At 39.3% G+C, this 144,179-nt stretch overlaps 4 protein-coding genes across 7 annotated transcripts; 3 read left to right on the plus strand and 1 right to left on the minus strand.

Moving 5' to 3' along the window:
- Positions 1 to 5,019: 5,019 nt before the first annotated feature.
- Positions 5,020 to 10,130, plus strand: rtp3b.L (receptor (chemosensory) transporter protein 3 gene B [provisional] L homeolog). Its single transcript, XM_018262451.2, has 2 exons — positions 5,020 to 5,462; positions 9,312 to 10,130. Exons 1-2 carry the CDS (start codon positions 5,284 to 5,286, stop codon positions 9,883 to 9,885), a joined length of 753 nt encoding a protein of 250 aa, XP_018117940.1. The 5' UTR covers positions 5,020 to 5,283; the 3' UTR covers positions 9,886 to 10,130.
- A 4,151-nt stretch (positions 10,131 to 14,281) lies between these two features.
- rtp3.L (receptor transporter protein 3 L homeolog) lies at positions 14,282 to 16,636 on the plus strand. 2 transcript variants are annotated; one of them, XM_041562378.1, is made up of 3 exons: positions 14,282 to 14,416; positions 14,722 to 14,902; positions 15,886 to 16,636. In XM_041562378.1, the coding sequence occupies exons 2-3, from the start codon at positions 14,763 to 14,765 to the stop codon at positions 16,334 to 16,336; spliced, it is 591 nt and encodes a 196-aa protein (XP_041418312.1). In that variant the 5' UTR covers positions 14,282 to 14,416; positions 14,722 to 14,762; the 3' UTR covers positions 16,337 to 16,636. The 2 variants fall into 2 exon arrangements, with proteins under 2 accessions (XP_041418312.1, XP_018117941.1); XM_018262452.2 differs by having other exon boundaries at positions 14,282 to 14,902.
- Positions 16,637 to 33,674: 17,038 nt separating this feature from the next.
- Positions 33,675 to 38,273, plus strand: LOC121393551 (receptor-transporting protein 3-like). The gene is made up of 3 exons (XM_041562379.1): positions 33,675 to 33,786; positions 35,588 to 35,806; positions 37,810 to 38,273. Exons 1-3 carry the CDS (start codon positions 33,743 to 33,745, stop codon positions 38,150 to 38,152), a joined length of 606 nt encoding a protein of 201 aa, XP_041418313.1. The 5' UTR covers positions 33,675 to 33,742; the 3' UTR covers positions 38,153 to 38,273.
- A 2,667-nt stretch (positions 38,274 to 40,940) lies between these two features.
- ovch2l.L (ovochymase 2 like [provisional] L homeolog) lies at positions 40,941 to 107,347 on the minus strand. Of its 3 annotated transcripts, XM_018261735.2 has the most exons (16): positions 107,178 to 107,347; positions 100,086 to 100,311; positions 88,630 to 88,807; positions 87,709 to 87,840; positions 86,214 to 86,410; positions 84,946 to 85,093; positions 83,839 to 83,957; positions 81,569 to 81,647; positions 76,500 to 76,637; positions 74,442 to 74,516; positions 49,814 to 49,954; positions 49,593 to 49,706; positions 49,175 to 49,360; positions 48,213 to 48,280; positions 44,848 to 44,947; positions 40,941 to 42,225 (listed from the first exon to the last, which is right to left on the minus strand). In XM_018261735.2, exons 1-16 carry the CDS (start codon positions 107,180 to 107,182, stop codon positions 42,035 to 42,037), a joined length of 2,097 nt encoding a protein of 698 aa, XP_018117224.1. In that variant the 5' UTR covers positions 107,183 to 107,347; the 3' UTR covers positions 40,941 to 42,034.
- Positions 107,348 to 144,179: the final 36,832 nt, after the last annotated feature.

Genomic DNA, 144,179 nt, shown 5'->3' on the forward strand with positions numbered 1-144,179 from the left:
AAATGTGTACAGTTTTTATAAGAAACTGGATAGTATGAAGTAAATGTCCCCTTCATTTTACTTTCTCTGACTGCTCTGGTCCCCAGCTGCTCTGCAGGGAATGGCAGGGAAGCAACGTGCAGGGTTATTTTATGTTTTGCTTGCTTAACCTGGCTATCTAATCTCTATGTGAATCAACCCATGCACCTTCCTTCCCAGCCTAGCAGAATTTAGATAGCTCTGTTTGTTTCCCCAAAGAGCAGATGGAGACCGGGTAGAAATTCTTATCCACAGCAGTCAGAGCAAGTAAATGAAGGGGGTATTTCACTGCATATAATGAGGTTTTTTTCTAAAAAACAGTGTATTGGGGTATTCGTTTTTTTTTCAGTAACAAAAGTAAAAATAGAAAATTATTTTTTGCCTTTACGTCCCCTTTAACATAGTAGTTTTATCTTGGTTATTAAACAGGAAGATGCAAAAAGGGAGACACTGCACTTTATTATTCACAGTGGTAACTACATGCAGCTGTCTTCTTTACTTCTCTGGATACTCTGTTGTCTTAATTACGGCAATATACCTATTCTACACTATAGAATCTAGAGCGGGGTCCCCCAACCTTTTTACTCGTGAGTCACATGTAAAGAGCCATTTGGTAGCCTCTATGTGACTGCGCTGTTTGACAGTACATCTGGTTTTTATGCAACCAAAACTTTCCTCCAAGCCAGGAATTCTAAAATAAGCTCCTGCTTTGAAGCCACTGGGAACAACATCCAATAGGTTGGTGAGCAACATGATGCTTGTGAGCCATTGGTTGGGGATCACTGATCTTGAGTGTGTCCGGGGGCTAAATGGGATGCCATGTTCTACACAGGGTACATTTGCTAGTATGACAAGTATAATAACACACCTCCCAACTGTCCTACCTTCATCCTATATAATCCTCCTCCTCCTATATAATATAGTTCAAGTGTCTCTGCGTTCAGTCCCTGTGTCCGTGGGATTGCGCTACTGCGCATGTGCCCCACGGACCGTCTATTGCAGGGGTGCCCAGGATGCCTCAATCTCGCGTGATGAGATTTGTGACGTCGGGCTTGGCTGTCAGACTGGAGGCAAGGAGCTGGATAATAACGGCATTGCGGTACATTTAAGTCGCTCACGTTTACCTTCTTGATGCTCTCGGAAGCGATAGTGTTCGGCCAGGGAGGGGGGGTTGTTGTGGTTAGTGGGGAAGGGAGGGGGAGCTATACAGCGCCCATGCTTTCCGCAGTGTAACGCGCTGACACGCCTGCCTTGATTCTCACCGCCTGCTCCCTCCCTTCCTGCTGCTGAGTGGGCGGAGAACATCGCCTTACCTGTTTCTCTGGGAGCTCATTTGGTGAACCAGTCATTTTAGAATACTGAAGGTATGAGCAATGCCAACATACACACGCAGGGGAGATGTACAATTAATGCTTAAGGCAGTGACCAACCAACCCTGTGAGTGAGCCAGATCTTTACTCTTGTGCAAAATTTTCTGCTGTAAATCTGTCATTTCCAGTGTGGATTTTTCCACAATAGAGTTACATTGCACAAGGTCAGAAGATGACAGGCTTGATTGTGGATGATTTAGGAATAAAACAGCAGTAGGTAAATGAAACCATTACATTAAAACATTATTACTATCATAAGGTGTTATTTCTTTCTCTGCTGCCCATCCATAATAATCTGCAAAGGCCCCATATTCCTAGCATAACCGTTATCTTAATATGCCATTAATGGGAATAAATAATTAGCTTTTGTTGTAATTGTTACATATCAATTTAATTTCCAGTAACTTGAAAGCAAGGGCATAATGTGGAACCTACAAAATAATGAATTATGCAGTGGCACATTGTTGAAGTAGTGGAACAGGCTACCTATTCATTAATAAAAACCATCTAAAGCTGGAATAAAAAAAGCTTACTAGCCTAATGACATAATAAGGCAGGGAGGTAACAAAATCTGACCCTGGGAGATGATTCACATGGATGATAGGAACACATAAGAATTGCACTCTTTGAACTATAACAAGTTCAGAGGTGAACTGCAATATTGTAAAAGCTATGGAAGACTAAATGCCAGCATATATGCACATTAAAGAAACCATCATCATTATACCAGTTGTTAATATTAGGAAAACATTATCATGAATGGTAATTATTTAATGGAGCATGTTGTAAAATAATATTTGATAAAGGACCTTTGGATATTATAATTTTAGTAATAACTTTATCCTTTATAATAATATTCAAGTGTCTCTGCGTCCAGTCCCTGTGTCAGTGGAATTGCGCTACTGCGCATGTGCCCCACAGACCGTTAGCTGCTGGAACTGCGCATGTGCCCCACGGACCGTTAGCTGCTGGAATGACCTGTCCGAAGAGAGGATCTGCCGCCTGCCACCTGAAGAGGATCCACCGCTGCCTGAAGAGGATCCACCGCCGCCTGAAGAGAGGATCCACAGCCGGCATCTGAAGAGAGGATCCACCGCCGGCGTCTGAAGAGAGGATCCACCGCCGGCGTCTGAAGAGAGGATCCACCGCCGGCGTCTGAACAGAGGATCCACCGCCGGCGTCTGAACAGAGGATCCACCGCCGGCGTCTGAAGAGAGGATCCACCACCGGCGTCTGAAGAGAGGATCCACCGCCGGCGTCTGAAGAGAGGATCCACCGCAGGCGTCTGAAGAGAGGATACACCGCCGGCGTCTGAAGAGAGGATCCACCGCCGGCGTCTGAAGAGAGGATCCACCGCCGGCGTCTGAAGAGAGGATCCACCGCCGGCGTCTGAAGAGAGGATCCACCGCCGGCGTCTGAAGAGAGGATCCACCGACGCTGTCTAAAGAGAGGATCCACCGCCATCTGAAGAGAGGATCCCCCGCCGCCAAAGGAGAAGAAGAAGCCACCGCCGAGGAAGAAGACGTCACTAAGGAGAAACTGCGTGAAAGGGCCCCGGCGAACTTGACAGGTAAGTCCCACTGGCCACCAATATTAACCCCCTGGCCACCAATGTTAACCCCCCCTGGCCACAAATGTTAACCCCCCCTGGCCACCAATGTTAACAACCCCCTGGCCACCAATGTTAACCCCCCCTGGCCACCAATGCCCCCTGGCCACCAATGTTAACCCCCCCCTGGCCACCAGTGTTAACCCCCCTGGCCACCAATGTTATCAAACCCCCTGGCCACCAATGTTAACCCCCCTGGCCACCAATGTTAACCCCCCCCTGGCCACCAATGTTAACCCCCCCTGGCCACCAATGTTAACACCCCCTGGCCACCAATGTTAACCCCCCTGGCCACCAATGTTAACCCCCCTGGCCACCAATGTTAACCCCCCCTGGCCACCAATGTTAACCCCCCCTGGCCACCAATGTTAACCCCCTGGCCACCAATGTTAACCCCCCCTGGCCACCAATGTTAACCCCCCTGGCCACCAATGTTAACCCCCCCGGCCACCACTGTTAACCCCCCTGGCCACCAATGTTAACCCTCCCTGGCCACCAATGTTAACCCCCCCTGGCCACCAATGTTAACCCCCCTGGCCACCAATGTTAACCCCCCTGGCCACCAATGTTAACCCCCCTAGCCACCAATGTTAACACCCCCCTGGCCACCAATGTTAACACCCCCCTGGCCACCAATGTTAACAACCCCCTGGCCACCAATGTTAACACCCCCTGGGCACCAGCATTAACCCCCTGGCCACCAGTGCTACAAAGGGGGGCCTGCCTACCAATGTTACCCATTCTGAAATGTTGGGAGGTATGTGACGACATATGTTCTAGCGCCCGTTAATTTAACAGGCTTAATGTCTAGTTTAGATATAATTGGAACTAATAAGACATAGTAACATAGTTAAATGGGGTTGAAAAAAGACATCAAGTTCAACCCCTCCAAATGAAAACCCAGCATCCATCCACACACCCCTCCCTACTTTCACATACATTATATATACCCATATCTATACTAACTATAGAGTTTAGTATCACAAGCAAGTCTTTTGAGGTTGAAGGGGAATTTCACCTCTATTAGCAAAACTGTAGTAACACATAAAGCATGGCCCTAAGACCCCCAGAAATGTGTTCAAACTTTCCATAACTTGCCAAATTAAAGAGTGTAAAATGGGAGATGTATTTTGGGGGGTGTGACACATATGGGCGTGGCCCAGTATATTTGAGAGGCTTGTAATAATTGCTTAAATTGATCTCTATACACTACTGTTTTAGTAAGAAAATTGTATTGAGGGGCAGATTTACTACAATCTGAACTGCAAAATACAACAGAGCTTGGTAAAAAACATTGAGCAATATTAAATAGCCTCCTCATTCTCACGATGGATTTTATTTTTTTGAACAACACACAATAATAATAAATAATAATTATTAATAATAGTAATAAAAGGAATTTTTGGAATTAATTTTTCTTTAGGAATAAGAAAATACATAAGGGCTCAGAAAAAATGGGCAAGATGCAAAATAATGCATGACAAAGCACCATTTTTTGCACTTTTCAACCTTGCCCCACAGAAAATTGCTCTTCGTGCCCAAAGGTGCAGCACGTGGACCCAGAGAGGAATGCAAGCCAGGTGTAAGGGAATACTGTAATTACCACCTCCTTAAGGTAGGCTTTAAAGGGGAAGGAAACCTAGTCGGCGCAAACCCCCCACCCCCCTCCCCTGTGTTGTGAACGGCGTTTTGGCGCATGCGCAATAGGATCATTTCGCCGGTACGGATCTACTGCGCATGCGCCAAAAGTCAAGCGCATGCGCAGTAGATCGTACCGGCGAAATGATCCTACTGCGCATGCGCCATTCAAAGCAGGAAGAAGATCGCGTGGAAGAAGACGTCGTCTGTGAACTCCCTGGACTGGACCTGCGCAGAAGGGTAAGTAACAAGTTAGGGGCATTTGCCCAGCGGGACGGGTAGGCCAGGGGGGAGGAGGGAGGGTGGGCAACAAACGGGAGGGGGGTGGGGGGTTTGCGCCGACTAGGTTTCCTTCCCCTTTAAGAAAAGGGATCATTTGAGCCTCTCAGTGTTCCCTGGACCTTGTGTTAGTTGCACAGATGCAGTGCGGGAAGGGAATGATGCACGTAGTTAGTGTAAGAGGCTCTAAGGTCTGCTATTTTGTGGCTTTTAGTTTCTTATTCTTGCTTATAACACTCTGTAAACACACACACACATATATATGTAAACTGTATAAATATCTGTGGAGATATCAACCTTCAGCCTCAGTCACTTTCAGTTTCATTTCTCTGAAATTGCTTGTCTGCAGCATTTCCCTCTTTGAAAACAATGGCCTCTTACAAGAGAAGAACAAGGATTGAAAAGGATATGGCAGTTGAAATTTGGAGAGATGTTTTTCAAGATAGAATAGAAGAGTTATTAGTGCCCCACGTTTGGAATTTAACAGTAGATACCAGTCTCCAGAAACAGCCAGGGTGGCTGCAATACACACAATGCACGTTTGGCAGGTAAAGCTTTGTTCTTCATTAGTTATTCTGCATGCACTGTTTATGATCCTGTTCTACGTGTCTTCAAAAATGATTAAATAAAAACTAAATATTCTATATAAACAGATAGATGTATTTTTAGTGCAAATAAACTAATTAGGCTAAATGTATTGCATGTACACATTTCTATATCTACATCATATCTTTCTATATTACATAAGGGCAGACAGTGGAAAAGGTTATTGTAGTGGGCATGCAGTGAGGTGCAGAGCAATAATGAGGCCTTTATTCAGTGGGTAACTAGATATTACTAGGCCCCACAGCAAATTATTTTTCAGGTCCCCAAAATGTCTAGAGGTTGACGTGTTTTACCAATATTTATTGAAATTGTATATGCAGGAGGGTCTTATATGGCCCCTATACCTCCTGGGCCCCCTGCAGCCGCAGGGTCTGCTTCCTCTGTAGTTATGCCCCTGCCTTTATTGCTAGGTCTTTCCTAACTCTGACCCAGTTAGGTATCCTTGTATGTATAGTGAAATGGTCACACATATTGTCCATATTGTCATTGGATACAAGGTTTCCTGCAATTACCTATACACATGTCATGGGAGTCATTTCTAAGGTTTGAAAATGTTGGTTGTGTCCCGTTGCACGAAAATGACAGGAGGCAATAAGAGGTATCGGGCATTTTGACGCCGTCTGAGAAACTCTAATGAAGAAACATTACAAACATGTGTCATTGGCCTTAAAGGGTCCACCACTCCAAAATAGTTGTTCTTTTTCAGTAATGGAAGAAAATATCATTTTAGCAATGTTTCAATTACACATATTACAAAGTAAGCAGTTTTAAGCGTATTTACATATGTAATGGTTATTTAAAGCAGTATCACTGTCTGTCTCTATCCTCTGCACCCTTGTTATTGACTCCTAAAAAAAATGTTGTAGAAGCAGCGGCCCGGACCTGGAGACCTGGAGGAGAATTAACCTAGGGTTGCCACCTGTCGGGATTTCACCTGGACAGCCCTGTTTTTTTAAGAGCTGCCCGGGTGAAAAGTTCCTGTCCGGATTTCCAAATTAGGAAATCTGGACAGGACATTGAACTGAATGACATGGTGAACAGCCAATCACTGATCTCATGTCATCAGTCCCACCTCTGTTATCACCCGCCCCCAGACGTCACCCCCCCCCCCCGAAGTCACTGGCCTACCCACCCCCAATGTCAACGGCCTGCCTCCTGCCAATTCTCACCAAAAAAAGGTGATAACCCCAAATTAATCTCTGCTACACTGCAAATTCTGATTCGGTTCGGCTGGGCAGAAAGATTAGGCCTAATCTGAATCCTGCTGAAAAAGTCAGAATCCTGGCCGAATCCCAAACTCAATCCTTGATTCAGTGCATCCCTAGTAGCTAATGACCATTACAAGGCTGTATTTGTTGATTGAGCACTTACAACTAAACTCTTCCTTGGCAACAAATTTTTTATGAGAGGTTTCAGTCTGTAGTGCTGTGGAGATCAATAAAGGGTATTTGACCCCTCACATAGTTACATAGTTACATAGTTAAATCGGGTTGAAAAAAGTCCATCAAGTTCACCCCCTCCAAATGAAAACCCAGTATCCACACACACCCCTCCCTACTTTTAATTAAATTCTATATACCCATACCTATACTAACTATAGAGTTTAGTATCACAATAGCCTTTGATATTATGTCTGTCCAAAAAAATCCTCCAAGCCATTCTTAAAGGCATTAACTGAATCAGCCATCACAACATCACCCGGCAGTGCATTCCACAACCTCACTGTCCTGACTGTGAAGAACCCCCTACGTTGCTTCAAATGAAATTTCTTTTCTTCTAGTCTAAAGGGGTGGCCTCTGGTACGGTGATCCACTTTATGGGTAAAAAGGTCCCCTGCTATTTGTCTATAATGTCCTCTAATGTACTTGTAAAGTGTAACCATGTCCCCTCGCAAGTGCCTTTTTTCCAGAGAAAACAACCCCAACCTTGACAGTCTCCCCTCATAATTTAAGTCTTCCATCCCCTAACCAGTTTAGTTGCACGTCTCTGCACTCTCTCCAGCGTATTTATATCCCTCTTAAGGACTTGAGTCCAAAACTGCACTGCATACTCCAGATGAGGCCTTACCAGGGACCTATAAAGAGGCATAATTATGTTTTCATCTCTTGAGTTAATGCCCTTTTTTATGCAAGACAGAACTTTATTTGCTTTAGTAGCCACATAATGACACTGCCCAGAATTAGACAACTTGTTATCAACAAAAAACCCTAGATCCTTCTCATTTAAGGAAACTCCCAACACACTGCCATTAAGTGTATAACTTGCATTTATATTATTTTTGCCAAAGTGCATAACCTTGCATTTATCAACATTGAACCTCATTTTCCAGTTTGCTGCCCAGTTTCCCATCTTAGACAAATCACTCTGCAAAGTGGCAGCATCCTGCATGGAACCTATAGTTCTGCACAATTTAGTATCATCTGCAAAAATAGAAACAGTACTTTCAATGCCCACCTCCAGGTCATCAATAAACAAGTTGAAAAGCAAGGTACCTAGTACAGAGCCCTGTGGTACTCCACTAACAACACTGGTCCAATTAGAAAATGTTCCATTTACCACCACTCTTTGTAGTCTATCTTTTAGCCAGTTCTCTATCCAGGTACAAATACTATGTTCCAGGCCAACATTCCTTAATTTAACCAGTAACCTTTTGTGTGGCACTGTATCAAATGCTTTAGCAAAGTCTAAGTAAATCACATCCACTGCCATTCCAGAATTGAGGTCCCTGCTTACCTTCTCAAGATAATCTGGCAAGATCTATTATGCATAAAACCATGCTGGCACACACTCATAGTATTATGATTTGCTATAAAGTCCTGTATCTTATCCTTAACCCTTCAAAAAGCTTTCCTACCACTGACGTCAGACTAACTGGCCTATAGTTTTGAGGCTGAAAACGGGTTCTTTTTTTGAATAGAGGCACCACATTAACATTTCGTCAGTCTCTCGGCACTATGCCAGACATCAATGAATCCTGAAAAATTAAGTAAAGAGGTTTGGCAATCACAGAGCTAAGCTCGCTAAGTACCCTGGGATGAATACCATCTGACCCCGGACCAGTTCTAGTCTCTTTTGAATTTCCTCATGTGTGAACCATGCATCATTAGTTGTCTTACTAGAATTGGGACTATTAAGAAGGAAACCTTCAGTAACTGGTTCCTCATTTGTGTAGGCAGACAAAAAATATGAATTCAGAATCTGCGCTTTTATTTTGTTTTCATCAACCAGCTGACCCCCCTCTGAAACTAAAGGTTCCCTTCCTGCTTAATTTTTTACTATTAACATATTTAAAAAATAATTTTGGATTCTTTTTACTGCTTGCTGCAATATCCTTCTCCATATCAATTTTAGCTTGCCTTATAGCTTTTTTCTAGGTCTCCCATTTTGCCTGACAAACTCTGTGTATTTGCCAGCATACAGCATACACCTGTTTCACTAATCCCTGTTGTGTTCCACAAAGTTTATGTCAGTGGCGTGACTACAGTGTGCCGGGCTCCCCTGCAAAACTATCTTCGGAGGGCCTGGCGCACGGCACTCCCCAACCTGCCCACCCGTCTGCACCGCCAACTTTCACCTCATGTCTGCCCACTCCCCGTCCCCTTTCTCCCAGTAATTAGGTAGCCTGTATCCCCCTTCCCAAGTCAAAGGTAAGATAATGGCTGGGGAGGGCGGCAGGTGTTCCCCATAATTGTAGAGGAAGCAGACCCTGCATTGCACTAGAATGATATCTGAACTGCATACTCTTTTTAGGAGTTCAGAAGTGAAATTACATTCTGCTCTGTGTAATTTAGGTTTCGTTGCTCACTGTGTACCCGTTGGTGGAACTCTGCTGAAATACACGTATTGTTCCTCATGAAGCTGGACAGAACCATGAGACGTGGCACAGTGAATATGCGAATATTCAGACAGGAATGCAAGAAGTGCACCTCCGCTGTCATGGAAAAACCAGAGATTTCCCTGGAGAACATAACAATTATTATTGGTAACCTGGTCAAGAGAATCCAGAGCAAATTCTATTCGCTTAACATCAGGAATGAAGATGCAAAGCCAGCGGTGTATAGTGAGAGAAGGGAAGGCCCTCATAACAAGGAACACTGTGAGGCCTGCAAGCAGAATGTCTGTCGGTGGCTGGTGTCAGAGGTGAAAGCAGAAAGGCGGCCAGCATCTGGATTCGGCTCAGCAGGAAGAAACTCACATGAGACAACATTTAGGGAACAGACTGGTTATGCGGGGCTTGTATACTCCAAACCTAGACCAGCACCTAAAGTAAAGAAGCCCTCAGGAGATAATCAAGGAAACACATTTGTTGGCCTTGTCTCTGCTGTAATTTGTGGTTTAGCTTTGCTATATCTTTTAAAAAGATAATTCTGTTATCACCTGAATTTTCTGGCAAATTATCTATTATCTGTGGGTTCATTTGTTAGGCATCCTTCAGTGAATATAACTGCTATCCTTAGACGCTTGGTCAGTGCTTCTCTTAAAAACCCACCTGCATGTGGTATCATCCCAATAATCCATAGAAGATACTCCGACTGGTGCGAGCACCATTGAATAAATCTTAATTGGGGGAATGTAATAAAAGTCGCAAAGAGCAAAACAATTGGCACAGATAAGAATAAAAAGTCTCATTTCCTAATGTAATTCTCTTCCTTAAACTGTTATTACATTGCGAATTTTAATTGTGCATTGCAAATTTTAATTGCGCATTGCCCACTTTTAAGAAGTGCTTGAAGGTGTTCTGGAGCAAACAAACACAACTTTTTCAGTAAGAAGTTTTATTACATTCACTGCACACTGGTGCTAACTATAAAATTTGCAAACCTTCTTCCACTGTCGGAAGTGGTCGCTAAACAGTTTCCTGGTTCGCAAAAGCTATATTAAATTGTCACCAAGGCAAATTTGTTTGCACTTTTGCGAATATTTTTTCCGTTAGCGACTTTTATTACGTTCCTACATAATTGTCCTTTAATTTTACTCATGCGTTAGAAACCTTAAGTGAACAGAGCCCACAAAACTCTCTATTCAGCAGCATTTGTGGCACACTGTAATATAATGTTTAAAATCAATCAATAAATTATAATATCAATTAGAATACAAATAAATTTGTGCATAAAATGTATTAGAAACAAATATATAGGTAGCGCATAACATTCAGGAAACAATTGTATAATCCAACTGCATTTCATTAATGCCAAGTCTGTAGAATTGAGGACAAACAGGAACATAAGACCGCAGGTGCTGTGCTGCAAGGTTTTTTATTTTTCACAACATGTTTCGAGCTAAAGTGGCTCTTTTTCAAGTGTTGAAAAATAAATAAAACCTTGCAGCACAGCACCTGCGGTCTTATGTTCCTGTTTGTCCACAATTCTACAGACTTGGCATTTGCATTACTTCTATTTTGGGACAGAAGCTGTGGCGCAGGAGCCCTATCGTGATACTGGTACAAACGACTTCCCTTTTCAATTGCATTTCAGTAATGTCACCGTGAATGACAGAAAAAAGAAGGTGGAGGGAATCAAAGCTTGAATATATGAAAAGCGGTTTAAAAGTGCTACTGATGGGAATAATAAGCTTTTGTACCTAATGTCAGTTTCTATGAGTAACTGCCGTCTATGTACCTACCTTTCCCGTCCATGATGAAACTTAAAGAACACATTTTCCTTAAACTGAAACCTTTTTACACTATTACATTGCTGGATTTATCACATACAATTTCCCATATCCCATAGCTTGGGCAACTATAGGGGAGCTATAAATTGATGACACTGGTCTGCCAATCTCAGGCTAATCGTCTGTAGGGTTGAGTGTATCAGTGCAGATGTGCATGAACTACCTTGTGCCCCCATGCAGTGCTATCTACATATGTAAAGTCTGGAGGAGCTGTAGAAGGTATGTCTTGACAGAATAAGGGCAGTATTTGTTTTGGCAAATGACTGCTGACCATAGTAAGGATCCCAGCAAGAATTTTATGTATTAAAACTTTACTTGGCTTTATTTGACCTGCAGGAAGTCCATGCTACTCATGGGTGAAATATCTCCTGAAAACACCATGCCATCTGGATCCATTAGAACCACAGGATGCAGGGCCAGAACAAGGGGTGGGCAGAAAAGGGATGTGCCTAGGGATCAACTTTGGGGGGGGGTGCCAGGCACATATCTCTTCTGTCTGCCTACCCCCTAGTTCATCTACACAGAACTCCTCACCCCCTACCATGTGTTACAATGCGAGGGAGTGCAGGCTGACGTACACATGAGCTTGGGGTTACAGCAGTGATGAGATTGCTTGGGCCCAGCACTGCCTGCATGTGAAACACTTTACATTGGGTGATCCTGAATAATTAGCTTGTGATACCTATGAGAGACAGGAGAAATGAAGATTTGTTACGAGCAGTGCAAAAGGGATACTCTTGCCTTTTGCCTAAGGCCCAAATTCAACGGAGAGCACAGGCAGTGAAAAAAAAAAGATGAAAAAAAAAACATATTTAAATAGACTGCAATGCTTAGCAACAGAATTTGCTTTCAGGAAATATGTTGCTCTGTTACTTTTCAGATTGGGTTATTGGTAAAATGTGAATCATACCTCACAGTGTTTTGTTTGTAGGCCCAGAAAGTTTGGTCTGCCCTTGGTTACCAGTGCTGTTTGTTCTATCCACTGCTGTAAGTTGCCATAGACAGGAACTATTTATTGGGCTGGTGAGGTGCTGTTTGGGCCTCTGTGTAGCTGAAATGCCAGGGCCTATTTTGAATCTCAGTCCAGACCTAAACAGATCCCAGGCCTCCGCTAAGTAAGAGATTTGAGAGTTTAGTATAAGTTAAGTGCCTCCTCCAAGGTATAAATCCATTTGGTATACAATATGTATATGTCATATATTAGCAAGAAAATATATAAGTAATGCAATGACAACAGAGAAATACAAACTTTAATATAACACGTAGAATATTAGGCAATATAACTGTGGGTCCCCCCTTGCATGAAATTGTTCAGTGTCTGTTGAAGTACTTGAGTGTAATAGTATTTACTACTGGTACCAAAGCTGAGTTGTGTGTTGCAACACCAGACTGAAGCACCCTGGGGTGTATGAAAGCAAGGCTTTAGTTCTCCTTTACGGACAGGGGTCATTGGCACCCTGCACCCATCGGCGCTCCCTTGCATGTCTGAATAACACACACTTTAGGGTTTTTATGTTTTTTATTGAAAACTTTACAAGAGAATATCTAGATAACGTAGACTAATATGTCAGTTATTAATATCACACTCATGTATAACCCAAATGTCCTCCCCAATCCACTGGTGAAGAGCTTGATAATGGGACAAAGACTCAATCTGAGGCCAAGTAAGGGATGGAAGACAGGACAGCTATGTGTAACCCCTCCCCCCACCCCTCATGAATAAAGCACTGTAGAAAGGTGCTGAAATGCCCAATGACAATTATTTACACAGAGAGAATATAGTTCCCCGTTATTGAGTTATTTCCTATTACTGATTTTTTTATTGCTCCCATAAATACTCATGGATGGTGTAAGGGCTCAGAAATATTTTCTGCTTGAGGCCTGGGGTTGGCAACTTCAATGTCTAATTTAAATAAGGGCAATACTTGTGGTCCCCCTGGCCCATAATTCCAAGGGGGCGCAGTACTCTGGAAAGGGGGTGGTGCAATATGGATTGGGGCAGACAGTAACGGAACTAGGTGGGGGCGGGCCCGGCTGAACCCTCGTCCGTGTGATTTCTCAGCGGCTGCAGCCGAATCCAGCCGGCTGCAGCGCGCACGATCTGCCAGGGGGGCCCAGCGGGGGTGCGGGCCCTGGCCCAATTGCACACCCTGCTCCCCCGGTAGTTACGCCCCTGGGGACAGATCCAAACTAATAGTTAATACACTTCTGGATAATGTACAGCCCAATGCTTTGCACTTGATTCTTACTCCCTGCCCCTTTATTCTGTACTACTGGTTTAAGGGTAGGAATAATGGAAAAGCCTTTAGTTGAGAAGTCCACAAACCCCACATGATTAGAGAGATAATATTCCACTTCAGGTCTTTTGAGACCCTATATTTTGCTATCAATGAGCACAAAGTAGAAATTCCAAGAATTAACTATTGTCTCCTGATGTTTTGGGTTTAGATGACATGTTTACTTTACTCTTCCACTGTCTTGTTCTTTTCCTTAAATATGAGGCACAGTGACAGGGGTTCACTTTGAACACAAGGGTTGTCTGGTTAGGCTACACTTTCCCCATAAATGTTTTATGTCACTTTCAAAGCTTGTAAAAATATAAGGGATGCACCGAATCCAGGATTTGGCCTTTTTCAACAGGATTCGGATTTGTCCGACTCCCTCTGCCTGGCCGAACCAAATCCGAATCCTAATTTGCATATGCAAACTAGTGGTGGGAGGGAAATCGCGTGACTTTGGACAAGGAAGTAAAAAATATTACCCCTTCCCACCCCTAATTTGCATATGCAGATCTGTGTTCGGTTCGGTATTTGTCCGAATCTTTCGCAAAGGATTTGGGGGGTTCTGCCGAATCCAAAATAGTGGATTCGGTGCATCCCTCAAAAATATAATTGCTCCTGGATAAAAATCTGCAGGTAACGTTGAGTAACGAGATCTGCAAGATTTAACTCTATTTATAATATCCAGTTGATAACTCTGCCTCCAACATTGTACATCATGGCACTGTTCCACATCCTCCTGTTTACAGTAAGCCTTCAATTGTTCTCATCCTATGACACCCTGGTGATCACTTTACTTACTGGTTAGATTAAATCAGTTGTAACTTCCCCTTCTTGTGTGCTGCAATCTCCAGCTCTTCTCTCCCAATATATTTTAATATTCTTAGGGGAAAGCATTTGAATTTGTAGGAGTGAATCCCCCACAAGTGATCTAAAGGAGTTTACAGGTAAATGTGCTACTTTCTTCATTAATTTTCAGTTCTGTGATTTGGTTCTGTAGGCTGTGTTATGCAGCTTTATGGCTACTTTCTGCATTAATTCCCATTGGTACTGGTGGAAGAGTTTGTGCTAACTAGCCCCATGGGTAAGAGTGCGTGCTAGCTAGTCTCATGGGTCAGACAGTTTAACAGGTGTGCCAGCTCTTTCACAGGATCACAGTAAAAGGGATGAAGTAGCAATCCTAGGTGTGGAGCAGAGTTAACAGCAGGTTACTTGTCTTAATTTGCAGTATATTGTTATGCTTTCTTGCAAGACTACCTAGGACACTAGAGTGGACCAGCGCAAGGACCGAGAATGGAACAAAGAAATTGGAAAAGTCTGTTTAAAGATGAGTTAGAACGAATATCAGCACCTCATGAGTGGGATTTCATCTTGGATAACACCCTCCAAAAACAGTTAGCGTGGCTGGTGTACATACCATGCACCTTTGGCAGGTAAATGCAACCAGGGTTATTCTAAACTCTGCCTCTGAAACTGCTGATACAGACAGATCACTCTCACTGTCTCCTCCTCTTATATATATAGTGAATAAAGTACCCCCTCTTGTAAAATATAAGGATATTATAAGTTACCGAGGAGTTTCATGACCATATAAAAACACAAGGCTGAAGGCCGTGTGTTTTTATACAGGTCATAGAACTCCGAGGTAACTTCTTATATCCTTATATTTTACAACTGGGGGTACTTTATTTATTATAATACACAAATTTCAGTAAGTCATGTGACAGACATGACATCAGAACTCACCGTTTATAACTGATAACATCAGAACTCACCGTTTATAAGGATATAATTTACAGGATATTCATGGCTTTTGTGTATTATATTATTATATTGCCTGATATTGGTAGGGTACAATGTAAAGATGTAGCCCAGCTAAGAAGAACTAACTTGGGTACAGCACCATAAAGACTCACCCTTGACTTGGTGGTGTGATTTGCAATATGTACCACATAGTATCAGTGGCTAATGTTATGAGATTTGGGAGGTTCCACATAGATTTCAATGTGTGATGAGGTCCAGTTTTATTTTTCTTCTGTTCTTATGTATATTTTTCAGTGACTGCTTGTAAAAATAATGATTGACTTTCATTTAAATACAAGAGGGTGGTTAAATAAAGGATCCTTGTAGAGACCCAAATGTATGTTAATAATTTCTCTTACTCTTACTCTAATGTATAGTGTAGGTTCAATATAGAGCCTTAAAGGACAAGTAAACCCTAAAAATTAATATGGCTAAAATATCATATTTTATATACTGAGCTTATTACACCAGCTTAAAGTTTTAGCTTCTCTATAGCAGCAATGATTCACTGCTTCAAAATTGTTACAGGGGGTCACCATCTTGCTATAACGTTCCCACTTGCAGCATGAGGGAAAAACATTAGTCTGACAGTGTGTTTTCTGTGTTATTTTAGGTTTCATTGCTCATCCTGCAATCGTTTATGGCACTCTGCTCGGGTGCACCTGTTATTTCTCATGATGCTAGACAAAGTCAGGAGATGTGGCACCGTGAAAATGCGAATTTTCAAACAGAAATGTAGGAGGTGCACCTCTGCTGACATGGAAGAGCCTGAAATATCCCAGGAGAATATCAGAATTGTCATTGGTAACCTGGTCAACAGAATTCAGAGCAAAATCTACTTGAAGAACAATTGGAATCAAGACCGAAAACCATTGGTGATTGACAATTTCATAGAAGGCCCTCATAATAAGGAGCACTGCGAGGCATGCCAGGCAAATGTCTGTCCCATCTCAATGCTAAATATGGACCGGAGTATACCGGGCAATAGTATTGGTTTATATTTAATACTTCCTGCAGTCTTTTTCATTATATGTTTTATTATACATTTCATTACAAATATATAATCCTGGTTAGTTGATAAATACTAAGAGAACAACAAGAATATATTACTGAAGAATAAATGCTCAGCTACTTCTGAAGTCACACTTCTGAAGTGTTGTATAGAAATTAATGTTGCATAGAGAGATGGCAGCGCACTCTACTAAATATCAATTGAAGATTACTTTACCTTTTAAGGTTGGTGCTTGGGATTAGAATAGTTTAATATGTTGAAATGAAAAATGGTCCCTTATGTCGCACTATTGTAAATTTCTTCTTAATGAAATATAATAATCATTAATTAAATAAATGATTATTGGAGTAAATTGATTTGAATTAATTGAGGTTTTTTATTTCATCACACAATATATATAAAATCATGTACAAAATTAATTTATCAAATTTCATATGTAGCAATTAATTTATAGCATTAAATTCATATTGTCAGTTCGTATATAAATATTTATTTCATCTTGATTATTTGTAGCAGCAACTTGAAGCATAAAAAGTTCTTTATTAAAAATAGACTGAGAGGTGCAGTTGCTCTGGGTATTTTAGTATTCCTTAGATGTGCAGAAATATTCATGTTTCACTGTCCGTATATAAATCAGAGGTCTGCTGTTTGGCTGCAATGAGAAACAAAGTAACATGTGCGGTAATTATTACCCGCTACTATTCTTGCTGAAAGGATGCACTATGGCAACAGTTATGTGGTGAGATTAACTGCTTCATCCGCTCCTGCAAACAGCGGAGCACTCCTTATCCAAGTTCAGTGTAAGGACAGACAAACAACTCCAGTGTGTGCTAGTTGATGATTTATACTTGCCAGATTTTGGTGAAAACGCGCGTTGAAACAGCTGTTTGTATGTTGCACTTTTATACTTCACATGCCCACATTGATGCCAATGCAACTTGCACCTCATTTTTGAGACATGTGCCACTTTCTCTACAGTTTTGGTTCCCAGTAAAAAGGAATGAGATATAAAAAGTATAAAGTAGAGCAGTTAAGTTCATAAAGGCCATGGAATATATCAGATATGAAGAAAATCTGACCAGGTTGTGATTGTTTAAAGAAGCAAACCCTAAAGTTAAAAAAACCCTACCCCCCCACCCTACATAGTGCCCCCTCCCTCCTCTCCCCCCACCCTAGCTGCCCTCTGAGCAAATGCCCCTAAGTCTTTACTTACCCCTCAGTGCAGATTCTGTCTAGCGGAATTCAAAAGCGCCATCTTCAGCCTCTTAGCCAATTTCCGTGAGTTTCAGCACATGGACAATTTTTGCGATACAGAAAACAGCTCCAACTGCGCATGTGCTGATAGGGCACTTACTTCCCGAAGATTACTGAAGCGGTTGAAGATGGCGCCCGTAAACTCCGCTGGACAGAATCTGCACCGAGGGGTAAGTAAAGACTTAAGGGCATTTGCCCGGGGGAGCAGCTAGGCGGGGGGAGGAGGGAGGGGGGTCTATCTAGGGTAAGGCTGTAGCTGAGTTTTTAAACTTTTGTTTCTCCTTTAAGGGGAAATATGAAAAATATGTATAGATATTCATGAGGGAGTTAGGGACCATACAATCAATCTGATGTATTTTTCACCAGTAGATCCTTCCAGCAAAAATTCGGGCCTTCTTTCAGATTATCAGAAAGGAGGTTGTATTTTAAAGGAGCAGTCAGGCCTGGATTTGTGGCGAGGCCACAAAGGCCCAGGCCTAGTGCGGCAAAATATGAGGGGTGGCATGCTGCCCAACCGCTTTCTTAGGAGCACTGGGGATGCGCAGCTCCCCAGTGCTCCGGGCCCTGGCACATGCGTGTGTATGTGCTTGGTTGGGAGGGGAAAGTATGGGAGGGTGCTAGGACCGCCTGGCCCGGCACTAGGGCTGTGTGGCCTAGGGGCACCCGAACAGGAAATCCAAAAACATATTTCTAATATAGTGTAGTTATTTAGCCAATAATGTAATCTATAAAGGCTGGAGTGACTGGATGTCTAACATAACAGACTAGAACACAGCTTGCTTTGTAGCTCTCTAACTCTGAGTTAGTCAGCGCCTTGAAGGGGGGCCACATGGGACATAAATGTTCAGTGAGTTTGCAATTGATCCTTAGCATTCAGCTCAGATTCAAAAGCAAACAGTTATGACCCATGTGGCCTTCAAGTTACTGATTGGTTACTGCCAGTAACCAATCAGTGGAAACCAAGGTTAGGCATCCAGTCGCTAAAGCCATTATATATTACATTTTTGGCTGACTATATTAGAAACATTTTTTATTTTGCACAGGCTATCTATATACCCAGTTTTTATTTTTACTCTGAATTGTTCCTTTAAAGGAGAAGTTAACCCCTTCAGTGCTAAAATCCCTCCCTCCTCCCCCCTGGCCTACCTCCCCCCCCGGCAAATGCCCCATAGTTGCTACTTACCCCTCGGCGCAGGTCCTGTTCATGGGGTTCACAGGCGCCATCTTCTCCCGTGCGGTCTTCTTCCTGGATTGCCCAGCGTTGGCAGCGAATGCGCAGTAGTAGCACTTGCCGGTTCAGCTCTACTGCGCATGCACTGAAAGTCACGAAGTTTCAGAAAAAAGAAATTGGAAAACTTTGTGACTTTCGGCAAATGCGCAGTAGAGCTGAAACAGGAAGAAGACCGCAAGGGAGAAGATGGCGTCTGTGAACTCCGTGGACAGGACCAGCGCTGAGGGGGTAAGTAGCAACTTAGGGGCATTTGCCTGGGGGGGTAGGCCAGGGGGGAGGAGGGAGGGGGCAACACGGGAGGGGGAGGGATTTTAGCGCCGAAGGGGTTTAGTTCTCCTTTAAAATACTAAAACATTTTTCACAGTGAGAACCATAAAATTTTAGAATTCTCTCCATTGTTATACTGGCAATGACATTAGATAGTATCAAGAAGGGGTTGGTTGACTTTTAAGAAAATGAGAAAATACCAAGTTATTGAAATTAACTGTAAGTATAATGTTTATCCAGGGACTTGTCCAACTGCCTTTCGGAGTTGGGAAGGAATTGTTTCCCCTTCTAAAGCAAATTGGAGAGGCTTAGATGGGGTTTTTAACCTTCCACTGGATCAACTAGAAGATAGGTAGGTTTCACACAGAGAAAAAGTTTGAACTTGATGGACAAGGGTCTTTTTTTCAACTTGATCTACAATATTGCCATGTTACTAGCAAACAACAAATTTACCCTTTGCCCATGTTTACTATTAAATCAAACCTTAATAATGACTAATTAGATTGCTTCGCAAGCAATCTTCCAAAGGGAAGAAATGAAACTGCAGGGATAGTATCTGTTTCATTTTATTGCGTAGTGAGTACATATGAAGAAAGGAAACTGATTCTGTCATTTCAGTTTCCTTTCTTCCAAGGGAAGCAATGCAGGGAACCTGGATGGCACAGCACCAGAAAAATGAAACTGCATACATGCCATACTAGCCTGCACCGCCTATATATAAAATTTGCAAAATTTAAATGTTCTAATGCATTAGTCTGAAATAACCCAAGACCTAAAACATTTGTTTTCCCCATAATAAATGGAATCTGTCTGATATGTTCAGCAGGGTAAACTGCTACTTTAGTTCCCTGCCAATTATTTCAGCTGGTGAAATAATGGGAATTCTCAATGGTATAATGCAAACATATATATATATATATACATATATAACATTCCTTTTTATTGTACTTAAAAGGGTAGTTGACATTGAATTTATCTACTGCTATGGTTTAGATATTACTATTCTAAGACTAGGGGGTCATTAAAAGAGAAACAAAGCCCTTAGTGATCATTCACCTCTATGGGTAGGACTCGACGGATGATTTCGGCACGATCCGACGCGCTGCGCAAAAAAGGCAGGCATCAAGTCGGATTCAACGGAAATAAGGTAAGTAATAGCAATGTCGGATGGTGTCGCAGCGTTGATCCAACGCGACACGACTGTCAGATGCAGACACTGTATGCTGCGTCTGCATTCGACAGTCGCGTAGGATCAAAGTTGCAACTTCATCTGACATCTCCATATCTTACCTTATTTCAGTCGCATCTGACGTGACACCTATGTCTTTGCACAGCGCGTCGGATTGCGCCAAAATTACCCGTGGAGTCCAACTCTATCTCGGGTCTGGCTACACTTTGCACCTGGTGCTTCATAAAATACTTGTATACCTGAATAATGAGCAAGTTAGGGGACAGGCAGGGGGCAGCACTAAAAGCAAACATAGTGGATTGCACCTGTAGTTTTGCACTTTGCATGCAACCCTACTGGTAGTAAATGACCTGAGTTTTTGTTTTTTGGTTGCCAGAGTCAATGACCCCAGCAACAAGACAAAATCTTCACTATCAAGGTAAAAAGGGGCAGAATTGGAAGTGTAATAATTAAACAAAAACACACTACATTTATAATGAAGACCAATTGAAACATTGTTTGAAAGTGATCAATTCTATGACATACAAAGTTAATTTATAGGTGGCCTTCCGCTTTCAGGCTTTGTTGCATTACAGTGTATAAAGAATTACTTTACTGATAAGGTGTGTCTCTTCAGTTTCGTTTCTTGCTCTTGGATTCAAGGTTAACAACCCAACACAATGTATCATAGTTACAGTGGAAATACTGGTCACGTCAGTTTACGATATGTTTAATCTCGTCCCATTGTTAGGCAAATACAATCATGTATCTGATACTGTGGGATGTGCCCTGCTTTCCCTTGCGTCATGAAAAAGTTACCTTAAACTTTCTAAAAACTAAAATGGTTTGGCAAATTCAAAAAGTAAACAGGGAGCATTCACTTAATGAGGCACAGTGAGCATAGTGCCGCTCAAAGCTTTTTCCCAGCAGCAATTGTGCTGCATCTACCACAATTTTGTCAGATTTGCTATAAAGGACAAAACTGAGCATGCAAATTGGGTGCAGTTGCACCGAATATTTTCATTGTCTGCCCAGCATCATTTACTGTGATTTTGCATGCGTCATGGGTAGGGTTGCCACCTTTTCTTGAAGAAAATACCTGCCTTCCTATATATTTATCTTTTTTACCTATTAATAACATTGGGATCAACCATCATTTTTACCAGCCAGGCCGGTAAAATACCGGCCAGGTGGCAACCCTACCTTTGGGTGAAATGTGAAGTTGCCTCCGTGTGGGCCATCTGTTCCCCCTTTGTTGCAGGGTCTGCCCTCTCTACCATTACACCACAACATCTCTATCAATTCACACAACAACTTATGAACCATTATGTGTATAATATACAGTATTTTTGAGGATTCTCCCTTTACTTAATGGCAGATAACACAAAATATTCTTAATAACAGCTGATGGGTTAACTGACTTGCAACTTGAATTTATATTTTTGCTAAAGAGGAAAAAATAAATAAAGTAAAACACAAAATAAATCCTTGCACTGGTGCAGAGTGCAGGATACCCTGATATCCTCCGACATAAGTTCCCTATAACTGAGCATGGTTTTGCTCCCTATTGTGTCGTAGCACCTGTATTTACAAACATAGCTGCTAAATTGCACAAGTAACGTTGAAAGATGTGTGTGACTACGATGGGAACATTCACTGGTCCACTTTAGCGCAAACAGTATGTTCAGCAAAATTAGCCCCACATTCTCTTGGTTATCCAAGTAGTCTATGTTCCCCATCAGAGCAAACTGAATGTCATTTGCTGCCTTTTATATGCTGTAGCCTGTGTAAAATACTATATAGTGGCCAATAGCCAGAAACTGTTTTTGCCAGAACCAAATGTTTTAGGAACCCCCATACAGGAATAGGAAACACATGGAAAGAGTCGGCAGCAGGAGAACTGGCATATGAGTACAAACGTTAAAAGTGGAATAGAAGGAAAGTGTTGCACATGGAGAAGTAAAAGGGCAAATTAATAGAAAATATGATGAGACTGGGATCAGATTGGGACTAGAAGGTAAAATATAAGTAAAGACACACAAGAAAGAAGGAACAGAAAAGACACGAGTGAGGAAGGTAAAATGGGAAAGTTGAGATTTGTACCTTGGAGATAAGGTAAAAGGATGAGAGAACAGCCTGTGGCAAGGAATTGGAAAACAGAAAACAAAATGGATGAAGAACAGACAGGGGTGCCTTCAAGCATTAACCCACTCATTTTCACAACTTAACGCATTTACAAGTGTGGTGTTTATACAAATGGCCTGTAGATGTCACTGTGCCTGTAGACTTATACTATGCATACTTCCTGACAGCTTAAAAGTGAAAGTTACTGTAACCCATTTTTGGCCACCCCCCCTGGTGCCAAGGTGGTACATCACAATATTTACTGACTTACAGGTCATGAGTCCCCTTTGCTAGGTGAAAGGGTACTGGGAATTCTTCTCTCTGGCAGTGCCTCCACCTAATGGGATCCGGGAATGCACCTGCGGATGGACCCATTAGGAATAACATGAAACACACACTTTATTATATAAAAACAACAACTTTATATAAAGAAAGTGTAATTTAAAGGGTAAGTAAATAGTCATAGTACAAATATGCATTAACATAACATGACCCACTACCCTGGGGAACATGTGCAAGTCCAGTACTGACACCTCCCTGCCAGGCAAAGTCCCGCACTACTCCTTTGCAAACAAAGAGTCTCAGTCCCTTTTCCCAAAAGAGCACACTTGGTCCCAGGTAGCGCTACAGCCCAAAATACCTTTCCCTCCGGTTAGGTACTGGCTCCCTCGTGGCAGGCATCTACAACAGCCTGTGTCATAAACAGAAACCATCCTGGATCCTCTCTTTTTCTACCGTCCCCATGGCACACCTTACCCTGGGGATTCACACAGATGGGTAGGCTCATCCAGTGCTGGAGCAGGCATCCACAGCGATGAATCCATTCCATGAAGCACATGCAGCTTGCTTGATCCTCCATACATAGCTCTCAGCACTGTCTATAGCGTGAGCACACTGTTGCTGAATCCATAGCTGAACTGTAGCTCCCAGCACTGTCTATAGCGCGAGCAGTTCACATTCAGTTGGGCAAATCTGGAACTTCCGACCCTCTTAATCAAGCTCCCAGGCATGGGGTCGCACCCCAGCCGCCGAGGCCTTCCTGCCTCTACATAGTGGCAGCTGAACTCCCTACTCCTTAGTGAAACACGATCAGCAGCAAATCCTCCATCAGTAATCTTACTGAGCACATGGCAGTCTCCTTTTATAGGGCACAGCAACACCTTGTGGCTGCTTTTGGGATCCTCCATGCTGCACCAATCCAAGAGCTCTGCCCCTGGAAATCTCTGGGAGACCCCACTCAAGCCAAACAGGGGAATTCCCAAACCATGAGGTCTTAGACCGTAGAATTAACACTACGGGTCCCTACATTACTGTTGTGTAATGGCTGCATGAGTCTCTGCTAATAAAGCATTGTTATACTCTACTCATCCTCGGCTACCAAAACATAACAAATTGACGAAGGGATGGCTCTTCTACCTCTGCAGCAGCCTGTACCTTTTCTTCCAAACCCTGGTGAGCTTACCATACCTTTTACTGCTTGGATTCGTATGTATGAAAATTACATTATTTCTGCTGCTAGAAAGCATTCTTTACTTATTCACTGCCTGGGAGCAGAGGGACAGCGTATATTCTATACATTACCATTACCTGATGAAACTTATGAAATTGCTCTTACTGCTATAAAGAACTTTTTCATGCCAAGAGTAAATGTGGTTGCTAAAAGATATAAATTCCGCCAACGTGGACAACGTAATGGCGAATCCACAGAACAATTTGTAGCAGCTTTGAGAGAGCTGGTTGTTACCTGTGACATTGGGAATCTAACAGAGGAAATGCTAAGAACCAAATAGTGTAAAAAACAAACTCACCTCGCATTAGAGAGAGACTGCTCCTAGAGCAGGATTTAACCCTTGCAAAGGCTATTACTGTTGCTAGCCAAATTGAAACAGCAGTGGCAGAGGCTAAAACTCTGGGAATGTACAGATTGTGAATTCAACACTGTGGCCTAAAAATGCACAGTCACAGGCAAAATACAGTGCTAAGGAAAGGGATTCACCTACACTGCAAAACCATGCAGCAAATACAAATAGAAAATACTGCTTTCGCTGTGGTTCAACACAACACACTGCAAATCATGTTATATGTCCTGCAAAAGCTGTACGGTGCCGCAAATGCACAAAAGTAGGACATTTTGATAAGATCTGCCGTAGTTCTGCTGAAGATGTTCATGAAGTCACTACTACAAATGTCACAGTATTATGTGTGGATAAAGCTGGTACATTTATTCCAGACAAGTTTCTATGCACTGTCAGTGTCAGTACTGCTTCTGCTGACAAGGGACACTCCATTAACCTGATGCTTGATACAGGTTCAGCTGTTTCTATACTACCAAAGGATATTTTCTTGAAATACTTTGCAAAAGATCCGCTTGTTGCACCAGCCCTAAAAATGGTCAGTTACTGAAAGGAGCCAATCCCTGTGCTTGGTTGCTTGCCAGTGACTGTACAATTTGAATCAAATACTGCAAAATGTGACTTTTACATTGTGAATAAGGGAACTGCTATACTTGGAAGGGATCTCTCTGCTCCATTAAACCTACAATTACAATTAGTGGTCTCATTACTACAGCACCAGTGCCTGCCACTCAGCCAGTGTCTAAAATTTCACCATAAAGCAACACTTCACTGGGCTGTGCAAAGAACTTTGTACACAAAATTAACTTGAGACTAGATGTAAAACTAGTACCATTTCCTGATTCAGCATGGGAAAAACTTGCTATTGATATTGTCGGTCCTTTAACAAATGCTCCTATGGACTGCAGATTTGCTATAACCTTGATAGACTATTACAGTAAATGGACAGAAATTGCATTTGTTTCTCATATAACATCAGCTACAGTAATAACATTTCTTTCTACAGTCTTCAGCAGAGAAGGTAATCCAAAGGAGTTAATATCAGACAACGGACCACAGCTCATCTCATCTGAGTCTGAATCTTTTCTGAGAGAGAGGAATATTGTGAATAGGAAATCTTCAGTGTATTACCCACAAGCAAATGGAGAAATCAAGCGATTTAACAGAAGTCTGAAAGAATCACTACAGACAGCAAATCTTACTGGGAAATCTTGGAAAGTATTTACAACAGAGTTCCTACATAACTACAGAGCAACGCACCATGCAACAACCCAATAATCTCCAGCTGAATTATTACATGGTAGACAGATGCGCACTAAGTTACATGTTGCAGTCATCAAACTTCCACAAAATACCAAATGCAAGGCTTATACTGACAGAAAATGTGGTGCCAGAGAAGTGCAATTTCAGCCTGGATCTTTCATCAGAATTAAGAGATCAGGAACACTGAAACAAGGACAATCTAAATTTACTATACCTCTTGAAGTGAGACACCATCGAGGACCATAAACATATGGACTGTCTGATGGACGCATATGGAATGCAAGTCGTCTTGCTCCTGTTAGATATGACTTTGGAGAAGCTCCATTTGATGAAGGACATTTTCCTACTCCTGATGTCAACTGCAATAGACCTGAAGAAAGTGAACCTATAAGGTGTACTGAGAGAATCAAAAAACTACCTGCATGGACCAAGGACTTTGTTATGTGAAGAATGTATAATATTGTTTTAAAATACATACTGTTTAATTGCTGCTGTTATTATAGTTGTCCAAATGCTTTCATACTATAGGGGGAATATGTGGTGTTTATAAAAATGGCTTGTAGATGTCACTGTGCCCAGAATTATACTGTGCATACTTCCTGACAGCTTAAAAGTGTAAGTGAAAGTTACTGTTGTGTAATGCCTGCAGAGAGCCTGCTAAACACTGTTATATTCTACTCATCCTCGGCTACCAAAACATAACAACAAGTACCCTCCTTTGGCAGGAATCCCTGGACATTGGAAGGATTTAGATGAAAAAAAAGGAGCCGGGGGCGTGGCTAACCGGGCACCAGTGCAGACGCACCTTTACAGTGCTCCCAATCCAGCTGGCCAAATTGGTAAATACCAGCACTGCTACTCACCAACTGCCTCGGAGTACAGTTCGGTCGGTCTGGGGAAGGCGTCCGCCGCATAAAGAGCCCTTCTGAGAGACGCTTGGGCTTGTATAGTCTGTCCGTCATTCCCGGCCTAGTGACGCTCTGAAGCCGCGGCCTAGATTTAGCCCACGTGGTTGTGGCGCGATCAGAAAGCAAGGGCCACAAACCAGCGCTCCACTGCAAGGCACCTTCCAACGCTGCACACAGCAGCCTCAAGGGGGTGAGTACCTCGGGGCCCCGTGGACATTTGCCATACCTCGCTAGTAGAGCGCATTAACCCTTGCAGGCCTCCCATTAGCCTTGGCAGCTCAGAGGTGCGTCACCTTAGACCTCCCTGGCTGATTACTACTAGGCAGCCTTCCGTCCTTGCTGCTTGGGGCATCGAAGTTCACCCCCACAGTTACTAGTATTGCAAGGCCTAGGACTTATACAGCAACTTGACTCAATTACAGCCTACATTTTAAGGCTGTAATTGCCCACTGTATAGTTAAGTTGCCATGAGTTAGGAAATGAAGGGGGGAAGGAGGGGAGCCCCAAAAAATTTTTCGATCTTTTTCAGCCTATCACCCATAATATAGAAAAAAACGCCAGCGTTTTTTGGGACTTAGAAAAAATTTGACCTTTTTTTGAAGCAATCCCTATCTACTCTATTGCGCTTCGCCTGGTCTGAGGTGGCGAAGGAAGTCTAGCGTAAAAGGTAGCGTTCAGTAAACTGCGCGCGTTAGTGAATTTGCGTAGTTACGTCCGTAGCGAAAATTCACCAGGCGTAAGGGTACGAAGTAACACTAGCGAATTTACGCCAGCGTTCGTTAGTGAATTTGCGAAGTAACGAAAATGCCCAACGCTAGCGAATTGACGCTAGTGTTAGGCGCTTCGGCGCTTAGTGAATTTGCCCCTCTGACTTTGCCAACCTGACTGTCCCATCTCAGCCTGTTAGTTACAGTTTCTAATGCTAACGGACTCCTGCTGCACAAATATGGCAGCCCCCTCATACAGGAACATGGGGGATTAGACAGTAGGGATGTAGCGAACCGCCGATAATGTGTTCACGAACGCCGTTCGCGAACACCGGCAAAAAATGCGAACAGTTTGCGAACAGTTCGCGAACTTCGAACATCCGAAAATCGTTCGATTCGAACGATCGAAGGATTTTAATCGTTCGATCGAACGATTTTCGTTCGAATCGAACGAAAATCGTTCGATTTTAGCGATCGAATGGTCGAATGGTCGAACGATTTTGACGCGAACGCCTATTGGCGAACGTCGCGCGACGTTCGCGAACTTGCGGCGGACGCGAACAGCCGATGTTCGCGCGAACAAGTTCGCCGCAGAACAGTCCGCGACATCCCTATTAGACAGGTAATGTAAAAGCATCATGCAAATACTTTATGGCAAAGTTAGAAGTAGCTTGCAAAGCCAATATTATAATAGATGTAAAAACAAGTTTAATTTCAGGTGTCAGTATCTCTTTAAGCTCTGGGACTGTCTGCACCCTATGATGGATATCTAATATTGACCGTGTGCTAGAGCTCATCTTGCTAAGTGGAAAATCGTTATACTAACATGGGTAAATACGGCAAAGTAAAGGAAGGTGTAAGGGACGCTCCAAATCAGCATAAAATTACCGAATCCCAAAAATTTTTAAAGAAGTTTTTGGCTCCAGCAGAGCAGGAGAGGTCACAAGCAGAGTCAGACAGGCTGGAACAGGCCTCTGATGACGACTCTACTATTTCGGAAAGTAACACTTATGCGCTCCTAAAAACATTACCCACAAAACGTGATCTGAAAGATTTAGCGACTCAGATTAAAAATGCGCTAAAGGAAGCGGTATCTGAATTTAAGACTGAAATTGCATCCATTCATGCCAGGACTGACACGATTGAGTGCCGATCGGAGCAAATTGAGCTACTCAATGTGTCCCAAATACAAAACAAAGCGATTCAATCTCTGACTCGCCGGGTGGAGGACCTTGATAACAGAGGGAGGTGATGTAATTTGCGCATAAGAGGTCTCCCTGAAGCAGTGGAGGCAAACACCCTTAAACGTACAGTAACTTCATTGTTTAACTCTGTGCTCAACATGCCTGATACCAACGAGATCCACATCGAAAGGGTTCACCGAGCACTCAGACCTAAAGGACTTCCATCTGATAAACCAGGAGATGTCATATGCTGCTTGTTGCATTTTACAGTGAAAGAGGAAATCCTCTCTAAAGCACGACAACAGAAGCTGATTAAAATGGATGATCCTGAAGTCTCTATCATGCAAGATTTATCATGGTATACGCTACAACAAAGACGACTCCTCCAACCCCTGACAAACTTCTTGAAGGAAAATAAAATTTTGTTCAGGTGGGGGTACCCGTTTAGCATCCAGGCCACTATTGCTGGGAAATCATACACAATATCAGCACCTGAGGATTTGCGTCCCTTCCTACAGGCCTGTAATGCTCCGAAGCTTGATCTTTCTGAATGGATTAAATTTGTACAACTGCCGACACCAACCCTGTTGCCGCATCAAGATCTTTGGAAAGAGGTAGAATCACCTAAGGCGAAAAGAAGCAGATCACGACAAACACCCGGGAAAGCTCCAGGAAGCCCTATGCCATCTAACCCTGGGTGAATTCCCACAACAGCAGAAGGTGTTTCAAGTAAGTTAGCCGTTTTTTTCCCATCCCTTCTCTATTGTTATGCTCCACTTACAAAATTGTTGTTCCATATTTTTGCTCCTCATGAGCTCTAGCATTTTTCTACCATGGTGCTACTGCACAACACATGTTTCTCAGTACCACCCCACCATCAATGGGCCAGACAAATTGTTTGACGAATGGTCTGCATTTGCAGGAGAGAAGCCCATTTACACTGTATGTGTTTTTCCTTCTGTTTTTTTCTATGCTCACACACTTGCTAGGAATATGTTGTTCCAGTTACTGCATCGTGTTAGATTGCAAGATATGTGTTGATTATATTTCTACTACTTTTTTCTATAGATCCTATCCTGTTGCCCTTTCCCATTCTGAGCTTGGAGGCTGCGTTATCAGTGAGAAATTTGTATTATGTGCTACTATTGATATATATTGTTTGTATGATGGAGAGTAATTTGAAAATAATTTCTTTGAATGTGAATGGCCTCAATATCCCGGAAAAGAGGAAACAACTGATAACTTTAATGAGGAAAAACAAAGGGGATATAATTTTACTTCAGGAAACTCATTTTAAGAATGAAGCTCCACAAATGCATAAACTGGGTCAGTACTCGCAATGGTTTTACAGTAATAATCCTCTGCAAAAAACGAAGGGGGTAGCTATAGCTATTAAAAGGTCAATTGATTTCAGGGTTACCGATACTCTTGTAGACCCTAACGGTAGATATGTTTTGATAAAAGGCCTATTGTTTCATACTCCTTGTACCATCGGTAGTTTCTATTTACCCAACCTTAACCAAGCACAATACCTATCTAAACTACATACGAAGATTTCTAACTTCTCTTAATCTTAATATCGCCCTAAAACCCAAACTAAACATTTCCAAAGGCCAATCCCTACTGACTCCCAAACACATTACTGCCAAATCACTACAAAACTTGAGAGTCATTGACTCCTGGAGATTTCTTAATCCTACTGCTAAACAATACACTCATTTTTCATTCCCCCAAAAGAGTTAATCCTGACTGGATTATGTTTTCATTTCCCAACATTACTTGCATTGGCTAGTGAAAGCGGATATGGATAACATAACCTGGTCTGACCATGCAGCTGTTCATATTGTGATTAATGTACCAAACAAACCGAAACCAGTTTGGAATTGGAGGCTTAATGACAATTTATTAGATAATGCTGAATGTAGGGAAGAAATTGAGGGAACTATTAAGGAATATATCCCTAGAGTAGCTAATGATTCCACTTCGCAACAAACGAAATGGCAAGCGTTGAAATGTCTGATCAGAGGTATTTTGATTAAGCATGGCGCACGCCTCAAAAGACAGCGTCAGAGAACACTGGACAACTTATTTATTCAAATCCAACAGTTAGAAGCTCAGCACATTGCAAATCCATCGCTAGACAACCTCAAAACTCTAACAGCGAAATTACTAAATGCCCAAAGCAAACATGCAATGATAAAGTTAAACAAAAGTATTACGAATTTGGAAACAAATCAGGGAGATTGCTAGCCACTGCCCTATAAAACAGACAGAATCTCTCTTATATACATAAAATAAATGACCAACAGGGAAACTTACAGATCTTACCGACAAAAATAGCCGAAACCTTTCAACAGTATTATCGGGACTTGTACAATATCCCCCCAAACTATGACTCAAAATACATTGGAAGCGAGAATTGGAACTTATTTAGCAAAATATCCCCTACCAGGCATAGACGGTAATCTCCTTAGGGAATTGAGTGTACCATTCCAAAAACAAGAAGTACTGACTGCTATCAAAAATTTAAAACTGCACAAGTCCCCGGGGCCTGACGGTTATAGTGGAAAATTCTACAAAGTTTTTTCTGCTCAATTGGCTTCCCTCTTTCTTGATTTTATAAACGAGATAGATGAGAACCATCCTCTGAACAAGGAGGCTTTACTCGCCTATATTACAGTCATCCCTAAACCAGGCAAAGATGCCACACTTTGTGGTAACTATAGACCCATATCACTATTGAATATTGACCTGAAATTATACACAAAAATTATAGCGCAGAGAATTAACCCACTTCTCCCACTGTGGATACATGATGATCAAGTCGGCTTTGTCAAGGGGAGAGAGGGCAAGGAGAATACCATGAAAATTCTTAATCTGATTAGCTGGGCGAAGGCTCATCGAACGCCTTCTCTGCTTCTTTCCACTGATGCGGAGAAGGCGTTCGATAGGGTTAATTGGACATTTCTCAAACTAGTATTAGAGGGGACTGGAATAGAGAAGCCTTTCAGGGATAAAATTATGGCTGTCTACACGATTCCCTCAGCCAAAATACGGCTGAATGGTATCCTTTCTGATACTTTTGATATTAAGAACAGGACCCGACAGGGCTGCCCATTATCCGCGTTACTATATGTTCTCTGTATGGAATACCTATTGATAGCACTCAGAAACAACCCGGATGTCTCAGGGATGACTATAGACACACAGGTATATAAACTCACTGCATTTGCAGATGACCTCCTCTTAGTCATAACCAACCCACATATTTCGATGCCCAATGCTATTAAAGAACTTTGGATCTATGGCGAACTCTCCAATTATAAAATTAACATGTCTAAATCTGAAGCCCTCCCTATTTATATGCAGCAATCTTCGATTCATCAATTAAGAGCTAATTTCAACTTTCAATGGCAAACGGAGAAAATTAAATACCTGGGTGTATATATTCCTCATGACCTGGACAAAGTATATATCTACAATTATAAACCTATGGTTAATACAATAGCTGCTTTGCTGAAAGATTGGGACAAAACCCACTTCACATGGACGGGTAGAATAGCTATTGTGAAAATGTCAATTTTGCCTAAACTATTATACCTGTTTCAAACTCTGCCTGTCTTTGTTCCCCAGGGATTCTTTCTCTCTCTAAACACTATAATTAGCAAATTTGTGTGGGCTAATAAACATCCTAGAATTGGCAGGCCTATATTATGTTTACCTAAAGGAAGGGGAGGACTAAGCCTACCTGACTATTTTTCGTATTACCATGCATGTTTATTAGCGAAGTTAGTTGAACATTCTAATGCTCAATCAACGAAGCAATGGAAATGTATAGAGGATAAAGGAGTCAAATTCCCTGTCAACAACATTCTTTGGAACAAGGGGAAAAATGTGGCTCTTAACCTGAGAGACAACCCTCAAACTTTGGCCCTGGATCAGTTCTGGTACAAATTTAACCAAACGTATCAGCTTATTCCGTACCCCTCTCCACTTCTTCCTCTGGGTCAAAACCTTGACTTTATGCCAGGAATTCTGGACAAGGGAATGGCATCTGCTTTTGGGATACAAAACCTACAGCTGAAACATATCCTTAAAACAGACTCCTCTATGTCCTTTATAGAAGACTCCAAACATAATTGGGAAGAGAGAGATCTCTGGAGATACTGCCAAATCCAACACTTTCTACAACTAAACCCAATGCTCCAACAAGCCAATCGACCACTGACTGAGTTTGAAACTTTGTGATAAACAAATTGTTCCTCATCATTTAATTTCCATGCTTTACAGGCTGATTCTACAAAAAAATTTCCTCAGTTGCCGCATTTCACAAAGTCCTGGTAATCTGAATTACAGCTAAGTTTGTCAGAGGATGAATGGGAGAAAATCTATTAGCGAAATGTTCTATAAATAACAAATTTCAGAAGAACTCATAAAACATTATCGTATTGGTATAGAACAACTTCTAAATTGTTCAAAATGCATCTGACACCAGATAACTTATGTTGGAGATGTCATAAGGACGTAGGGAATATTTCTCATATCTGGTTTTTCTGTGAGAAGCTGCAACCATTTTGGGATAGCATAAAACAGGCATGTCGGAGATTCTGGGCTATCAGGTTGATCTTACACCTCAATTACTCCTATTGCTTCATACTGAGATCCCAGAACATACATTCAAGTATAGTCTGCTAAACCAATTATTACTAGCAGCAAAAATACTAATCCCAAGACACTGGAGAGAGGTTACTCCCCCAACTTTTGAGGAATGGGTTGCCAATGTCAGGGATATTTATCTTATTGAGGAATTGACATCATATCTAACAGTGAAAAAAAATAACTTTATATCGACCTGGCAGCCCTGGATCTCCTACTTACATGCACATGACAAACTGTGAAAATATAGCAATATGCAGGAACGTTAGCCTTCAGGCTCTACCCCCCTTACCCACCCCCCTCCCACACTTTTCTTCCTTTTCTACTTTCTTCTTTCTTTAATATTATTAGTGATAGTTGATTTTAGAAATGTAATCTTGTACCAGCATATGCTAACATGTCTGTATGTTGATCAGATATGATTCTTTCATTTATGTTTAATGTACACTTGCCTATTCTTCTTGAATAAAATTTTCTTGAAATACAAAAAAAAAAGAAAAAAAAGGAGCCATGGAAAGCAATAAATGTTAGTAAGAGGCAGACGATAACATGATAAACCGATCTATTGGCTGACTGGACAGTACGTTTTTATAAGTTCTAATACATTCTTAGAGTTTTTGTGCTAAAAATAGGTAATCGAAATTAATATACAGCAGCGTCATTTTCAGGTTTGGATTAGGTAACAGAATATCAACTCACAGCACTTAAGGGAGGAGAGGGATTTATTTACGTTTCTCTTACCACTTTTAGTTTCGGTTTCTGTCTTTAGAGAAACAGATTAAAGGGAGGGGGACATGCATCACTGGAGCATACTGTATAAAAGGAATTGATACAGTTTATTCTATGTATACAGACATTGCTAACACAGTGCCACTGAAAGAGCACAGGTATGTACTTTATACACTTAAATGAATACATTCCATGGCATTTTATCAGTGTAGATCTTACATTGATGACAATGATTACAATACTTTGCTAAAGTTGTTTACTGTCTGTACCATTATAGATCATTCCATAGGGGATTTTGTTTAGAAGTTCAACTATCCTTTTATAAAGGAAACATGGAATTTAGAATGATTTTATAATCATATTTACTTGTTGTTTCGTGTAGTCAGTAATCGTATGGATTTATGTTCTGATACTATGGTAATATCTTACAATTGTTAACAGTGTATTAGTGAATGTTATGATCTTATTTGTTATGTAATGTCACAGCTTTTATTGTTGGAGGTATTTTCCCCCTTTCAGAGCAATATGTTTATACAAGGATGTTTAAGTTGAGGGTCCCTTTGTGATCCTGGTGTTGTTCATGCCTGTTGTTCTGGCAACAGTTGGCAAAAGTTTTTATTGTTGATTAATTCATTAATAAAAGCTGTCAATGTTGTTTCTGGGTAACCACCAGTATTTAACATGCTGTCCCCTTTGACTGTGCTCCCTACAATGTATTACTCTTACTCTATTATTAATAGATACTCATATGACTTGGGGCAGCTGGGAAATTGACAATATGTCTAGCCCCATGTCAGATTTCAAAATTGAATATAAAAAAATCTGTTTGCTCTTTTGAGAAATGGATTTCAATGCAGAATTCTGCTGGAGCAGCACTATTAACCGATTCATTTTGAAAAAAAATTTTTTTCCCATGACAGTATCCCTTTAACTAAGGATACATTAATTTTGCTCCTTAACTGACTCTCAAATATATTAATATACACTAACTGATGTGCAAAATACAAGTCAATTGTTATTCAAAAGGTAGGTGAGGCATATATTTATCTTTGAGAGAATGGTCATCATTGATTTATGCATACTGTGTTCAAACACATATTGAACTTACAAACAAACATATAGAAAAACTCACGCCAGTTGCATGAACAAGTTAGCATTTAAACAAGGAGGGCTTGGAACCCTGGCAGATACCCTTCTATTTAGGATTACAGGTAGCATAGGGTAGGCTACAGTTTCCTGAGAATTTAGGCTGTACCTGCTGGACACAAGGCAGTGAATGGTACCTAGTGTATTACCAACTGACAGGCTTAGAGTCATGCTTAAGCTAGCCTCTGTGAGCAGAACTTATTGTATATTTAAAGTGAATAAAAGTAAATTGCTGAGTAAGAGAATAAAAAAATTGGCTGTGAAATGATATGTGACACATAGGGATATGAGAATTTGACCTGTTTTGCTTGGTTAAAATATGGTGAAATCACAAAATTGCATTTGAGTCAATGAGAAGACAAAATTACATTGCAGTTAAAGTTTTTTTTTTGTTTGAGCCGGTCTTAATAGTGGATTGGTTTTGTGCAGGCTTCCAGCGCCCTTTGGTTGACACTTGCCAAACTGCAATGTAAAATACCTGATCTCATGTGCTCATCTTGACAGAGGGATGTTTCATGTGTCAGTCATGACGTAGGGACATTCAATGTGTTGATCTTAATGCAATAATGACACAAAACTGTACCAGGTAAAAAGCTTATCCCTAGTGACATATTACTAGCATATAAAGATGTAGAGAAAAGTCCCTTTTAATAAAAGTTTCAGTGAGCAGCAAACAATTTAGTCTCTTTTGACATTGCTCAACCAGACATCTACAGAACTTATAGAGTTCTGCTTTAAAAGGCTTACCTTAAATGTGTTAAATGCATGTTTGTTTTTACCAGTCTCATTGTTACCAATTCTTTTGTCTTACAGGGATTCATTTCTGCACAACTCATCCTTTGTCACAGTCAGAATGCCAGGAGGACAATACAGCAACTGGGCCGATGTTTTCCAGAACATTCAGGAGACAGAGCTTGAGCAGCATCATGGTCATAACTGGACTTTAAAAATTAAAAATGACATAACAGATGACTTAACATCAAATCAGAGGCAAAATGGCTGGAAAATATACCTGTCATCTTCCTATGGCAGGTAAATTTGACTTGACTTAGGAAATGCAGATATGCAGGCTGACCTATAGCTTTTGCATTTGGTACAAGTCTTGCCTTGATTTTATCTCCAGCTCTCATCTGATCCTGAGATGATTATAATTGCACATCCACTGATCGCAGGCCAAGGGCTGCTTATGGTGCTTTCTGTAGAGATTATAAGTTTCCACATGTAAAAATAATATACACAAAGTTCTTGCACCATTGCAAAGTTTCTAATGCATATCACCATTACACCAATTCTATGACTAAGCTGCAAGACTCTACATGCTAATGTTTAGGAGAATCCTATACTTCTCACCTGCCATTCAGTACATTCCATTCCCTTTGTGTGCTATGCCTGTGTGTTCATTAATGATGACTGACGTTTTTTACCAGGCATGGATTCGCAGTGAAATTCTGCATATCATCATGGGTGAATGTTGTTGTGAAATTTAGCAAATTTGTTTTTTTTTTCAGTTTTGCCGCATACATTTTCGCTGCAATGGACCCCAATGTATAGAGCAAGTTGCAGCAAAAAAGTGCCCATTGACTATTTTGTGCTGAAATTTGTTTTGGTGAAGCAAAACGGGAGAGATTTGCTCATCACTAGAGTTTGCGTGTACCAGTAAGAAATGGGTGCAAGATTCTGCCTGTATATGTAGCAATGTGAGCAAAATATAATGCAGATTTGATGCATGTGCAATTATATTGTAATTCTGAAGGCTTGATTTTTTTATCTATCTCTAACATTTTACTAGTGGCACTGATGACTACTGCTAAAAGAGTTACATTGGTTTAAGATTTAGCAATTTTATTTGGTTCCAAGAAAATAATTGGTTGCAGCAGGGGATATGGTATGCACCAATAGTAGAAGAGGAGTCGATGGCGGAGCTCTCCCCACTCCTTCCTCTCTCCCTCGTCCACCGCAGCTATCGCGGGATCTCGGTAACTCTCAGCTGAATATTTGAATGCATCCAACAAAATATCCGCTGGCAGCGCAGGTAGACATATCCACGGGAGGCGGTAGGATTAATATCAATAAGTGGCTTTATTTAAACATACATAGTTGTACATAGAGAGTGGGAGTGCGAAGAACTAACGTGTTTCGTGCCCCAAACACTGGGCACTTCCTCAGAGTTAAATAAAGCCACTTATTGATATTAATCCTACCGCCTCCCGTGGATATGTCTACCTGCGCTGCCAGCGGATATTTTGTTGGATATGGTATGCAGCCAGGATACTGACACCCAGAGGAATGTGTTTTACTGTTCAAAGCAGTGAAACTAATTTGGACAGGTATTTGGTAAATGTCACCGTTTATCAGGAAAATGTTGTTAAATCATAGAACAGATCAAACTGTTAAGAATCCTGTTTTCATCATTGAATCATTGAATTAACTAACATCATTGAATTAACTTATTAACTAACTAAATATGTTCATGTATCATTCTTAGTGCAGGGGCACTAAGAACGGCAGATTGGGAGAGATTTAGTCGCCTGGCGACTAATCGCCTCTGCGACAATCTCCCCGAACTGCCTTCCTCCTGCTAAAATGAAAAATCGCCTACAGCAATGCACTCGCGGCGCTTCGATTTCCGAAGTTGCCCCAAGTTTCCTTGTGAGGCAACTTTGGGCGACCTCGGAAATCGAAGTGCCATTGCGCTGGCATTATATTATAACAGGCAGAAGGCAGGCGGAAGGCAGTCCTGGGAGATTGTCGCCACAAAGAAGAGGCGATTAGTCACCAGGCGACTAAAACCAGCCGAATCTGCCCTTGTGCCCCTTCCCTTACACAAGCAGACTTGTCTTGGACTTGGTCATGTTAAATGCTGACATGACATTTCACCAATTAATTGGCTTTATTTAACATTCTTTAGTAGGTGGGGCTTGGTGATAATTGGGGGATAGGCTTTAGTAAACAGTTCTATGCAATAATATGACTTCCATGGAATTGCTACAAGATGATTAATATTCTCCTATTCTTTTGGCCTTCTTTCTGTTTAGGTTCAAATGCTCTAACTGCCACCATGCTTGGAACTCAGCTCGTGTCTCTCTCACATTTCATTACCGCTGCACATACTCAGCAGGTGGGGAAGTCTACCTGAGAACCTACAGACAAAAATGCAAAAACTGCAGCAGTGACAAAATGCTTACAGCAAAGTTTGAACAGAATGAAATGGACCAAGTTCTGATGAGACTGGCTAACAAGATCAGAAAGAATTGTTACAATGAGGCAATAAGTCCAAATACACATGTTTCCACCTCAAAGAAGACAAAACCCCACGAGGCCTCTTTGTGTGAAGCTTGCATGTTGGGCAAATGTAGCAGGAATGCAGATATCTATTAGTGTGTATAAGCTTGTGTGTCTAAATAAACATACAGCCCATTGCTTCCTGCACATTAGTACTTTATATAGTGAATAAAGTACCCCCTCTTGTAAAATATAAGGATATTATTAGTTACCGAGGAGTTTCATGACCATATAAAAACACGAGGCCGAAGGCCGAGTGTTTTTATACAGGTCATGGAACTCCGAGGTAACTTCTAATATCCTTATATTTTACAACTGGGGGTACTTTATTTATTATAATACACAAATTTTAGTGAGTCATGTGACAGAAATGACATCACTACTCACCGTTTATAACTGATGACATCACTACTCACCGTTTATAAGGATATAATTTACAGGATATTCATGGCTTTTGTGTATTATATATGATTCAGGTATGGCTTGTCAAGGGGTGAAACTAGCAGCGTCACTATCCAACCACCAATCTACAGTAACATGTAAAACCTCACATTCATACAACAGATGAGCTGGTGGAGATTTCATAGGAATTGCAGTTTGCAACATCAAGAGCACTGAATGCTGATAAACCTCTGCGAACAAATAGATTTTAAAGTTAGTTTTAATGCACACTTTTTGTTAAAAACATGCAGTGTAGACCATCTCAGTTTCTCTTTTACTTTGACGCAATCACCCGTCCAGATGACGCATATTACGTTCATATTTGCTATAAAGGAATGATGATCAAGCTTGGTACTGAGCAATGTACAATAACAACCAGGATGCCCCTGTAATAACTAGAAAAGGCTCATCTTAGGAATTGAATGGACGTGAGGAGGAAGAAATCCTTTTGCCTTGCTCATGTACAAATAATGACCATAGAATGGAATCTGCAAATCTCTTGGGGCCTGAATAATTGTAATTGTTTACTACTACTGTACTTATACTACTCTGAAGATTGTATTGAAATCATGTAAATGTATGATACCAGACGAGAGTATTTATAATTTATTTGTATGTACAAAATGCATTAAAACCCCCCCACTAAAAACGTGGTTACAAAGAACACTTTGGCTTACCAGTGCAATGTTTGTCTTATGTGTTTGTGGAATTACATGTACACCATCGTGTGGACACTTTTGAAATTGCAATGTCCGTGTTAACAGCCTCTATAATTAGTTAATGAGAGAGGTTCAATATGTGGACTTTGCTTCTGTCAAGGATCTGACATGTAACCAGAGCCACTCACGGGGCAGAATACATTTCACATGGGGTTCCAAGTAACAAAAACTCCATAGAGGGAATTTAATATGTTTCTCTAGCGCAAAAAACCTGCGCAACTACTCTTGCGAATATTAGCGACCATGTTTGCGTCCTTTTTGACTGACATTTTTATAGTAACGTTTGCAACCAAATCGTTTTTACTAACGTTCGCGGTGGATGTAATACCATTTCACAATTGCAAAACCTTTTTTTGCAACAAAATATTTAACAAAACTCCAGAGCAGGTGTTAATGCAAAACTTTTGCTTAGCGAAAATGCAATACAAAAATGTAATATACACCAGAGACTGATTTTGCATTGCGAGCAGTGCTAAACATTCGCAAAGACGCCATTTTAAATAACGATTGCAACTTTTAATTACATTCCCCCCATATTTTTGTCTTTTTGAGAGCACAGTGTATCTCCAGATGTACCAACCAAAAACTTGTTTATGCGATCTTCTATTATTTTGCATTGCAGTTATGAATTTAAAAAAACACATTTACCCAAATATTCCAACTATGTGCTTACTTAATGTACATCAGTCTACAATGGACCACTTATTCTAATAGATTTTTACTTCCGAGTCAAGACTTTCCATGCTCATGAGGAGTCACTTTCCTCATTACACCTTAACGGAGAAAGAAACCCTAAAACCCTAAAAATGAATTGGACTAAAAATGCCATGTTTTATAAACTGAACTTATTGCACCAGACTAAGGTTTCAGCAACAATGATCCAGGACTTCAAACTTGTCACAGGAGGTCACCATCTTGGAAAGTGTCTGGGACACTCACATGCTCAGTGGGCTCTGAGCAGCTGTTGAGAATGAATCAGCAGAAAAGAAGATGGGGAGCTACTGGTACATCTTTGGAGACACAGATCTTTACTGCTAAAGGAAGTGGTTGCCTGGGGTTGGTACAGAAGCACAAAACAAAACGTACAACATTTCTAGCTACTTCTTTAGTTTAACTTTTCTTTTCCTTTAAGAGCAATGCAAACATGCAAAAAGTTCCTGGGGTTGCCAAAGATAGTCTATGATTGGCTCTTGAAAGCCCCTATGTGGATTGACAGCCTACAGGAGGCTCTGTTTGGCAGTACTTCTGGTCAAAACTTGTGTCCAAGCCAGGAATTAAAAAATAAGCTTGTGCTTTGAAGCCACTGGGAGCAACATCCAAGGGGTCAGAGAGCAACATGTTGCTCACGAGCCACTGGTTGGGGATCACTGTCATAGTCCATAGTACACAACAGTAGCATACAACCAGTCTGAGGCTTCTTCAGGCTATTACAACATTTGGCATCAAAGATGCCTGAAGATATTTTCTCTCTTGTATTGACTGGCTTTCTTAGATGTTGTTTTAGATTTAAAATTGGCTCATATGGATATCAAAGGTTGGGAATATCTGTCATTGTCTGTTTGGTTACCATTTCTTTACTGCAATGCTTTGCTTCATACACCAGTTAGCTTCTAACATGCATCCCAATGTGTGCCAAAAGTTCTTTGTATAAAACATAAACTATTCCCTAAGGCTGCTTTGAAGTCTGTAGGGATAGTGAGGTCAAGAGATCAACAACAAGCAGAGAATGTTATCCATTTTATTAGCATTTGATTCATAAATTACGATACATTATTTGAATAAATAACACATGGTATTATGTTTTTCACATATTTTGCATATTTCATTTTATTTTTCTTGGAACAACTCACGCTGTAAACTCAAGTCAGAGTTGTCTTAGAGGGACTTTTAAAATGGGCCAGCCTGCACATCAGAGATGTAGGTTTGTGCAGTGGAAAAGTAAAGAGACGTCATTGCACTCTTAGATTTGTATATTTTTATGCCATGTAGCTCCTGAACTATGTGTATAGTAAGGTAATATGCAGTTACTAATATGTAACATTGGGTAGCTTTCAGTCTCCAGTGTTTTGTACTACTTGCTGGTTGACAAGTACAGAGCAGCATATGGCTGGGAGGGGAAGTAGTAACGTTTACAGGCTGATATTACAATGAACATGTTTTCGAGTCAGAACTGCTACAGGGTCTTCAGGCAGGTCAAAGTCGCAAGTGAACAGGCCTCTCATTGTTGTACAATTGCAGATTTGCAGCACCATGAACTGTCACGCTTATGTATCTGACAGCTTTCATCCGTCTACTGCAATTATAATAACAGCAAAAGTCTCCGAGGGTTCCTGCATTGGAGCAATGTACATTTTCCATGTTTAAAAACCAATCAAATCTTCAACATGAATCAGAGTTGCCCCTGACTTGATATAGTTTGGTCATTTATATTTTTACCACTGGCAACATAGGGCATCTTATAGCAGAATCAATGCAATTGAGAATAAGGCCCTAAATTCATTTAGTAACATTTGCTCATTTGTGATTATGAGCAGACTTATTAACAAGCAATGCAAAGAGGACATTTTATGCAGAAATATGGAGCCTGCTTCTCTTAGAAGGGTATGGAGATCCCTGAAGCAATATCTTGTTTCTAGATTTCTGTAATATTTTCATATATTTTAATATAATTTTGCTTTCATTTGCTGAAGACACTGGGCTGTCACTTCTACAAACTCAATAAAGGAGAGGGAGTTGAAAAACATAGAAAAAACATTGTACCTCTGTGCATAATTTGCACTCAAAATACTACCTAGAATTTACAAGAGTATTGTAGCTATCAATATTGCACCCCACTTTTCTTTTTGATCCAGTCCAGGTTCTTGTAAACATCTGAATACACTCCATACTTATCTTCTTGCCCACAACCCACTCCCCATGACACAGTTCCGGCAAGATACCAGTGTTTCTTCAGCTCGTTCTTAGTGACCATTGGCCCTCCAGAATCACCAGAACAGGCATCCTTTCCTCCTGGATTATAAAAAAAGAGAGAGTAAGCCACATTTCGACCATTAAAATGACATTATACAGGAAAATCTTCTTTGTGCCCCTTATACTCATGTACTTGCACCGGTACTCATAGTGAATGTTTAATAAGGGAATATATAAAGTGAATAAAATACCCCCTATTGTAAAGTATAATGATCTTATAAGTCACTGAGTAGGGATGGGCGAATTTTTTCGCCTAGTTTCGCCGAAAAAATTACGCCCATAGACTTGTATGGAGACGTGTGTCAAAAAAAAAAGACGCGCAACAATTTTTTTTTGACGCCCATAGACTTTAATGGGCGTCTGTGACATTTCGCCGGCGGCGAATTTTTGGCGAAACGAAACGGGTCAAATTCGCCCATCCCTGTCACTGAGGAGTTCCATGACCATATAAAAGCATGAGGCCGAATGTCAAGTACTTTAATACAGGTTATGGAACTCCAAGGTGACTTCTAATATCCTCATATTTTATGACAAGAGGTACTTTATTTATTAGAATATACAAGTTCCAGTTGGTATGAGCATGGGTTACATTGGACTCACACATCAGGATCAGGGCCTTCGCTAAGTGTAAGCTGTCCCTTTAAGGTGTAGTGCAACTACATCACACAGTCTACTGTACATAAACATAGATTGATTGGACGCCAGGAGGTTCTTTGATGCAAACCAAGGGTGGATTTATTATACAAGAGCAAATGCAAGTGACCACAGGTTTACTCACTCAGAAGGAGTTATTAGCAGATCACATTGTTGAGTGGATAGGGGAGGTTGATACAGCAAAAATGAAGACTGTCACTCCCATAAGACATAGTAGTCAAGTGTACATCAATGCCCAAGCAATACACCTTTAAGTGGTCCGGATCCCCTCCAGTGGATTGGTTAGGGAGAAGAATTCTAGCCTAACACCCTATCCACTGTGGTACCTTCACTAAAGGCATACAAGGAAGCCTTGTGGGAAGCTACTCCCTGCTACTTGTTCCTTGATGGTGCAACCTTGATTGTTCCTTGATGGAGCTGCTATTGCTATATATGCTGCCTATCTCACTCTCCTAGATAGTCTATAAGACGAGCTGCCCTGTGATAGCTAACCTCGTTCACGGGGTTTCCTGGTCCCCGACTCAGTCTCTAAAGGTACAGGTCCCTTTAGGGTGGTGGCTTTACTGGGCCTTGGTGATCCCAGGCTCAATGGAAACCCCCAGCTGCAAGGACACAAAGAGCCAAAGAGGAAGTCCGTCCCCTCTTACACACACTATATAGAAGTGTGGCAGGGAGGGGTCACTCTTGGCCAATAGCTGTTGGTGTAATACTTAAATAGATACATAGGGGCAAATTCACTAGCCGGCGAAAATTCGCCAGCGATGGCTTCGCACACATCGCAACACTTCGCCAGGTGTAAATTCGCCTGGACAACGCTAATTCACAAAGATCCGAAGTTGCACACAAGGTACTGAACACTGGCGAAATTACGCCAGTGAAATTACGCTCAGCAGTTGAAAGTTACGCTAGCGTTGGCTAATTAGCGTATGGCAGACACTTAAAGTACAATGGACGTATATGCTGCAGCAAATACATTAAACTACACAAGGCCTGGGAAACTTAATAAAATAGAATAGACTTGTTATTTTGCCCTACACATGTGCCCACAGTATAGTTTAGGTGCCATATCTTAGCAAATGTAGTTGGGAAGGAGGGTACCCCCAAAAAAAATTTACAATCTTTTTCAGTCTATCACCCTCTAAATAGGAAAAAACGCCAGCCAGAAAAATCCAACTTTTTTTTGAGAAACTCCTATCTACTCTATTGCACTTCTCCTGGTCTCAGGTGGCAAAGGCAAGCCTGGCGATAGAGGTAACGGTCAGTAAAATCAAAAACTTAGTGAATTTGCGTAGTAACGCTCTTTCGCCAGACCGAAAATTCGCCTGGCGTTATTAGAGTGCGGTGTTGCGCCAGAGTCTATCCCCTTGGCGAAATTACGCCAGCTACCGTTAGTAAATCGTCGAAGTGCCGAAATGATGCCACGCTGGTGAGTTTTCGACAGCGTTAGCCACTTTGCCCTTTAGTAAATTTCCCCTGAGCTATAGGAGCATAGCTAAATCCTATAGGTCCCTACAACAGTATATATATAATACACAAAAGTGTGTGCAACAGTTTAGGAACCACTTACTTGGGATACTTAGGAGAAATGCCCAATACCCTACTTGCCTCTTCCTGTCAATTCAATGAATGGAAACCTCCTGTCCTAACCAGGAATTCAGAATTAAAAGGCTCAATGAAAGCTGCTGGTCATGAGCAGTCACGTTGATATCAATAACACAGCATTTCTCCACTGGCAGAAATATTACCACACAGGATTATATGTGTTATTAGCCGGTTGCTTTGTACACACTTACAGAACCACAGTTATGTTATGATTATTCATAAGGAAATGAGGGATTAAGAATAGAGGGGTGGGTGTAGTGAAAATGCTATATCAGTTTTGTGATAAAAGCAAATACGGTAGGTACAGTAGAGTGGGCTTCTCCAACTTGAGTGTGAATGTGGGTATTACACTGTAGGTTGACATATAGCAAGGATTTTGATATAGTTGTTACAAATGTTTTGTACCTTCCTTGAATCCGGCACATATCATTTCATCAGTCACTAACAGTTCCAAAGTCTGATAAACAGTCTTGCACAAGGTCTGGCCCACCACAGGAATTTCAACCTGAAACAAGAATAGATTTTTTATTGAATTGTGTGTTGTGTTGAGTATTTCTATATGAGGACATAACAATAGAGTTAGCAGAGCTAATGCCAGAGGGGCTGCTATAAGGTGCCATAGAAAGTCAGTATTTTGTGGGCTGGTAGGGGCTGTTTGGGCCTCTGTGTAGGCTGATTGGGCCTCTGTATACCTGAAATGCCAGGGCTTATTTTAATTCTCAGTCCAGCCCTGACAAGTACAGAGGGTCCAGTGGGGGTTCCACATTTATTGTTTCAGTAAATGTTTCTGAAAATGCCTCATCTTCAGGCAGGAAAATGAACACACAAGTCTCATTGTATGTATATAAGTAAAGTAGTGTATATAAGTAAAGTAAGTATTCTCAGAGACAGATTTGTCTGGAGACACCCTGGGTGCTGTGTTTTCTTTTATCATTAATTATAATTTTGCGTAATCAAGTCTGGAGTATGAAACCATCATTCCTGTGAACCTCATTTGTTAGTGGTGTAGAAATTGCACCTTTGAGTAAATGATGTGGGTCTCATGGCAGACCTATATTGTGCTATTTACAAGGATACTTGTACAATATGATGTATGTACAACCTCCACTATACATACATAGGGGCTGATTCACTAAGGGTCGAATATCGAGGGTTAATTAACCCTCGATATTCGACTGGGAATTGAAATCCTTCGAATATCGAAGTCGAAGGATTTAGCGCAAATAGTGCGATCGTATGATCGAAGGATTATTCCTTCGATCGAACGATGAAATCCTTCGAATCGAACGTTTCGAAGGATTTCAATCCAACGATCGAAGGAATATCCTATATCAAAAAAAGTTAGCCAAGCCTATGGGGACCTTCCCCATAGGCTAACATTGACTTCGGTAGCTTTTAGATGGCGAACTAGGGGGTCGAAGTTTTTTTTAAAGAGACAGTACTTCGACTATCGAATGGTCGAATAGTCGAACGATTTTTAGTTCGAATCCTTTGATTCGAAGTCGTAGTCATAGTCGAAGGTCGAGGTAGCCCATTCGATGGTCGAAGTAGCCCAAAAAAAACGTTGAAATTCGAAATTTTTTAACTTCGAATCCTTCACTCGAAGTTAGTGAATCGGCCCCATAATGTGCACAGTACAAAATGCTGGGTGCTCAGAAACAAGCGAGGCCTGGAATTCACACATGCGAGAAGGAGGTTTTACTCCCAGGGCACCATTTCTATGCTGTGCCTACACATACATACATACAGTTTTACAGACATGAACACACTGGAAATGATTCAGTTCTCACCCACACTAAACTCAGTAAAAAACAAACACCACTAATGCGTGATTTACCATTGCAAATTACAGTGGCATTTGCACATGGTACTCATGATAGTAAGTAAGCTCTACTGCGGGATACATCTGCAATCAAACTCTGCATAGCACAGAGTCAATGAATCCTCACATACTCTGGAACATTTTGTCAATGAATCCTCACATACTGGGGCTCATTTATCAACACTGGGCAAATTTGCCCATGGGCAGTAACCTATAGCAACCTATCAGTGATTAGCTTTTTAAAGCCAGCTGCAAGTAGAGCAATGAAAGCAGCAATTTGATTGGTTGCCATGGGTTACAGCCCATGGGCAAATTTGCCCAGTGTTGATAAATGACCCCCATTGTCTCTTATACAGCAACTGAATGGCTTAGAGCAGAGACGCACGGGAAGATTCAGGGAGATTTAGTCATCCGCCGACTAATTGCCTCTTCTTCAGACGACTAATCTGCCTGAAAAGCCTTCCCGCCGGCTAGAATCTAAATCGCCAGTGGGATGGCACTCGGATTGCTTCATTTTCCGAAGCTGTCCGAAGTTTCCTCGTCAGGCAACTTCGGGCAACTTTGGAACCAGAAGCACTCCGAGTGCCATCCCACCAGCAATTTAGATTCTAGCCAACAGGATCTCCCCGAATCTTCCCATGTGTCTCTACCCTAAACTGCATGCCTGTAGTTCTAAGCAACATGGATATATAGACAGAAAGACTAATCTCTGCAGATTAAAAGTATATGTAATTCTTGACTAATTAAAACTAACTTTAACCATGGCAAATATCGTAGAGCTGCTGTTATACATGTCTGCTTGTGCACATATTACTGGATTAGTAGCCTGTATTTTGCAGGGGAAAGTTTTAAATAAGTTTGTTGCCCCATTTGTGATTTTAGATTTTTATTATTCACCATCAAGTCAATCTTTCCTGTGGATGTCTGTGATTGGACTGCAGTGGTTTTATTTGGCCTTAATCCCCAAGGGTCTGGTGAGTAGATGGACTCACTGTCTAACAGGTGGGAAATCATCACAAGTTTGTATCAGCATGAAGGTTTTTTTCACCATATGAGTATTTGTAATTTAGTTCTCACTGTTATAGCTTTGGTTGTCAAGTGTGTCATTAAAGGGCAAATCAACCCCAAAATAAAAATTTGCCTAATAAAAGAAAACATAATTCTAAGCAACTTTCCAATACACATTTCTTAAAAAATATCAGTGCTTTTAAAATTATTTGTAAAAAATAATTGCTATTGAAAGTAGCACTTGCTTAATAAGGTTGTTAATTAACATATTATGCAGCGAGCAATATTCTGAGAAGTAGCAATTCATTTTCACTTTTTATTATTTGTGGTTATTGAGTTATTTAGCTTTTTAATCAGCAGTTCTCATGTTTGCAATTTCAACAATCTGGTTGCTAGGGTTCAAATTACCCTAGCAACTATGCATTAATTTAAATAAAATACTGGAATATAAATAGTAGATGGGCTGAATAGAAAGACGAATAGTACAAAGTAGCAATAACAATACATTAGTAGCCTTACAGATCATTTGTTGGAAAGAGTCACAAGAAGAAGGCAAATAATTCAGAAACTATGAAAAAGAATTTAGAATTAGCCATTCTATAACATACTAAAAGTGAATCACCCCTTTAACTCCTGGTTGTTATTTTTTAAACAATATTGCAAAAGTCAGATCTGTTAATCAGTTGCCTTGTCTTCCATTGTATCAATAGTCTGAGCCACCAGGGCAGAGAATAGAAAGGGAAAAAAACACTGCTTTCATTAGCAATACATGTACAAAAAACCATGGAAAATGTATGTATGAAAATTTCTTTTATTAGGCAAACCATATTTTTTGGGTTCACTATATATATTATCCACTCTACATGGTTTTTTGAAGGCCCTTGTTTAATCGCAATGTAAGATGTTCTACGAATATGTTATGATAAATAAAAAAATTCACCTCCATGAGAGAATCTGGTAATCGTTTCAGGAACTGCTTGCCCCATCCGCTGACAATCACATGCTCATCTAAAAAAAAAAAAAAAAAAGCAGATGCTTAAAACTTCAGTTTACAAAGAACAAATGCTGCTATCACTAAGGCATATGCGGGGGAATGTAATAAAAGTCGGTAACGGAAAAACTATTCACAATGCGAAAAGTTACTGTATGCCTTTGTTCGAACAAATTTTGCGGGAATTTAATATAGCTTTTGCGAACCCGGAAACTGTTTAGCGACCACTTCCGACAGTGGTAGACCGTTTGCGAATTTTATAGTTTGCACCAGTGCGCAGTAAATGTTATAAAACTTCTTACTGAAAAAGTCGTTCTGTTTGCTCCAAAAGATTACGACACCTTCAAGCACTTCTTAATAGGGCGCAATTAAAATTTGCGATGCGCAATTAAAATTTGCTATGCAACAGTTTAAGGAACAATATTGCGAGATGTGGATTGTTATTCTTTTACTCTTTGCGACTTTTATTACATTCCCCCAATGGAGTATAAAAGGACAGAATGCAGGATTACTACTAATGTGCAAGTTTATTGTAATCTACACAACATGTTTTGGGCAACGCAGGCCCTTTTTCAAGTGTAAAAAAGGGCTAGTGATGCCCAAAACATGTCATGTGTCTGTCCTTGTCACCCTGACATTTCGTCGTTAAAGCCTCGCCTCTATCAAGGTTCCCTTGATAAAGGCTTTAACGCCAAAACGTCGGGATGATTCTCATTTTCTGGCAAGGGTGTCTGTTTTCATGTAGTGCTTGACTATTGTGTTACAGATTGGTGGTATGTAATTACAAGATATTGCAAACAAAATGTTATATTCTTGACTTACCTTTCGGGGATCCTACCCATGAAAGAGTATTGTTAACAGAGAACAGAAAACTAGTTTATAAAGAAGTCTGAGGCAGTTGTGCAAAATACCTTGTTGGACTTGTTTCTCCGGCAGGCAAATTGGCATCACATAATCATTGAGAAAAGCTTTGTCTGAAAGCTCCACTAGGGCAATGTCAAAACGGAATGTTTTGGGCTTGTAGTTAGGATGGAGAATGAGGTTCTTAGCTTGGAAAGTTTGCTCTGTGTCATCCTTTTTTAAAGTCCTGTGTTTACCTGCCAGGAGCAGAAAAAAAGACACATTCAGCATACTCTGTCTGACACCACAAACCATATATCTCTAATCCAATGTAAAGCTGCAATTACTGAAATACATCACTCGCTTTTAGGGTCTTAAAGCAAAAGTTCTCCTTTATTTTTTTCTGTCCTTGAGAAGTGCTTTTCACACTCATTTCCTTCATCCTCCAAGATTACAAATGAATGAAGAAAGCGGTTGAAAAGCTCTTACCTAATATTACTTTGAAAGATGAGAGTTCAAACAATTTCAAAGAGTTTAAATCAGTGTCTTCCGTATCCAGTTCGTGGTGCAAACAGTGGGCAGCTGTAACAATCCATTTGTTGCCTGGGAATAAAAACATACATTGAAGGAAACCGTTTCTAATGAACAATGTGTATTTTCAGATTTTCAGGCGTGAGCACGATTGTGCTTGGAAATTTTGCTTTACTTACTTATCAGTGCACCTCCACAGAAGGGCTGATTGTTTTGGGAGTCACTAAACATTGCAATCCAGGGGGAGATCCCTCTCTTGGCTGTCTTCCCACCTGCAATTCTTGCTAGAGCAGACCTGGAAAAACGTGGCACCCCACACACTAAAAAACAATAAGGAATGTGTTACATAAGTGAAATGCATAAGAATTTTAGTTTGGTACATTGACATTGTGGGATATGCTAGTATGCCAAGCATATTAATGAAAGTAAAAACAAAGGAAAAATAGCTTAACTGGAATAAAATTGAATTCAAGTTTCATTTCAGTAGATGATACATACATTAGAAAAGCACTGATATACATAACTAGACATTAAGCCCGTTAAATTAACGGGCGCTAGAACATATGTAGTCAAACATTTGCCAGCATACCTCCCAACATTTCAGAATACGAAAGAGGGACAAAATTGTTGTTGTTTTGGTCACGCCCATTTTTTGACCACACCTCCTAATTACCATATTAAGTTTACAAAATTTGGCTGCTTATGAAAGTTTAAACACACTCCCTTTCCCTCCATGTGTGCTGCTCAGCCCTCCCTTCCCCTCAGTGCTTGTTGCTGTCAGCCCCCCTTCTGTGTCCCTGTTTGTTGCTGTCAGCCCTCCTTCTGTGTCACTGTTTGTTACTGTCAGCCCTCCTTCTGTGTCCCTGTTTGTTGCTGTCAGCCCTCCTTCTGTGTCCCTGTTTGTTGCTGTCAGCCCTCCTTCTGTGTCCCTGTTTGTTGCTGTTAGCCCTCCTTCTGTGTCACTGCTTGTTACTGTCAGCCCTCCTTCTGTGTCACTGCTTGTTACTGTCAGCCCTCCTTCTGTGTCACTGCTTGTTACTGTCAGCCCTCCTTCTGTGTCACTGCTTGTTACTGTCAGCCCCCCTTCTGTGTCACTGCTTGTTACTGTCAGCCCTCCTTCTGTGTCACTGCTTGTTACTGTCAGCCCCCCTTCTGTGTCACTGCTTGTTACTGTCAGCCCTCCTTCTGTGTCACTGCTTGTTGCTGTCAGCCCCCCTTTTGTGTCCATCTTGCTTAGCCCTACCTTCTGTGTCCGACGTGCTTGCTGCTCAATATCTCACCCTCCTTTCGTTCCATGTCCATGCTTGACTCTGCTCTCCGCCCCCGCCTTCTCCTCTGATCTCAGCCAGCCCCGCATTCCTTTCTCCTATGCGCTCTGCCTGCCTGCCCGTTCTCGTCTCTCAGCCAGCCCCTGCTGCTCAGAGGAGAAGGGCCTGTTGTGAGAGAGTGTGGCTGTCTGGAGCGTGTTGTGGCTGCAGCGTGACCCGCGTCAGTAAAATAAAGATGGCGGCGCCGGCTGGGCTGCAGCATATGCGCAGCTCTCACGAGACAGTTGGGAGGTATGCGCCAGAGACGGTCCGTGGGGCGCAGTAGCACAATCCCACGGACACAGGGACTGGACGCAGAGACACTTCAATTTTATTATATAGGATTACTGTGCTGAAATGGGCTCAATAGATAGAAGATGTAGTCGTTAAACCCTTGATCAGAGTGACACTTCCCTCAGTTATTTGACTTTTGAGTGCTATATATATTAAAATATGGAGCCACTGCATTTCTTTCTTGAAATGAAATAAAATTAAATAATGGTGCACTTCTTTACTTTGGCCAGCAGATGTCAGAAAAGTAGTTTTACAATTCAAGAAAGTTTAAAGTAATTCCAAGGTTTGGTAGGAATTCAAGATAATGGAAGAGACCTGCACATATGATAAGCAATGCGATTTTTTTAACCCTTTAAACACTTTGCAACTGCTCAAATATGATACGTTTCCTTCAGTGCGATGTATACCTTGCAATCCCTGGAAGTAAATAGTGCCCATGGAAGCAAAGTGTGCCTAACATTGCTATTATTATGAAAGGTTCAACTGCAGTTGAACATTTGGCACTGTGATATTTGATTCTGTACAAAAACAAGACCTGAACGGTACCGCCCTTATTTGCTGGAGTTCCCCTGTATTGCTTCCAGAAGTTAAACTTTACGTAAGTGTTCTGCTGCTTCTGATGATAGTATGTTTTGGACACCTTTAATACATAAATTGAAGCTGTGGGCATGTGATCAGATCATAGTGGACAGGTATCTGGATTGCATTATATGTGGCTGCTGACTGCCATCCACTGGGCCAAATAATATTGTATGTGGCTGTTGTTTGCCATCTAGCCTGTACAATTTCCTTGATGTGTTTTATACGTGTTTCATTTTACTATGATAATACTGGAGATATTCACATATCCTATGGTATGTCTTGGACTTCTGTCTTCAGACAGCCCTGACCCCCCAGCTTGTTACTGGACTCTACCGTAACCTGCCACTAGCCTCAACTACAGTAATGTGCAAGTTGACTCGAAACTCATGGTGACCCTCAGGTTTACTGCCTGTTTGGCCAACCATTGCAACATGGGACATACACTTCTCCTCTGCTCCTGAAGATTCCCTGTCTTTTAACCAGAGGCGTGAATAGAAGAAGCGTAACAAGCGAGAAGGCACAGGTCCTACAATGACAACATTTTCCAGGTTAGGGTCGGGTATAGGCTAAGGTTTTGTGGCTTAGGTTCGGGGGTGTGGGTTAAGGTTTTCCTGACTTGTACATCACTAACAGGCATGTATATATAGGAGCTTATTGTTTCTCAGGTGCCTTTTATGCCATTTTGTTACATTCCTTCTTGTTTATTAATCCCTTGTCTTTACCATACCATGGCTTCTAGCAATTAATAGCCATTAATGGGAGTATCCTGGGTTACTCAGCACACAGGCTCCTACCTGCCAAGCCCTTGACAGTGGCAAAACCTGACATGAAGTAGAGCAGAAAAAAGAAGAGTGCTGAACATTCCAAGATTCCAAAACATACATGGTTGACTGTAGCCCACAAATTAAAGTTATTTTTTTAGGCCTACCCTATTGAGTAATCTGACCCAATATCCAAACAAATCGAAGGTATCATAAACTTAGGACAAATCCATGGCAGTGAACTTGACTACAAAATGTATTATCTTTTTTGCAACATTTTACAGTCAAGTTTACTGCCTAAAACGTGTCCTACGCTTCTGCTACCTTCTGATTGAACATTAGGTGGAGCTGCTGTTAAAATTCATTGAAATAACAGTGTAAAATTGCTAATATGGAAAACTTAATTCAAACGCTGTATAAATCTCATTAATGATGAATAAAACTTGCTAAAGTGCTCAAAAGAGATGGGCAATATGCGTCCCACAATATATGGCCAATGAGGACACCTGAAAAAGGAGGCCTTGATGAATACTACTACATACAAGCTTTTGAACAAAACAGAGGTTACATTTTATTTTCTTGGAAATTGCCTGATATAAGGTATACAACACATTGTATATAAATTGTACATGGGTACAAGTTGCCAGTTATTCACGCTGTGTAAGTATTCTAGTTCTTCTCAGCTCAGTGAAATTTATTTAATATAGACCTGTTCATTAGAAAGACTTCAGGCAGCAAATCCCTGCAATTTGGGACACCTGCTGTCTAATTACAGTATAATTTATGATCTATTAGCACTTGTCAGTGGCTGAAAAAGAAACTTCCAATCCCAGGTGCAGACACCTTATATCTAGTTGATCACAATAAAACTCAGCATACCTGTTATCTTGTGTGTCTGGCACTCGCTTATCTAATCACTCCAATAGGTTCCTATAATTTAACTCCAAATGTACTAGAATGTGTGATGTAATGCACAACAGTTATACATTAAAGATGAAATAATATCAATAACAATGCCTTTACACTACCAGCAAGTAACAGCTGTAACGTGTCATTTACAACTGCAAGTGTAGATGACTAAGTGCAATTTTGAGTGCAATCACCATGGGGCAAATTCACTAAGATTCGTAGTTGCGCCAGGCGTAACTTCGCCGCACTTCGCCAGGCGTAGTTTCGCCAGCGCTTCGAAATTCACTAGAATCCGAAGTTGCGCTCAGGGGTAGCTTAAGGTTGCGAAGTTGCGCTAGCGTTGATTCGCTAAGTAAAGCAAAGTTACGCTAGCGAAGGCTAATTTGCATACGGCGCCAAATTCAAATTTCAATGGAGGAATACGTATCAGCACTACAAATGGCTAGAAAACCTTCAAAACATCAAATATAAATTTTATTTTGCCCTACACATGTGCCCACTGTCTAGGTAAGTTGCCATGAGTCAGGAAAGTAGGGGGGAAGGAGGGGAGCCCCAAAAATTTTTTCGATCTTTTTCAGCCTATCACCCATAATGTAGAAAACACGCCAGCGTTTTTTGGGACTTAGAAAAAATGTTGACTTTTTTTGAAGCAATCCCTATCTACTCTATTGCGCTTCGCCTGGTCTGAGGTGGCAAAGGAAGTCTAGCGTAAAAGGTAGCGTTCAGTACACTGCGCAAGTTAGTGAATTTGCGTAGTTACGTCGCTAGCGAAACTTTGCCAGGCGTAAGGGTGCGAAGTAACACTAGCGAAACTACGCCAGCAAGAATTTGCGCAGTAACGAAAATGCCAAACGCTGGCGAAGTAACGCTACCGTTCGGCGCTTCGGCGCTTAGTGAATTTGCCCCCATGTTTTTTTACTCACAGTGCATTTATTCACACAATTCCAATGCGATTGTAGTTGCCTAATCCTAATTGGATGCAGAATAATTCTATTTGTTTTAATTAATGTTGAAATATTTTTTTTTAGTGACTTTAGGTATGGGGATCCAAATTATGGAGAGATCTCTTATTTGGAAAACCCCAGGTCCCAAGCATTCTGGAAAACAGGTGAACTTTGTTTAGACTTTAGCTGTACTCTCATAGCTGGAGGAAGGCCTTTGTAATATTGTATATTCAGAGCTGTCAACCTCAAATGCTTGTGTCTAGGAGGCTACTGGAAACTTTTCCTAACTGGAAGTGATGTGGGCGGAAGTGACATCACACATGTGCGCAGACCTCTCCTGAAGCCAAAGTGTCTGTGTTGGTGCATGCGCACATTGCTCCCGCTTACGTCACTGATATGTTCTGTACATGCGCACATTAGATTTTCGCAGAAAATTGTCAGAAATTGTGGAAAATTTACAGAAATCAGGAGGACATGAGCACTAAAAATCCATTGGTGGCCAGGGTCGCCCCCCTTGCAAGTGATCAGGGTCCCCATAAAAGATTTAAAAGATCCAGGGGTTTAATTAAATAAAATGGTGCTAAGTGGAACTTACCATTAAAGTATACCATTTTTAAAGGGGTTCTTCACCTTTAAGTTAACTTTTAGTATGATGTAGAGAGTATTTTGAGACAATTTGCAATGGGTTTTCATGTTTTATTATTTGTGGTTTTTGAGTTATGAGATTTTTATTTTTGTTCAGCAGCTCTCCAGTTTGCAAATTTAGCAATCTGGTTGCTAGGGTCTAAATTACCATAACAACCATGCATTGATTTAAATAAGAGATTGGTATATAAAAAAGAGAGGCCGAGAATAGAAAGGTGGGCAATAACAATAGATTAGTAGCCTTACAGAGCATTTTAAAGTTGGAAAGAGTCAGAAGTAGAAGGCAAATAATTTAAAAACTATACAAAAGAAAAAAATTAAGGCCAATTGAAAAGTTGCTTAGAAGTAGCTATTTTATAACATACTAAAATTTAATGTAACACTTTTCAACTTTGAGAGCAAATAAGATTGGTTCATCCTAGCATTACAAACGTCACTCTCTAAACGTTTTGATTCCCCCTCTGAGGCAAATTGGAGAGGCTTTAGGGTTTTTTGCATTCCTCTGGATCAACTGGCAGTTAGGTAGGTTAAAAAAAGTTAAAAGGTTGAACTTGACGGACATGTGTCTTTTTTCAACCTAACTTACAATTGATTCCAACTTGAGTGTTTGATAATTTAGCACAAAACAAAAACTGTGGTACCGTGTTAGCCAGTAGCAAAAATAACAAATAAAAAAACAAACAAATACAAAAAGTATTGTAGAAGTGATACCTATATTGGCTAACAATAAAAATCCATTGCAAGCTTTCAGAGCACCAAGGCCCCTTTGTCAGGCAAAATACAAATGAAAGCTAGAAAGGCACAGCATATATACTGTTAGATCAGTGAAAGGTATTCATGGGCAATAAATTAGGAAGTTACAGATAAATAGAGCTCAAATGTAGAGATAATACAATGAATTAGGGTGGGCTGTAAATAGCCCAGGAGTCTGGATTCAGTCAGGTCACATAGTGTGACATGAAACCTGACCCTAAATTAAGGCCCTGTCTTAACGTGTTAAATAACTCCATACATTTGAATTCATAAATCTTCCTTTCCCATTCAGTTTTAAAGTTCCCTTTTAGAATTAAGACCTGCATGTCCTGAAGACTGTGATTTTGACTGCAGAAGTGTTGCCCCACTGGTGTATCACATGATTTGGTGTTGATTTTATGTCTCTGATGGTTCATCCTGGTGCACATTTTTTGTCCTGTTTCACAAGTTCTAATACTTAGAATAGACGCAGGAAACTACATCCCAGCAGAGGTGGCCGTGTCTTTATTCCAAAACAAAGCTATGCTAAACTGAATGTTGTAAAGGAAGCAACTTGTACTGGATATCATTGGTTTGAGACATCTGAACCCTCTGTGCATACCCCTGAAAAGTTTCTGCAGCGCCCAGGAGAGCCTGCAGTGTCTTTTGATCTCTGGTATGAACAGTTTTCTGTCTATTTACTGGCATCTGGCCTGGATGAGACCTCCCCTGAGAGAAAAAGGGTCCTGTTACTTCACTCCCTGGGCTCTGCAGCATACCGCATTTTCACAACTCTGGGAGCAGATTCCTCATACGCTGGCACAGTACAGGCTCTGGAGAATTACTTTAAACCTGCCCCAAATGCTTTAGTGGCCAGTTTCACAGGTACTGTCAGCCTGAAGGGGAACTTATACGTCACTATGTTGCACAGCTCAGACGGCTAGCAGTCCCCTGCAAATATAGTCCCTTGCTCAATGAAATGATTAGAGACCAACTTATTGAAAAAACTACAAATGCTAAACTTGCTAAAAATGCTAAAAGAGAGAGGTTGCTTATGGAACCAGATACACTTACTTTACAAAAAGCTATGGAGCTGGGGTGCCAAATGGAAATGGCTTTTCTGGAGGTCAGGAATATGCTGCCCCCTTCAGGAGGGAATGGGGTCCCTGTTCATGTACACAAGCTGACTGACAGTACATCTAATGCACACTGCTTCAATTGTGGAGGCAGCCGCCATAAAGGTGGCCTGAAACTTTGCCCAGCACAAGGGAAGCGCTGCAAGCGCTGTAACAAATTGAACCATTTTGCTAAATTCTGCCGCTCAGTGCCAGACTCACCAGTTCATAATCTAGAACAAAATGACTGTACACCTGATAATAGTGAGATTAATGCGGTGGGTAAGGATAATGAACATTTCAAACTCTGCCACTGTGCTAATTAGCTAATTGCTAATGTCACAATTCCACTGCTTTTGGACACCGGAGCAAAGGTTTCTATTATAAACCCTGCTACATACAATGCATATTTTCAGCATTACCCACTCCAAGATACACTAACATGCTTAAAAGGTTACAGTAATACCCAAATTTCAGTCTTAGGGAAAGTAACCTTACCTGTTACACACCAAAACAAGCATTGGGAAGCTTTCCATTTTTTTGTCACTGAGAAGGGTGCAAACCTACTGGGGATGGATTTGTTTCATGCACTGGGATTTAAAGTTCTTGATCAGACAAATGCTGAAATACACATAGTAGACACTATCTGGAAAAATAAATATCCCCAGGTTTTTACTGGGTTGGGTCGCATATGCAAATTTTCTCACAATCCAATGTTAAACACCCAGGTATCTCCAGTGATGCAGCCTCTGTGCAGGCCCCCTCTAGCGATCCGTGCTGCAGTAGAAACAGAGCTGAATAAGCTGTTGCAGGCGGATATTATACCAATTCGCTCTTCCCCATGGGTTTCCAACCTAGTAATCGCTAAAAAAAAAAAGATGGGCAAATCTGGCTATGTGTGGACCTACGTCAGGTAAACAAAGCAATAATACCTGACTGTTACCCTCTACCCACTACAGAAGACCTAATTTCCCAATGCCATGGGTCAAAATTTTTCACAAAGCTGGACCCTTGTAAAGGCTATTGACAGCTTTCATTACACACCAGGGACTTTACCGTTTCAAACGCATGCCATTTGGGCTGTGTTCTGCTCCAAACTGTTTTCAGAAAATCATGGTAACTGTTTTTGCAGGAATCCCTGGGGTAACCATTTATCTGGATGAAATACTCATTCATGCACAGTCTCTGGAGGAACACAATGCAATCCTTGATCAGGTATTTCACAGGCTGATGGACTATAACCTCACCTTGAATGAAACAAAATGTGTTTTCACACAAACTGAAGTTGACTTTGTAGGTCATAGACTCTCATCACTGGGAATTCAACCCTTGAGGCCATACATCAATTACCTGAGCCAAAAGACAGAGCAGAACTAGTTTCTAGGACTCACAAATTATTATCTACGTTTCTTAGCTGACTATGCAGAAATCACAACACCATTACGTGCCTTACTTAAAAAAGATGTGCACTGGGAGTGGACACCAGCATGTTCCCAAGCAGTCTGTACACTGAGACATCGTATTGTTTCAGCACCATCCCTTGCTCATTTTTCAACAAAGGCACCTACATTTGTCTCTTGTGATGCTTCAGCTGTTGCCATAGGTGCAGGCTTATCACAGATTCAGCATGGAGTGGAGCACCCTGCTTCTTTTGCTTCTCAAGCTCTCTCTCCAGCTGAGCAGAAATACGCGGCAGGAGAGTGGGAGGCACTGGCCTGTATATGGGCTTGTGAAAAGTGGCATCATTTCCTTTATGCCAGGAAGTTTACCCTGAGAACTGATCACCAAGCCCTAACTTCCTTGCTGTCTACATCAGGATCTGGCCATTGCCCTCTTCGTAATCAAAGATGGTCAGAGAGGTTATATCAATACAACTTTGAAGTTCACTACAGACCAGGAAAATTGGATCAAGTTGCAGATTACCTGTCACGTATAGTCCTCAAGTCTGAGGAGACACAGACTGCACAGGAGGAAGAAGACACATTGATGGTGTCCAATTCCTTAGTCTTCACAGTTACACCACAAGATTTGGTAACCTCAAGAAATACTAAACTACTTACGTGGAGAATGGCCATCTGTTTTACCAGGACACCTTCAGTCATATTACCAAGTGAGAACAGAGTTGTCACCCTGGAAAGATGTTTGTTTAGTACGAGGGCACAGGCCAGTAATTCCAACTGCACTGAGGCCAGCAGTCCTCAGGATGGCGCATGAAGGACATTTGGGAGTGGTAAGAACAAAACAGCATTGCAGAGAAGCAGTATGGTGGCCTGGCATACACAATCAAATTGAAACCTTGATTCGAAACTGTGAACCATGCTTACTCAGTGGGAAAAATTTGAAGAAAATGGCTGCTCCACTACAAGTTAGGCCTTTTCCCCAAGCCCCATGGGATACAATTCAGTTGGATATATGCGGAGAAATAACCGTATCACCACAACACCAGAGGTATTTGTTGGTTGCATATGATTTATACTCTAAATGGCCAGAGGTAGCTACAGCAGGGGTCATTACCTCAAAAGTTGTCATCACTACCTTAGAAGGATGGTTTTCATGGTGGGGACTTCCACTAGAAATCATTACAGACAATGGCCCACAGTTTGTGTCAAAAGAATTTGAAGATTTCCTTCAATTGAAGGGCATACAGCATATTTTAACACCGCAATACCATCCACAGGCCAATGGAGGTGTGGAACGTTTTAATCAAACTTTAAAGAATGGCCTTAAGGTACACCTACATGAAGGCCTTCTATTCAGCAAGGCTTTAATTACAGTTCTACAGTACTACAGGTCTGCACCCCATAGCGCAACTGGGGAATCACCAGCAAAACTGATGATAGGCCGTAATCTACGGCTGCCCTTAACACGTGTATGTCCACAGATAAAAGTAACGGAACCCAGAGACTTGCGAGCAAAGGTAAAAACCTATCAGGGCAAAACAAAAGCTTACCATGATTCAAGAAGAAAAGCCAAGACAATTACCCTTAAGGTTGGGCAATGGGTGAGAATAAGAAAACACTCAACCAGGTCAAAATTTGATCCCATATTGTCTGACCCCATTCAGATCCACAGTCAGTTGGGACCAGTCACCTACAAATTGCAGGATGGATCTACTTGGAATGTGAGCAGTTTAGTACCTGTTTCTGAGCCTTCACTGGTGCGGGACACTGCCTCTAACTGGCATTTCTGGAATGATACACCGAATGTGGTTGCACAGCCACAAACACCAGGAAACCCATCAGGCAATACTTCACCCCCTGTTGAACAGGCCACTGAAATGTGTCAAAGTTCAGCCCACACAAGAAACTTACCTAGGCATCTGGATGACTATGTACTTTAAAAGGTTTCCAGGTTTTGAAGCATAATAGAGGGGGGGGAAGATGTTGTGTATTTGCATAAGCTGTGTTAAATTTTATAAAGTTAATTACCTTTGAAGGATGTTAGAATGCTGCAGCCTTGAGAATAGTGGGAGCAGACTGGGAAGCTAGTCTCTCTGTGTGTGTGTGAAATAAAGATGGTGAACTGATAACAGCCTGTCTGCATTACTGAGATATAAGAAGAGGTACCATGTTGTTATCGAAATTAAAACACTCAGCAGGATGACAACTCTGGATTCCAAAATGAACAAAAGAAAATCTGGAAATGAAGTGTCTACGGCTGCCAGGTAACTGCCAGTCTAGGGCACAGAAATGGTTAAAGGAGTTGTTCACCTTTACATTAACATTTAGTATGATGTAGAGCAGGGATCCCCAACCTTTTCAACCCGTGAGCAACATTCAGAAGTAAAAGGAGTTGGGGAGCAACACTAGCATGAAAAATGTTCTTGGGGTGCCAAATAAGTGCTGTGATTGGCCATTTGGTAGCCCCTATGTGTATTATCAACCTACATTGAGGTTCTGTTTGGCAGTACACCTGGTTTTTATACAACCAAAACTTGCCTCCAAGCCTGGAATTCAAAAATAAGCTCCTGCTTTGAGGCCACTGAGAGCAACATCAGAGGGGTTGGAGAGCAACATGTTGCTCACGAGCTACTGGTTGGGGATCACTGATGTAGAGTGTGATATTCTGAGACAATTTGCAATTAGGTTTAATTTTTTAGAATTTTGAGTTATTTAGCATTTTATTCAGCAGCTCTCGAGTTTGAATCTTAAGCAATCTGGTAACTAGGGTCCAAATTACCTTAGCAACCATGTATTGATTTAAATAGGAGGCTGGAATATGAATATAGGTATCATTTCTACAATACTTTTTGTATTTGTTTGTTTTTTATTTGTTATTTTTGATAATAGAGCAAATGCAAATATTTCTTTAAGTTTGCTTCTATAAGTGCTCAAATGAAGTCAACACAACAAATGATGTCAGAATACTGATACCTCAATATATCTTTATTATAAAAATGTAGGCACTAAAAAAAATACAAAAACATACAATGGAAAATAGTTTACAATCATAGAACAGCCAAAGAAATGTACAGTTGTATCCACAGCTGCATACATATGTCTTTGAAAGACTTTTTTGGTAGGAGTGTATTAAAAGTGTAATAAGATAAAAAATGTACATTATCATCTATGAGCACATTTATTGCAAATCACTTTCCCCATAAAGCATATTTATATAAATTATTGTAGTTAGGGATGGGCGAATTTTTTCTCGTTTCGCCGCAAAAATGACGCCCATAGACTTGTATGGCGTTGTGTATCAAAAGAAAAAACTTTGCCGCACAACAACATTTCTTTGACGCCCATGGACTGTAATGGGCATCTGCGATATTTTGGCTGGCGGCGAATTTTAGGTGAAACTAAATATGTCAAATTCGCCCATCCCTTGTAGTCTTTCTGAAGCAAACACACAGCTTTTACCAACGCATGCTAACAGAACATTAAAAGGCAGATTTAACAAAGGTCGAATTTTGAATTGATGTGAATTATTTTTTATTCTAATAAATTCGAATGTACACACAATTGGAATGGGTGGTTATTTATGAAAAAAAAATTGAACGTCTAAAATTTGATCGAATGGGAACGAACCGAACATTTGTTTTGTAATTGAATCGAATACGAATGAAATTCAAATTGAATTTTCCTCCGAAAAAAACTCCAATGTCAGGAAGGCTATTAACATATTTAAATGGGTCACTGGACCTCTGTGGTGACTTGTAAATGAATTTGTCAGGTTTTAGGTGGCGAATATATGAATTAGAACTGTTTCCATGGTCGAGGTCCGATAAATCTCACTTTCGAATTTACATGCACAGTATGTACGCAAAAAAATATTCTAGGCCATGCACAGCACAAGTGCAGCACCAATCCATCTGTTACAGATTGAACCCAACTGGCCTGTGGTTCTGCAGCCTGAGGAACACTATTAGCTGACTCAGCTAAAATATAAATTTGAAAAAAGCTTTGCTATTAAAGGACAAAGTAAGGCTTATTCAATTGAGGTCCCCTAGAGATTATAACCACCTACTTCAGACCCCAGGCCACTGCTCCTCTTTGATTAGAATCAGAACTCCACACTGCCAGCTTGTTTTCTGTTTTATGCTGCTATCCTGCAATGTGCAGTGGCATAACTATACAGAAATGACTGACCCAGCAACTACAGGGTACCTGTAAGAAGAGGGGTGCAGGGGTCACTGGTGACCTGCAACACAAACAAAACTGTAGATGAGCCACGATTTTGCATTTTGCATGCACTGCTGGCTACCTGTGATTTTTCAATGGAGGGAAGCCCTGGAAACATTTATTCAGGGGGGGGGACAAGGCCCACAAAGTTATGTCCCTGTGCAATAAAGCTAAATTTCAGCATTTAGTACCAATTTTACTCTACTGTACAGCCAATGTACATGTTTTAGCTTATATTATTTTCTTTAATTAGTCAGTTCTGTTCTTGAGATTTTCCTTTAGAAATCAGAACATTCTTTCTGTGTAAATTTAAATCTATACAATAGGGATGGGCGAATTTGACCCGTTTCGCTTCGCCAAAAATTTGCAGCCAGTGAAAATTCGCATTGAAGTCTGTGGACAACAATTTTTTTTCTCCCATTGGAGGCTATGGGCATCATTTCTGCGGCGAAACAATGCGAAAAAATTCACTTATCCCTAGTATACATATGCACAGGAGAGTCCATATTGCTTGCTAGGCATATGCATTCTACAGTGAAACACATCTATAACTACAGTATTTCAAAAAAACCCATTACGATAACTCTACTGAAGCAAGCAATATTAAATTGCACATGTGCATACATTGCACAAAAAAAAATTTAAAATGGGTTTTTTGCACATTATGCTCAAGACAAAGTTGGTCTTATCAGAGCTTTGAGTCTGAATACCAAGATTGGGGTATTTTACACACTCTCCTGAATGTAAAAACAGTTTAAAAAAAAAGCAAAACAATATAAAAAGAAATACTGTATTATTTAATATTCTCATAAATACTTTTTATACAATATGTTAAAAATATGAGCTATGATTGTCTGACCTTTTTCTGTCTTTTGATAATGTGTCTTACAGATATAATTTATAATAATAGTGTAGTTTAGATTTGGCCAGATTAGGATTTAAGATTATCATCTACCCAATCCACAAAATTAGATACTTTGGTATAGACTCCATAAACCTGCTTGCTCCCACATTCTTCGGGTCCACCCCAAGAAACTAACCCCTGTGCCACCCAACGTTTTGTGTCAGTGTCCTGCATAATAAATGCACCTCCACTGTCCCCGAGACAGGTGTCTTTTCCCCCTTCATAATAACCAGCACAGAACATATTCTCTGTAACGCTATAATTTCCTGAGCGGGATTCATAGCTTTCCTTGCACACTGCATGAAGCACCACTGGAAGCTTGACATACTGTAGAATAGCAGAGTGTGTCCTCATGCCCGAGCTGATAACTTCATCTACAGTGATGTTAGGATCGGAAATGCCCCAACCTGCCACAAGGCCTAGCGTGTTAGGCTGAGGTCCTTCCAACTCATGCTCAAGCTTTGGCAGGCAAACTGGCATCACATACTGGTTCATTATAACCTTCTCATTCAGCTTCACTAGGGCAATGTCATGGTTATAACTCTCTGGGTCAAACATTTCATGCAAAATGATTTTCTCTATAGTTCTGTTTACTGCATCTGTCTTACTTCGCACATCATGCAAACCCAAATAGACGGTGACATGCTCTTTGGCAACTGGCATCACCGTGTTGTCACGACGTTGAGATCTTAAGTTGTGAGCAGCTGTCAGTACCCAGGAGTCTGAGATAAGAGCTCCACCACCAAACCATTTGTTCATAGGAACTCGTGAAAGATCTTCCACAACAATTAGTACTTGCCATGGGAAGAATCCTGGCTCTGCGTTCCGTCCTCCGATGATCCGCTTCACTATTCCAGGGAGAGGCCGAGCTGGTTTGCCACAAACTGCCCAAATATAAAGATAAAAAAGGACATAATGGTATCATTGAAGGGGTTTTCTCACAAAAACTATGATAGATATACTCATGCAGATTATGCCAAAACTGCCATTGAAACTCAAATTATATACTAAGAAAGGAGCTAGATGAACCCTGTATGAAAATATTATAATACAGAATGTTACTATATTTTGTGTCTTTTTACCAAACAAGCAATGCAATGGCATAATCTACTAGCAATGATGTATCAATGTACAGTGACACTATTCATCATTGCTTATTTGAAAATCTGAATACCTTCTGGTGAATGTTGGGTCTTTTCCAGCACGATATGTTATTCTGCTATAGTTCGAAGCAAATGGACTGTGTGCCAATGTAATATCTTCCAGACCCTTAGTCATAAAGTGAAAGTCTTCGAGGAAAGTTCTTGCAATGCACGCTGTCTCCAAAAGCCACCGCAAAAACCACGACAGAGAGGCAACAGAATGAAGCAGCAGGCAGGCAGAATATGAAAAAGCTGCCTCCATGCCATCTCATGTGTGTTGACTTTTTTTAAGTCAAGTAATAGCCACATATTAAATGCTGAAATACAACTTAAAACCACAGCTATGTCCTGGCATTCCTAGACTAAGGATCACGTATAAACACCAGGGTTCCTTAGGAAACCGTGACTGACTGGAAAAGAATGTCACGTTGTGAAGATATAGTATTGGATGTTTTTGGAACATTATGCTGTCAGAATTCATATACTTTATTAATGCTAATGTTCATGACTTCATGGTTTTAGAAACATTAACTAGTAAAATGATGCTGATGTGAGAGACGATATTTACTGTCCAATAGAGATGTCGCGAACTGTTCGCCGGCGAACTTGTTCGCGCGAACATCGGGTGTTCGCGCTCGCCGGAAGTTCGCGAACGTCGCGCGACGTTCGCCATTTTGGGTTCGCCATTGTTGGCGCTTTTTTTTGCCCTCTCACCCCAGACCAGCAGGTACATGGCAGCCAATCAGGAAGCTCTCCCCTGGACCACTCCCCTTCCCTATAAAAACCGAAGCCCTGCAGCGTTTTTTCACTCTGCCTGTGTGTGCTGAAGAGATAGTGTAGGGAGAGAGCTGCTGCCTGTTAGTGATTTCAGGGACAGTTGAAAGTTTGCTGGCTAGTAATCGTTTTGATACTGCTCTGTTATTGGAGGGACAGAAGTCTGCAGGGGTTTGAGGGACATTTTAGCTTAGGTAGCTTTGCTGGCTAGTAATCTACCTTCTACTGCAGTGCTCTGTATGTAGCTGCAGTGGGCAGCTGTCCTGCTTCTGATCTCATCTGCTGACTGCTGCAATAACAGTAGTCCTTGTAAGGACTGCTTTTATTTATTTTTTTGTTGTTTTACTACTACTACTACTACTACTATAAGAGCCCAGTGCTATTAGTCTAGCAGTGTTGGGGAGTGGGACTGGTGTGCTAATCTGCTGCTCCTAGTAGTTCAGCAGCACCAACTTTAATTTTTTTTTTTAATATTCATTTTTTTTTTATTTTACTTTTTTTTATTTTACTACCGCTGTAGTAGTGTATAAGTTGACCGTTTAGGCATTATTTGCCCTGTAGGCATTATTTGCACAGTGTTTTCTTCAACCCGCCATCTAGCTGTGTGACCTTGTTCACATTCTGTCTAAATATCCATAATATTACCGTCTCCAGAAAAAACACCGGAGTGACTTTTTTCAAGCAGCCATAATATATTTTACGTAATCCGTATCCACCGCTGTAGTAGTGTATACGTTGACCTTGTAGGCATTATTTGCACAGTGTTTTCTTCAACCCGCCATCTAGCTGTGTGACCTTGTTCACATTCTGTCTAAATATCCATAATATTACCGTCTCCAGAAAAAACACCGGAGTGACTTTTTTCAAGCAGCCATAATATATTTTACGTAATCCGTATCCACCGTTGTAGTAGTGTATACGTTGACCTTGTAGGCATTATTTGCACAGTGTTTTCTTCAACCCGCCATCTAGCTGTGTGACCTTGTTCACATTCTGTCTAAATATCCATAATATTACCGTCTCCAGAAAAAACACCGGAGTGACTTTTTTCAAGCAGCCATAATATATTTTACGTAATCCGTATCCACCGCTGTAGTAGTGTATACGTTGACCTTGTAGGCATTATTTGCACAGTGTTTTCTTCAACCCGCCATCTAGCTGTGTGACCTTGTTCACATTCTGTCTAAATATCCATAATATTACCGTCTCCAGAAAAAACACCGGAGTGACTTTTTTCAAGCAGCCATAATATATTTTACGTAATCCGTATCCACCGTTGTAGTAGTGTATACGTTGACCTTGTAGGCATTATTTGCACAGTGTTTTCTTCAACCCGCCATCTAGCTGTGTGACCTTGTTCACATTCTGTCTAAATATCCATAATATTACCGTCTCCAGAAAAAACACCGGAGTGACTTTTTTCAAGCAGCCATAATATATTTTACGTAATCCGTATCCACCGCTGTAGTAGTGTATACGTTGACCTTGTAGGCATTATTTGCACAGTGTTTTCTTCAACCCGCCATCTAGCTGTGTGACCTTGTTCACATTCTGTCTAAATATCCATAATATTACCGTCTCCAGAAAAAACACCGGAGTGACTTTTTTCAAGCAGCCATAATATATTTTACGTAATCCGTATCCACCGCTGTAGTAGTGTATACGTTGACCTTGTAGGCATTATTTGCACACTGTTTTCTTCAACCCGCCATCTAGCTGTGTGTATTATCGTTTCCAGAAAAACCAACTGAGTTTTTGTTGTTGTTGTTGTTTTTTAAAAAATAATGCCAGGCAAAGGCAGGCCGCCACGCAGAGGCCGTGCTAGGGGCCGTGCTGCTATGCAATCCTGTGGCCCTAGCAAATTGCCCAGTTTTAAAAAGCCAATGACCCTGAACTCCCAAAATGCTGAAGAGGTAGTTGACTGGCTTACACAGCACACCCCATCCTCTACCGTTTCTAACTTTACCACAACATCCTCCTCATCCTCCACTGCTATGGCCACCCCACGTAACACTTCCTCCACCACCGGTGCCCCTTCTTCACTGGGGTCAGAGGAGTTATTTTCCCATGAGTTTCTTGAACTGAGTAATGCGCAACCATTATTGCCAGAAGAAGATGAAGGAGATGAGGACCTTACACCAGATTTAATTCTGGCAGAGAACACGACAGAGATGGACATAATGAGTGATGAGGAGGAGGTCCCCGCTGCTGCTTCCTTCTGTGATGTGTCAGAAGAAATTGATGCATCTGAGGAGAATGATGATGAGGAGATTGATGTTTTGTGGGTGCCTAGTAGAAGAGAGCAAGAGGAGGGTAGTTCAGATGGAGAGACGGAGAGTCAGAGAGGCAGTAGGAGAATAAGACTTAGAAGAAGCAGGGAGGACAGCCCGCAGGGATCAGTAGGGCAACAACATGTATCGGCACCTGTGTTCAGCCGGCCAACGCACCCGCCATTGCCGCCAATGCCGCCAACTTCTACTGTTACCGCCAGATCGCACACTTCCAAAAAGTCAGCAGTGTGGGATTTTTTTAATGTGTGTGCCTCTGACAAAAGCATTGTAATTTGCAATGAGTGCAGTCAGAAACTGAGCCTTGGTAAGCCCAACAGCCACATAGGTACAACTTCTATGCGAAGGCACATGAGCGGCAAGCACAAAGCACTTTGGGAGCAACACCTCAAAGGCAACAGGCAAACTAAAAGCCACACTCCTTCTGGTCCAGCATCTTACTGCTCTACCTCTGCTCTCCTTGACCCGTCTGAACCACCCTCCACTCCGCCTTCCACCTTGACCACCTGTTCCCATTCCCAGTCATCTGCCACCAGCCAAGTTTCTGTGAAGGCCATGTTTGAGCGTAAGAAGCCAATGTCTGACTGTCACCCCCTTGCCCGGCGTCTGACAGCTGGCTTGTCTGCACTCTTAGCCCGCCAGCTTTTACCATACCAGCTGGTGGACTCTGAGGCCTTCCGCAAATTTGTAGCAATTGGGACACCGCAGTGGAAGGTACCCAGCCGCAATTTTTTTTCTAAAAAGGGAATACCACACCTGTACCAACATGTGCAGAGCCAAGTTACCGCATCTCTGTCACTTAGTGTTGGGCCAAAGGTCCATATGACTACTGACGCATGGTCCTCCAAGCATGGTCAGGGCAGGTATGTCACCTACACTGCCCACTGGGTGAACTTGGTAATGGCTGGGAAGCAGGGAATGGGTAGCTCAACAACAACAGTGGAGTTGGTGTCACCGCCACGGATTGCACGCGGTTCTGCCACCACCTCTACTCCTCCATCGCTCTCTACCTCGTCTTCTTCTTCTTCTTACTCTGCTGCTGGGTCCTCCTTCTCCTCCTCCACACCTGTGCACCCCCAGCTCCCCCTAGGCTATTCGACGTGCCAGGTACGCCGTTGTCACGCTGTCTTGGGGATGACGTGCCTGGAAAGCAAAAACCATACCGGATCTGTACTCCTGTCATCTCTGCAGTCACAGGCCGATCGGTGGCTGACCCCACACCAACTGCAGATCGGAAAAGTGGTGTGTGACAATGGAAGCAATCTGTTGGCAGCGTTGAGACTAGGCAATTTAACACATGTGCCCTGCATGGCACATGTGTTAAATTTAATAGTCCAACGTTTTGTCTCCAAGTACCCAGGATTCCAGGACGTTCTCACCCAGTCCAGAAAGGTGTCGGCCCATTTCAGACGTTCCTACACAGCCATGGCACGCCTTGCTGACATTCAGCAGCGCTACAACATGCCAGTCAGGCGTTTGATTTCTGACAGCCAGACTCGCTGGAATTCAACGCTCCTTATGTTGGAACGTCTGCTGCAACAACAAAGGGCCGTCAACGAGTACCTTTTTGAACTGGGTGGTAGGACTGGATCTGCACAGCTGGGGATTTTTTTCCCCCGTTACTGGGTGCTTATGCGCGATGCCTGCAGGCTCATGCGACCTTTTGAAGAGGTGACAAATATGGTCAGTCGCACCGAAGGCACCATCAGCGACCTAATACCCTTCGCTTTATTCCTGGAGCGTGCCGTGCGACGAGTGACAGATGAGGCTGTAGACCAGCGTGACGAGGAGCTGGAAGCGCACGATTTCTGGTCGGAATCACCAGAACGAACCCAGGCACCTGCTGCAACGCAGGGAGAGGTGCCAGAAGTGGAGTCAGAGGAGGAAGGTGGCTTTGTGGAGGAGGAGGAGGAGGACCAACAGGAGCAGGCTTCCCAGGGGGCTAGTGGTGACCTTTTGGGGACCCCTGGTCTTGTACGTGGCTGGGGGGAGGAGACCGTGGATGATGCAGTCCTTGATAATGAGGAAGCGGAGATGGATAGCTCTGCATCCAACCTTGTGAGAATGGGGTCTTTCATGCTGTCATGCCTGTTGAAGGACCCCCGTATCAAGAGGCTTAAGGAGAAGGACCTGTACTGGGTCGCAACGCTACTAGACCCTCGGTACAAGCATAAAGTGTCAGAAATGTTACCAACATACCACAAGTCCGAAAAGATGCGGCATTTACAAACCAGCCTGCAAAACATGTTGTACAATGCTTTTAAGGGTGATGTCACTTCAGGAACTCATCAACATTCCAGGGGCAGAGGTGCCAGTAATCCTGCCACGAGCACACCTGCAAGGACAAAGCCCTTTGGCCAGTCTGTAACGTCAGACATGCAAATGTTTTTCTGTCCAAGGCAGCGCCACAACCCTTCTGGATCCACCCTCAAAGAACGCCTCGACCGGCAGGTAGCGGACTACCTGGCATTAACTGCAGATATCGACACTCTGAGGAGCGATGAACCCCTGGACTACTGGGTGCGCAGGCTTGATCTGTGGCCAGAGCTGTCACAATTTGCCATGAACCTCTTGTCTTGCCCAGCCTCAAGTGTGCTCTCAGAAAGGACCTTCAGTGCAGCAGGAGGGATTGTAACTGAGAAGAGAACTCGCCTAGGTCACAAAAGTGTCGATTACCTGACCTTTATTAAAATGAATGAGGGGTGGATCTCGGAGGGTTACTGCACGCCGGAAGACTTGTTCTGACTTCTATGCAGCTGTCCTTCTCTTCAAGCCTCATGACTCCACACACAGCTGTCCTTTAGCGTCCTCCTCCTCCCTCCGCCACCGTTACAAACTAGGGTGCAAACCCTACTGGTTTAATTTTTTCTGGCCTCTGTGCTTCAGTGGCTGCAACCAAAAAAACTGGGCAAACAATGTCTACAAGGTCAACGTATGGCAAAAAATGACTATTTTCAGCATTTATATGGCATATTTTTTCTGGCAACTGTGCTTCAGTGGCTGCGTCCAAAAAAATGCATATTTTCTGCATTTATATGGCATAATTTTTCTGGCCTCTGTGCTTCAGTGGCTGCAACCAAAAAAATGCATATTTTCAGCATTTATATGGCATAATTTTTCTGGCCTCTGTGCTTCAGTGGCTGCAACCAAAAAAATTTATATTTTCAGCATTTATATGGCATAATTTTTCTGGCCTCTGTGCTTCAGTGGCTGCAACCAAAAAAATGCATATTTTCAGCATTTATATGGCATAATTTTTCTGGCAACTGTGCTTCAGTGGCTGCGACCAAAAAAATGACTATTTTCAGCATTTATATGGCATATTTTTTCTGGCCTCTGTGCTTCAGTGGCTGCGGCCAAAAAAACTGGGCAAACAATGCCTACAAGGTCAACGACGTTGACCTTGTAGGCATTGTTTGCCCAGTTTTTTTGGTCGCAGCCACTGAAGCACAGAGGCCAGAAAAAATATGCCATATAAATGCTGAAAATAGTCATTTTTTGCCATATACGTTGAGTCAACGTATGGCAAAAAATGGCTATTTTCAGCATTTATATGGCATATTTTTTCTGGCCTCTGTGCTTCAGTGGCTGCGGCCAAAAAAACTGGGCAAACAATGCCTACAAGGTCAACGACGTTGACCTTGTAGGCATTGTTTGCCCAGTTTTTTTGGCCGCAGCCACTGAAGCACAGAGGCCAGAAAAAATATGCCATATAAATGCTGAAAATAGTCATTTTTTGCCATACGTTGACTCAACGTATATGGCAAAAAATGACTATTTTCAGCATTTATATGGCATATTTTTTCTGGCAACTGTGCTTCAGTGGCTGCGACCAAAAAAACTGGGCAAACAATGCCTACAAGGTCAACGTATGGCAAAAAATGACTATTTTCAGCATTTATATGGCATATTTTTTCTGGCAACTGTGCTTCAGTGGCTGCAACCAAAAAAACTGGGAAAACAATGTCTACAAGGTCAACGTATGGCGAAAAATTACTATTTTCAGCATTTATATGGCATATTTTTTCTGGCAACTGTGCTTCAGTGGCTGCGTCCAAAAAAACTGGGCAAACAATGCCTACAAGGTCAACGTATGGCAGTTGTTTAAAGAGAACAGTAGATTACTAGCCAGCAAAGCTACCTAAGCTAAAATGTCCCTCAAATCCCTGCAGACTTCTGTCCCTCCAATACAGAGCAGTATCAAGCAGATTACTAGCCAGCAAACTTACTATCATCTGTCCCTGAAATCACTAACAGCTCTCCCCCTACACTATCTCTTCCAAGCACACACAGGCAGATTTTTCAGATACATTTTTGCCCTTGATCCCCCTCTGGCATGCCACTGTCCAGGTCGTTGCACCCTTTAAACAACTTTAAAATCATTTTTCTGGCCAGAAATTTTTTTTTTAGATGTTAAAGTTCGCCTTCCCATTGAAGTCTATGGGGTTCGCGAACCGTTCGCGAACCGCTCGCGTTTTTGCGCAAGTTCGCGAATATGTTCGCGAACTTTTTTTCCGACGTTCGCTACATCCCTACTGTCCAAAACTCAGAAGATAAGAGATCTGCAGACTACGGCTTCTTTGCCTTTTAATGGATAAAGAATGTTTTATTTTGCATGCGTTTATGGTTTAAGGCTGGACTTAGGCTACTGACCATCGGTATGACAGAGAAAGAATACTGCTGCATTGTAAATATGCACCTGAATGTAGGCATTAAAAACAAGGCCCATGCATATGTAATAAATAATCTTGCACCCACAAGTAGTATAATAATGAAAAAGGCTTTATTTAATAATAATATTTGCAAACCCTGAAAGCTTACCAGCACTGTTTTCCCTAACGTCACTCTCTCCCTATACCCTGATCATAGAATAGTTATGTTGCTACCATTGCATTCCGCAAAATATCATTACTTTTCTCTAACAATTTTGGATTTTTTTTATCTGATTTATGTCATAAATCCTCAGTATCTTTATGTGTCCTAAATCCTTAATAGATGGAGCTTTAGAAAAAGGCTAGGTACAGTTCATCGAACTCTGCAAGCCAATTATAATATAAATAAACAGAGTATTTCCTTCTGTCCCTCAATCGACGGCTACTGTCCTAAAGCTGAACTTCTCTTTGGGAAACATGCTTAGATGTTCATCCCCATTACAAATAGTGCAAGGCACCAAGAGATATTTTACTGGAGTTACAGTGGGGTACAGTGGAGTACATTCATCAATTCAATGAAAGTGTCTTGGCCAACACTCACCCATGTCCCTTGTCAATCTGGTACAATTTGTCATTTAAATTAGGATTTTCAAGTCATTCAGTTGCTGGAGAGAAATGTCTCATATAATTTTCCCTTTTTGTAATCTTTAAATATTTATAGTTACAGTTTTGTTGTTTTTTACAGCATTTGTTTACCTAATTTCAAAATATAACCTAGTTGATTTACAGCTGCGGAGGAAACCATTGTTTTATTTTATTTTTTGACCCTTTGGGAATACATATAGGTATAGGATCTGTTATACAAAAACCCATTTTCCAGAAAGCTCCAAATAATGGGATAGTCCTCTCCCATAAATATAATTTTATCCAAATAATCCAGATTTTTAAACATTAGTTCCTTTTTCTATGTAATAAAATAGTGCCTTGTAGGTGATCCAAACTAAGATAGAATTAATCCTTATAAGAAGCAAAACCCGCCTATTGAGTTTCTTTAATCTTTCCAAGATTTTTTAGTAGACAAGGTATGAAGATCCAAATTACAGATAAATCAGTTATCCAGAAAACCCCCAGGTCCCGAGCATTCCGGATAACAGGTCCCATACCTGTATATGTAAAAAGGCCATGAGAGTATTTGTAGGGCTTTTTTATATATTACTATGAAAAGATAATTTCTACCACAATGTAAACAAACGCAAACTGAATGAACACATACTACTGTAATTGCCTAAATATTAAGACGATGATGGATCTGAAATGATTATAAATGTTTTATTTTTAATTTTGTATCTGTGTGTAGCACTAGCTATCTATTCACCTAAAGCCATGTAGCACACGCTATACAACAAATAATTCACAACAGTGAAAAAAATCTATTTCAGATGTGACTGTGAAAAGCACCTTGACTTATTTGGATTTATATGGATTTGGATAATTTGGATATTATGGAAAATACAAAAAAATACTTTAGGCCTTGTGGAGTGTTAAGTTGCATAATTCAATATTGAATAATTTAACTATTGACCACATTTAATTGATTATTATATTGAACATAACTATTTGAATTACCATCTCAAATTTGCACAGATTATATGATATGATTTAGCAAATGAACAATTAACCTAAGTAGCCATTACAAATGAATCATAGCACACGGTTATATGTTCGCTCTAAAAAGGCAAATTTGAATGTTTTCTTTTTCACTCTATGACTAAACAGCCCATATAAATGAAAGTAAAAAAAGCAAACTTAACAGCAAATAATGCCATACAATGGCATTTGGTTTTGAGTTTAAGAATGTTTGATTTGAGCCTTCATATAACCTAAATTAATCAAAAGTGTCCAGTTTTGCAGCTTGTTACTCTAAAAATAAATGCGTCTCTTTTGATCTTGGAAAAAATCTTGGAAAAAGTAGAAATAAACAAACTATAAAGACACTAAATACATTTTATGATACTAAGAATATTTTTTAAATAATCAAAAAAAATATTTTAGATGTACTAATCTGATGTTAAACATAAACAATGTAACTGATTGTGAATGGTGTTAATAGCAATTTTTGTATAAACTGGGTCTGTACCTGGCTGACAAGTAGGAATCTTTGCTCCAATCTCCTGGCTAGTCCACTCTCCGCTTGCATCACAAGTATACACAACTGTAGGACAAATGCAGATACTGGTTATGTCAGAAAGGAATAGTTTGTACTATATAATATATTTGTTAATACATTTTATCAAAACATTCCCTGTTTTGTTGTAGAATTGGTAGATATTAAATGAATTCTCTGCCTGCACTAAACTTGCAGGGCTACATTTCTTTTCTTATTACACAGAGGTTTCCTTGCTGTGTGACTAATATAACAAAACGTTGGCAAATCCTCCTGTAAAACCATGTCGAGGGAAATGCAACTCTTCACTAAAAATTAACCTTAAGCAAAGTTATATGACTGACATCAAGTCTATATTATGAAAATCATTTCCAAATCCACTGCTTAGCAGTCTTTAATGGGTTTAGAAAACTTCACAATTTATTTATATGCAGGAGGGAAAATTATAAGTTATAAAAAGGACAGGTGTTTGTTAGTATAGTCCTCCTACACAAAAATGAGAGGGATCTGATCATCACTTGGAGTGGTTCTCTTACATAGTTGCATAGAACCCTACTCCCTAAACTTGAACTACAGTCAAATGTTGATTTTAAATTCCTGCATTTTAGGTTTCTCCTCATTTACACCATTGTCATCCAGTCCCACTAATTACTAATGCATTTCAATTGGTGCATTTCCAAGATTCTACATATTTTTTTTTACACTATAATTGTTGCCTTCTGTAATTAGTGAATTAAGCTCGTCTCTTAAGATAGTGAATAGCTTTAAAATTATTTGCCTTCTTCTTCTGACTGTTTCCAGTCTTCAAAATGGGGCACTGATTCCATCTAAAAAACAAATGCTCTGTAAGGTTACAGATTTATCGTCATTGCTACTTTTTATTACTCGTCTTTCTATTCATGTGCTCTCCTATTCATATTCCAGTCTCTAATTTAAATCAATGCATGGTTGCTAGGGTAATTTGAACCATAGCAACCATATTGTTGCAATTGCAAACTAGAGCGTTGTTGAATAAAAAGCTAAATAACTTAAAAAACACAAATAATAAAACATGGAAACCAATTACAAATTGTATCAGAATATCACTCTCTACAACATACTAAAAGTTAACCCAAAGGTGAACAACCCCTTTAAGCTTTAAAGGAGAACTAAATCCCCTCTCTAATAAAAACCCCTACCCTCCATAATCCCCCCTTCTTGCTTCCCCCCACATAGGCGTTAATAAACGCTCACGGGGGCCATCTTTAGCCACTTCAGTAATATCAGTAAGGAAGCTCCATATCGGCGCATGCGCAGTTGGAGCATTTTCCCGAAGTGACGAAAATTACCAAAGCACCGGAAGAAGACCCGAAGATTACTGAAGCGTCTGAAAATGGCCCCCGTGAGCTCCACTGTGCTGACTCTGCAACAAGGGGAAATTACCGGTTTAGGGGTATTTACTTGTGTTAACTCCAGTGAGAGGGGGAGCAGGGATGGAGGACTATGGAGGTCAGGGGTTTTTATTAGAAAGGGGGTTTAGTTCTCCTTTAAGTTGCTAGATTTTAAACCTTTTTTCCTGGTCCCTGAAAAACAATGGGGCTATGTCTATCTGTGTACGGCTACATTTAAAAGTCATGGTTTAGTATGCATATTGTTTCTAAAGGACAAAAGGGATCTAGATGGGTTTATGGTTTTAACAGTAAATTATACCAGATATACATTTGCATAATTATGATGTTTATTCTTCACAGGGTTTGGACAAAATGGATATGAACAAGCTCCTCTGCATTTGCAGGTACTTTTAGGAGAAATATTTCATGCACCATGTATGTGCATCCTTTGTAACAGTAAATACTGTGCTTTGGTTTAAAGTCTACTAAACAGGAAATTCCTGGAACAGATTGTTTTGTCACATTGATACAAGTACAGTATAATCAGCTGAGACACAGTCTTGAACCCAAGTACTGTAAATCTGCATGTCTTCAAAAGACAATAGATTATGGCAACCATTTTTTTGTGAGAGTGGTTGTAGCCCTTTAGAAATCCACCTACGTGTTATGTTTGGGACCATCATGTAGTAAGGTTCCCTGCAGGAATAGTTAAAGCTGGACTGGTATGTGGTTCGGTTTTCTGCTGTGGAGTAGGTGATGAATCCATTCTCTATCTCCTTTGGCTTTTTGCAGTCAACAACTAAAAAACAAATATGTTGTGGTCAAACAATGCAGCTCTAGAAATACCCTGGTCTATGAACCCCCATAAAATGTAAGATCTATTGTAATCTAGCTCTTGCATCTTCTTGACTTGAATGTGGGGTGCACATTGAAATCAACTCCAAGTATTGAAAATAGATACACCAAGTTGAAAAATACTATAAATAAATTCGATTAACAGTGCACCATGCTGATTCTTTACTTACCTTTTTTCAACATATAATATTCTTCCCAAGACATACAATATTTTGCACAAATATTGCTGAAAAATCTAAAGAAGATGTAACTAATGAAAAAAAGAACCCATTGCATTATAATGAAAAGAGTTCATTTTGTATCTGTGTATCTGCTTTGGACTCCACCACCAATAAATAGCAGATTATAAACTATTTTCCCTGCAAAGAGGCACAGAAATAAATATTTTGTAAAGAAACAGGAACAGTGTTACAGCACAGTATATCATGAATATCATAAATAAAGTAATGCAATCATTGTATGCACTGTAGTATCCGAAGGAATAACGGATAATATTACTAACCCTCAAGGAGTACAGCATGTACAAAAGTCCCTTGTTATATACTTAATTCAGTATTAAACTACTGATTGATGAACCATTTTCTAATTTTCTTTGAATTGGGACATGTGTCAACTTTGAACTGCCTTACAATCAATTGTTTCCTATTAAGATAACTCTGTAATTTCACATTCCCTTAATTATAAGGGTCAGATTTATCTAAGGTCGAGGTGAATTTTCGAATTTAAATAATTCAAATTTTGAGCTATTTTTTTTTTTCAATTTGAAAAAAATTCATAAATTCGAATATCAAAATTTATCATGTGCTGTCTCTTTCAAAATTCGACTTCGACTATTTGCCATCTAAAACCTGCCGAATTGCTGTTTAAGCCTATGGGGGACCTCCTAGAACCTATTTGGAGTCAATTGGTGGACTTTGAAAATTTTCATGAAAAAAATCTTGGATTCGAATCCTATCGAATGCGATATTACTTTGATTCGTACGATTCGAATTTGGACGAAAACTGACCTATTCAATTGAAAACAGACCTATTCGACTTAATTTCGATTGGTCTTTTTGAATTCAAATTTCAAAGTTTTTCAAATGTGAAATTCGACCCTTGATAAATATGCCCCTGATAAATATGCCCCTAAGTTTTAGTGATAAATAGCTTAGCTGGTGTCTGACAAAACTCCTGAAATCCCTCCCAATTGCCCTTAAAGGGGGAGGCTAAAGCCAATAATATGTAAAACGAAAATGTTCCCATGCATGTGCACAGTACAAGGAAAGCCTTAGTTTAAATATGTAAATAGCACCCTTTGTGAAATAATATAGTGGGTGCCACTTGCAAATGGATAACAAGCAGTGTGCAAAGTTTATTAAGTGCAATAGTGTCCCTTTTAGTGTACACTTATGGGCAGATTTACTACTTTTCTCCAGTCTGTGTTTGGGCAAATAGAAAAAGTATTGAGCTCAGAAGGTTTTACATGACTATTGAGCTCAGAAGGTTTTACATGACTATTGAGCTCAGAAAGTTTTACATGACTAGTGTCTTTTTTTAGGCAAAGTGGCATTTTTTTCTATTGCCTGAACATGGACACAAGTGCTAGAGCACCAAAAAGCATAATACAGTGCCCTTTAGTTTTCTATAAAAAGTGTTTATATCTGATTGCAAATCCAGTGCTACAGCAGATGCTAGATGCAAAGCAGAGCAGAAATGCAGGTGTAAGGCAGCTTTGTCATTACCGTCTTCCATAGGGTAAGTGACAAATATGGGGCCTAGCTGCTCCCTGCAGTGGGTGGTGCTCCATAACTTTTGCGTATAAATTACATGCAAGTTAGGGGACCCCCTCTTATATCTCATGAATATAGCTCTGCTGAATGCAGGCAGCAATTTCTTCATGGGGGCACATGCGGTTTTCTGCACTTCATTTTAGAGGCCTGTGATAATTCAGAAAAGGGCAAAAGTGCAAAAATGAGCAGTTTACACCTGTACTTTGCACCCTATCCTGCAGTTAGTAAATTACCTATTGTATCAGCGGCCCTGTAGGACTGCAATCAGAATGTCAAATGGGCTTTTAAGTCACATTTCTGTGCTTTCACATTAACAAAGTATGTTTGTTACAAAAAATTAATCATTTCTTCAGTTAGAAAGCAGAAAAACAATTCCACTGCAATACAAAACACGACATCATAACCAAAGACATTACACAAATAATGGATAAGAAAAACAATACTGGTAATTAATCATTTTCCAAATGCAATGTCCAGTACACCGAGCAGTTTAGAAAAAGTGCACTTTTTATTAAAAAAAAAACCAGAACATCGGAAAAATAATTTTAAAAAACGTTCAACCGGCCTGCAAGCAGGTAATCCACTTTGTATAATAACTTATTTCTTCTGGCATAAATGGGGCACTGTGTAAGACTGAGCCTGAGACTGATATGGTGTGTTCAGTTCTAGCATGGAGTCTATAGTGTGTGTTACACATACACCCTTCTGTCTGAATGGCACAAAGACCATCTTCTGCATTATCAAGTGCAACAGGCCATTTTGTAAACAGATCTTATTCCAGTCTTCAGCTCATCCTGGAATCCTTTTCTGTTTCTTTAAAAAGGCAAGAGAGCAGAGCATCCATTTAAAAAGGAGACAAAAGTAGAAAAGAAAAAAAGAGAGAAGGAAAGGTGGGAATTAGTATTCATGCAGACAGATTTCAGATAGAAAACCAACACCAGAGCACAGCCAATTAACCGGTGGGCACTTTAGTTAAGAAAACTTACAGAAATATAGCAACTAAATCTTCGCCATTATGAACTATACAGTATACACCCACATATATGTATTTTAACATGAGAAAAATAAATAGAACTTATTCTATAATGCATTCTGCCTATTCTTCCATTCCATAAATTTTTTATAAAGCAGTAACATAAACGTGTTTTGCTTTCACACTGTGGGTTCAACTTTAAGTTAACTTTCAGTCTGATATAGAATGGCCAATATAAATCAACTTTTCAATATATCTTCATTATTTATTTATTTTTTATAGTTTTTTGAATTACGTACATTCTGCTTGTGACTTTTCAAATGGGGTCACTGACCCCATCTAAAACACAAATGCTCTGTAAGGCTACAAATGTATTGTTATTGCTGCTTTGTGTTACTCATCTTTCTATTCAGGCCCTCTCCCATTCATATGCGAGTCTGTTATTCAAGTCATAGCATGGTTGCTAGGGTAAAATTGGAAACTGGGGAGGTGCTGAATAAAATGCTAAATAACTCAAAAAACACAAATAATAGAAAATGAAAACCCATTGCAAATTGTCTCAGAATATCAGTCTCTACGTCATACTAAAAGCTAACTCAAAGGTGAACAACCCCTTTAATAAGTCGCTTGTAATTAGCTGAGCTAGTTTAACAATAGATACCACGAGCTACGTATAAAAAAACTCCCTCTGATCTCCCCTTTGGCATTTCTGTTATGACTTACATACTGTATAAACCGTAATCCATTACATATGAGTTTATCTCTGCACTCGGAATGTAATTATCAACCTCGAATGGTGGTTAGCTTATGTTTCCCTGTTTGCCCTGTTTAGTTTAAAGGGATTATGTCATGATTTTTATGATCTAGTTTTTATTTCTAAATTACAATGTTTACACTGCAAATAATTCACTCTACAATATAAAATGTTATTCATGAACCAGCAAAAGTATTTTTTTAGTTGTAATATTGGTGTGTAGGCAGCCATCTCAGACCATTTTGCCTGGCCATGTGCTTTCAGAAAGAGCCAGCACTTTAGAATGGAACTGCTTTCTGACAGGCTGTTGTTTCTCCTACTCAATATAACTGAATGTGTCGCAGTGGGACCTGGATTTTTTGATTGAGCGATGTTCTTAGAACTACCAGGCAGCTGTTATCTTGTGTTAGGGAGCTGTTATCTGGTTACCTTCCAATTGTTCTGTTGTTAGGATGCTCGGGGGGGTGGTATCACTCCCACTTGCAGTACAGCAGTAAAGAGTGACTGAAGTTTATCAGTGCACAAGTCACATGACTGGGGCAGCTGGGAAACTGACAATATGTCTAGCCCCATGTCAGATTTCAAAATTAAATATAAACAAATCTGTTTGCTCTTTTGAGAAATGTATTTCAGTGCAGAATTCTGCTGGAGCAGCACTATTAACTGATGCGTTTTGATTTTTTTTTTCCCATGACAGTATCCCTTTAAGGAGTAACAAAAACCATAGTTTTTTTGTAATTCAGACAATAGGCAAAAAGCATGTTCAGCACAAGCCCTAGCGATTGTTCAAGGAGGTATACAGTGCTATCCATTTAAGTTCCTTTACATCTGGATGCAAAAACAGTGACTTTGCAGCTGCTGCTGAATGATCCCAGCTGGGGTATGTAGTTCAGTAAAATAGGGATGCCACAGAGTGGGCATGGAGTTTTTACATGCCCACTGGCAGGGATCTAAAGCTAGTGGTCCTTCAAGCTATTTTTGAAAGGCAGTTTCAGCTGGAGGAGACACATTTGGGATTTATTACAAATTCTGATGACACATCTTGTAACTGAAAATTTTAAATAGTAAGCCCATTTGTTATTTATTTAGTCATTAACACAAAGAGATATGAAACATAAAGAAAATGCTGTGAAAGAAATGTGGAAGAATAGCAAATGCAACAAAGTAAACATTAAAAAAGGGGGTGGGAAGGCCTTGGTTAAATCAAGAGATGCTTTTCCATTGAAAATTGTTAATTATGCACAACAGCCTTCAATAACAACTGTGAACTTTACCATTCCATAGACACAATGAGAAATGAAAAGGAACAAAATCTTCAAAAGATGAACTAATTCACACTTTCAAAGAAAGCAACGCCTTAAATCTTTAGCTCTTACTTTGACACGGTGGAATTTGGTTACTCCATGTTCCATCTTTTCGACATTCAATCTGTAAACTCTCCATCTCAACATTATCCTAGATAAGCATATAGACATACAGTTTAATTTATTAATACTGAATTTACAGCAATTCCTTCCTTCACTGTTTATACATACAGTATATAAAAATTGTAGGACTGCTGCACACACCTCAAATGGAGATAATGCCCTGGCCCCAACAGATATATATATATATATATATATATATATATATATATATATATATATATATATATATATATATATATATATATATATATATATATATATATATATATAGAGATATAGAGATATATAGATATATATATATATAGATATATATATATATATATACAGTGTGTATAGATATATATATATATATATATATATATATATATATATATATATATATATATATTTGCAAAAAGAAAGCTTTTGCACTGGAGGAACTTTATGGAAAAGTGAAAAAACATTTTATTTAGATTGACGTTTTGACCCTCACTGGGGTCTTAAAGACCACAGTAAGGTTAGAAACGTTGATCTAAATAAAATATGTTTTCACTTTTCCATAAAGTCCCTCGAGTGCAACAGCTTTCTTTTTGCAATTTTATATACATGCCTATTTATCTATCTATTTATCAATGGCTTCAGTGGAATCTATTTATCAATGGCTTCAGTGGAAATCAATTCCTTCTTGTAACTACTTAACATTATAATGTTATATATTATATGATATATTATATAGTATATGACTCAAATATATACATATATAAGTTTAGCATATTTTATCTGGAAACCTGATATCCAGAAAGCTCTGAATTGCCTCCATATAGAGTCCATTTATCTGTTTTCTCTATAAAATTGAAACAGTACTTTATACTTGATTGTAACTAAGCTGCATGAATCCATATTGGTGGGCAAAACAATCCTGTTGGGTTTAAATGTTTTTAGTAGATTTTAAGTAAGGAGACCCTTTATCTGGAAAAAACTTATTTCCCAAGCTTACCGAATAATAGAGATTATACCTGTAATATTTATAAGTTTACTATCATGGAACATGCAATCACAGTAGATTTAATTTTGGTAAACACTGGTCAGACCAGAAATAGACTACAGGTATGGGATCTGTTATCCGTAACCCATTATCCAGAAAGCTCGAAATTACAGGAAGGCCGTCTCCCTTAGACTCCATTTTATCCAAATAATCCAAGTTTATATTAATTATTTCCTTGGGTTTATTTAATGTTTCAAGGTTTTCTAGTAGACAAGGTATTAAGATCCAAATTATGGAAAGAACAGTTATCTGGACAACCCCAGGCCTCAAGCATTCTAGATAACAGGTCCCTATATCTATACCACTTTTTCCAGAAGCAAATCCAAATAATTGCAACTGGGTTGGCACCGCTACATGTGCATAATCAGCAAGGTGGTATGCGAAATGTTGTGAAACTGCACCCTGCAACCTCACAATCACAGCACCACAATTACTGCCACTACTCTTCTTTGACATGTTCTGTACCACCCCCAGCACTAGAACCACATACAACCACAATAATAAACAATGGTGTGCATTATATGTATATATAGTAGATAATGCCCCCCAATGTAATTTAGAAAGACATGACAGCTTGCCTCATATAATGCAAGCTTGAGCTATTTTATTCCAAGAACACCTACAACCACATGTAATAAAAGACCTTAAGTTTGCCCAGGTGCATCAAACTATAGCAACCAATAAGATGTTTGCTTTAAACAGGTGACCAGTAAATACTACCTGCTGATTGGGTACTATAGGTTACTGCACCTGGGGAAACTTATGCGGTTATATAATAAAAGTCACTAACATTGCCCAGTTGCAAAATTCTCTGCCAGATACCATAGGCACATTGTTTAGTAAACTGCATGTAAAAGCAATTCAAACTTCTCCTGTAAGATAAGGTGCACCTCCTAAGTGAGATATGCCCATATGCTTAAATGTCCATCAGTGCTTTTTGATTCAACTTGTCCCATTACACAAAAGTTACCATGTACTTACTGCCTGGTTAAAGAAGGTGTTAGGTAAAGGGTTCCCTTGTAACTGAGTGTCATTCACCTCAACTGCAATATTGGCACACAGCTAAGGGCATTTGGGTATGCCATTTTAATGGGCACAAATATGCATCAATTTCTGCACCTATTGCTGTGCTTAGTGTTAGTAAATGAATCCCTTATATGTGTAATATTTTGCCATTGTGTTAAAGTGAACTCACCTTCAGCACTCGGTACCCTTGGTTGCAGCTAATTACAACCTGATCTTTAAATGTATATTCAGACTGAGGAGGTTCAAGTTTTCCATTCATTGGCGGGTGCAGATTTGGACATGGCATACCTAAAGAGAAAACATAATAAACAGTATGGATAAAGTATTTTGTCTGTATTTTCATTAGTATGGCAATATGTACCATATATTAATTCAATAAAAGCCACTGGAGATTGTTGTGTTTCTGGGTTAAATGTCACAGCCATGGGGGAAAGAATAATGGTTTATATATGGGACAAACACTCTCTGCAGTTTTCCTCTGTAACTGGCAATCCTTCATTCTCCCATTTGCTAAAAGACATGCAACCATATGTTAATGTCAGCATAATTGATTTAATAAACCAGCTTTGGAATTTACTCAGTGCTCTTGTTTTACCCAGTGGTATAGCAATGGGGGGAGATTTCCAAACATGATACATTCCTAACACATCATATGTTATCATATTATTCATAAAACACTAAACATTGTGCTTTAAAAGATAGAGAAGCTACAGTGTTACAGATACATAGCTTGATGTAGAAAACACGTCCTGGACCTTGAAAGAGAACATATTAATTCAATATTTTATGAATCTGTTTTTGTGAATATGTGTTCAACACAGAACACTGCAGAGAAATTAATGATCATACCCAAAGCCATTTTCAAGATTGTCTGAAGTCTTTATGAAGTTATTAATAATAATAATAATACATTCTGTGAATGTACTCCGTAATAATAGTAGAAACACACAAAGCTGGAAGAAATTATATAATGTCATGTACTTAAGTGACAGAATGAAGATGATATATTTGATAAAGGGTTGTTATATCCGAAACATGTCATATCAATAAATGCACATTGCAGTTATTCTGCCTTTGGCTTATCCTTTCATATATACAATATTGAAGTTGCACATACGTTTGGACTGGATGTGGAAAGGTGGCCTTGCTGAAAGGTAACTGTTGGGTATGTAATAGTTATTGTTGAAGATGATATATGATTTTAGTAGTTAGTAATTGTATGTTGGTCATGTAGTATTTATGGATGAAGGACACCAGGAACAATTATGTCTGTCACCTGTTACAGAGTAGGACAATCTCCATCCTCCATTTTCCCCAGAATTGTCACTATGGAAGAGAATCTGAACGCTGTTGCTTCCTGTTTCTATTCTTCCGGGCGATTTCTCTCCACACAGTGGGCCAAATTCCTTTTTTCCAGTTTTTATCTATAAACAGACACAAGTTATTGCACAACCTTCATGAAACAGTACAATTCTGAAATCTTTTGTAGGTCTCAAACATTCTGACTGTAGCACAATACTTGTGTATATTGTGTAATTGTGACATTACTGTGGGAGCGCAATGTGCAAAAAATTGATACTAATCACCATATACATTAACCACAATGCCACCTTCTTTTCATGATTTGCAGCATAATTACTATCACCACAAGTCTTGACTACAGGTGAAAAGGTTTTTGCTGGGATTTAAATTTATAGGTCCCTTTGTTGTGCCACTTAACTCAGCCTACTGTTTCACACAAACTCTGCCTGCCCAGATCTCAACTTCTCTTCTAACTATTCCACAAGATTCCTGATGTGCAAAGGGAGCCTTCTAAATAAAGCCTGCTTAAAGCAATGCGCATTGAGTCTAATGTAGCAACAGAGGTCATTTTCTTGGCGTTCGCGAACACATACTCGGCGGTTCGCTACATCCCTAGTCCAAGGGACTGTGAAAATGTGGACTGTGGCACTCCACCATATATCCATCCAACTTTATGGAAACTACCATTTGCGGAAAAAATTAAGGGAGCTCAGAAGTTTCACCATGCCAGGGACAGCATTGGTCTATGTGTTAGTGGTTGTAGGTAAGGCTCCAGCTCCTCATAAAGGCCTTTAATTGCTGCCCTACAGCTCCTCACTAATTCTTCCTCCATTCTTAATCCATTTGATGTCATTTAGTAATGCCTACTGCTGGGAGGTGTTAAATTTAACAGTAATTATCACACTATTTTATGCTTTTATCGCTTAAAATATGTTTGTGAATTATAAATTAGGATTCATTCTATAAGTATCGCAATGTAATTAGAATACCGCCTTGTGGTAATGTAGAATTTCCACTTGCAATATGTCTGTTAGTGAGTGTGAAAATACTATGATTAATCGTTCCTTAAATAAACATTGTTTTTTAACACACAAAACTGTGCGTTGAGGAATAACAACCTTTTCTGAATCGGCCCCTGTGACCTCTGCAGCAATCCATGTATACTGTTAAGCAGATTTAATAAAGACAATGTACAATAATAAAGCATTATTTAATTACTGATTCACATTGTGACCTTTATACCTTTAAGTAATCATAAGGGCACTTGACTTCCGGGTGATCTTCAACATCAAAGTTGTCATCAAAATGGAGATTTATAACAAAACCTTCTTCTAGCTCAATCCTATATCGACAGTCTGAGCTCTTGGCATATGGACCGGGATAGTCCGGACTTGAAATTAACCCGCTTCTTTGGGTAAAAAGATTATCACTGCATTCCACTGCAAATGAGGTTCATGAAAAAGTGTCAATATATTGATCATGAAGAGTTTGATAAATTGCTTAACTCATTTTCTACTCATATGCTCATTATTCTGCATTTTAAAACACCTATATGTGTTTGTTAGCCAACAAAACATGTGAAACCATATAAATCTATAGTTACAGGTTGAGCAGAGGGAGCATGTTTGCTATTTTTGGGGGATTAAAGGAGAAGGAAAGCTACTGAGGCATTTTATTGCCAATAGATTAGCTGCAATAGTGCAAGCCAGAATGCTATATTTATTCTGTAGAATGTTTTACCATACATGAGTAAAAAGCTCTAGAAGTTCACTGTTTGTTTAGGATAGCAGCTGCAGTATTAACTTGGTGTGACATCACTTCCTGCCTGAGTCTCTCCCTGCTCACTTATAGCTCTGGGCTCAGATTACAGCAGGGAATGGGGGGGGGAAGAGGAGCAAACTGAGCATGCTCACGCCAGGGGCAAGAAGGTTTAAGATGAAGGCAGGACGTCTGATACAAAAGCCCTTATGTACACAATAGAAGGAAAGAAATGCAGTGTTTCTTTTGACAGGGGATTCTGAGCAGCACTACTTTGAGGGTTTACTGGTATATTTAGGGGGACTTTTCTGATAAGGCTTAGTTTTAACCATTCCTTCTCCTTTAAATGGGGCAATAACCCTTTAAAGTAACTGAGTATTATGTAGACAGTATGTTCCTAAGATAAATTGCAATTGAATTTTTTTTTGTAACTTGTAAATTATTTTAAATTATTTGCCTATCTTTTTTGCATCTCCAACCTGAAAATTCAAATGCAATTTTTTCTAGGGTTACTGTTCAATTGTTTACCCAAGGAATTGCCAAAGACAGATTTTTCTGTTTAAAATCCCCAAAAGATTTTGAAGTGCCATATTCATTTCTATAGGCCCCACAGATGTCAGGTTGATTTGAAATCACAGAAAAAACTCAAATCACACCTGATCCTGGCTGACTTACTTAGAGTTAGATGCCTATGAAAGACTGTAGTAGTCTTGGAAGCTTGCAATTATGACAGTGAAATGCATCAGTTATGCCACCCCAGTGTGGTTCCGCTTTCATTAAAAGCTAATGCATTACAAGTCTCTGCTGCAAATGTGTCAAGTCATGCCCAAATATCACGGAATTATATAGTTGGCATATAAATAAATGGCATGTTGGATATACAGTATAAGCATATGAGACAGCACTTGTTGATATAAATATGTGAGCTAACTGTTCACAAGAAAGGGGGTGGTGACCAACCCTGGCTATTAGGAAGTACCTTTGCATGTTCTGTTATCCGTGTGCAAGAGGTAACCAAATCTGCAGGAGCAGTAGAACCCTCCAATGTAATTGTGGCAGTGATGGTCACAAACCAGATCTTCATCACTTTTCTCTGTACACTCGTCTATATCTGAAAATATAAAAATGTAAATAAAATAAGGTTTTATCCCTTGTAGTATAGTTACAAAAAGAAAGTGCAGTATGTAGCCATAATTGCTACAATGCACATTCTAATTGGGCTCCCATTTGTTGTTTTTTATAACAAATGTTTATTATTTATTATAACAAATGTTTGTTTATTATAACCATGTTGAAGACAAAAGATATTTTATTTGAAAATTCTGGGCAAACAGATATATGGGGTCATTTATAATTGCCAGACTGGGCACCATTCACATGTGTGAGCCCCCTGTGCTGATAAGCTGAACGTACAGGTCCTTCTTATATTTTGGATCTAGTTCAAGGCAAAGAGTACTTATGAATGGCAAGCTAGGGGACTGGTGGATGCATATATGCTGCTCAAACGCAGTCTCTTACAGTACATGGCAGGCATTCACTGTCATTTGAGTGACCCAGAGAAACATAAAAGTGGAAGTGGAGTAGTCTTATCTTTGCACCTGAATTTTAATAAGAATTAGGGATGCACAGAATCCTGGATTCTGTTAGGGATTCCGCCAAGATTTGGTCTTTTTCAGCAGGATATGGTCGAATTGAATCCGAAGTTTTGTATTAGTGGTTTTCGTGATTTTTAAATTTTATAAATCTAGAATTTTTAGAGCTTTTAAAAAATAGGAAAACCATGAATTTTTAGAGATTTGTTGAATAAAACAAAATTTGATTGTTAGTGAATTGGCCCCTTAATCTTTTTGACGGTAAGTGTTCTTTAAAATGAGACGGAGGCAAAGTCAAAGGCACATACCTATTGCGCTATAATGAGCATCAAACCCTGTGAAGCGCTCCTCATTGGAGAAATCAGACCGGAAGGTGAGGCTTAGAAAATTACTAGGTGATGTAATAATCTGTTGACCTGGAGCTTGCTCTGTGTCAGTGCTTTCTTTCCCGCAGAAGTTGGCAATAACCTGGTCCTCAGACTCCACCTGTAAGCCAGAGCACAATGCTGGGCATATTCTATCATAATGCAATAATGCCAGATATAAAGTACTAGACCACCTTTCTGTTTAGTTCATGTAACAAAAAATAGATCATCTTCAATTAAAGTTTTAGGCAGAATAGTATTAGTAACCCTTTGCAGTCAAACTAATATTTGCATTTAAGCTGCAGCAAACAAGGGAAAGTTGTGCTCACCACTAATTTTTAAAAAATCATTAGGCGGGGTGCAATGAGGGTGTGACCACAAAATACATATGGAAAAATACAAGATTCCTCTGCACTCAGAGCTATAGCTATAGTCAGGTGATCCCACTGGTGTCTAATAAAAGGGCAGCCAAGTTTGGGAGTTTTACTTTGAAAGCAGCTAGTAAGTTGCAGGTAAAACTTAGTCCCTTTGTAAAATGTCTTTTCGCCTTGACAAAGCTTCTAAGCGAAACGCGCGTCGGCGTTCTCTTGAAAATTGATCTCCTTATCTTAACAAATTTGATTCTGAAGCAACAATTCCATTAGGGGAATATACTGGATATCTTTATGGGGGCAGGAATTTTGGTCTAAATACTTTACTATACCACCTCTTTTATCTTCCTTCCATTCTAAGGGGCCGTGAGTTTGTGGTTTTTTAGGGCTATTTAGCCTCTTTTAACTGTTAGGGTAATTTAAATTACAAGACCACAGCTCCGGTTACCCTGTTCTGCCTTGACTTTGTGGTGTCCCAGGCTCTAGAAACAAAATAGGCAGTTAGTTTTTGGGACAACTCCACCTACTATATTTTCCAATTTCTCTTAACTCTATTCTTGGAATATGACCGAATAACCTTTTAACCCATTCTGAAATTTGGCCATCTTTTTACCAACTCCTTTTTTTTTTTAATAGTAACTTTTTATTAAGTTTTCATGAACAACAAGAAAGAAGGAAATAAGAAGGAAGGAAAAAGAAGGGTAGACATGGAGAGAATATGATGAAATTTCACATTATACTTATTTGGTCGTCGTTGCGGGTGAATCCAGCCAAGGAGACCATATACGTTCGAATTTCTGTGGACAGCCTCTGGCAAGATATGTTAACTTATAAAGTTCCAGCTGGGAATTAATGAGATTTATCCATTTTTAAGCGTGGGAGGTGTTGGCCCCATCCAGTGTAGGGCTACTGTTTTCTTGGCATAGAACAAAAGTGCTCTCATCAATAATCTTGAGTGGGTTCTGGGTACCAGAGCATCCGTTACTCCCAGTAGGCAGGTAACTGGGTTCAATACTTGTGGTAGAGCAAATTCGTCAGCTAAGAACTTCATTACTTTTTTCCAAAATGTCTGTATCTCTGGACAGTACCATATAAGGTGCATAAAATCGGCATCTGGTGAGTTGCAGCGAGGACATCTGGAATGCTCTAGGCGGCCCATAAGTTGCAGTTTTCTGGGTGTTAAATATGTTTGATGTACAATTTTGAATTGAATGAGCCTGTCTCTTGTACTGATTAGAGGGAGATAGAGGTTGTCCTCCAACTCCTCCCAGTCATCGGGTTCTAAGTGAACTCCACTACTTTCCCACTTAAGTTTGACCCTGGGTCTGGGGTCATATTCTTGAGATGCAATGTACATGTATGTTTTGGATACTAGTTTCTGTTTCCCTGGTGAGCTTATTATAGTCTCAGCATTAGTCTGTTGTATTGTGGGTGGGGTGGAATGAAATTGAGTACCAACTCCTTTTTAACCATTTAATTAATTACCAAGTCTCATTTTTTAACCTATTTATTGCACCGCACTTTATTGGTGTAATTTATTCCAATATCAATTTACTATATTTATCTTGTTCAATCACACTCTATATAAATTAATGAATGAATTTATTTATTAAGGGGTATTACTGGAATGTATTGGTGGGGTAATACACCCATTGGACTCAGAAATAATTAATTTTGTTATCAGCCCTCGGACTGATTAATTTCACGTTATTTATTTGCACTAGCACTTTACTTAATTTATTAGCCAGCACTTCTATTAATGAATTATTATTATCATTAATCAGCCTGATTTTGCAATTCATGGTTCAATTTGACTTGGTATAGGTATAGAAACTTCTATTTGGTGGGGTTTCTTTTTTCTCAAACTATATTAATATTTTTTCATCTGACCCGGTCAGACCTCCACCTATAGCTTTGGTTAAAGAAGGATCCAATATATAGTGAATAAAGTACCCCCTTTTGTAAAATATAGGGATATTATAAGTTACCGAGGAGTTTCATGACCATATAAAAACACGAGGCCGAAGGCCGAGTGTTTTTATACAGGTCATGGAACTCCGAGGTAACTTCTAATATCCTCATATTTTACAACTGGGGGTACTTTATTTATTATAATACACAAATTTCAATGAGTCATGTGACAGAAATTACATCAGAACTCACCGTTTATAACTGATGACATCAGAACTCACCGTTTATAAGGATATAATTTACAGGATATTCATGGCTTTTGTGTATTATATTTATATATACACACAGGGATACCAATCCGTGTTGTTTCTTCCCTTTGTAAAATGTATAATGAAGCAATAGAATTCTTAATGAATCAGATGAAAATTAAGCGTAGGACTGGCCAGATATGGGATGACTTTGACGTAGTTGGCCAGCTTAAATATATTGCAATATATGGACAAACAATCCCTGTTTTGTTTAAAGGGTAAGGCATTTTTCAGTAGCAGTATGCACAAAATGTCTCTGTCTTAAATATATTGATAATGGGTTGAGTGCAGAGGAATCTTGTTTTTTCCATATGTATTTTGTGGTCACACCCTCATTGCACCCCCGCCTAATGATTTTAAAAATTAGTGGTGAGCACAACTTTCCCTTGTTTGTTATAGTTATACAGGAGCAGTGACCAGCTCCATGTTGTAGCTCCCACCCTTCCCAGCTATAGTCAGGTGATCCCACTGGTGTCTAATAAAAGGGCAGCCAAGTTTGGGAGTTTTACTTTGAAAGCAGCAAGTAAGTTGCAGGTAAAACTTAGTCCCTTTGTAAAATGTATAATGAAGCAATAGAATTCTTAATGAATCAGATGAAAATTGAGCATAGGACTGGCCAGATATGGGATGACTTTGACGTAGTTGGCCAGCTTAAATATATTGCAATATATGGACAAACAATCCCTGTTTTGTTTAAAGGGTAAGGCATTTTTCAGTAGCAGTATGCACAAAATGTCTCTGTCTTAAATATATTGATAATGGGTTGAGTGCAGAGGAATCTTGTATTTTTCCATTTAAGCTGCAGGCCACCAGATGCTAATGTTTTATTGGCTGGACCTGGAGCACAACTTTGCTTCCCATTTACTTCTGCAACATACAGTGAGGATAGCATACTTTTTACGTTGAAACAATAACCCAAAAAAGCTACTTAAAAGGATACTGTCATGGGAAAAAAACTTTTTTTCAACTTTTTCAAAATGAATCAGTTAATAGTGCTACTCCAGCAGAATTCTGCACGGAAATCCATTTCTCAAAAGAGCAAATACATTTTTTTATATTCAATTTTGAAATCTGACATGGGGCTAGACATATTGTCAATTTCCCAGCTGCCCCTGGTCATGTGACTTGTGCTCTGATAAACTTCAATCACTCTTTACTGCTGTACTGCAAGTTGGAGTGATATCACCCCCCTCCCTTCCCCCCCAGCAGCCAAACAAAAGAACAATGGGAAGGTAACCAGATAACAGCTCCCTAAAGCTCCCCATAGATGCGACGATTCTTCTTGCCGAACGACCGATTTTAGGGAAGTCTGACCAATCCTTCGAAATTATCGTGTGTGCGGTTAGTGCGATTTGAACGATCGTGCATCTTACGATTTTTCAGCCATCTGTCAGAAAATTGATCTGCCAGGTCAAAAAATTTTGTTGGTCCCAGTGCAATCTATATATGTTTGCAGGGCCAAGCAGGCAGCTCCCCTTTGTTTTCCTGGCAAATTGGTCTTTTTAGTTGATGGTCAATTCGTACGATCGTATGATCGTTCCGAGAAAATCGTGGTCTCACGATGAGGATCGGATCTTTTAAAAATCTCAACATCTATGGCCAGCTTAACACAAGATAGCAGCTGCCTGGCAGATCTAAGAACAACACTTTATAGTAAAAACCCATGTCCCACTGAGACTCCTTCAGTTAAATTGAGACGGAAAAACAGCAGCCTGCCAGAAAGCATTTCTCTCCTAAAGTGCAGGCACAAGTCACATGACCAGGGGCAGCTGGGAAATTGACAAAATGTCTAGCCCCATGTCAGATTTCAAAATTGAATATAAAAAATCTGTTTGCTCTTTTGAGAAATGGAGTGCAGAAGTCTGCTGGAGTAGCACTATTAACTGGTGCGTTTTGAAAAAAACATGTTTTCTGATGACAGGATCCCTTTAAATATAAATTAAGAAATATATCTGTATTATGCCCTACCAGTCCAAAGGGCAGGATAAGCATGAGTAATAATACTATTTGTCACCAGGGTTCCCAAAATGCTCTACATGTACAACTAACAAGTTCTCATTTAATTACAATAATCAACATTGTCATTCAGTCTAGTAGCATAGGGATAGAAAAGACCCAAGAGCAATCGAAGATTTGCAGCCATTGCAATTTAGCTGACTGCTGTCTGTGTGTATGGCATGAGACAAGTAAATACCTTCTGATTTCAGAAGGCTTCACTTTGCATGTAATTGCTTGTGAAGGGCTTTTTGGCTCCTTTCAGCCCTTCTCATCCTAACCAGGTTCGGTTTTCCATTCCATGAACCCCCGCAGCGAGTCAAAAAACATCTGGTCAAGCTGTAGATAGTATATATTTATAGACAAAATGCAGGGATTGAGAGCACTCCAAGGAAATACATCAAGTCAATAATTCAAATGAAAGTGGAGATTTAACGTTTCGGCTCCGCACAGGAGCCTTCGTCAGGGAAAGACAAATGTTAAATCTCCACTTTCATTTGAATTATTGACTTGATGTATTTCCTTGAAGTGCTGTCAATTCCTGCATTTTGTCTACATACTTCTCAGACTAGCACCCAGGTTTCTGCATACTAATGGTTGTGCATTCCATTCTGTTTGATTATATATAAATATATAAATATATATAAATGATTAAAAATTGTTTCCATCATTTGGATGGAATGGACGGAAACCAAATATACAGTTGCTGTGTTACAGAAAACAATTATATAGTACATAGGAATGGAAACCCATTATACGTAAGTTTGTACAAAACCATGGAATGTTTTTATAAATAGTTGAACTTTAGATTAGGTTCATAATGTGCTCTTTACTGTAGGAAATCATCCTCCAGTTCATTGTCACTTGCTGTAAATACAAATGTAGATAAGGCAGAGAAGATCTATGCCAGAGACTAAGCACTCTATCCGCTAAAAGCTCAGGCATTGACATCTAGTAGAAAGCTTTTATTACTTATTAATAGAGTTGTGCATCATTATATACGGTGGTCTACAAGGCAAGCCATTGCATTTAGCAGATATCATGGGAGGAGGATGAGATTTGTAATTAGGAAGGCTACCAACAGATGGCTTTCCATGGGAGAGTTTTTAAAAAATATGTAAATATATATCAGGCAGAAACTTTTCAGGGATGTTGAGCCTCCCCAAATCTTCATTGTTCTCATCTTATGACTTTTTGTGTGCCTAACAACCCCCTATGTTGATTCTTTCAATAGATTCAATAGAGGACAGAGGAGGGTATTTTGACTGGGGAAAATAAGTTGAGATCTCCCCATGTGCCATTGACCCTTAAGGTCACAGCATGGCCTATGGGAATCTGCAGCAGGAGAATGTGGATAAGGGAGAATTAGCTGCTGTGTTTACAGACAAGCTACTGTCTAGTCATGCCCATCCCCCCAAGCAAGAAATACAGCTTTTATAGTCAAAATAAAAGGATTTTCTAAGGTGTGATTATACCTTTTGTTTACTTTAAATGAAGGATAAAACTTATGGCAGTTAAAAAAAGGGATAATGTCCCTGTAAGGTGTGAATGTGATCTGAAGAAAACATGACAGTTGAATACAGATGAGAAAGACCAACTGTGGCTGCTATGATTACATACAGGCTTCTGTATAGGCAAGTTTTAAAATAGAGGGTTTTATTAATCTGAAAAGAGTTTTTTTTCAAATAAATGTATATAACATTTGTTGACGCAAAGGAAAAAAACTGCAGCATAAATAATGAAAATAAATTATACTAAGCAACTTTCCAATATACAGTACATGTACAGTATATGTTTTTGAAGGTCTTGTAAAGTTATGTTTCAATGCAAATGCTATTGAGAAAGTCGTGTTTATTTATCCCTTTCTGTCCTCTGCACTCACGCAGGCATTTTCATTAGGTAAAACATTTCAAAGGGTGAATAAAACCCATCTTTTTAAATGGCCCGTAATCTGAATGGCAACAGCAATATCAGGGCTATAGCTCAACCCAACAAAAAAGTCATATGTGGGTAATGGAATCATATGTTATTTTTGTGACGGATGTACAGTAAGCAGTATGAAATTGTTGCAGATCCTAACACTATATACCACCTATACAAGGCTAATATCACATGATGCTTTTTAAACATGGCACGATGATTGCAGTCATTTTTAATTCCCAGGGCACAAACGCTAGAGTGCTCAGTGGGGTGAATATGTACCCCTTAACAAGTACTTGCACCCTGAGGAATGCTGCTTTCTGCAATGAGTGCTAAATGAAAAATCCTGTGCTCGGTCAGGAGGAGCAGCAAAGCCCTGTTCTTACCACCTGCCTATGTGCCACCCCCAGCCCACTCGTTTGATCCAAAGGGCAAACGGCAGGTCTCTGCACCAGGAAAAGGAGCCCAGAGACCTGCAGACATAAAGAAGTAAAGAAAACGAATTACGATGTCTGCAAAGTGCAGAAAATGTCTGATGCAACTTTTTTTTCACTTTGCACACTGGGTCATTGTAAATGACCATGTGCCTGTGTGCAATAACAGGCATGAATGAGATCTCCCTGTCACTGTACATAGGGCAGATTTTGTCCAGAAAAGGCACACAATCATTTGTAGCCAAAAATATGGCACTTGTACTGCAACAAGTGAAACCTGTTGTTATGCACACCGGGTAACATCTGCCTTTTCTTTGTTGCCATTTTTTTTCCTGCAGAAAAGGTACCCTGTATAACATTGTAAGTCAAGTTGTATGTATATATTTATGTATGTACTGTTTGTATAACTAGATTTAAAAGTACACACTTAAAGGACAAGCATTATAATAAATAAGTATAAATATACAGAGATGCCATGTGATAAGACACAGTAAGAAGGCAGTTATAGAGCTTACAATCCAAGTTGATTTTTTGTAGGACATTGACCCTGCACAGTAGAAGTAGTCAACCAGAGGCTCTCCTGAGATAAACTAGAAATTCCTTGGCTCACTGCTCAAGAGTTTTTTTTATATATATATATATATTGCTTGTACATTTAATGCAAATGCTATTTATTTCTTTTAGTTGGAATAAAATGGAAATTGCACTTTTACATTTGAGATGTCACTTTGGAAAAGGCAGTGTCATTTGTAAATGGAATGTTATTACTGTGTGAAATGTTCTGTTATTGTTATATGTTTAGGAACCCACACACTAAGGGAAATGTTCAACATAATGTTCTTATAGAGACAGTACTTCTACTTTCTTAAAGAAACACAACTCCTTAATTCATCTGTGTGTATTGGGGAGTAACTGTTTTTGTATAGTTAGGACTTTTGTGTTGTCTCAGCATTGTGTTTGGTCTAGCATTCATTTAGACATATACTGGAGTATTATGACTGAATATAAGATAAGTTTATGTATATAATGCTCATAATATATTGTCTCCCTTTTCACGTGGATAATTTTAAGAGTGGAACAGGGAGCAAAGAGAAGAGATTTTCTAATATGTAACTCTTCCTAGTAAACTTTAGCCATTGGCCAGTGTTGGCCAGTTTTGGCCATTGGCCAGTCACAAGGGTAGCTAATATGTCAGGAAGTTGTCAGGATACAATGAGCAGTCGGCACACTGTCTAGGCATAATAATAACCTTAAAGGAGAATTCAACCCAACAATCATAAAAAGCCCCTACCTACTAAGCAAGATAGTCCCCCCTCCCTGCTTCCCCTGGAAGAGTTTAATAGGTCTGAAAATGTCCGTAAAATTTTTCCTACTTAACAGTGCAGAGTAAGGGTGGGTGCCATGTTCCGGATCCCGAGTCTTCATCTGTAACTGAGCGCCGTACTGGTGCATGTGCAGTTAGTTGGAGCAGTCTTCCGGAGCATACCGACTGTGCATGCACCAAAAGTGCCGGAAATTGCTGAAGAGGACATGAAGTAATCCGAAGGGGACCCAAAAAAACGAAGATTTGATAGATGGAGCCCACAGGCTCCACTGTCCTTACTCTGCACTGTTAGGTGGGAAAAATTTTATGGACATTTTCAGACCTATTGAATTCTGCGAGGGGAAGCAGGTAGGGGGGACTATCTTTCTTACTAGGTAGGGTTTTTTTTTAAATTCTTTGGTTGAGTTCTCCTTTAAGGCATTTGGAAACAGACACCTTCCATTCTTATTTAGGATAATGGCCAATGGAGAGATCTCCTGAAAATACTTCTCCACCGGCAACAATAGAAATCACTAGTAGTATAGCCCAGAGAGGCAACTTTGAGCAAATTCAGAAAGACAATTCGAAACAGTCAATTTTATTGGTGGAGAAGCATTTTTGGGAGATTTATCTGCCACAGTAGCGCAAATTTATTGTGGACAATATATCTCCCGGCCAAGACATGAATTGCTATATATGTAGAGGCTATGAAGTTGGACTCTTTTTCTCTTATATGCAAGAGCTCATCGTATATTCAAAGTTAAATAATTGCTGAGAAGATGAATTATTCCATGCGTCAAATTTTTCATCTCGTATTTAAACCTATAACTTTTAATTTTTATGTAACATTAAATTTCATGGACACAAAAACAAGGAATATCTGCTCAATGGTGATGAAATTTCAGCTTCCACAGATAATTTACCCGCTATTTTCTTATTATAAACAAATAGTGTTTCTTCAAAGTTAGAACAAGGCTTAGTTGTGTTTCTCTGACAAATATCTCTTCTACCAAATATTAATCACATTTGCTTTTTACACCCTTTTAACCTTAACTAAACAAATATTGTAAAATTATGGATTTTAGTGCATCACAGCAGGGCAGTCAAAACCATCTTCACATCGCCAATGAGCAATCAGAAGTACGAAAACATAAAGCTTTGGTATTCCAGTTTTTACAGACACGTTGATTTAGCTTTGGTAAAGTCTTGCAAATGCTTATGTGTACACAATATTGACAGTGAAATGAAGATTAAAGGTTTTAAGTAAAATCAAAGCTAAAATTAGTTTATCACAAAAAAATACATGTTGGAACCTGTACTATTTTATCCCCAGAGGTTTCCAGATAATCTTATATGTTGAATCCTATGTATTTTATCTGCATCAGCAAGCTCTCGGAGGCAGGGATCATCTTAATGCAAACACATTTAATAACACTAAAGGGTTATTAAAAGTCGCAAGCACTATTTAAAATGATCCATTCTTTATAGTATGTATTTAAGTGTGCCTTTATAAGTGGATGCATTGCTAGTGAGAGCCTGTGATGTGATGGCATCTCTGATTTGAGAAATTGCAGATTTCTTAACCTCTCTCGGTATGGACATCTGAGGGCTGGAGATGATAAACATAGGAGGGGTGGGCTGATACTGAGTTAGAAGACCGGTTGGCTTCCCATGGAACTTGTTCTCATAGAAATTGAACAGATCCACTTGATCTGCAGAGCTCGAACTCATGTTTTAAGGCCAAGGGTTACAAAAGCTGTGAGAGAAAAAGGAACAATAACAGATAATAATAGATTTGCTTTGGAAGGAGGCTTTATTCAAACCAGTCTCAGCTGAGAGCATTGTCAGATATCAGCAGGGAGCAGCTTACCCGCTTCATGGGTTTCTCCACACAGAGGTTTAGAGCTAAAAATGTAAAGACTTAAACAAGATTTTTAAATCATATCTACAGCTGAGAGCTGCGGAGAGAGCTTAAGAAGGCTGAAAAATCAACACTGCAGACTAAGATTATTTTTTGCTTTATTCTAGCTTTAAAATGAAGTAACTGCACTGTTACTTATGAGAATTTTGTCATTGCCACAAGACAATAACTATTATATAATTTCCTCCTCTGGTTCCCACTATCCCCTTCCTGTTCTTCCTTCCACATGTTCCCTCTGAAGTCACAAAGCTCGTTAAGAAGGAAACTATCACAGAAAAGGAATGGAGAGATGTCAGTCATGCCTCGAATGTTTATATCATTATCCGTTTAATGGAAAACATTTCATTAGCAACCACCCCTCTCTTTGGACAGGCATCAGCCAGGGATCTGGATAGGACTGAAAAATAGCAAATATTAACTTAGCCCAGAGACCTTCTGTTTATTTTATGGCAGAGAAAACCTCTTCCCTCTGCATTCTCTAAAATGAACCCTATAGTAGATAAGGACTTTAAATGCTTTACATTCTCCAGTTTCAAAAAAAAACAGAATCAGTCTGGGGAGTGCAGCATTGTCTTTTGAAATATATCTCAGTAAAACAATTAACACTCTGTATTTTGTTTTAGTTGTATTGACACATTTGCTTACAGGTACATGTATGGGACCTGTTATCCAGACTGCTCGTGGCCTGGGGTGTTCACGAGTCCACGGGAGACAGCCTTTCCGTAATTTGGAAATTTCTGGATATTGGGTTTCTGAATAACGATTCCTATACCTGTACTGATAATCTTTAATAAAAATTATTTAGGTACAGGACTTCCAAGCAACTCGAGTGTTTCTGACTTGCAAGGTTATTTTGAAAAACTTTACATGTGGCAGAAGACTATATGCTATCCATAAATGACCACCCTGACTGTATGTAACTCTCCCAAACACAGCATGGCAAACAGGAAAAGGAAAATCTTTAGAGATCCAGAGTTGCGACTATGGAGGAAAATTCCATATTTTTCTCTTTACGCCTAATCCCCACATGTAAAGAGCTCAATAGTACACCCAAGTCAAAGATTCATTTGTCTATAATGATTTTCGAATCATTATAGACAAAAAGAATGGGCATGAGTAAATTAGACTTTGTGTTATCGCAGGACTTCACTGCCTACATCACTGCCTGTTTTTTTTTACAGAAATACCAACACCAGTAACAGCCCTTTCCATTTAACTTTTTATATTTTCTTTTACCTTGGCATAATCATACTCGCAGAGGTAAGACGGTTCCAGATCAAAGTGCATGAAATAGAGCTTTAGCCGAAAACCCTCTGGGACAGTGATATTCCATGTCACCTCTGAGTCGCTAGGATAAGAGTCAGGAAAGTTGGGTGTCCGGATTTCACCAAACATATCAGTAAGCTGAATGACTTCTGCTTCCGATAACATCCACAAGCAGATGGAAAAGAGCAGCGGTATCCTGAAATTGTAAAAACATGCTCATCATACATGCACCGTTTAATTTTTAATCATAATTTTAATCATTAATTGTATTCAGTAATTCTAACGTAAATAATAATATGAATGTGGGATCTGTTATTTAGAAAGCTATTATCCAAAATGCACCAATAGCAAGAAAAGCCAAGGAAGTTGTCTGAATAAGCAATTCTTTATTTCGGCTTATTTTGCTGTAATTCAGTAATACTGGTGCGGGACTTGTTATCCATATTCCAGAATGCTCGGGACCTGGGGTTTTCTGGATAACTGATCTTTCTGTATTTTGGATCTTCATATCTTAAGGCTACTAGAAAATCATGAAAACATAAAATAAACCCAATAGGCTGGTTTTGCCTCCATTAAGGATTAATTTTATATTAGTTGGGACCTTGAACTACAAGGTACTGTTTTATTATTACAAAGAAAAGTGAAATCATTTAAAAAAAGTTGGATTATTTGAATAAAAAGGAGTCTATGGGAGATGCCCTTTCTGTAGTTCAGAACTTTCTGGATAAAGGGTTTCATGATAACGGATCCCATAACTGTACTAAGAATTTAATATTTAACAAAACAATTATAATGAGGTTTATGCAAATGTTTTCTAGTAAATGCTAGGTATAGTGGGACTGCATTACAAACATAGGTAGTAAATTGCACTGATGCTGTTATCCATAGCAACCAATCACACCTTTGATATTATGTAACTTGTCGCTTTTGGCAACTTGTGGAATTTAGTGCCAATGTTCATAACTCAGCCTTAGTGGCACAAATCTTGAAGAGGCTTTTTATCCCGAAGGTTGCTAAAACAAAACAACCTGAGGAATAATTGAACAAATCCCAAAACATTTGATTCACATGTGTGTATCTTTATGCACCTTGAATAAAATTGGGAGCATCCCACTGGTAAATTACAGCTATGGACCGAAAACGACCACCGTAGCAATTTTTTACGAAGATGATTTAAACAGTAGAACACTGACTAAAGTGAAAAATGCAGGTTTGTTTATTGGGTCCTAAAGTAACATATGAATGTAATGTTTTGGGCCTACATTGGACCTTTTTCAAGCAATTCTTAACATCAAGAACATGTTTGTTAGACATGAAATATTAAGAGTATAGGCCTTATTATTTTAAATACATTTTAATAAATGGCAAGCTGCAAAAAAGTATTTTGCATCTTTGCTCTGCCAGAATGGAGCATAAAAAGTTTTTCCTTTGCTTGTATGTAGCACTGCCTGCATTCAGTGCATAAAGGAACGCACAGTACATTCAAGTCAGGAGAGCCAAGGCATGCAAGGCTCCAAAAAGCCAAGTATTTACTGCTCCTTGATCATCTCAGCACTGCAATCTTTGCCTAAATCAGATGTTTTATCCAGCACAAGGTATGGGTGGCCGTGGCCTAAGTGCAATTACTTTTTTGTACATGGGGCTTTTTTATATATAATGAAGGAAAACAGGGCTTTAAAACAATACAGACAAAGGCAGACCAAAATGAGAGGTGGAAAGCACTTTTCATCGAGCTTAAATTACAGGAGAGTGATAGTGATGGGCGAATTTCTCCCGTTTTGCTTCATGAAAAAATTAGCGAATTTTCGCCGAAACACGGAAATTCGCTGAGAATACGCTCCTGGAGAAAAAATTCACCCATCACTAGATTGGGATAAAGGTATTACAGGTATTGGACCTATTATCCAGAATCATCGGGACATGGGGCTTTCCAGATAACGGGTCTTTCCGTAATTTGGATCTTCACAATTTAAGACTACTAGAAAATCATATAAACATTAAATAAACCCAATAGGCTGGTTTTACTTCCAATAAGGATTAATTATATATTAGTTGGGATGAAGTACAAGCAACTGTTTTCTTACTACAGAGAAAAAGGAAATCATTTTTAAAATTTTGGATTATTTGATTATAATGGAGTCTATGGGAGACGGCCTTTCCGTAATTCGGAACTTTCTGGATAACGGGTTTCCGGATAACAGATCCCATACCTGTACAAAATTTTTAGGGCATGGACTATTCCTAAAATTGTAGCAGCTGTGAATATAGCATGAGAACATCACTTTCATACTTGGTTGGTTAAATGTATTAAATATGGAGAACATTTTGTTTACTGTGGGTTCTAAGCAGGTCTTTGTAATGATAACAGGTTTTTACCTAATAAATGGAACACCATGCTCCATATAAATAACGTCCTGGAAGGAGAATTCTACACTAAAGATGAACAGCCTGGATGCTGATAAACAAATGTAAAAGCAAATAAGTATAGCTCTCATCAGGTCTTGAAAATAAAGCAAAACAATTTATTTAAAGCCCAACTGGAAAACAAACTGTTTATATTCTGTTTATAAACTTATATTAGATTAGAATTTATATTATGTTTAACTTCGTCCATGAGGAGATTATGAAATCCATGTAACCACCATAACATTGTGTCACACACCTAAAATGGCTTTGATTTCTAAAACCTGCTGTAAAAAAATGTACTTTAACACATAACTTGTGTCCTCAGTTATGTGGAATATCACATATAACAGCAAATGCTGCTGAATTATTTATTGTTTGGAATGCAGTCATGTAGAGGGTTTCAGGCTGATAATATTTAAATTTTCTCAGCTGTCTGAAAGTTATGTTAAGCAGCTCCCAATTATTCCCAAAGAAAGTGTTAACACATAAAAGAACAAAGAGAGTCTGGCAGTTGGACAGTCCGAGCGGTCTGATGTTTTGCACAGACACTTTGACAGGAAAAAACAAGTCAGATTACTGAATAGAAGACAGCATGAGACAACCGTGAATCGGGAGCTATTATGTACAGCACTTTATGCTGAATGCAAAAAAGTGGCATGTTGTGTTGCAAAAAAATGATAAAATGAAGACATTTCAGTCCTCATTTGCATTCCTATACTAATGCTGCTATACTCTGAATTTAGCCCTGTTCAGATATATGATTAAACTGAAGCTCTGGTAACATATTATTTTTGATCTCCTCGATCCATAAACATATCCATAACCGCAGTTTGACAAACAATTAATGCACCTGTTTGTATGAATTTTTCATTAGTATCTCAATTGAAAAAGACTGTCTACCATTTGTGGTATCTCAGGTCTAACAGAACCTGGTCTTTGGCCAGAAAACTGAATAAATAACCTGAATGCACGGAAATAGGAAATAACCCCCCCCCCCAACTGTAGTGCATGTTCACTTCACGTTGCTATATTCAAATGTTTTATATTTGTGCTCTCTCGGATAAATAGGAAGCCACCAATTCACTCAGGATTTCTATATATGACAGAGCACGTGAGTCAGTACCTGGTATATTTTAGTGGTAGATTGCAGTACAGGTTTATGTTATATATTTAATTTTGCCACGTATGGTGGCCTTCTAGTTCATTAATAATAACTGCCATTTATAGACATATTAGGGTAGGGTGTATTCAAAATCACTGTGTATTTCACTGCTGCATATTTTTAATGTACAGTGAATTTGGCATCTCTGTTTATTCAGAGCTTATTAAATGTATAGAGAGATTCAGAATACCAAGATCTGCTGTACCCAGAGAGCAAATGAAGTAGCTGAAGACTTTATCATATTGACTTTATTGCAACGAGCATGGATTATATGACTTGTTGATTGAATAGTGTAGCACCATAAGAGGCACCTCAATAAATCACTGCTATACAATTTTACATTATTATAAAAGGATCCTGTTATAAATGCTACTAAAGCTATTATTTGTTAAACCACGTGTTTCATGAAATTACATCAATCCTAAAATGACTACAATAGATTTGATGCATAACTATCAAACTGTCAACCATTTCTAACTCATTCTGACAATTCTTTAAGTCAGTTACAGCTTTTGATAACCATATGTCATAAATATTATTGCTCCATAAGTCCCTCTAATGTCCCCTAAGTACTATAAATACAGTAGAAGCCCTATTTTACATTTTTCAGGGGACCAGAAAAAAATGGTGTAAAATCCAGGAAAATGTGAAATCAGGGAAATGTATTATGCAAAATATATAGGTGGGACCACAAAACAACAATGTAAAATGAGGGGAAACAAAATCAGGGGATGTAAAATTGGGGTTCTACTGCATGCACTTCTATATTGTCAGCATAGACAATTGGTTGTATCTACATACAATAAAGGGACAAATATAACCCTTGCTGTGCAATAGCATATTAGAAGTAACCAAGGATTTCAATGACCATATAGATGAGCTAGTGCTTTTATACAGATCGTGGAATTCCAAGGTAATATTTTAACAGGTAGCAGAATAGTTTTTTTCATAATACAAAAGCTTTAGAGCAACTGAGATCATCCAGCCTGATAACATCACTAACCACTATTTCTTAGCACATATTTTCAGGTTTATTACGGCTTTTATAATTATAAAGTTAACACTGACTATTCTTTTCCTTAGGTTGCTTCCTTGCACCACCATGTCTGGGAACACCCCATAGTTACCGAAGTGAGCCAGCTTTTGCTGGCAAACTACACACAAGGCACTATTCTGCGCCAGCCTTAGGAAATTCCTCTAAAACATTCTTGGCACCAATAACTGCAAGCTGCTGCTAAACCATATGCAGATTTAAAGAGGAACTATAACATTTCAAAATACTGGATTATAAACACTAAAGGCACAATGAAACCCATGAATAAATAACTAAATGTATCACTATTGTTATTACTATATCTTTCCAGATTTTCCTGGTCCATCGCAAATACTCCCAAAATTTCCCTGATCCATAACAAATGCTTGGATGGCAACATATTTGGTGTGGACCACAAACTGTGCAGTGTCACTGTCATAACTTTCATTATTACAAGGGAGGAATTTTTATGATAGGAACGAGAGACTATTTGCCTGGGCTCTCAGAATCATAGGGGTCCCTTGGTGGTAGATCAATGCACAAAGGGCATTTATATTGTGCATCAGTTCTTAGATGTATTCAGTAAATAATCCAACAATTTACAGGGATGATAAGAGATCAACAACAGCTGGAGCCCTGAAGTTTGGACATCCTGCAAAAACGTATTAGGCCACCAAATTACAGAATCTAATCTGTATCTTTCTATTGGAGGGAATGCAAGAATTAATTTATCTGAGCAATGTAGAATATAAATTCTTCCGAAAAATTTTGTCACCAGCTAGAACAGAAAGCTCCTCTAGTTAATAACCAGCATTATTCACTAAATTCTTTGATTCTGCAAAAACATCTGTACAATTCAACTGCCAATACAATATATTTCCACAATAAAAGTAACCAGCAAATATTTATGACACGAGATGCCTGAAAAACTAATCATCAAAAATGATTAAATAATAAATAAGAACGAAAGTTGGCCTTTCTCCTTTTATTTTAACTTAGAGCATTGATGAGGAGTCTGGGGAGTTTTTGAAAAGCAGAGACAGCATGTTTTTTTCTTGCTCACTGGTGGCATTTCCTAATTCTCCCTGGGTTATTCAGTAACTCTAATGTTTGTTAACATCATTTTACCAGTCCTAAAGCTATCATAAAAGCAAGTCAGTAAGTTGTTATGAAATTGTCCCTATCAGTCTTTGGAGGTACATTCAGTAGAAAATGTTGAAATGTTGTTAGTTTTGACTTCCCCGGGGCTCTTATAGCTTTTATTATTCAACAAAATTAGGACTCTATATATATATGTACGGTTACCGGACAATGCAAATGTAATGAATAGAAAAGTAAAATAACAGAGATAGCCAGTACATTATTTATCCAGACAAGGTGGCAAGCCTATTGGTGCAACCAAGTGTGGCTTTCCAATCTTTATCCTTGATTTTCAAGGACTGGCCTACACCAATAGGCTTGCCACCTTGTCTGGATAAATAAAGTACTGGGCTATCGCTGTCATTTTACTTTTATATTCATTACATTTGTATTAAGAATGATTTTTGTTGGTTTGATTACACATTGCATAGCATCCCGAATAGTACCGGATAGGTCTCTTGTAACAATGTATTTCATACTGGCACACACATTTGTACAGGTATGGGCCTGTTATGAAGAATGCACTGGACCTGGGGTTTTCCGATAAGGGATCTTTCCATAATTTGGATCTTTATATCTTAGGTCTACTAAAAAAATGATTTACACATTAAATAAACCCAATAGAAATGTTTTGCCTTCAACGGGGATTAATTATATCTTATTTGGGATCAAGTACAAGCTACTTTTTTTACTATTACAGAGAAAAAGGAAATAATTTTTACAATTTTGATTAAAATGGAGTCTATTGGAAATGGCCTTTCTGTAATTTCTGGATAACAGGTTTCTGGATAATGGCCTTAAGCAAAACTGCATAGCACACTAAGCAATATAGGGTATAAGCAGGGTATAAGGAATAGTAGTGGCCAATACTGTAAGGAACATAGACCTGAGAGTAACTGAATGCCACCCTGATAAGGTCTACACTGCACTGGCACAACAAGCCATTTGCATATGCCACAGTGTGCAACTCTTCATTAATAGTGACTAGTACTACAAGGCACATAACAGTGCAAGGCTCAAGCTCACTGATAAGTACTGCCTGGCACAGAGCACAGAGAAACACTTAATGGCCTGAGATGCTATATAGTTTATGGTAATAAAAAAGAAGGCAGGTACAGCACCAGAAACTGTAAGTGCCATGCCTAGCAGCAAAGTCATGCTCTGTTACCTGTACCCAATCAGTTAACAGCTTAATTCACTCAGGGGTTGTAATTTGCCCACAAATTCATCAACTGCATAGCATCATACAAACTGACAGTTTCGGTATCTGCAGTTTCATTCCAGGCAATCATGATTGGCACCCTGAACTCTCATTACTAACCTCATTTTGGCAGATATTTTCCTTCTCCCTGTCTTCTATCTCCTTTGTGTGTGTGTGTATTTGATCCTCACAGCTGCTCTGCCTGGCTTTAGCTTTGTCCTGTGCTTGCTGGTGTGTGTGTGCTGGGGAGTTAGTGCTGGTACTCTGTACTCTAGTCACGCCTCCCAGTCTGTAACTGTTCCTTACCAAATGGGAGAAACAAACCTGATGGGACTTTAGAATGAGTACTTAGTTCAGGCAGGGGGAATGCCTGGAAGTAGGGTGTTGGTAAAGAAACAAGCAATCATTCCTGTAAACAGAACACTAATCCCACTACAAAAGTTGCACAACTGAATTGACAAAAGCATGTATCCACTTTTTGTGTTTGTAATGACTGGAAGCAGCAAGCTTATCTTTCAGCACCCAGCCACCCACTGGTTCTCTGGGAACAATATACACACAGTTCAGTTGATGTACATGTCCTCCTATTTTCATCAAACATTGCCAGCCTTTTGCAGCAATCCTGGGCTATCATAGAATAATATTGTAATTCCATACAGTTGCTTAAATCCTATCAAAGGTGATATTTCACTGTTTCAAAAACATTAACAAACTGTCACTGTTCTTACAATTTTAGCTTGTTTACAAAAACAGTTCTAGCTAATTACAGAGACTCATTTATCAACCTTCCAAGCAGGGCGCTCTACTGTTTGCACTTTGCATTCTCCTTGATACGCCTGCTGGTCACAAATACACTTCTGGGGGAATGTAAGTTCTTCAACAGAAAAAATATCTTCACGTATGTAATATATCTTTTGCAAGACCTTAGCACCTCTTATGATAGCAGGTAAAGATTTCAATAGTTTAATGTTCTAGGCACAAAAAGGCATGCAAATCATCGTATATTTTACCTACAATGCACATTTACCCCAAATTCCAGTGTAATATTGGACACTAGCAGCATAACCTGTGCTTCAACTTGTGTACAGTTTTCCTATGCAAGTGCAAATTAGCATCCATGGTGCAAAATCATGCACAAACTGTGGAACTTGGTTTTTGTAGCCAAGTTGTGCAAAATAGCACCTCTTTCACAGTTCAGTAGAGGTAAATGCATTTTATCTCTACAAAAAGGGAGCACTGGAAGTAACACCAGGCTACTTTGAACCTTATGCACAAATATACAAAATTCATCAAAGCTGGCTGAACCTCCGCATCGGTGCCATCCACGACTTATAAGGAACGTGCATAATTGCAATTACTTTTGTGTTTTAGTGTACAATTTAACATGCAATTTTGTGATTTGCAATTGTGTTTGCGCTGGTAAGGAATGGCATACCTTGATCTTGCCAGCCCCCCCCCAAAACATCTTCAAGGAGGCCTCTCATGCACACAGATGCCAAACCCTCTTCGCTCACCCACTCACTTCTTTGCTGCCAACCGCAATAAGTGAGTGTGCGGCAAATTTATTCTCTATAGAAGCCTGGGAAGTGAAAATACTCTACAGCAGGCTCCATAGTGCAGGGCCTTCTTGGAGAAAAGTTTTTTAGTCAATTGAAGCTCCTTCATGTGATAAACCATGAGATAACTTTTTCTCACTGAATTGAATCTGGCCTTTTGTTGGAAAATCGGACAAACAATACCATAGGGCAGGGGTCCCCAACCTTTTTAAACCGTGAGCCTCATTCAAATATAAAAAGAGTTGGGGAGCAACACAAGCATGAAAAAGTCCCTTGGGGTGCCAAATAATGGATGTGATGGGCTATTTGGTAGCCCCTATGTGGAGTGGCAGTGTACAAGAGGCTCTACTTGGCACTATACTTAGTTTTTATGAAATTAAAACTTGCTTTCAAGCTTGGAATTCAAAAATAATCATGTGCTTTGAGGACCCTGAGAGCAACATCCAAGGGGTTGGAGAGCAACATGTTGCTCACGAGCTACTGGTTGGGGATCACTGCCATAGGGAATCTACTATTTTACTGTTGTGGTTAATGTAATGCAGTTACCTACCAACAATAATTTTATTTTTTCTCCCCCCCATAAAACCAACATTGATATAAATGAGCTGCTGTAAAGGGTGCATATTCTTTGCCCTAGTACTCCCCAATTCAGTACACATTACCCTGATCATCACAAACCATTATTGGAGTGGGGGATTTCAGTGCAATGGTGATTGGGTGGTCGGCATTTGATTCGGGTACCCAGTTGAGGAAGGAAAAATGTTAAATTCAGTTTAGTAAAAAGATGGAATACTCCCTGGATAAAAACACCAAAATTGTTTGTGGTATTTAGGTAGGAGGGTGGTACATTTTTTTTGTTTGCATGAGCCAGAAATAAATTACTGCTTTTCAGAAAAGTAGACTATGTACAAAAATAATTGGCATGCACAAAGCCAAAGATCGTTCTTAATTTTATTTTCAAAATAACATTGTTGTACATTGATTGTTAAATAAAAAAGCTGTTATAATAATGACCTACTGAGCAGGAAAAACTAAAATAATATAAAGTTGTGCAAGCTTCTCATGCACTTGCAAATCATACCTTTGCACAGCTTGAAAAAATATTTCTTTTTCGCATCCATCAACGGGAGAATTTGAAACAGACTTGCACATTTTGAATAAGCACATTTCTCTGAGCAATCATTTTTTCATTATTTGCTTTTCAGGAAGTATTTCTGAATATCTATATTTAGGAAATTATTCACATGAGATAAACTTCATGTGAGCTTATTCAGAATATTCTAAATTAAATATGTAGCTGGGACACTCTTATGTACTGTAAGAGTTGGTGTAAAATAATAGTTTATACACAGAATTAATTTAATTAATTAACAATTAATTTTTTTCTGCCTACTGTCAGAAACAGCACGTGTTTTTCAGTGGTTAGGAATAGGTAGCTGTGACTTTAATGAAGCGTTGAGATGATTTAGTGACTGTACAAGAAGTACAATGCATGACTAAAAGGGGGTCTGCAGGAAGCAGTAAAAAGATAAAAAACATTCTCAAGATGTGTTTTAACATATCACATACATTAAATGCAATGGATTAGAGCAAAACTTAGCAAGAACATAGGAAGGCACACTCAGCTTGGTAGGAATACTGGGCGTATCACCTAGAAATTGTATATTTCAACTAGTGGGAGTGGGTGACATTTTCCTTTTTTAGGCTGCTAATGAAAGATTTCTATTGGAGAACTGGGAGGCGAAAAAATTAATTCATATTGTAATTCACATGGCACTACAGTTATGCCAAAAAAAACTTGAGGGTGTAACCAGGACCAATGTAAACAGTATCCAGTTAACTGCAATTATGCTGCTGAAACCAGAACAACCACAGAAAACCCACAAAGACATGCAGGGACATGCAAAGCCCACTCAAATAAATGACTGGATGGCATCCAACCCATAATCCCAGTGCTTCAAGGCAGCAGTTATTTTAACATGTCACTATTCTGTGCATATATGAAAACTACTGGATTAAAGTTTCTTTCTCCTGCATCCCAGTGGCGGAACTACCGGGGGAGCAGGGGGTGCGAGCGGGCCAGGGGCTGCGCATCACGCACCAGGGCCCGCCCCCTCTAGGATCGCCACTGCTGCATCCCTCCATGTCAGTACACATGGGGGTCCGTTTACTAAAGTGCGGTAAATCTGACTTTAAGTTTCCGCATGTTATCGCTGAGAATATTTTTACGCCAGAATATTCGCAGCGACTAAGTTTACTAAACAGCGATGCGCTCAGAAATCATTGCGATCACTTGCGGTAACTACGTTAAGGAACCAGCTTACGTTAGCGGTAATTTTAGCGAGTTGCGAATTTTCTGGCGAAAAATTACGTTTTTGCGAATATTTATGCTATAAAATAGTCTTGTTTTATGGCGGTTATTATGGCAATTTTTACTGTGACATTTATGGCCAGAAATGCATCTTCAAAACTTATAAACTTTATTGACTGATGATTATACCATCCAACAACATCACCAGAGTAATACCAATCAAACATGTCTGCATCATATAAACTCTTCTGCCAATAGAATCATAGGAAATGATACCAGTCAATCTCTTTGCTTCATAGAAATGCACAGTTTAATGAAGCCAATCCCAATGAAACCAAAAAGTGTAGAGGCTGACGAATCCTTGGACTGTGATGCCACTGCCAATAATACGACTCTGAGCTGAAACTGCTGCTGTTGCACCAGATAGAAGCAGAAGCCAAAACATCCTGTCAGCAATAGCTACAGATCTCTCTCCTGTCAGCAAAGAATGATGGGTAAAAAAAAAACATTATTATGGGATATTTCCTGCCCCTTGAGAATTTTCTGGCAGAAAAAATACTTTTACGCCACTTCATATGTGGCGGTAAAAGTTTGCGAATATTCTGGTGTTAATTTTGTCTTTAGCACATTTCGCTGTTTAGTAAACCATGCGTTAATGTGTACGTAGCGTTATTTTCAGCAAATGCGATAACTGGCGAACAATTATTCTTGCGCAAGAAAATTCGCAAATTTATATTTACCGCAGGTTAGTAAACTGGCGATAACATATTTGGCGAAAATTCTGTCTATATATTGTGCGAATATTTTTAACGCACTTTAGTAAACGGACCCCATGGAGTAGTTTTTGCCCTGCACAGACAAGGAGGTAGGATCTACAGTGTATACTAAAGCTGATCATAATGAATCATGACCTATACGACCACATGACTTCCTCCTCACCAGTGTTATTTTTTCTCCTATAGGACAGGGAGGTAGGATCTCGACCCTCATCATTTTGTGAATCTACCATAGATTGAAGTGATAAATGGTTTTGGTTTCTTTCTTTTATTTATTTTTTTACTTCTGTGTAGACACAGAGGGATGATTCCCAGGTAATGTAGAAGAATTTACCTGATGCCCCAATTCACACAATATTCAAATAGATGCCTATTGAGAAGAAATGCAGGCATCGGCATACCCATAGTCCAAGCCCTGTGCTAAAATAGCCCCCCTGCTGTATGCTCAACTATGCATAGGATTCAACCTGGTGCCTATTTGGCACAGGTATGGGTATTCCCACGTTCATAGCCTCCCTTCTCCTATTTTTGCAAGATGATATCTGGTTTTGCAATTTTGATATCTAAAGTTTTTGTTTGTGAGCCTGAGTGCAGACACAGCTGCTCTTATTACACCATGTGCTTCCAGAACTGGTTGGGGTTTTTGCACTGCTGTAGCAGTATGGTATTTCCTTCAGTTTCTCATAAGGAGTCTGCGCTTATTAAGCAGCATTTTTCCAGGTTTGTGAACTGAGATTTTATTTTGACAAGCCAATGCTATAAGGTGCATGTGTTCCTTGGGGGCAATTTGCTATGGCAAATGTGATATCTTAAGATTTCGTTTGTGAGCCTGAGTCCTCTTTGCTGACGCAGCTGGTATGGATGCTTATTATTACACCATGGGCCAAATTTGCTAAAGGGCGAAGTGGCCATCGCTAGCAAAAATTCGCCAGAAATACAATCTACAGGAACATTGCTAATTCACTAATAGATGTAGAGGACAATTTGTTAGTAAAAGAATACATCGCTAAGGAAGTTTCTCGCCCTTTCGCCAGGCAAATTTTCGCTCAGACAAACAATCGTTACTCCGCAAATTCACTAAAAGGGAATTTTTCCATTGCGTTACCCCAGAGTCTGCTTTGCCAGGTTATCTGGTGAAATGATAAGATGAAGCTACATTCTCCTCAATCTTATGTCAGTGACATCATATCCTGTATGCCGAAAAAGTAAAATAAAAAAAAGACAAAACACTGGCGTTTTTTCATATTTTAAAGTGGGATTGTGTTTAAAAGTTGTAACTTTTAAATATATATATTGTTTAATAACTTTTTTGAACCATTTATAGATTATACCACATTTGTTTTAGGTTGGTCTCATGTCTAGCACAATAGAGGATCTCTTTTGTGTTTATTTTGCTTCCTTGGACATTTTTAATAATAAGTGGCCACTTCAAGCAATTTCACCAACATCACTAATAAAGACATTTATATGACTTATATGTACCCACCCTATTTAAATCAATCTAAGCGTAAGTGTGTTAATGAAGTTTCGGTAGGCCGTAGTGAACGCTAGCGAAAGTTCGCTATGAAAATGCTCAAGCCGATGAAGTTTCGCCGGCGAAACTTCGCCAGCATTTGTCTGCCGAGACGTAACTTTGCATTTTGATGAGTAAGCGTATGTGCTGTGAATTAATGTCTGATGAAGTGGTGCAAAGTGAATATCCCCCCATGTGTTTCCAGGACAGGCTGGGGTTTTGTACTGCAGTAGTAGAATATCTCCTTCTTTCCTTTTAGGATTCTACGTGTTGTCAGGCAGTTTTTAATTTCTTTGGGATATACATATTTCTCTTTAGAAATTCATTCCTATCTGGGCTTTGGTGTGAATTCAGGTGTAGTTCAACTACTGAGCTTTGTTGGCTGCCTGTTTCCCATCCTCTTTAATGGGTGGATTGTCTTTCAGCATGCAATGATGTAACCGTTTGCTATGACCCTTGGTTTGCATGGCTAATGGCCCTTGTTCTGGACTTTTTGGCTTGCGTGGCTGCTGGCCCTTGTTCTGGACTTTTTGGTTAGTGTGGCTGCTGGCCCTTGTTATGGACTTTTTGTCTTTTGTGGCCGCTGACCCTTGCTATGGGCTTCTTTGCTCTGGCCATTGGTTTGGCCTTTTTGGCTTGCATAGCAACTGGCCCTTGGTTTTGCCTTTTTGGCTTGTGTGTAGGGTTGCCACCTTTTCTGGAAAAAAATACCAGCCTTCCTATATATTTATCTTTTTTCCCTATTAATAACATTGGGATCAACCATAATTTTTACCGGCCAGGCCGTTAAAATACCGGCCAGATGGTAACCCAACTTGTGTGGCCACTGACCCTTGGTTTGGTCTTGTCACTCATGGCCACTGACCCGTGTATTGGCCTTGTCACTTACATGGCCGCTGGTCCATTTTTTTGCCTCATCACATGGCTTCTGCCATTTGCCACTTTGTGCTCGTTGAACTTTTTCCATTGCTTTTGCCAATGGGTTGCTACAACAGCTGGGATTCAGCAGCTGTTGGTTGGTTCAGGGTTAGCTGGTTTTATATCTGACCTTAGCTCCAGTCTTGAGTGCTTGTCTTTGGTTCCTATATGCCACTGATAGGGGCTGGTTTGGACTTGTGTTTTGCAGGAGTAGTTACTTTCTAGTGCATCAGTTGTTGCAGAAATTGTCTTGTGATCAGAGATTTCAAGCACAGTACTAGTTTATGTTCTATTGTTTGAGTGCTAGTCATGCTTTGCTGTGGTGGTTTTGCATGCTCTGTGTCTGGCCTGTCCACCAGTGGTTTGCATATGTGGTGTCTGGCTTGTGAGCTGGTTAATTGCATGTAGGGTGGCTAGTTTGTGCAACACAAGTAGCATGTATATTATCTGGCTTGTGCACCAGTGGTTACGTGGTTTATATGAAAATGACTCTAGCAGCACTCCGATCAGTGATTTAAACTTTTATTTATGCCACTAGCAAGGCAATGTTTCGGGCTATACCAGTCCCTTACCAACTGTCTACACTGCTGTGAGCTACTGTCAGTGAGCTGTGGGGCTCGATGCTTGTGAGTGCTAAGTTTTACTTTGTAGGGTCATAAGTTAGTGCTGAGGGTTGGGTACATAGCCAGAGCACTAGTAGAATACAGTATGTATCCAATAGGTTGCCAGTTTCTGGTGTGGATAATCTGATCTGCTGGTGGTGGCTAGAGTGGTAACTCTGGTGAGCTGACTTATGTCAGAGTTATGATTGTGGCTACTAGTCAGTCATTTTAGCTTGTTCAACAATATTGTGGTCCCTCTAGTCTGTGAGGGAACACAGGAGGGCTATCTCGTCTTATGCCATATTTGGTATATTGCATTTAGTAACTTTTGTGGTCAGTCCCTTATCAAGCCTTTGGGCATTCTTGTGCTTATGGCTTTTAAAGCGTTTTAAAACTTTCATATTCAGGGGTTATATGTCTGATCAGATTTCCTGTTTCATGGATGTTACATTGACCCAGTATGTTATTTCATTCCCACCCCTTATTGTTTTGATGCATGACCCCCAACATGTCAGTACAGGTTTCCCATCCCAATGGCAAATGAATAACACTGGTGTGGAGGAAGTCATGGCCTACCTCCTTGTCTGTGCAGGGCAATACTACCCCATGTGTACTGACATGTCGGGACAAGAAGAAATGGAATTTACGGTAATAAGGTAAGTGAACTTCTCATTTTTTCACATGTTGTAAATAATTGCTTTGATTATTAAAATATTTCCCCTTCCCTAATAATTTCATTTCAAGGTGAGAAAGAGCATGTCATGCTTGGCAAAAATTCTATGGGATAATGAATTGCTTACATTTTTACTCCAGCCTATAGGAGTTATTCTTCCTGTCCAGTCTTCCTGTCAGACCCAACTTTCCATTTAACTAGTGCCGAGGTAATGGTGGGCTTGTGGTGGGTTTGATGGAATCTTGGAACAATGTAAAAGTGTAAAAGTTCACTGTTAGGGCAATAGCTCAGTGTAAGATTTTCACTGTCAAATCTGTGCTGCTGCCAGCAACATATCTCCCGAAAATGGCTTGCCATAGCATACCATTAGAATTGCAGTAAGGAAAACATATTTCTCATGGCAATCCTAATATTGCTGTGGCAAGTAACTTTTGGGAGATTTGTCGCCACGGTAGCGCACATATACTGTGATACATTGCTATCATTAATATATTATTGTCAGTATTTTATCTACCAGGCAAAAACAAAGCTAAACATTAATGAGACACAGGATAACTGTGCATGAAAAGCCCTCCAGAAAGCATTATCTGTTTTCTAAATCCTTAATTGCTTTACCTAATAGCGCTTTAAAGCCCAGATAATAATTGTCAAACACAAGAAATATCTTAAACAGCTGGATTCATGAACAAAATAAAAAAGTGAGAGAATAGACAAGGGAAATTATTTATCTATCCTAAGGATTTATTAATCCAGGTCAGATAGCATTTATCCTTGCACGTAGGGGCTTATTTATTATACTGTGTAAAAAAACAGTGACCAACTATACAGGGGTGATTCTCTTCCCCATGCCGCCTGAGGCAGCTCCCGCATCGCATTGCCGCGTGAAATGCAGCATTTGGGTGGTCGGTGTAAAATAAAACAGATACCTTGAAAAATTCTCCATTTATTTTACACAGCTTTATACACTTTTTTTTTTTTTTATACTTTAATTGTTTTACACAATATAATGAATAGGCTACGTAAGGTGGCCATACAAGATAAGATCCGCTCATTTAGCGAAGTAGCCAAATGAGTGGATCTTTCCACCATATGCCCACCAATGGCAGGGAAATATCGGGTTTATCCGAACTGTCACCCCTAGGGCCAAACGATTGGATTATACAAAGCAAATGGCACCAACGGGTCGTAGGACCACATCAACTAGCCAATGCGGTCCTTGATTGCAGGAAGAATCAAACCTGCCCAATCATGGGGGAGACCAGTTGGAAGCCCCCAAACACAAGCAGATAAGCTGTTGAATCAGTCTAAAGGACCGATATTGGCAGCTTTAATCTGCCTGTGTATGGCCACCCTTAGTACTGTTTGAAATGCAGGATATCAAGTCATATTATGTTTCTGAACACAGCTTCACTTCTGCCTAACATAAGGCATCGGTAATGGTCTTGGCTATTGCTGATATCTAATTAATGGAGGTACACTCATTATGTCCTTGCCTATACCAATACATTTCTTATTGCACCCTCTATCCTATGGGATGTAGTTGGGTTAGCAGTTATAACTTTTATGTTTGTTGGGCTACTTGGAGCTTGGGCAACTTTGTTGGGCTTTTTAATATAGTATTGTTATTTCATCCAGTCAACAGCCCAAATAGCAATGTTTGGGGCATATCTTTCTCTGTTCTTTTGTTTTGATCTTGATTGATTTACAATGTGTTTTCTACAGAGGCAGACAAGGCAGATCTCTTACCCCTGGAGACCCTTCTGAAACGTAAAGTCTCCGTTATACATCCATGTGTGCATGCTTCCTCCAGTAAAATCTTGAGCGGCTTCTAAAATTTATATATATATATACACACACACACACACACACACAATCATGTACATAATGTTGCAGGGGACCCGTCCCCCCAAAAAAATATTACATATCCTATTATATCACATTAGTCAAGCAAAATTAACTTTAATTACACTGTATAAATTATTAGAATGTTGTTTCCTTCAGTCTGGGATGTTCTAATTATAGCAAGTAGGTAGGAGCCATTTTGTGGACACTGTTATTAAGACAAGCCTTGCATCATCTCAGAATCTTATTTGTGACCCAGAATGGAGGACCCAATGTCCATCCCCATGCCCTGGCTACACAATTAAAAGGTGGAGTGAATGAGGGAATGTGTGGAGAGCACTGACATCTAGGAAGTGCTGAATGGAAAGTGAAAGTAACTGCCTGCACCGCCTCTATGCCTAAGGCATAGAGGAGGGACAGGCGATATTTGATTGACAGTTGAGATTTTTAAATGTGTTTACAACAGCTATGAATTCTTTAATAAAAAATAGAATTTGAATTTCATGTTTAATTTGAAAAGGACTTTTATACAGTTTTTTTTATGTCTGGGTGACAGGTTCACTTTAAGAAGACCAAGACAGTGTGATTACAAAACAAAGCTAATAGCAGTTTTGCTTGTTAGCAGAGATGGGAGCATTTAAATAGTTTGAGCTGGATTATACTTTAAATTTTTGGAATCACTCAGAAACTTTCATGTTTTTGTTTAGTCAATACACTGACAATGTCACAACATTCGTGTTATTTTAGATAACTGTTCTACGCATCAAACCTTTGGAATTCTAGCTGTCAGTTTTTGTGAGCCTTCTGTAGCTCTTCCCAGAATTGTCACTGGCTTTGTGGTTTCTTGTCTCTGACCTTTTAAGGCCAATGGCACATTATTATGTGTACTGTATGATCCACTTTCCTCTTCTTGTGTTTTGTAGGAAGGATGGGAAAAGTGGATCCACTTCCATCTGCTCCTTTGTGTAACTTCACTGAGAGGCACAGCCTCAGTCTGTTTGTAACAACACTAAATGGAGTGAGTTCAGTGTAGCCACACACAGGTCTTCAGCACTCAGTCAGTCAGTCGAGCTACACAAAGAAGCAGATGGTAGTAGATCTGCCGTTCTCAACCTGCATAGAAAACATAGGTGCAGAAAAGTGGAAAATCTGCATAGTGTACCCTTAGCCATAGGTAATGTAGAGGCATGGCTATCGTATTAACCATTGGTTGCCAGACTTTAAGTAAAACTGGTCATACGCCCACAGATATAATTGTACTAAAGGATATCTTGTATGGTTTTTGGACCATGTGTGGGCTCCGAATAATCGTCCTGTCAATTTTCATACCTTGTTGATCGGTCGTTTAGTCAAAAAATATCTGTCGGAAAAGGACAATATCCTGCCTATTCTTGTCAATTAAATGGCCAGAACATTGTATGATTTTCTATTTTTCCTAGTTTATACCTACAGTTTAAATCTGAATGTTAGATTTAGATTGTAGCATTAAAAAATACAATCAATATCTGAATGTTCGCTGTACGACTAATAAAATCAACATGTATGGCCAGCTTTAAAACTCCCTTGAACTGAGATCTTTTGGTTCATTCATGAGGTGGAAGACCAGGTACAAATTTTAAAAAATGGACATCATCCTTCATATTTACCTCTACCTATCTACAAAGGAGCAGAGGCCTGGACCACCCCTATGAATACAGTACTTCCTGCATTCAGCAGCATTGTATTCATGAGAGGTGACTGGGGAGGCACATAGGCCTCCCGCACTCTACACATTCCCTAACTTGCGGGTCATTCAAACACAAATCTTAGGGAGCAGTGGTGGAATTAGGCTTCAACAGGGACCTGTAATTGGAAGGTGGCAAGGACAGGACCAGAGACTGATGCTGCACTCTGCACATAGTGTGAACGAGTGTTAAGTGCAAAGTGCAGCCAGACGTGTTCTCTGTGCATTTCTAGTGTTACAAAGGAAATATGTAATAATATCTGTGGAAGGTTCCCAGGTCATAAATCTTTATCTTTTAATAAGGTTTTATAGATGAAACAAAGCCCCCTTTTCCAATTTTAGCAATACGCTATCTAGGAGAAAAAGAGGAAATAGGACATCAAGCTTGAAAGATGTATTTAATTCAAACTATCTATGTATAGGAACATAAAGAAACATTGTTTGGTATGTGATACATTTAAATTTCATGGTTTAGTACTGCAGGAACTTGTGCTGGAATGAATCTCATGCTTTGCATTGTATTAGGCTATTTTTGCCAGTGAATAAGTCACAAGGATTTATTTCGCATACACAAATATTGAAAATTTTTAATAAGCTCCCTCACTCACTGCTTTTTTTTTTTTTTTTAGTAACTTGCTACGAAGAACATACAGTATATTAATAATGCATATGTTTTATAACTAGAATTCTATTTGGTGTTGCCTCTTAAGAAAAAGTATTATTATAGGCAGAATAAATTATTTATTTATTTTACTAAAATTACCCCAAAAGTTGACTTTTTAAAAAACGAATTTATAGATTATACTTTACTGTCTACTTATAAGACCATGAATGGCTGCCTCCACCACTGCATATAGTAAACGCAAAGCTATAACTGGTAACTATACCAGTATTTGAAGAAAACAGGCAAACTTTAAATGAGCAGAGCAATTATACATTTATTTATATAAATACATCTTCTTTGGTGTTACTACAGAATATTGTCTGCACAGAACATTCCTCGTCCACTTATTAATAGGAATAACAAAATGCTTGGCACTTTAGAGGTATTTTTATTGAAGAATCGTCACATTCTCCTGTACACTTTCCATAAATGAGCACTAAACTCTAAAAATTAATATGGCTAGAAATTCCGTATATTACATACTGAACTTAGTGCACCAGTCTAAAGTTTCAACATCTGTATAACAGTAATAATCCAGGCTTTAAAAAATTGTGTACAGGGTTCACTATCTTTGATTTTGTTAGTCAGTGACACTGCACATGCTCAGTGTGCTCTGTGCAGCTGTTGCTAAGCTTAGGGGTCACCCCAAATCATCAAGCAGAAATCAATCAAAGAAGCTGATGATACAGGGCTGATTATTACATTATGGTGCAAATCATACTCCTAAATGGGCTGCCATGTAATGTGAATCTAAATTAAATACAGGTATGGGATCCATTATCCGGAAACATGTCATCCAGAAAGTTTTGAACAAGGGGAAGGTCATCTTCCATATACTTCATTAAAATCAAATAATTCAAAGCATATTTTTTTTTTCTCTGTAATAATAGAACAGTACGTTGTACTTGGTCTCTACTAATGTATAATCCTATTGGGTTTATTTAATGTTTAAATTATTTTATTTGAATTTAAGGTATGGTATTACAGAAATACCCCTTTTCAGGAAAACCACAGGTACCGAGCATTCTGGGTAACAGGTTCCATACCTGTACTAATCAGCCTTGTATTGTGACTTTTAATCCTTAGTTCTCCTTTCATGAAAGCTATACGGCTGATAAATGTAATTATGCAGAAAATCGTATTATGTCTGTGGCACAATAAGTTAGTAAAATTTTGCTGGGCCAGTTTTCATCGGAGGCCACTCCATTAAAGATGCTCCTTTAAATTGTTAATATGTTGTGTTCTACTTACTGTTTAGCTTCTTATTAGCTCCACAAATTTTGGATGGATCACCTGTAACATCCACGAATAAATACATATATTGCATGAGGGACAAAGAAGGCCAATGCATTTTTAATTTTTTTTTCCCCCTAACCGGAGTGCGGGTTCTATTAGACCACACCTCCTGTGGGGGAAACATTTTTTGATGATAGGTGCCCTTTACTGTCATCAGTCTGACTCTTGTTTTAGTTATTGATTTCTAACTTGTTGATATTCAGCTTTACACCAATTGAATACTTCTAGATACTGCATATAGTTGTTTTATATATATATTTTCACATACACTTTATATAGTTTTTATTCTTTTAAATATTTTCAATTGGAGAGTATACAGAATTACTAAGAAATCTGGCAGGCTGTTCTGCTGCAATGTGAATGTGATTTACCTATAAAATACACAGCAATCTGTTATCAAGGGCCCTCAAGTGGCAGAAATGCAGATATACAAAATATAACCAACCCACCAAATCAACATAGCACATATGAATTTTCTAGCAAATCGGTTTTGCAAATCCAAATAGTTAGGCTGTGGTTAATTTTTTTCGATATGTGAAAGCCTCTGGGATTTGATGCATTTTATCGGATTAGCTTGGCTCGAATGTAATATTCCTTTCTAACTGGAGAGATGCTTTCCATATTTTTCAGAGACAAGACCTCAGGCCTTTTCTGGCTGCTCTAGTATTTGAGCATTTCTGTTAATCTTCCACTTCTTTTTCTGCTCTAAATAAAGTCAAATAACCACAAAAACACTTTCCTGCTCTTTTTATCCTGTTACACTTCAGAAGAGTTACCCCCTGGGGTCATATATTGTGGTGCCAGGAGACCCTGCAATCAGAGATTGACTGGGGCTGCTATGAATCAACATGACACGAGTCCCTAAATGTTCCTTTTCTTCTTCCCTCATGACTGCAAAATAACATTTTATATAATAATGTGCCCAAATATTTGCACAAAGAAAATGTAATTTACAAAACTCAGTTTAAAGGGGATCTCTAACCATATATGCATAATACAATTTGAAGTAACTTTCCAATATATATTAGTTACACATTATTTTCAATGATTTTAAAAGTTATTCGTAAATGAAATTGCAAGGGAAAATTGTCTTGTATTGTGCCAGACTGCAGAAACAATAAAGGCATTACAAGCTCAAATGCAGTGTACAAGGTGCAATTTCAGGTATACTGTAAGTCGTCTTATTTTTTGTATTATTTTTTTTACAAACAATGCAGGTTCCCCCCCTCTAACTACAGCAGGGGAAATAGGGCTTGGCACAATTGCACTGAAATCATCAGAGTTGGGATTTCATCATTTCCTAAACTCTAAGTCAAAATGACATCTGCATGTGATTCTTTAGGTGCATGTGTGCCTTATCTGTTGATGCAGGCCTCTGTAGGAACCCTGGAGCAGCTTTACACTGGGTGGGTACGGGCTTACTGGGGCTGCTGCATCAGGGGCCACAACAACCATCTCCATGGACCCCCAGTCGTAACCCCCCTCCTCCCCACCAGAGCATACCTGTTTTTCTTTTATCAATCAGGGAGGGGAGAAGTCAGGGAGCACATAGTTTCAGATGGCCTTCTTGGCTGGTGGGGCCCATCTGATTTTTCCCTGGAGCTACCACCACCTTCAAGGTGATTTATCAGAACAGGCTGCTAGGTATATATATATTTTTTTTTAGGTATATAATTTTTTTTTCTCAGCTGGGTAAAATCCATTTACTTAATCCATCAGTTCAGGTCAATACAGCAGGCTTCATTGGAATACTTTATCTATCATAGCAACATTGCCCTCTTTCTCCTACCCACATCAATATTGACTCTTGGAAAAGATGTCACGCTTGAAACCTCTAATACTGATATTCCCAAATTGCTTCATTAACATTTTGAATTCTGACAGCTTATTTTATATGTTTATTAACTAATTCCTTAAAGGGCAAGTTAACCCCAATATAAAAAGTTGCCCAATAAAATAAAACATAATTCTAAGCAACTTATCCAATATACATTAATTAAAAATTTTCAGTGCTTTTAAAGTTATTTTTTAAAACAGTTTGCTATTGGAAGCAGCATTTGCTTAACTTCTGGTTGTTACTTTTTTAAGCAATGTTGCAAAAGTCTTGGTTCCCCAGCAAAGATAGGTCTGTTAATCAGCTGCCTTGTCTTACATTGTATCAACAGTCTTAATCAGGGAAGAGGATTGAAACCTTGCTTTCAATAGCAATACATATACAAATAACGTAAAAACCATAGAAAATTTGTAATGAATGTATATTGCAAAGTTGCTTAGCATACTTTTTTCTTTTATTAGGCACATTTTTATTTGGGGGTTGATTTGTCCTTTAAGTTATACAAATGTAATTACCCGGAAAATTAAATGAATTGGTTCTCTTCTACCTATAACTTCCAATTTCACTTTTGCATTTAGTATTATCCAGTTTAGTATTATCCAGTTTATTGGGGCTGGAAAATTGTCAAGAATCAGTAGAGATATTCTCTATAAACCCAGTGTCAGAAACTGGCCAGTAATCATTGCTGTTAACTGGTTAATCTGACTCTGCGCAAAACCACCCCGGACTATAACAGGTCCAGCTGCAGGCAATTCCCAAATTAAGGGGCTTTGCCTCAAGTTCACTCAATGAGTTCTGCAGATAGATAGATAGATAGATAGATAGATAGATAGATAGATAGATAGATACAGTAGATGCTATAAACTCCTGCAATTAAGTGTTTATATAGCACATAGTGTAGCTAGGGAGATAAGGCTGTGATCCCTCGCATTCACAACGATATGCAAGGACCTTCCTTGCTTTTTATAACCTACATCCCTCAGGGCACATTATGGGTAAAAGACAGTGGTGGATTAATGATGTGGGACCCCCTAAGCTATATTCATACAGGCCTGCCTTCTTGTCCACTGTTGGGTTTAGATGCATGCAGGATTTATCATGTGACTAAGATCTCTACGCTGGGTCGGAGTTGGTGCATGACAATGAAGTCACTGGATCATTCGGGCATATGCTTGTGACTTGCCTGCCTTCTTCTGCCAGCAGGTCTGCCTAGCGAACCAAGTAGCGCAAATAAAAATAAATACTAAAAGAAAAGAAAATAGAAATAATAATTGAAAAAAGCTAGATGGGCCCCTGTGCATTAATCTGCCTCTGGTGAAAGACCACACTCAAGGTACACCACTGCTTTTGAATTTAGATTTTTTTTTTAAAATTCAATTTCTGCAATTTAGCAAACAAGAAGAACAATGGCATGGACTATTCTGCAACTTTTAGGCCTTTATTGACTGTTTAGGTCTGGATATCTATGGCAGAAGAACGCATATAAAGGAAACATTGCTGCTGTCACTGTGTTGACAACTAGACCTTTGCCTAGATAAGCCCTGTTGCCCTTCAAGTATGGAACATACTGTCTTTTAAAAGGAATAAGACTTTTAAAAGTATTTATGCAGTTTTTATTTATGATAAATGAAGGATAATGGTTACATTGCTTAAATAAAAAGTGATATTGTCCTTTTAACAAATTCAGATCACAGATTTTACCATGTGAGCTAATAGGACTTAACCTAATAGTATTCACAGCAGGAAGAATGTTAGCTCAGTGTACTAGCCAATGATGTCTAATAGGCAAGATGTGGAAGCATTAAGATAAACTGTTTAAGATTCATGAGACAGAGCACAAGCACGTGTTCTAAGAGGATTAAATTGTTGCATGCAGTTAAAAGCTCATACATTTTCTTTTCTTCTGAAATGATTCCACGTCAGTTCAGAAAATAAGTAAATGAATTCTGAGAATATCTCCCTTGCAGATACCATTTAATTGTGGACAAATCCGCTCCAAAGTGTAAACAGCACCTTTTGTGTTCTTTCACCATCAGAGAGAGGGCAATGTAATTAACTGAATCAGTGAGCATTTTGATGCAAGCAGTGTAGATGGAAGCTGTTTGGATGCTAATAGTTTTGTAAAGAGCACAGAGGAAAGGATATTATTTCCTAATTCACCCTGGCGAAGCCATTAATAAATGTACATGACGTATGGAAACAATTTGAATCCTGGAGGACAATCACTTTGCTTTTAATGAACCCTTAGACTTAACTCTTGAATTTAAAACGATACTAAGTTATCTTCTAAAGGACTGATTGAACTTTTGTGAACATATAAATGCTACCAGATATCTACCTGATCCACATTAGATTCCAAAAAACCCAGTTACTGGGGTAGATTTACTAAAGGGTCGAAGTGGCAAACGCTGGCAACAATTCGCCAGCGTTACCGCCCACAGGCACCAATTCGCTAGAGACAGACGCTAGTGCTCATTCGCACTCTATCACCAGGCGACAATTCGCTCTGGCAAATGGACGTTACTCTGCAATTTCACTAAAATGCGGATTTTACTGAACATTACCTCTTTCGCCAGACTTGCCTTCGCCAGCTCAAACCAGGCGAAGTTCACTGGAGTACATACTGTAGATCTTTAACTTTAAATTTAAAATTTCCCGCTGTATGCAAATTAACCTGAGAGCAAGACCTCTAGCAAATTTGCGCTAGGCAGAAATTAACTCTCATTTTAGTGAATTAGCGTTGCCTGAGTGAATTTTCAGTATAGCGATGGGTGCAAAGTTGTCACTAATGACTTTTTATGAATCTGCCCCACTGTGTCCAGTTCTAGAAGGGGAACTAAACACCTAGGGGTATATTTATCAAAAAGTGAAGTTAGAGGTCGCCACAGTCCTCTATTGTTGAAATCCGCCACTCTCCATTAATTTCTATGGGATTTTTACAAGATTTTTTTTTTATGGGTGAAAGTGAAAGTTCACCCTTTGATAAATACGCCATTCAAAATCCCATAGAAACGAATGGATAGTGGTGGATTTTCACAATAGAGGACTGTGGCGACCTCTAACTTCATTTTTTGATAAATATACCCAGGTCTTTTTAAAGGGATTATTCACCTTTGAGTTAACTTTTAGTATGATGTAGAGAGTGACATTCTTAGAAAATCTGCAATTTGTTTTCATTTTTTATTGGAGGTTTTCAAGTTATTTAGCTTTTTATTCAGCAGCTTTCCAGTTTACAATTTCTGCAATCTGGTTGCTAAGGTCCAAAATACCCTAGTAACAGTAACAATAAATTTGTAGCCTTACAGAGCATCTGTTTTTAGATGAAAGCTGGAAAGAGTCAGAAGAAATAGGCAAATAATTAAATAACTATAAAAAAATAAATATTTGAAAAGTTGCCCAGAATATTAAAGGGGGATTGTAATTAGAAATCTCAAGTGATGTTTAAAATGGCATTTTTGCGAATGTTTAGTGCTTCTTGCAATGTAAAATCATTCGCTAGTGAATATGAACTTGTTAAACAAAGGTTAGTGTTCCACCTGCTCTGGAGTTTCGTTAAACATTTTGATGCAAAATACGCTTTGCAATTGAGAAATGTTATTACATCCACTGCGAATGTTCGCAAAAGCCATTTGGTCACAAACGTTGAGAGGAAGTCATTGAGGTCAGTGAAAAAGGACAGAGCTGCTTCAGGGAGAAAATGCCAAAACTTTATTGCATTGACTGTAACCTTATAATGTCAAGAGATTCCCTGTGGTGAATAAGGCACCAAAAAGTTTAAAGGAAAACTATACCCCCAAAATTAATACTTAAGCAACAGATAGTTTATATCAAATTGAATGACATATTAAAGAATCTTACCAAACTGGAATATATATTTACATAAATATTGCCCTTTTACATCTCTTGCCTTGAACCACCATTTCGTGACTCTATCTGTGCTGCCTCAGAGATCACCTGACCAGAAATACTACAACTCTAACTGTAACAGGAAGAAGTGAGGAAGCAAAAGGCAGAACTCTGTCTGTTAATTGGCTCATGTGACCTTACATGTGGTTTGTATGTATGCAAAGTGAATCGTACGATCTCAGGGGGCGGCCCTTATTTTTTAAAATGGCAATTTTCTATTTATGATTACCCAATGGCACATACTACTAGAAAAGTATATTATTATGATAATGGTTCATTTACATGAAACAGGGTTTTACACATAAGCTGTTTTACTCAGTGTCTTTTAATAGAGACCTACATTGTTTGGGGGGTATAGTTTTCCTTTAATGTTTGGCCCTCTTATATATTGAAACACAATGTTTTCAAATTACCCTTCTCCAGTGAAAATTTCATCAAGTCAGTAAATATGCAAAGTTTTAGCTCAGTGCTTATTTGGGGTTTTTTTTTATTTTCATCACCCATTATTGGTTCCAATTTTACTTCAATTGAGAAAATGTTTCTTTGCAATTTTCCCACTTAGAGAATTTTTCAAGCAAAAGTTTTTTTTTTCCAAACAGTTTTACACATACGTTACAATGGTTTTCACTATGAATTTTGGAGAGATGATCAATTGATCAAATGAAAAACACACCTTACTTGAGGGGGCACATTTACTAAGCTCGAGTGAAGGATTTGAAGTAAAAAAAACTTGAATTTCTAAACATTTTTTTGGGTACTTCGACCATCACATAGGCTACTACGACTTCGACTTCGATTTGAATGTTTCGAACTATAAATCGTTTGACTATTCGACCATTTGATAGTCGAAGTACTGTCTCTTTAAAAAATTATTTGACTACATACTTCGGTAGTTTAAACCTACCAAGGTACAATGTTAGCCTATGGGGACCTTCCCCATTACTTTTCTAAGGTTTTTTTGATCGAAGGAAAATCCTTCAATCGATCGATTAAAATCCTTTGAATCGTTCAATTCGAAGGATTTCATGATTTTTCCTTCGATCGTTCGATCGTAGGATTTGCTGTAAATCCTTCGAATTTGATATTCAAATTCGTAGGATTTTACTTCGAGGGTCGAATTTATTAACCCTCGACATTCAACCCTTAGTAAATGTGCCTCAAAATGTTGGTGCAAAAATAAAAAGGAAAACTGAAATGCCCACCTTTTTTAAACTTTTCATGAATGTGAAAAAAAGACAAGAATATATAATCAGTTCTAAATCAAACAGGGGACAAAAACAACCTTGGATGCATCGGAAAAAAACAGCAACCAAAATTCCCTGTGTTGCCTTGAAAAAAAAAACCTTATGTTAACTTCTAGTATGTTACAAAATGGCTATTTCTTTTCAATTGATCTTCATTTTTTCTTTTATATTGTTTTCAAATTATTTACCTTCTTCTTCTGTCTTGTCTGTCTTCAGTTCTGCCTATGACTAAGTGCTGGGTAAGCATGAAACGCGTTAGGCGTTAGAGGGGATATTTTTCATGTTTTTTAACTATTGATATAAATAAAGTATATTTTTTTACTTACTAGCATGCCTTGGAGAAATTATTGAGTATTTGGTTTTACCTCTGTTTGGTCATTAGAGTTCACCGGCATGCATACCAGTAATGTTTACTGATTCTGCTCCCAATTTGACTCTAATAGAACATTTACTAGGGGCCCAAGTAAATTCTAAGTGAATTTTCGAATTCAAAAATTAAGTAATTTTTGGGTACTTCGACCATCAAATAGGCCAAAATTCGATTCGAATTGAAAAAACTTCAAATATTCGACCATTCGAAAATTGAAGTATTGTCTCTTTAAAAAAAACTTTGAATTCAACACCTAAAACCTGCTGAATTGCCATGTTAGCCTATGGGGACCTCCTAGAACCTATAGCCAATATTTGGCTAAGTTTTTAGAAGTCGAAGTTTCTTTTTTCAAAATCGTTCGATTAAATTGTTTGAATCGTTCGATACGAACGATTTCTACGATCGACCGAACGATTTTAATTCAATCGAAAACAGCTAAATTTAAACAAAAAACCACTTTGACTATCGAATTTTTTTCAATTCAATGGTTGAATTTTGAAGTCTTAGCACTTTGAAATTCGACCCTTGGTAAATGTGCCCCCAAATGTATATTCCAGTATCAAAATCACAAAAGTATCAAATCACTGCATGTACCCTAGCAACCAAATTACTGAAATTGCAAACTGGAGAGCTGCTGAAAGAAAGGCTAAATAAAAAACTTGTCTCAGAATATCACTCTTTACAGCATACTAAAAGTTAATTTAAAGGTGAACAACTCGTTTAAAGATCCACAAACGAACCCACATTTCCCATTAGAAGTGGAGTACATTTTATTAGGGTTGCCAGATTTCTGTGACAGGAAAGCGAGGCTATGACAGTAGATTGGCATGGCAATGTCCTGACCAGTTTTCCTAATTTGGAAAACCAGGCAGACAGTTTTGACCCGTGCAGCCCTTCTGAAAACTGAGCTGTCCTAGTCAAAACCAGAGAGGTGGCTACCCAAATATTGTATACACCTGATTCATCAAATCTGTTCCACCTGTAGGTCATATGACTGTGCTGGGACGCCGATGGTTAACCATTTTGGTGGAAATGTGGCTAATCTCATTTCCATTAGCAGTGAGAAGAGCAACTTACTAGGTTAATATTATGAACGGTAACTGCATAATTAATAAAGAATTCATGACAATAATAATACAAGTATTACTTTAGCAATAAGGTGGAAACTATCCTCCACATATCACTCTGTCACATACAATCTTTAAAAACATATAATTAAATTTTTTACAAGAATTACAGATGGAATTCTATTGTCTCTGTGTCAGTCAAGAGCATTTCTCACTAATCAGTGTAGGAGTGTCAGCGACACTGCCAAAAACTCGGATTTAAGAAATTCAAATAATGTTGGGAGAAAAATGTGCAGTACTAGCCAAGCTGTCTTGCTCTCTTCCACTGTCTTAGATGTCATTAAATTAAATACCTGCTACTATGATTGCATCTTAAAATTTAACTCTTGCAGGACTAAACCAAATTCATGATACTGGAATCCTAGAAGGTAGGCATGTCTCTCCTAAAATGGTCTATAAGACACAGCAGATGTAGTGAATAACGTTGTCTCTTGGGAAGCAGGGGATGGTATGTAAGTAAGCTGTCTGCCTAAGGGCTCTTACACACGGCCGTTTCTTTCTGCTTTGCACTTTCTTCCGTTCAGCCGCAGGGGAGCACAAGATTAGACGCACTCAATTATTGTGAAGGGGGCTGTACTCACACAGACGCATGTATGTGCCCAATGCAGGTGAAATGCAACATGATGCGTCCCACCTGCCTTTGCCGCTTACATGCGTCTCTGTGAGTACAGCCCTCTTCACAATAACTGAGTATGTCTACTCTTGCGCTCCCCTACGGCTGAACGGAAGAAAGTGCAACGCAGAAGGAAACGACCATGTGTAAGAGCCCTTAGAGGTGGTAGGGGAGCACTTATATGGTTTTGCGTGAGCAAAGAAAAAATCTCATAGAGACAGTGGGGTTCATTTATAAACACCGGGCAAATTTACACCTGGGCAGTAACCCATAGCAACCAATCAGTGTTAGCTTTTATTAGCCAGCTGTAGATTGAGTACTGAATGCAAACATCTCATTAGTTGCCATGAGTTACTGCCCAGGTGCAAATTTGCCCAGTGTTTATAAATGACCCCCAGTGAGTTATAGTTGCAACCTTTGCCATGGTCAAAACAAGGACCAAGAGTGAAAGATGGTAATGATGTTATGGGTCATATGGTGATGTTGGGGATTGATAGATTATGTCAGGGGCAAGCCAGTGATGTTCACAGGTAAAACAGCCCTACCATGAGTAAAATAATTGTAATTTTTCCTGGATTAAGTTGCCTTAATTGTGGCTGAGGCAAAACAGGTTTCTAAGATATTCACATTTTAAGTACTATTTATTCATACTGTAAGTATTGAAAATTCACTAAGAAGACTATGTATAATGAGCTCTAAAAAGATATACTGCTGTAGCAGAGTTCTCTGTTAGTGATGGGCGAATTTGCGAAATTCGCGAAACGGCGCCGGCGTCTCGTTTTTGACGCTGGCGCCCGTTTTTTACGTGAATTTTTGCGGGCGTTTCGCGAATTTATTCGTCTGACGCGAATCGCGCAAATTCGCCGCGAATTCGCGCCTGGCGAATAAATTCGCCCATCACTATTCTCTGTTTGTTGATACAGAGACTTTTCTTTGGTCTCCTGATTTGTTTGAATTTGCTCATCGGGATTAATAGAATGTGACAAAATGATGCTCAATTTAGAACAAGAAATAACAAAAAAATATATATTTACCAATTAAAAAAAGGTATGCTTAGTACAAACCCTATTATGAATTTTACAGTTTGTGCCAGCATGCAGGGTATGTAATAAGAGATCTTACTGAAAAAGCTGTTTGCCTCACAAAAATACATTGTACGCCACGTTTAAGCAGGCTTTAAAATTACATATTTTTTTCTTTGCAACTTTAATTGCATTTTGCCCCCTTATAGCCCATAATAGGCTGGGGTGATGTGTACAGAGCAAAGGTCCGTCCATGTTTATTTTAATTCTTTCCGAGGTCCTGCTATTCAGACTAAAAGCCAGTAAAGAGATTTAAGCACAAGAATATTCTTTTAGTCGTAGGGTCATGCCCTGTAATAAAGGGTTTTAACCTTGTTTTAGCAGCTGCCAGTATCCAATGCTGCCTTCCTTCTCATAGTGCTATAGATAATAAAACGACAGCATATGCACAGAGGAGGAAAATTCTTTTCTGCTCCAAAAATCAAAGCACAATTAACTTATTATATTTCATGAATCCTATGTAAAATAAAGCTCTTTAATTTCTTCCATTTGTCTCCAAGCAACCTGGCAACACTAAACTCTATACACTCCATACAGCATCCAATTGAAAGTCAAGTGTTGGAGCAAGGCCCATTTAAACTTGTTAAATGTGATCTATGACTTGAAAAAAGGAAAATTCTTTGTATTTTATAAATCATACTCCTACAGACTGAAACAATGAGGCAAGAATTCATTAATATAATCTTAAGATACAACCAACACGCCTTCATTAAAACATACACTATGTTAAAGGCCTTCTACAATTACAGAAAACATCATTAATATTGAACTGTCAATATGAACATTTCCTTTGCTTAAAGGAAAAAAAAGAGAGAGGGGTCGCATTGATTGAACAGCAGATGTCATCTCTAGATTGTGGAACAGATTGATTTGCGTTGATTAAACATAATGGACAATTATTTGTTCTGTACTGCAATGTGATTCATTTAATGTCTAATGAGGCTGATAATCAGAAGTGAGCAGAAACCATTAAATAACTTGGTTATTGAAGTAGAAATACATTTAAACTAAGTGACAATGAAATGCCAAAAAAAGTACACCTAACAGTTTTCTATGATCAATCTGTGCCACTATCTTAAAAAGCAGTGGGTTTTGGTCTAAACACAAACTGAAAACAACAGTTTTCTGTATCTCAATGCAGGGAAAATGCCATTAAGTTGTGTGGGTCTGGGTACTTACCATAAAGCTGTAACCTCAATTATCAGCTTGAACAAAAGGGACAGTTCAGAAAAACATTTTATAGTAGATTATTAAAACAAATGTCCAGCAGAATTTTAGTTTTTCTTAACCATTTGATTTACATTTTGTCTTCTGATGCCTCCTGCTTATACATCACCTGTTATCAGTGTTATACTGGTCTGGAAGGAAACTGAAGAAGACACAAAAAAACCCATAGGCCCTACCCAAAAACTGCTGCCTGTCGGAACTTACAGTTGGATCAGCTTGGGTATATCGCAAATTTCCAGCAGAAAGGAAGAGGAGGTATGTGGTGGGAAGCGGCATTTTCTACAATGGGTCAGGGGCCCTCTGTTGTTGGGTTGTTGAACCCTCAAGGTGGAGGCCCCCAATGGGCTTTGGACACCCCAATCCTAAACTACCTCTTATGTCTTTATAACATAAACAGGACAACCAACTTGAGGCCTGCTGATGAGATGCACAATATGAAAACTATTGAAAGTACTGTCTCAGGCCTGTAGGGCAATCCATAAATCTGAATGTAGGGGGATGCTGACACAGAAGAACAGGCAGGAATACAAGGGGTTAGGAACAGGCAATAAATCAAGCACCAATGAGGATGAGGCTAGGTGGATTAGACGCATAGATTCTGTCATGCCAAAAGGCATGAATGAACAATATAGCTTATGCTGTTTTCTGTAATTCTTGACTTTTTTTCTTAGAATTAAGAAATTAGCCATCTAGCTGTGTGGTTTAACATGGATCTCCTGCTGTGAATTTTTTCATGGGTGAGTTACAGGAGAAATGATTTCTTCATTGTGCTGGCTTTTAAAATTTGTTACATTTTGTTAAACATTTTTTGTAAGAATTCCATAAAAATTCTTGTTAGCATGGTTATATTTAATGAGTTTGTATGGATTATTTGAAAAAAGGGGAGGAACCTGAAATATAGCTTGTGGATTAAAATGCACAAAATGAGCCTTTTAATGTTGGCTTTATGTATCATCATTTGATGTTTTATATATGACAGTTTGTAACATTAACACATTTGATTAAATTACAATGAGAACATGGGTTCACTCCAATTTTTTGCCTAATTGGCTCTCACCTTAATTGGTTACCCAGAATGTTTTGGACTTAATGGGTCAATTTTGCTTTAAATAAAAACACAAGGTTATGGTCCTTGTACACTTGATAAAGGGTTCTGACCTGAAACATGTTGGGGCACATTTACTAAGGGTCGAATAATGAGGGTTAATTAACCCTAGAAACCTTATGGGGAATGTCTCCATAGGCTAACATTGAAGCTCGGTATGTTTAAAGTGGCGAAGTAGGTAGTCGAAGTTTTTTTTAAAGAGACAGTACTTCGACTATCGAATGGTCGAATAGTGGAACGATTTTTAGTTTGAATCGTTCGAATCGAAGTCATAGTCGTAGTGGAAGGTCGTAGTAGCCTATTCGATGGTCGAAGTACCCAAAAAAAAACCTTCGAAATTCGAAGTTTTTTTACTTCGAATCCTTCACTCAAGCTTATTAAATGTGCCCCCCACTACCTGGAATAAATGTTTTGCAGTGAATCTGTTGGAGTTCCCATTCCTTTCAATTTTTGATGTTTTGTTTATTCAACTGAGCTGCTGCTAAGAGCAACTAGAAGGAATTGGACATATACCTTTCATTGTTTTGTACAGACCACCAACCCCATTTTTTTTACTTTGGACAATAAATCAAGCACCAATGAAATCAGCAAAACATAGTTCATTTTGAAACTAAAGAACTATATATCTATAAACTAAGACCTATAATTTGGCATTCCAAATGTTCCAAATGCATAAACTAGAATAAAACATTTTGAATAACTCACAACAGTATCAGTGATCCCTTGTACAGTATTTAGGAGTGTAGTTGCTTACTTTCAGGTTACAGACATGTGAGGTTATAGTTAATGCTTCTTCAAAGGTTTATTTTACCTTGATACCTTGGAGGAAACCGGGTCACTTTTACTTTGTCTATGTGAGTAGGTGGGCAGGTGGAAACCACAGCTGGTATTTTAAATGATTCAATAGAGGTCACCAAATTACAGTAAGATAATGACTAATCTTTTCATCTAACATCCCTTTGACCACAATGTATTTGCTGGATCTTACAGGAGATAAGTGAGAGTCACAGGAAATTCTAGACAGCTGAGTTCAGGATTAGTTGTTAGAGTGGATGTGTCTTTATGTGCAAGAAAAGGTTAGTTGAAGCTTGGCTAATAAGTTAATTTTATGGAATTAGATAACTTTTCTAACATAAAGTGACAGAGCACTAATTGAAATCGTGTAAAAAGGAACAATTGCATTGTTTAGACAATACTATACTGTCGGTATGGGACCTGTTATGCAGAATGCTCAGGACCTGTGGTTTTCCAGATTCTGTAATTTGAATCTTCATTAAGTTCTTTTATACGGTTCTTCATTATACCTTAACAAGTCCTTCTGTTTCTCTCAAGTCTGCATGGCATGGGAATATTTTCCGCTACTGCCAGGAAAATAACAAAAGCCTTCATCTCATAATGAGTATGTGCTGCTCATTTGAATCGAATAGGAGAAATTAGAGGACCATTCAATCCAAAACTGCTTAATCAGTTAGAACCAGTAAACATTCCAATAAAAATACAGTGCTTGGCATTAAAGATAAAAGAACAACCTCTGTATCATCAGTTTCTGGTGAGCTCATATGATTCGCGTGCGTCAGACCATGTCCTATATCTGCTCTCTGTTTAGGCGTTTGTGAGTCATTGCATCTGTGCAGTAAGGTCAGATATGGTACCATCTCACCAGGGCACTTATTTGAGGGGTTGATCTCAAAGAATAGCGATGAGTCAGTTTCACTTACCCTGGGAAGCACTTTATGCATTGTCAACTCAGGAGTGTTACGTTCTAAAATGATTTATCATTCATCTCTTCAGTAGGTGATAATTACTTTATGAAAACCTTGATATATGAATAAGGTTTTGGCAATGAAAAAATGCAAACCCACTACTCCATAAGGGTTGATGACAGTTTCAGTAAATTCACTGCCACAGCTGCGGCGCATGTTTCCTTTTTTGGGGTAGTTAATAAGAGCACTAGAAAGAACATTTTACTTTATTTTATTATTATGCATCAGATGGGAGTACAAAAGATGAGAGTACATCAGTTTATGTATCTACTTGTCTTTTGTCTTTTTCCTAAACAGGGGAAATAAGTAATTTGCCTAGATCATCATTTGTGTAGTTCTGGTGTATGTGTTTAAAGGCACTTATGCAGCAGTATATTCAGAGATGTGACAATATGCTCTGATACAAAGCAATTTGTTTTGCTGTGATGATTTCATGGAAATCAGTGCAGAATAAATGGCAATTGGAAGTTGAAAAAATGGTTTTCACAGGAGTGGTTCTGCCATGAGGCAAGTGAGAGCCTTGTCCCAGGTGGAACTGTATTGAGTACAGCATTTTTGTCATGCAACAAGGTTACCACCCTGCCTTAGGCATGAATTAGTTACCCCTGGTGACTTTAAATGAGAAGGGAAGTATAAATCCCAGTGTTTCTAATCACTAACCTGATGCTCTAGGCCAGCACTCCTGTTAGAAGAAAACTGTGCTTCTCAATAAGTACCATAGAGCTATCCTCTTCCTGCTACCTTCTTTGCACAGTTGCCAATGGGCTGTACAGTGAAAAGCTGAACTTAACATAAAAGCCATATTTTTCAGACTACTGTGCATGTGTTGGCCCCAGGCACTAAAAGAAGAAGGAGAAGAAGAGAGAGAATCACCCCATGCCATTGTAGTTTTCTAACAACATTAGCACCAGTTCCTGGTATCAGATAAGTGATAACAATCATTAGGGATACCTTTGGCAACCCCGGAGTGATTTACACTGCCCTTCTCCATTAAGATCTGTAGAAAAAACCTCAAGGACACTCAGGTCTGCGTGAACCCCCTTTGTCAAACATGTTTGACAAAGGGGGCCACCCCGAAACATTGCATTGCACTCCGCTTCAATAAAAGATTGAAATTTTCACGCAGACCTGAGTGCCGTGAGGTTTTTTTGCATTGGGAGGTTGCCGAGCCTCCACCCACGTGCACCAGGCTTATCTATATCCATTGAAAAGGAGGGTGTGCATATCCACACTACACTGTTTGGACTTCTCCATTAAGAGACATATTTTCACTTTTTTAACAAGAAAGTTAGCTCTATTAGGAGATGCGGTCCTCCGTCAATATGCTCCAAAAGCATAAGAGGTAAGTATGGGGGAATGAGGGTGTGGCAGCAGTCCCACATTTGCCCCTGGCATTTCCTTCCCCTTTACCCTGGCCATGCACAGGAGAGGTAAGAATAGGGTGGGCAATTGAAGACAAAAAGCTTATATATGTGAATGTTTACTATAAGCAACACAGCCTGTATTTAGACACTTCAAACAAACACTGTGCCCTTGATCAGCTGAAATCTACAGCTTACAGCAACCTTTCTGAACTCACTACCGGTGTTAATTGCTATTAATTACAGTATCACATTTATAATATGAACATAAGCATTTGCACTTTTAAAATGCAGTTACAGATAGACAGTGGCTATTATAATCACCCTGCTATACTGTTTCAAGGGTATCCAGAAACCGCAAATTAGCAATAAACTCAAACCTTACCTTAGAATTAACCAAGATCACAAAACTGTAAACTCTTATCGTCTATAATGGTGATAAAAAGGGAATCTGAATTTAGCCATTTTACAAGAAAAGGCTTAACAAATTGGGATTGTTCTGCTATAAACGAGGTGCCTTGCAGTCCATACCATCAAAAGAAATTTACAAACAAACCTTTTTCTTCAGGATTAAAAGCTAAATAGTATATATTACAGACAATTACCCTTCAGTTTTTTTTTATTTTAATTAGGTGGAAAATTCAACAGTAGGAAGCAAGTATTAATCATCACAAATACTAGTTTAGCCCACTGGTGGTTGGGGTGTAAATGGAAGGGCATTATTTTAAAGGTCATAAGGAGAAATACAGTAAATACATTTAGGAATGCTTCTGATTGACAGACGTCCTGAGACTGAAGAGGACAGCAGTTGTCAAACTATTTTCACCCAGACCTCACCCATATTAAGCATATACAAAACAAGTGAATTGCAAATGTTGCTTTCAAAATAAAAAAATACATTAAGGCTCATTTACAATGCCACACACAGTGTGCAAAGAGCAAAAAAAAAAAAAAAAAACCCCAAAAAACATTTTTTGCCTTTTGCCCACTTCGTGGGGCATTGTGCAAAAAGCCACCAGAGTGGCAATTGGGCAGTATTCCCCTATTTGTAGAGTGTGGTGGTGCCGCTCCAGGTAAGGGTCCCAGGAGGTAAGGTTTTGAATGAGGCCATTCGCTTCTACTTGCCCACAGAGATGCAGAGCATTTGGATGGCCAGCATAATGGCGGCCCGTTCACTCGGTAGAGTTGTTTTTAGTTTGAAAGCATTCCCATTGAGTTAAAGTTATAACTACATCTTATTTACATTGATGTTGTTATTGTAATTAGTGTGGTATATACAGTGTTTTTTGGAGAAAGAAAGCTATGGAGGCATTTAATTGGCAATAGATTAGCTGCAATAGTGCAAACTAGAATGCTATATTTATTCTGTAGAATGTTTTACCATCTAAAAGCAAGATCTAGAAGCTTTCTGTTTGTTTAGGATAGCAGCTGCAGTATTAGCTTGGTGTGACATCACTCTGCCTGAGTATCTCCCTGCTCACTTATAGCTCTGGGCTCAGATTACAGCAGAGAAGGGAGGGAGGGGGAGAGAGGAGCAAACTGAGCATGCTCTTGCCCAGGGCAAGGAGGTTTAAGCTGAAGGCAGGAAGTCTGATACAGAAGCCCATGTGTACACAATAGAAGGAACAAAATGCAGTGTTTCTTTTGAGAGAGGACTCAGAGCAGCACTACTTTGAGGGTTTACTGGTATATTTAGGTGGACCTTTCTGATAAGGCTTATTTAGTTTTTAGCCTTTCTATCTCCTTTAAGATAGAGGGGTAGGGCCGGTGGCATTGATGCTGCCCAGGTCAATACATTGTTATGACTGTATATGTGGAGCAGGCTCCCACTGGTCACGTATTATTTGAATGTATTGACACTAATGACACATTTTGTGTAACATAATTTGCTATCCAGCACGTATGTAATTATATATATATGCTGCAGTACTCAATAATATTCCTGCAATTAATTTGCCATGCTAATTCTGTAAAAGGCTCGTTTTTCATAATCAACACAAACCTACTTCTATCATTATTTAAATAATGGTTTTGTTGGAAATATAGATGCATTTACACTCATCTCACACTTTAAAATGGATTATCTTTATTTTTGGCATAACATTTTTCTGAAATCATCTGTTCCATCCTGCGCAAAAGCTTTTATTTGTAGATTTGCATTATTTGAAGGCATCATTTTGTATGTGTTTTTTTCTTTACACCTATTGTATGCATGCTTATTTTCCACAAAGAATACAATCATACCCAACAGTGCTAAATGTTCTGTTTAATAGAATTAAAGGGAGTTTTGGACATTTTGTCACAGTGCTGAAAAACTTCCATTTATGGGTAAATTACTTGAGTACTGTAGGAATTCACTCAAATGGCTGAAGGGGTAATACTTTTTATTTTTTAATTAGAGACAGGGACACCCAGGGTAACTTCAAGCAGGTATTTGTCAATGTTTTATTCAAAAGCCGTGGTTTTCACAAAACAAGGCCTGTTTCAATTTTTTTTATAGCATATACAAAAATATATTAAAGTTCATTCTTCTGAAATCAGAACAGATGGGTCCACTGGCAGTCTCTGTATGTAGTGTTTTAAGATGTACATTTATCCATATGTTTGGTGGTGCTTTTGCTCCCTGGATTTCTGGGTAGACATCATCACACATCATAAACTTGAGTAGTAACAGGAACAGTACTCACATGCATTTATAGCATTTATCCAGTTTTATTAAGCCACAGACTGGCTTGTGATGAAGCTTAACATTTTGGGGAGATTATCCTACCTTTGTCAGGAATTGGCTAAATGCCTTAAATGTATGAGATTGCCATTCCTGTTAATATTCAAGATAAATCTGTATAGGTAGGAAACCAGCTCTTGGATAGTACCTCAGCTACTATATGGTCAAATGAATCCAGGAAAATTACATTAAACGTATGATATTTCTCCTAAGTTCTCTCAGCTGCACCCCTTCACTTCCTAGTTCCTACTTCCTGTACAGAGACTTTACCGCTATCCCCTTTTTCACAGCTGATGACTCAGTGTCAGACTGGGACACCAGGGGCCCACCCAAAAACCTTAGACCAGGGGCCACTCTCAGTACTATTATTCTTCATCTATTCACTCAACCTCTATTCTCTAGTCTGTTTTCTTTACATACTATAATCAATTATTCCATCTATTTAGCCTCTTTGTTATCATAGAAATAGGGAATGGCCATGAAATAGGCCAAAAGTTTAGCAGCATGAGGGGCCACTGACACCTGGGCCCACCGGGACTTTTCCTGGTATCCTGGTGGGCCAGTCTGTCACTGTGATGACTCATCAATCCCAACTGTAGCAAGAAGGGTAAGTTATGCTCACCACCAAAGCATTTTACACCATTTTACACATAGCACTCACGGTGTTAGCCAGCACTGTATTAGTGAGTAGTGGGGGAGCATATAGGTGTCTCCCCGGCCCCCTACCTTGTGCATCATTCAAAGGTGCAAGTTATGGAGTGGCGGGAGACATAGCCTGCAATAGGGCAATGTCCTTACCTCCTGCCCTAATGCAGGGCTAAGCTACGCCTCCTGATTAGTGGTGGGCGAATCCGTGCTGTTTTGCAAATTTCGCAGAAACAGCAAAAAATTTGTGAAATGCATTAAAGTCCATGGGTATCAGAATAATTTTTACACTAGCAACAATTTTTATGCACGCGCCAATTTTTTTTTTTGATGCAACAGATTTTTCGCCAGCGAATTGTTGCCTTAGTTTCATGAATTAATTAGCTTGCTGCGAAACGTGGAAATTCGTTGCGAATTCGTGTCTGCCGAATTTATTTGCCCATCACTACTCCTGATGCCTCTCTGCACTGAGCGCCTGATTTTTGTTTGCATGCTGCAACCCTCAGGGTACAAGTGATCTGTTAGTGAGCAGTAAGTGCTCCGTAGCATCCCTTTAAATCTCTTGCACTAGTGCTCCCAGGGTTCATAAATTACCTCTACGTGTTCATGGTACACATTGCTTTGATCTCAGTGGTTCCACCATATAGCAATCATTTTCCATCCTTTTTCCGTTTGAGCTTCATGTTGACTGATACATGTTGTACTTTGGGCTTGCACTAAATGCCTTCTGCCATTCAGAGACATTGCCCCATATGTAATAAAAGGCACTAAGATTGGCCAGTAGCAGTAACCCATAGAAACCAATAATCTGTCCCATTTCGCTTTACATTGTGAGCAGCGCTAAACATTCGCAAAAACTCCATTTAAACATTGCTTGTGATTTTTAATTACATCCCCCCTTTAGTGGCTTATATTACATAACAGGAGAAAGAAAGAATTACCCTCGCACAACCTGGCCATCCTGTTCTAGGCGTATCCCCGGTGCTCAGTGAATGAAGTGTTGGCAACCTCGAGTTCAGCTTGAAAGAAGGAAAAATCACCGGCACAACATGGGTTATTTCTAGCAGGGAGAACTCTTGCTCGTTTATTGTGGATGCAACGTTTCGGGCCGTTATATTACATAACCTGCGTGGAGACTTCGAGTAGTTTTCCAAGGAGGCAAATCTTTCCCTGTCTTACTTGCCAGACTGCTTAGAATGATGCACCTGAAGAGATTATAAAGATAACATACTTGTACGTTATAATATTTCTGTAGAAACTGGAAATATCTCTATGAATAGTGTATTACAGCCTGAAATATTCACCTCATGTCTTCCAACAAAATTGCTGATAAAAGCAATTAGGAAAGGATACGATTTTACTTCCGAAGTGCAACACATTTATGTCATAAACACTGTAATGTGTGTAAAATAATGCACACTGTAATGACTTTATGCCTTGTTCTGGAAAATAAATGACTCTATAATGACTCACATTTTCCATAAAGCAAGTTTGGTGAATTATGCATAAAACATGATTTTACAAGAATCAGTATACTCTAGGTGAACAACTCAGTGGTTAGTAGTTTTTCCTTTTGTATGCTCATTGACGATTGGCCACAATTTTGTGTTCTTCTATTCAAATTAATAAACAAGCAAAGAAAAAAGGCAGGATAGATAAGGTCTCCTTCAGTGCCAACATGGCGATCACAGGTAAAATAATTTTCATTCTTTCCTTAAAGATCTCGAATACAAACCTTTGGAGTTAAAATATTTCCAATTAACAAATAAAAGTGTGGCTGTAAAATAATATATATATATATATATATATATATATATATATATATATATATATATATATATATATATATATACATATAATGAATATACTAGTGTAAAAATGACTGGTACTGTTTGTGAGTTCTACAGTTATTTAAAATATTGTGGGAGATTTGTAAAGGATCTAAATGAAGTTTCATTTAACATGGAGCAAGAGAGCAAAGTGGTTGTATTCTGCAGTGACCCTCAAAATACAGTTCACAACAATCCATCAGCAAATCGTTTAGCCCAATTTCCTTAAAAGGAAATGGCAAACAAGGAATTTATGGAAAGGGTTTCATGCTGACAGATTTGAAAACAAGAAGGCTAAGAAAATAAACTGGTGAAAAACAAGAATAAACCTTCTATACACATTCACATGATATCAACTTCCACATTTTTATATTTACATGCATACCATAACATCTACTATCCTTGGTACAAGCCATTTGCCATAATACATTGGACAATGCAATCAATTGGAACATTGTGGATGAGCCTTTTGCTGTTCTGAAGCTACTGGAGCAGATGTTATTGGAACAGCCCAGACCAAAAGATAAGCATTTGTCCTGACTCCAGAGATGACCTAGAACTGGAACTAGAAACCTGGAGCCCTGCAAACACAAGTTGTCAGAGTTCTACGGAAGAATCCATATTTTTTTTCAAGCATTTTCAGTTTAATATAATATATCATTTTCTAAGTTAGTATTTTAAAAGAATGAGCAATTGAAAGCAATTCATTATTGATGAACTTCAATTTTTTATTTTTATTGTTTGCATTCAAATGTACGCTACATCTACTATATATATATATTAGATATATTAACAATATATAGTGCATGGCTAATTAGAAACGAGTTGTGCATCTATTATTTTTAAACAACTAAATTAACCAGTAATTTATGAGCCCTACAACAATATGCTATTTTGAAGGTTTGATACATCATGTTACATGTGCGTTGGTGTGTTCCCCTGCATTTGTGGACTGGGATGAACAGAACAGCAGCACTGGAATATTCTCCTTAATAAGGAATGCATTTAATAAGGGGCTCATTTAAAAACACTCAGGAAAATTAGTGCAGTAACTCATGTCAACCAATCAGATGTCACTTAATGGTTACTACAGCTTACTGCCTAGGTGCTATTTTGTTTTTTTAGCTATAAAATTAATCTGTTTTATAAATAGTTACCTTTTATTTCATAAGAAATAATTTACTATTATTTTCTTTTTTCCTTTACTATTATTCCATGAGATTCCATGATACTCTCCTATCATCACTATGAAGTCTTGATGGGGGTACCCCAGTCAATGCCATAACTAATGAAAATGATTGTATTGAAGTTGTATTTTAAAGTCTTACTGGGATGTTATCACATAATAATGAGTGCAGTAGCAGTTTCACTTTAAAAAAATGATTTAACTTTAATTATGTCAATATTTATTAGGTATGTAATTTTAATTAAGGATTCAAAAGATTAAGTCAGAAGAGCATCAAGCCAGACATGGACATGAAAGAAGTGTAAAACCTCTAGTTCTATTATCCAGAAACCACAGAATTACAGGAAAGCCATCAACCATAGACCCAATTTTATTCAAATAATTCAAATGTTTAACAATAATTTCCTTTTTTCTTATTGGAGGCAAAACAACACTATCATGTTTAATTACTGTCTTAATGATTTGTAGGAGACTTTAGGTATTGAGATCCAAATCACAGAAGGACTCCTTATCCAGAAAGCTCCAGGTTCCGAGTATTTTGGATAACAGGTCCCATACCACCTGCACATATTTTCTTCTCCACAATTTTCATTTACTGTCACTAGAGGGCACTGTGGCTGCTGTTTTGCTGTTCATATAGTTTAGTATAAATATTAATCTTCATTGTGTTCTAGAGCTTTGTGATACTTTGTATAACACGTTTCAGTGCACAGTAAAAAATCTTCCAGCAGTTCTGCCTTTCATTTTGCATTTCTGTTTAAATGAATATTGATGCTTTGTTTATCATTGATTAATATTCATTAGTATGAGAAGGTTACATGCATTTGCTTTGAGTTGTCACTTCATTGAGTAAACTATCAACTGAAATTAAAAGTATTTCAAGCACTTATTTTTTTTACACAATATGAAAGATAAATTAAGCAAATAAAGTACAAATAAATCCTAATAACATGCTTATTGGAAAAATGCTACAACTAACTCGTATAGCAGAACTTTATATTAATAGCTAAAATAGAGCATTTATTTTTTGACTACTAGGCTAAACAGTACAATAATTGGAAAGAAACAAGAACTGACACCTCATGTATTAATATATACTATATAAATATAATAAGGGCAAGGGTTGTATATAAGAAGACCAAGGCTGCTTTTGCAATCTTTACAAATCCCAGATAGGGATGCACTGAATCCAGGATTCGGTTCGGTATACATCCAGGATTCGGCCTTTTTC

The sequence above is a fragment of the Xenopus laevis genome, chromosome 5L, assembly GCF_017654675.1.
Source record: "Xenopus laevis strain J_2021 chromosome 5L, Xenopus_laevis_v10.1, whole genome shotgun sequence".
Taxonomy (NCBI): domain Eukaryota; kingdom Metazoa; phylum Chordata; class Amphibia; order Anura; family Pipidae; genus Xenopus; species Xenopus laevis.

Coding starts and splice junctions, on each gene's coding strand:
- rtp3b.L (XM_018262451.2), top strand. CDS start 5,284: ATGGCCTCTTACAAGAGAAGAACAAGGATTGAAAAGGATATGGCAGTT. Junction 5,463..9,311: donor ACACAATGCACGTTTGGCAG/GTAAAGCTTTGT, acceptor TGTGTAATTTAG/GTTTCGTTGCTCACTGTGTA.
- LOC121393551 (XM_041562379.1), top strand. CDS start 33,743: ATGTATACAGACATTGCTAACACAGTGCCACTGAAAGAGCACAG. Junction 33,787..35,587: donor GTGCCACTGAAAGAGCACAG/GTATGTACTTTA, acceptor TTTGTCTTACAG/GGATTCATTTCTGCACAACT. Junction 35,807..37,809: donor CTGTCATCTTCCTATGGCAG/GTAAATTTGACT, acceptor CTTTCTGTTTAG/GTTCAAATGCTCTAACTGCC.
- ovch2l.L (XM_018261735.2), bottom strand. Junction 49,707..49,813: donor CTGTGGAGGTGCACTGATAA/GTAAGTAAAGCA, acceptor TTTTATTCCCAG/GCAACAAATGGATTGTTACA. Junction 44,948..48,212: donor TACCAGATTCTCTCATGGAG/GTGAATTTTTTT, acceptor TTCTTGTTTCAG/GTTGAAATTCCTGTGGTGGG.
- rtp3.L (XM_018262452.2), top strand. CDS start 14,763: ATGGAACAAAGAAATTGGAAAAGTCTGTTTAAAGATGAGTTAGAACGA. Junction 14,903..15,885: donor ATACCATGCACCTTTGGCAG/GTAAATGCAACC, acceptor GTGTTATTTTAG/GTTTCATTGCTCATCCTGCA.